The 144,179-nt window shown below is 37.2% G+C and overlaps 1 protein-coding gene and 1 pseudogene across 8 annotated transcripts; both read left to right on the top strand.

Moving 5' to 3' along the window:
• The first annotated feature begins 33,059 nt into the window (after nt 1-33,059).
• LOC307196029 (ATP synthase F(0) complex subunit C3, mitochondrial-like) lies at nt 33,060-43,760 on the top strand (annotated as a pseudogene). The gene is made up of 2 exons: nt 33,060-33,182; nt 43,352-43,760. The product of its transcript is annotated as an ATP synthase F(0) complex subunit C3, mitochondrial-like (transcript).
• Nucleotides 43,761-58,893: 15,133 nt separating this feature from the next.
• On the top strand, nt 58,894-143,270 carry ZNF638 (zinc finger protein 638). Of its 7 annotated transcripts, none has more exons than XM_079940364.1 (28): nt 58,897-59,082; nt 70,186-71,698; nt 76,327-76,388; nt 82,493-82,531; nt 83,273-83,565; nt 84,664-84,938; nt 86,316-86,462; nt 87,381-87,503; nt 103,303-103,361; nt 103,580-103,632; nt 111,588-111,638; nt 113,515-113,586; nt 114,613-114,699; nt 114,976-115,044; nt 115,477-115,517; nt 117,268-117,399; nt 119,286-119,414; nt 121,319-121,360; nt 121,865-121,999; nt 123,283-123,408; nt 127,716-127,753; nt 132,222-133,446; nt 134,030-134,095; nt 135,958-136,912; nt 137,711-137,830; nt 140,184-140,282; nt 141,020-141,138; nt 142,643-143,270. In XM_079940364.1, the coding sequence occupies exons 2-28, from the start codon at nt 70,388-70,390 to the stop codon at nt 142,706-142,708; spliced, it is 5,934 nt and encodes a 1,977-aa protein (XP_079796490.1). In that variant the 5' UTR covers nt 58,897-59,082; nt 70,186-70,387; the 3' UTR covers nt 142,709-143,270. The 7 variants fall into 7 exon arrangements, with proteins under 7 accessions (XP_079796494.1, XP_079796495.1, XP_079796490.1 ...); XM_079940363.1 differs by having other exon boundaries at nt 58,897-59,092; XM_079940365.1 differs by having other exon boundaries at nt 58,898-59,092; nt 137,726-137,830.
• Nucleotides 143,271-144,179: the final 909 nt, after the last annotated feature.

Here is a 144,179-nt window from a genome sequence, read left to right as displayed (position 1 = left end):
ATATTGAAAATTATTATATTTTAATTTTACACGAAGATAAAGAGGTATAACTTAAAATTTAAAAAATTTTTTTCAGGTAGGCAATCATTTCACAGGGTTAAAGATCAAAAAGTTAAAAAACAGTATACAATGGAAAGGCTCCCTCTTTCCCCTGTTCTTCATCTCCTCAATTCCTATTCCTTCAATTTGCCTGCCCTGGGTAGTCATTATTACCAGTTTATTGCTTGTCCTCCAGAGATATTTCATGCATTTCCATATCAAAATAGATTTACATTTTCTCCTTCTTAGATATATTTGCAGTTTTCTTCCATTGCTTTTTCCACTTGACAGTGTATCATAGAGACCTTTTTGTATCAGTACATACAGAGCATCCTCAATAAAAGTGTTTTTCTTTTTTTTTTTTTTGAATTTTTGAATTTTATTTTTTTTATACAGCAGGTTCTTATTAGTCATCAATTTTATACACATCAGTGTATACCTGTCAATCCCAATCTCCCAATTCATCCCCACCCCCCCACTGCTTTCCCCCTTGGTGTCCATACATTTGTTCTCTACATCTGTGTCTCAATTTCTGCCCTGAAAACTGGTTCATCTGTACCATCTTTCTAGGTCCCACGTATATGCGTTAATATACAATATTTGTTTTTCTCTTTCTGACATGCTTCACTCTGTATGACAGTCTCTAGATCCATCCACGTCTCAACAAATGACTAAATTTTGTTCCTTTTTATGGCTGAGTAATATTCCATTGTATATATGTACCACAACTTCTTTATCCATTCGTCTGTCAATGGGCATTTAGGTTTCTTCCATGACCTGGCTATTGTAAATAGTGCTGCAATGAACATTGGGGTGCATGTGTCTTTTTGAATTATGGTTTTCTCTGGGTATATGCCCAGTAGTGCGATTGCAGGATCATATGGTAATTCTATTTTTAGCTTTTTAAGGAAACTCCATACTGTTCTCTATAGGGGCTGTATCAATTTACATTCCTACCAACAGTGCAAGAGGGTTCCCTTTTCTCCACAACCTCTCCAGCATTTGTTGTTTGTAGATTTTCTCATGATGCGCATTCTAACTGGTGTGAGGTGATACCTCATTGTAGTTTTGATTTGCATTTCTCCAATAATTAGTGATGGTGAGCAGCTTTTCATGTGCTTCTTGGCCATCTGTATGTCTTCTTGGGAGAAATGTCTATTTAGGTCTTCTGCCCATTTTTGGATTGGATTGTTTTTTTAATATTGAGCTGCATGAACTATTCATATATTTTGGAGATTAATCCTTTGTCTGTTGATTCGTTTGCAAATATTTTCTCCCATTCTGAGGTTTGTCTTTTCATCTTGTTCATGGTTTCCTTTGCTGTGCAATAGCTTTGAAGTTTCATTAGGTCCCATTTGTTTATTTTGTTTTTATTTCCATTACTCAGGAGGTGGATCAAAAAAGATCTTGCTGTGATTTATGTCAAAGAGTGTTCTTCCTATGTTTTCCTCTAAGAGTTTTATAGTGTCCAGTCTTACATTTAGGTCTCTAATCCATTTTGAGTTTATTTTTGTGTATGGTGTTAGGGAGTGTTCTAATTTCATTCTTTTACATGTAGCTGTCCAGTTTCCCCAGCACTACTTATTGAAGAGACTGTCTTTTTTCCATTGTATATCCTTGCCTCCTTTGTCATAGATTAGTTGACCATAGGTGTGTGGGTTTATCTCTGGGCTTTCTATCTTGTTCCATTGATCTATGTTTTTGTTTTTCTGCCAGTACCATACTGTCTTGATTACTGTAGTTTGGAGTATAGTCTGAAGTCAGGGAGTCTGATTCCTCCAGCTCCATTTTCTTTCCCTCAAGACTGCTTTGGCTATCTGGGGTCTTTTGTGTCTCCATGCAAATTTAAAAATTTTTTGTTCTAATACTGTAAAAAATGCCATTGGTAATTTGATAGGGATTGCATTGAATCTGTAGATTGCTTTGGGTAGTAGAGTCATTTTCACAATATTGATTCTTCCAATCCAAGAACATGGTATATCTCTCCATCTATTTGTGTCATCTTTAATTTCTTTCATCAGTGTCTTATAGTTTTCTGCATACAGGTCTTTTGTATCCCTAGGTAGGTTTATTCCTAGGTATTTTTTTCTTTTTGTTGCAGTGGTAAATGGGAGTGTTTCCTAAATTTCTCTTTCAGATATTTCATCATTAGTGTATAGGAATGCCAGAGATTTCTGTGCATTAATTTTGTATCCTGCTACTTTACCAATTTCATTGATTAGCTCTAGTAGTTTTCTGGTGGCATCTTTAGGATTCTCTATGTATAGTATCATGTCATCTGCAAACAGTGACAGTTTTACTTCTTTTTTTCCAATTTGTATTCCTTTTATTTCTTTTTCTTCTCTGATTGCCGTGGCTAGGACTTCCAAAACTATGTTGAATAATAGTGGTGAGAGTGGACATCCTTGTCTTGTTCTTGATCTTAGAGGAAATGCTTTCAGTTTTTCACCATAGAGAATGATGTTTGCTGTGGATCTGTCATATATGGCCTTTATTATGTTGAGGTAGGTTCCCTCTATGCCCACTTTCTGGAGAGTTTTTATCATAAATTGGTGTTGAATTTTGTCAAAAGCTTTTTTTGCATCTACTGAGATGATCATATGGTTTTTATTCTTCGGTTTGTTAATGAAGTGTATCACATTGATTGATTTGCATATATTGAAGAATCCTTGCATCCCAGGGATAAATCCCACTTGATCATGGTGTATGATCCTTTTAATGTGTTGTTGGATTCTGTTTGCTAGTATTTTGTTGAAGATTTTTGCATCTATGTTCATCAGTGATATTGGTCTGTAATTTTCTTTTTTTGTAGTATCTTTGTCTTGTTTTGGTATCCGGCTGATGGTTGCTGCATAGAATGAGTTTGGGAGTGTTCCTTCATCTGCAATTTTTTGGAAGAGTTTGATAGAATTCACCTGTGAAGCCATCTGGTCCTAGACTTCTGTTTGTTGGAAGATTTTTAATCACAGTTTGAATTTCATTACTTGTGATTGGTCTGTTCATATTTTCTATTTCTTCCTGGTTCAGTCTTGGAAGGTTATACCTTTCTAAGAATGTGTCCATTTCTTCCAGGTTGTCCATTTTATTGGCATGGAGTTGCTTGTAGTAGTCTCTTAGGATGCTTTGTATTTCTGCGGTGTCTGTTGTAACTTCTCCTTTTTCATTTCTAATTTTACTGATCTGAGTCCTCTCCCTCTTTTTCTTGATGAGTCTGGCTAATGGTTTATCAATTTTGTTTATCTTCTCAAAGAACCAGCTTTTAGTTTTATTGATCTTTGCTATTGTTTTCTTTGTTTCTATTTCATGTATTTCTGCTCTGATCTTTCTGATTTCTTTCCTTCTGCTAACTTTGGGTTTTGTTTGTTCTTCTTTCTTTAGTTCCTTTAGGTGTAAGTTTAGATTGTTTATTTGAGATTTTTGTTGTTTCTTGAGGTAGGCTTGTATAGCTATAAACTTCCCTCTTAGAACTGCTTTTGCTGCATACCATAGGTTTTGGATCATCATGTTTTCATTGTCATTTGTCTCTAGGTATTTTTTGATTTCCTCTTTTATTTCTTCAGTGATCTCTTGGTTATTTAGTAATGTATTGTTTAGCCTCTATGTGTTTGTGTTTTTTACGTTTTTTTCCCTGTAATTGATTGCTAATCTCATAACGTTGTGGTCAGAAAAGATGCTTGATATAATTTCAATTTTCTTAAATTTACTGAGGCTTGATTTGTGACCCCAAGATGTGACCTATCCTGAGAGTGTTCTGTGTGCACTTGAGAAGAAAGTGTAATCTGCTGTTTTTGGATGGAATGTCCTATAAATATCAATTAAATCTGTCTAGTCTTTTGTGTCATTTAAAGCTTGTGTTTCCTTATTTATTTTCATTTTGGGTGCTCTGTCCATTGGTGTAAGTGAGGTGTTAAAGTCCCCCACTATTATTGTATTATTGTCGATTTCCTCTTTTATAGCTGTTAGCAGTTGCCTTATATATTGAGGTGCCCCTATGTTAGGTGCATATATATTTATAATTGTTATATCTTCTTCTTGGATTGATCCCTTGATCATTATGTAGTGTCCTTCCTTGTCTCTTGTAACATTCTTTCTTTTAAAGTCTCTTTTATCTGATATGAGTATTGCTGCTCCAGCTTTCTTTTGATTTCCATTTGCACGGAATATCTTCTTCCATCCCCTCACTTTCAGTCTGTATGTGTCCCTAGGTCTGAAGTGGGTCTCTTGTAGACAGCATATATATGGGTCTTGTTTTTGTATCCATTCAGCAAGCCTGTGTCTTTTGGTTGGAGCATTTAATCCATTCACATTTAAGGTAGTTATCAATATGTATGTTCCTATGACCATTTTCTTAATTGTTTTGGGTGTGTTTTTGTAGGTCCTTTTCTTCTCTTGTTTCTCCCACTTAGAGAAGATCCTTTAGCATTTGTTGTAGAGCTGGTTTGGTGGTGCTGAATTCTCTTAGCTTTTGCTTGTCTGTAAAGCTTTTGATTTCTCTGTTGAATCTGAATGAGATCCTTGCTGGGTAAAGTAATCTTGGTTGTAGGTTCTTCCTTTTCATCACTTTAAGTATATCATGCCACTGCCTTCTGGCTTGTAGAGTTTCTGCTGAGAAATCAGCTGTTATCCTTATGGGAGTTCCCTTGTATGTTATTTGTCATTTTTCCCTTGCTGCTTTCAATAATTTTTGTTTGTGTTTGATTTTTGCCAATTTGATTACTATGTGTCTTGGCATGTTTCTCTTTGGGTTTATCCTGTATGGGACTTGCTGCACTTCCTGGACTTGGGTGGCTACTTTCTTTCCCATGTTAGGGAAGTTTTCGACTATAATCTCTTTGAATATTTTCTCAGGTCCCTTCTCTCTCTTTTCTCCTTCTGGGACCCCTATAATGCGAATGTTGTTGCGTTTAATGTTGTCCCAGAGAGCTCTTAACCTATCTTCATTTCTTTTCATTCTTTTTTCTTTATTCTGTTCCACAGCAGTGAATTCCATCATTCTGTCTTCCAGGTCACTGATCCATTTTTCTGCCTCAGTTATTCTGCTATTGATTCCTTCTAGTGTAGTTTTCATTTCAGTTATTGTATTGTTCATCTCTGTTTGTTTGTTCTTTAATTCTTCTAGGTTTTTGTTAAACATTTCTTGCATCTTCTCGATCTTTGCCTCCATTCTTTTTCCGAGGTCCTGGATCATCTTCACTATCATCCTGAATTCTTTTTCTGGAAGGTTGCCTATCTCCACTTCATTTGGTTGTTTTTCTGGGGTTTTATCTTGTTCCTTCATCTAGTACATAGCCCTCTGCCTTTTCATCTTGTCTATCTTTCTGTGAATGTGGTTTTGGTTCCACAGGCTGCAGGATTGTAGTTCTTCTTGCTTCTGTTGTCTGCCCTCTGGTGGATGAGGCTGTCTAAGAGGCTTGTGCAAGTTTCCTGACGGGAGGGACTGGTGGTGGGTAGAGCTGGCTGTTGCTCTGGTGGGCAGAGCTCAGTAAAACTTTAATCTGCTTGACTGCTGATGGGTGGGTGGGGCTGGGTTCCCTCCCTGTTGGTTGTTTGGCCTGAGGCAACCCAACACTGGAGCCTACCTGGGCTCTTTGGTGGGGCTAATGGTGGACTCTGGGAGGTCTAACGCCAAGGAGCACTTCCCACAACCTCTGCTACCAGTGTCCTTGTCCTCACGGTGAGCCACAGCCACCCCCCGCCTCAGCAGGAGACCCTCCAACACTAGCAGGTAGGTCTGATTCAGTCTCCCCCGGGGGCACTGCTCCTTCCCCTGGGTCCCGATGCGCACATTACTTTGTGTGTGCCTTCCAAGAGTGGAGTCTCTGTTTCCCCCAGTCCTGTCAAAGTCCTGCAATCAAATCGTGCTAGCCTTCAAAGTCTGATTCTCTAGGAATTCCCCCTCCTGTTGCTGGACCCCCAGGTTCAGAAGCCTGACGTGGGGCTCAGATCCTTCACTCCAGTGGGAGGACTTCTGTGGTATAAGTGTTCTCCAGTCTGTGAATCACCCACCCAGCAGTTATGGGATTTGATTTTACCGTGATTGCGCCCCTCCTACCGTCTCATTGTGGCTTCTCCTTTGTCTTTGGATGTGGGGTATCATTTTTGGTGAGTTCCAGTGTCTTCCTGTCGATGATTGTCCGGCAGCTAGTTGTGATTCTGGTGTTCTTGCAAGAGGGAGTGAGAGCACATCCTTCTACTCCGCCATCTTGGTTCAGGACTCTAAAAGTGTTTTTCTAAAAAATGATCAGAACAGAAAGAGAGAATAAAGACAGAAAATGGACCTTGATCAAAACTTCTTTTTGTTTTGTGTTTTTTGGTTAACAATGTTCATTTAATTAATTAATTAATTAATTTAGGCTGCTCTGGGTCTTAGTTGTGGCATGCGGGATCTTCGTTGCAGCACGCAGGCTCGTAATTGCTGCATGCAGCCTACTTAGTTGAGGCATGCGGACTTCTTAGTTGTGGCATGCAGACTCCTTAGCTGTGGCACACATGTGGGATCTAGTTCCCCAACGAGGAATCGAACCTGGGCCCCCTGCATTGAGAGCATGGAGTCTTACCAACTGGACCACCAGGGAAGTCCCACCTCGATCAAAAAATTGAAAAAACAGTTAAAAGAAGAGTTTTCTTCATGGTTGTTGGGGTATTGAGTACAAGACTCCCTTGCTTAGTGAAGAGGAAATCGCTCTGAGTACTGATGTAAGGAATTGTAAAACCTTCCAGTTTAGTTAGCCAATAAATTATTTTTTAAATGTTACTTCAACATTGAAGTAATAATATACATCATTGAAAAAATAAATCGATTCTTAAAATTTTACTACAGAAATGTGGGACACATTCCTCTTGAGTGCTTGTTTATTTCCTGGGAGGCAACTACTTTCAACTCTTGCAAGTTTTCCTAGTAGTATTTACCTCTGTCTTTCTAAAAAGTATACTTTATAACTACTTCTTGATTTAAATGATTTAATGGCTTTTTTGATAAATTGAGAACTAATAAATGAAGATGAGGATTTAGCTCCTTTTCTCTGTATTCTATTTTGACTTCTTCCATCCTCTCAATTGAGATTTTTATCTCAATATTTAGTTAAATCAGTAGTGAGGTTTTATATTATTATGACTAAGATAAACTAAGATTGTTTCTTTCACTTACTTAATTTTTTATTAATGTATGGTTGATTTTTTCCAGTTACTCAGATAAGTTAAACAAATGCAGAAATCTGTCAATTTCATTTTTTCCTTAAGACTTCCTTTCTCTAGACCTCATTCTTTTTTTCCTGTTTTTTATTTATTTAGCAGATTACATTCCATTATAACTTATTACAAACTGTTGGGTATAATTCCTGTGCTATGCAGTAAATCCTTGTTTTTATATATTTTATGTATAGTAGTTTGTATCTGTTAATCCCATACTCATGAATTTGTTTTCTATGTCTGTGAGTCTGTTTCTGTTTTGTATATAGATTTATTTGTATTACTTCCACATATAAGTGATAACATATAGTATTTGTGTTTCTCTGTCTGACTTATTTCACTAAGCATAATATTCTCTAGGTCCATCCATATTGCTGCAAATGGCAAAATTTCATTCTGTTTTATGGCTGAATTATATATATATATATATATATATATATATATATATATATATATATATATATATATATATCACATCTTCTTAAGCCAGTAGGCTGTTGATGGGGACTTAGGTTGCTTCCATATCTTGGCTACTGTAAATAATGCTACTGTGAACATTGGGTGCACGTATCTTTTTGAGTTAGAGTGTTCACTTTTTTTTTCCAGATACATACCCAGGAGTGAAACTGCTGGATCTTATGGTAGTTCTATTTTTAGGTTTTAAAGGACCTCCGTACCGTTTTCCATAGTGGCTACACTAATTTACATTCCCACGAACAGTATGCAAGTGTTCCCTTTTCTCCACATTCTCTTTGGCATTTTTTTGTAGACTTTTTGATGGTAGTCATTTTGACCCATGTGAGGTGATACCTCATTGTGGTTTTGATTTTCATTTCTCTAATAATTAGCATCTTTTCATGTGCCTGTCAGCCATCTGTATATCTTCTTTGGAAAAATGTCTATTTAGGTCTTCTGCCCATTTTTTTATTGGATTGTTTGGGTTTTTTTGATATTGAGCTATATGAGGTGTTTATGTATTTTGGATATTAACCCCTTGTTTGTTGCATCATTTGCAAATATTTTCTCCCATTCCGTAGTTTATCTTTTCATTTTGTTAATGGTTTCTTTCGCTGTGCAAAAGCTTTTAAGTTTGATTAGGTCCAATTTTTTTTATTTTTTATTTTATTTCTTTTACCTTGGGAGACTATATAGATAGATTTCATATAATCTATGAAAATACTGCTGTGATTTATGTCAAAGAATGTTTCACCTATGTTCTCTTCTAGGAGTTTTATGGTGTCATGTCTTACATTTAGGTCTTTAAACCATTCTGAGTTTATTTTTGTATATGAGAAAATGTTCTAATTTCATTGTTTCACATATAGCTGTACGGCTTTCCCAGCACCACTTGTTAAAGAGACTCTCTTTTCTCCATTGTATATTCTTGCCTTAGTTGTCATGGATTAATTGAGCATGGGCTTATTTCTTGGCTCTCTATTCTGTTCCATTGATTTATGTTTCTGTTTTTGTACCAGTACCATACTGTTTTGATTACTGTAGCTTTGTTGTGTGTAGTCTGAGGTCTGGAAGGGTTATGCCTCCAACTTTTTTCTTTTTTCTCAGGTTTGCTTTGGCAATTCTCAGTATTTTGTTATTCCATATAAATTTTTTAATATAAATTTATTTATTTATTTATTTATGGCTGCATTGGATCTCTGTTGTGGCACACGGGCTTTCTCTAGTTGTGACGAGTGGGGGGCTACTCTTCATTGAGGTGCATGGGCTTCTCATTGCAGTGGCTTCTCTTGTTGAGAAGCATGGCTCTAAGTGTGCGGGCTTCAGTAGTTGTGGCATGCGGGCTCAGTAGTTGTGGCTTATGGGCTTAGTTGCTCCACGGCATGTGGGATCTTCCTGGACCAGGGCTCAAAACTGTGTCCCCTGCATTGGCAGGCAGATTCTAAACCACTGTGCCACCAGGGAAGTCCCCATATAAATTTTAGGATTATTTATTCTAGTTCTGTGGAAAATGTCATGGGTATTTTGATAGGGATTGCATTAAATTTGTAGATTTCTTTGGATTATATGGCCATTTTAACAATATTAATTCTTTCAATTCAAAAGCATGAGATATTTTTCCATTTCTTTGAATCATCTTCAATTTCTTTTATCAGTGTTTTGTAGTTTTCAGTGTATAGGTCTTTTACCTCCTTGGTTAAGTGTATTCCTAGGTTTTTTTTTTTTTTGATGTGATTTTATTTAATTAATTAATTTATTTTTTTAACATCTTTATTGGAGTATAATTGCTTTACAATGGTGTGTTAATTACTTCTTTATAACAAAGTGAATCAGCTATACATATACATATATCCCCATATCTCTTCCCTTGATGTGATTTTAAGTGGGATTGTTTTTTACTTTCTCCTGATATTTCATCACTGGTGTATAGAAATGCAACAGATTTCTGTATATTAATCTTGTATCCTGTTACCTTGCTGAAATCATTTATTAGTTCTAGTAGTTTTTGTGTGGAGACTTTAGGGTTCTCTACAGAGTATCATGTCATCTGAAGATAGTGAGTTTTACCTCTTCTCTTACAATTTGGATACGTTTTATTTCTTTTTTTTTTCTGTCTGATGGCCATAGCTGGGACTTCCAATACTTTGTTAAATAAAAGCGGTGAGAGTGGGCATCTTTATTTTGTTCTTGAATTCAGCAGGGAGACTTTCAGCTCTTCAGCATTGAGTATTTTGCTGGCTGTGAGTTTGTCATAAATGACCTTTATGATGTTGAGATATGTTCCCTCTAAACCTACTTTGATGAGAGTTTTTATCATGAATGGATGTTGAATTTTGTCAAATGTGTTTTCTGTGTCTATTGAGATGATCATGTGGTTTTTGCCTTTACTTTTGTTAGATCTCATTCTTCATACTCTGATCTGGTCTGGTTCTAGGTTTGCACCAACCTAAAGAGTAGGATCTTTAAAGAGGTAAGAAAGGAGATTGCACCCATGAAATAAGAATTGGATACTATGGAAAGGAACAATCAGAGAAGGGGAAAGTGCTCTATAAAATTAAAAATATGATAGCCAAGATGGAATTTTGAACTGAAGGGAGAAGATAAAGTTCTCTCAATTTGGTGCATAGCTGGGACTTTCCTTCACGTCTCTCCTAGTTTGGATCCTTTATTTGGATCCTGGTTTGGTTTACTCAGTCACTTTGGTGAAGCACTTAGTCCAGTTACTTTCTAAGAAAGGATAAATTTTCTAAGTCTTTGTGTGTCTCAGAAATGTCTTTATTCTACCCTTACACTTGATTTCTCTGGCATGCTTTTTCTGGTACACTCCTCTCTGGTATTCTGAAATTTTATGGTTATGTGACCTTACTGTGGTTCTTTTTTTCCATTTATTGTGTTTTGGCTCTTTCAACCTGAGGGCTGTTTTTTCCTAGTCTGGTGAAATTTATTTCAATAAGTTTTTTTCTTTCCATTTAAAATGTTCTCTCTCTCTCTCTCTTTTTAAAAATAAATTTATTTATTTTATTTTTGGCTCCATTGGGTCTTTGTTGCTGCGTGCGGGCTTTCTCTAGTTGCAGTGAGTGGGGGCTACTCTTCGTTTTGGTGCATGGGCTTCTCATTGCAGTGGCTTCTTCTGTTGTGGAGCACAAACTCTAGGTGCACAGGCTTCAGTAGTTGTGGCTCGCGGGTTCTAGAGCACAGGCTCAGTAGTTGTGGCGTACAGGCTTAGTTGCTCTGCGGCATGTGGGATCTTCCCGGACCAGGGCTCAAACCCGTGTCCCCTGCATTGACAGGCGGATTCTTAACCACTGCACCACCAGAGAAGCCCTCTCTCTTTTTTTTCCTGTTCTTTTTGTTTGTTTGTTTGTTTTTGTTTTTGTTTTGCCACACCACGTGGCTTGCGTGATCTGGAAAAGGGATTGAATTGGGGCCATAGCAGTGAAAGCCCAGAAATAACCACTAGGCCACCAGAGAACTCCCGTTCTTTTTCTTTAGTTAAGTATTTTAGACCTCCTGGATTGATCCTTTAGTTTTCTTCTCTCTTCTGTTTTTTATCCTTCTCCTTTTTTTTTTAAACTTCTCAAGGCAATTTTTTTTCAACTCTCTCTTCTAGCACTTCCACTTCTATTCAGTATTTATTTTTGATTATCATATTTAAAATTTTAACCTTTCTTGTTCTCTGATTGCTTCTTTGCATTTTATAGATGCAATATATTTTCTTATCTTTTTTTTTTTTTTTTTTTTTGCCTGCGCCGTGTGGCATGTGGGATGTGGGATCTTAGTTCCCTGACCAGGGATCAAACCCGTGTCCCGTGCACTGGGAGCGCGGAGTCTTATCCGCTGGACCACCAGGGAAGTCCCTCTTATCTTTTTAAAGATATAAATTGTAGTTTTATTTTTGGAGTTTTGCTTTTTTCATTGTTTCTGCCCTTTGTGGTCCTTTTTCCTGTTTGTTTGGCTTTTCAGTTTCTTCAGGGAGAAGCCTCCCGTCCTCTGTAGTGTGGGATATAATCCTAGGTGTCGACATTCTGGGAGCAGGGCCAATGAAGTGGAATATGTCGAGATTACCTAAGACTACCCCCAAGTTCAGTGATTCACTAAGAGGACCCACAGGACTTGGCATGTAGTCATACTCACAGCTATGATTTAATACAGTGAAAGGATACAACACAAAATTAGCAAAGGAAAAATGTAGGTGGGGCAAAGTCCAGAGGAAAGCAGGCACCAGCTTCCAGAGTCCTCTCCCACTGGAGTCACACAGGCTGTGCTGAATTTTATGCACCAAAATCCTAGACTCCCAGAAGGAAAGCAGGTGTTCGGCACAAACCACATTGTTTGTGTTTAGGCACATTAAACCGCTTCTGTCAGTTAGGGAATGGTGGGAACCTTCTTGAAATCAGAGTCTCCAGGTACCAGCCAAAGGCTAGCCTTGCAAACAGGCCTTTCAAAGAATAGCAGTCTTAGGTCTGCTATGTGAATTCTTTCCTGAATAGGAACTGAGGGCCCCACAGTTTAATATACAGTTGACACTTGAACAATATGGGTTTGAACTGCGCAGGTCCACTTGTACACGTGTTTTTTTCAATAAATATATTGGAAAAATTTTTGGAGATTTATGACAATTTGAAAAACTTGCAGACAAACTCTGTAGACTAGAAACATGGAAAAAATTAAGAAAAATGTATGTTATGTATGCATAAAATATATGTAGCTACTAGGCATAAGGTGATTGATATTTAATATAAAATTAATAATGGGTTAGTTTTCTTACTGTTTTATAACTTTGACTTCAAAGAATTACATTACCATACAGTATGCCTCTCTTTCTTCCTCTCTCCTAATTGGAGAAATTGTGTATCAGCCTATCATCACAGGTAAGTGGTTTCTTTAAAAAGGTAACAATGTTTCCAGTACTGTATTATGAATATGACTGTATTACTGTATGCCATAAAAATTTTATAATGACTTATTTATTAGTGTATAGACTAGGCTTACCATGAAATAATCACATTGATTACACTAGGCTACCATAAAACAATCATGTTGCTTCTTCATTATCAATGCATGAATCGTTATACCTGTAAATAAATATAAATTTCTTTTTCACATTATCTTTTCATTTTTGATGTCTGGTGTTAGTAACACATATAATATCTACAGTGTTTTGTATCTTATAAGACAATATGATGTAGATACTTATAAACAGTTGTAAACTTACAGTATCAGCAAATACAATCCAGTACTGTAAATGTATTTTCCCTCCCTTATAATTTTCTTAATAACGTTTTCTTTTCTCTAGGTACTTTATTGTAAAACTACAGTATATAATACATATAACATACAAAATATGTGTTAATTGACTGTGTTATTGGTAAGGCTTCTAGTCAACAGTAGGCTAGTAGTATTGATAGTTAAGTTTTGGGGGAGTCAAAAGTTATAGGTTGATTTTCTGCTGCATCAGGGAGGTTGGTGCCCCTAACCCCACATTGTTCAAGGGTCAACTGTATAGGCTTTCTCTTAACCTCCTTATCTTTGCCTGGTGCCCTATCCTTGCCCTCTACTGGTAACCTGGTGGCCAGAGCCTTTCACCTGCTGTAGGTGACAAAGTCACCTGTTTGCAACAGGGTAAGAGAGTGGCCCTGGGTGAGTGAATATCCAACATTTTGCTGTTTACTTGTCCTATAACTATGTGACTGGTTCTCAAAGTGTGGTCTCAGGGGGCTCCTGAGACCCTTTTCATAATAATACTTACATGATGTTTGCTTTTTTCTTATAAGCATACAATGGAGTTTTCTAGAGGCTATAGAGTGTTACAGTAGACTGAATGCAGAATTATAAGCAATGCCACTCTTCTAACTAATTTATTTTTTGTTTTGGAAAATACGGGTTTTTTTTCATAAAAATCATTAGCTTATTATTTTTAAATGGAGTAAAAATTTAAAATAATTTGAATTTCTCCGTTTTTCTTAAGATAATAAATCTAGATAGATATAACCCACATAAACAAAAGTTCTTTGGAGTCTCAATGCTTTTTAAATACGTAGATCCTTGGACCCAAAAGCTTGAGAAACCTACATTTCCCATTCTTCTGAGTCTAGCAATTTGTCCTTTTACTCGTTGTCTATCTGTACCTGTGTGTCCAGTATGGTAGCCATACTGAAATGAAATAAAATGAAATGAAATGAAATAAATAAATAAAATAAAATGAAATTAAAATGAAATAAAATAAAAAATTCAGTTTCTCAGTCATACTAACCAAATTTCAAGTGTTCAGTAACCACATGTGGGTAGTGGCTACTGTATTGGGCAGCACCGATCTAGACCATTTTCATCATTGCAAAAAGTTCTGTTGGACAGTGCTGATCAAAGCTGTTAACATTTAGAAGCTGTTTTTATCTCTTCCCCTTATTCTTTTCTACCCTCATGCTCTGCTTACATTATGATAGCTGAGCCCATATACATATGTTATTGTTTCATAAAACATTTCATCACCACCAAGGCAAAGGGACAGGACAGTCTTTCCTAGCGCACACACCCATGCACACTTGTGAAGTGGAGGTGGTGTTGCCATATATGCAGTGCAGACCTGTGCAAAGCACTATGCAGTGAAGCACATTCACAAAAACTGCAATGTGAATGGCTCCCACTGGAGGTACGCAGTGCAGGGGCCCTGAGTGCCTCAAAGAGCCAGGATTTGAATCCAGGTTTGTGTAATTGTACAGTCTGTGCTTTTTAAAAACTTTGGTTAAGATCACGCAATCAATCCCTCTTGTCCTAAATATATGTGCTCTTGGAGGGAAACTTTCAAAAATGGGTAAAATCGGGCTTCCCTGGTGGCGCAGTGGTTGGGAGTCCGCCTGCCGATGCAGGGGACGCAGGTTCGTGCCCCGGTCCAGGAAGATCCCACATGCCGCGGAGCGGCTGGGCCCGTGAGCCATGGCCGCTGAGCCTGCGCGTCCGGAGCCTGTGCTCCGCAACGGGAGAGGCCACAACAGTGAGAGGCCCGCATACCGCAAAAAAAAAAAAAAAAAGTATCCGCCTGCTAATTCAGGGGACACAAGTTCGAGCCCTGGTCTGGGAAGATCCCACATGCCACGGAGCAACTAAGCCCATGCGCCACAACTACTGAGCCTGTGCTCTAGAGCCGGCAAGCCACAACTACTGATCCTGCGTGCCACAACTACTGAAGCCTGTGTGCCTAGAGCCTCTGCTCCGCAACAAGAGAAGCCACCACAATGAGAAGTCCACGCTCCGCAACAAAGAGTAGCGCCCACTCACCCTAACTAGAGAAAGCCCGCATGCAGCAATGAAGAGCCAAAGAAGCCAAAAATAAAATAAAATAAATAAATTCATAAAAAAGAAAAAAAAACCCACACATTAAAAAGGAAATTTAATGTAAATGGGTAAAAATATATTAACTTGATTACAGGTAGTGCTCCTGGAATAGTGAATAGTTGGGATTAATACTGGACCATGTTGGAAAGAGAAGTCATAGATTTAATAATTTGTTTATTGCAGATTTTACTAGGAATAATTTTAGACCAAAAGCTTAAAAATGCAACCAATATAGTAATTATCACCATAAATTGGATATTGATTCCTGAACTTAAGATATTTCAAGACTTTGCAGGATTTATGGTATGCACAGCTCTAGTTTCCAATATGTAGTTTAGAACTCATAGTGCTTTTTTAACTGTTATAAGAAATCAATCTGGGGACTTCCCAGTGGTCCAGTGATTAACACTCTGCGCTCTCAACGCAGGGGGCACCAGTTCGATCCCTGGCCAGGGAAATAAGATCCCACATCCCGCATGCAGCACAGTGCAGCCAAATAATAATAAAAAATAAAATAAAATGCAAGGATGAAAAAGGATAAAAAACAAAGAAATCAATCTGTACTTGTCATTCAAGGGAAAATCTTTGCCCTCAGTTTACCAGTGATGAATGGCTCAATGATCTGGCTTGTTTGGTTGACATTACAGCTCATCTAACTACCTCAAATACAGGGGCATTCACAAGGAGTGCAGCATTTATATGATTCAGTTCTCCCCTATGTAGTAAATATATATGCCTTTTTGGCAAACTTTTTTTTTTTGGCTGCTCTGCGCAGCACGTGGGATCTTAGTTCCCCCACCAGGGGTCGAACCCGCACCGCCTGCAGTGGATGCGCGGAGTCTTATCTACTGGGCCACCAGGGAAGTCCCTGGCAAACAGCTTTTTAAGGAACAATCTGGATCACTTTCATATGCTGAAGTTGGTTTCCAGAAATGAAAATTATGGCCTTAACTTCATTCCCCAAATTATGGAATTTAAGACTGAATTCCAAGCGGGCTTTTTGATTTTACACTTTATGAAAATGAACGTTTTTCAATTAATAGCAATAAGGTGAATGGATAGCTACAAATGAAAGTATTAAAAACTAAATATTATAACATCGGAGCACAGAACTCTGCAAATAGCTTTGAATTATCTTAAATTTAAAGAACTATGCAAGAACTTCATCTTTGTTTGAAAGTACCTGTGTTTAAGAAGAGTTTTTTTCTTTTATGAAACTCAGTTTTAAAAAACATACTGCTCTTAGTTCAAGGATTCAGGGCTGAATTCTATATTATACATTGCATGCTAACTACATTGACGTCTTGCTACAGTTTTATATCAAAAATATATGAGCTACTGGGCTCCCCTGGTGGCGCAGTGGTTGAGACTCCACCTGCCGATGCAGGGGACACGGGTTCGTGCCCCAGTCCGGGAAGATCCCACATGCCGCGGAGCGAATGGGCCCGTGAGCCATGGCCACTGAGCCTGCGCATCCGGAGCCCGTGCTCCACGACGGGAGAGGCCACAGCAGTGAGAGGCCCGCGTACCGCAAAAAAAAAAAAAAAAAAATATATGAGCTACAAGAAAAATTTAATAATTAAGTTCCTATTTTTTAATTTGTATTTTTTGAGTTTCAAATTTATGATCTCTTATATCATAAATGCTTGCATTATGTTACATGCCTAAATCATAGTTCATTAAAAATAATGTTTGATTCTATTTCTGGCATTGAATTTTCTGTTATGTTGATCACTTCAATTATTTATGTTACTAGCTTGTCCCCTGTAGGTATTTGAGTTTGTGACCTTTGTCATAGTTGAAAGGTAAAATCTTAGCTGTGTCCTTGGGGAAGATGCCTGTGAAAACATGGTGATCACATCATTCTAATTAATTTTACACTGTTACCACTTTTCCTTCACTTAGGCATTAAATGTATTTTCATGGTGGTTTGTTTCATGGTGGCAGTTTTAGGAACTGAAAATTGAGCATTTATGCTTATTTATTTCAACATTGTAAGTACATATTAGACAACTCAGTATCATGGGACAAGAGCTTTTCCCTTCACCCTTCTCTCACCGCCTGTAGAATCTTCAGGGAAAATTCCCTGTGAAAACTTCTGGGCAAAGCATTGAAAAATAACACCCATAAGCTGTGATAGGATCAGAGACTCCACCCAGACTGTTTAGATGGGTAATTCTGTTCAGGTGAGGAACCAGAGGCTGTGCTACGTTTTGTAATAACTCCCGAGTTTCTGTCGTTGCCTCATTGAAATTCTTTGGTTTGGGATCAGTCGTATGACGTCTGTGAGAAGCTGCCTGGTACTCCTCTCTCCCTGGCAGCACTATCCTTGCCTTGGCTCCAATGCAGCTATGGCTCTGCCTTCTCAATTGCTTGCTGTGTGTTGCCTTTTCATAGAATTATAGACTTTAAAGAGTGTAGTAAAACTTTTGACCACAGAAGAAAAAGGTTTTGTCTAGTTTCTAAACTGGTCCAATGAAAACAGAAAAAGAGGACGATGGAAAAAGTTTTTCTAAATCTTATGTAATTTGTAGGTACTGAATTGTCACTATTCATATTTCCTTTGTTCTTCCCTAAAGTTCAGTGTCTATTTGGGTGTTTAAATTTTAACTTTGCTGACTGATTAGAAAAAATACGTTTATTTAAAGAAATGACAATATCAAGGGGTAAAATGACAACTCTCCGCTCTTCACATTTCTCCTCGCTCCCTTTTGATCCTTCTTTGGGGTCAGATAGGTAAAACGGGAGTTATGTTTCTGAATCTGTTCTTCAGTGGTTCTCAAGTGTGGTCCCTGTGCGAATACTAACTGAAAATGCAAAATCTTGGGGGCCATCCCAAACCTACTGAATGAAAAACTGTTGGGGTGTATGTGGGCAGCAATGTGTGGTGATTGTGGCTTACAATAAAGTTTGAGAACCACCGTGCTATATGACTTGAATTATACCTCTCTTAGCTTTGTACATGGAAACCTAAAAAGTTTTCAAACTCCTTTAGCGTCTTTGTGCTTTCCTTTCATTGCTTTGGGAGTCTGAGATAAAGTATATATATTGTGGTAAGCCGGGGACCTTTATCCTAGCTGGCTGGGACTTTGTGGTCCCTGCATTCAGTGAACTGCCTTGAATGATAAAACTGATTGGTGAGGTAGTGGATGAGACAGAGATGCCATGGGTACTTCCAGAAGTCAGTTAGGTCTGGCATCCCAGGAACTATTGATCAGAAGGGAACCTAGTTTTGAGACATGGCCAAGACCAATTATTCTCATCTTGATTAGTTAGTGTATGTAATTCACTAGAGAAAAAAGAAAGTCTGAGTATATGACTTTGCACGCAAAATCGTGTGTTTAATTTCTTTTTTTTTTTTTGCAGTACGCGAGCGTCTCACTGCTGTGCCTCTCCCGTTGCGGAGCATAGGCTCTGGACGCGCAGGCTCAGCGGCCGTGGCTCACGGGCCCAGCCGCTCCGCGGCATGTGGGATCTTCCCGGACCGGGGCACGAACCCGTGTCCCCTGCATCGGCAGGCGGACTCTCAACCACTGTGCCACCAGGGAAGCCTAATTTCTTTTTATTGTGGTAAAATATACATAACATGAAATTTACCATTTTAATCATTTTCAAGTGTACAGTTCAGTGGCATTAAGCACATTCACATTGTTGTGCACCTATCGTCACTATCCACCTCCAGGACTTTTCCATCATCCCAAACCGAAATTCAGTACCTATTAAGCAGTAACTACCCAGTCCTCCCTCCCTGGAGCCCCAGGTAGCCACTATTCTACTTTCTTTCCTATGAATTTCACTATTCTAAGTTCCTTATATAAGGGGAATCGTACAATTTTTGTACTTTTGTGTCGGACTTACTTCACTTAGCATAATGTCTCCAAGGTTCTTTCATGTACAGTAGCATGTCTGAATTTCATACTTTTTAAAGGCTGAATTCCATTGTATGTATATACCACATTGTGTTTATCCATTCACCTGTGGGTAAACATTTGGGTTGTTTCTACCTTTTGGCTCTTGTGAATAATGCTGCTATGAAAACTGGTGTACAAATACCTGTTCAAGCCCCTGCTTTCGGTTCTTTTGAGTATTTACCTAGAAGTGGAACTGTTAGATCATATGGTAATTCTATGTTTAGTTTTTGAGGGACTCACATTGTTCTCCATAGTGACTGCACTATTTTACATTCCCACCAGCAAGGCACAAAGGTTCCAGTTTTTCCAAATTTTTTCTTTTTTCTTTTTTTTATAATGGCCCCCCTAATGTGTGTGAAGTCGTACCTTATTGTGGTTTGGATTGTATTTCCCTAATGATTAGTAATATTGATTTCTTGTGCTTATTGGTCATGTGGATATCTTCTATGGAGAAATGTTTCTTCAAGTCTTTTGCCCATTATTTTAATTGGGTTATTTTTTGTTTGTTTGTTTTTGAGTTGTAGGAGTTCTTTATGTATTCTGGATATTAATACTTTATCAGATATACATTTTGCAAATATTTTCTTCCATCCTGTCGGTTGCCTTTTTACTTTTTATACTGTCCTTTGATGCACAAAAGTTTTAATTTTGATGAAGTCCAGTTTATATGTTTTTATCTTTTATTACCTGTGCATCGAATGTGTAGATCCCTTTGGGTATTATTGAGATTTTAACAATTTTAATTCTTCCAATACATTTATTTGTTGAGTATTTTTATTGTGAAAGGATGCTGAATTTTGTCAAGTGCTTTTTCTGTGTCAATTGAGATGATCATGTGGTTTTTCCCCCTCGAATTCATTTTATGAAGCTAGTATTACCCTGGTATCAAAACTAGACAAAGAATTTTAAAAAAAGTACAGACCAACATCCCTCGTGATATTGAAGATGCAAAATTCTTAGCAAAATATTAGCATTAGAATTCAACAAGATATAAAAAGAATTATACACCATGATCAAGTAGAGTTTATTCTGGGGATGCAAGGATGGTTTAACACCTGAAAATTAATCAATGTAATCAATCATATTAACAAGTTAAGAAGAAAAATCACATGGTCATATTAATCGATGTAGAAAAAGCATTTGACAAAATGTAAAATACATTCATAATAAACACTCTCAAAAAATAGGAAGAGGGGAGAACTTTCTCAACTTCGTAAAAAGAATCTACAAAACGCCTACAGCAAAAATCATATCAATACTTAATGGCGAAAGACTGAATGCTTCCTCTTTAAGATTGGGAACAAGAATGGTCTGGGAGTTATAGCAGAGAATAAAAGACATACAGATCAGAGAGGAAGAAATGAAACTGTCTCTATTTGCAGATGACATAATTGTCTTCATAGAAAACCCCAAGGAATCAAAAGAAAAACTAGAACAATATCTGAGTTCAGCAAGGTTGCAGGATACAAGAAAAACATACAAAACTCGATTGTATTTCTAAATGCCAGCAGTGAACACATGGACACCAAAATTAAAAATATAGTGCCATTTACAATTGCTCCAAAAATCTGAAATACTTAGGTGTAAATCTACCAAAAAATGTACAGGACTTGTTTGCCAAAAACTGTACAACACTGATGAAAGAAATCAAAAATGATCTAAATACTTCTTTGGAAAGAAATACTGTGGATTGGAAGACTCTGCGTAGTGAAGATGTTGATTCTCCCCAAATTGATATACAGGTTTAATGCAATTCCTATAAAAATATCAGCAGCTTTTTTTTTTGGAAAATCTAGATAAGTTTATTCTAAAGTATATATGGAAAGTCAAAGAACCTAGAATAACTACAATTTTGAAGAATAAGAATAAAATGGGAGAAGTCAGGCTACCTGACTTCAAGACTTACTGTCTTTAGCTACAGTAAGTAAGACTGTTGGTATTGATGGTAGGAGAAACACATAGATTAATGGCACAGAATAGAGAACCCAGTTATAGACCTACACAAATATGTCTAACTGATTTTTGACAAGATGCAAAAGCAATTTAATGGGGGAGATAGCTTTTTCAGCAAATAGTGCTACTGCAAGTAGATATCCACAGGCAAAAATATGGACTTTGACCCAAATTTCACATCTTATACAAAAATTAACTTAAAATGGATTACTGACTTAAATGTAAAACTCTGAAACTTATAGGAAAAGAAAAACATAGTAGAAAATGTCAAGATCCAGGGCTAGACAAAAAGTTCTTAGAATTAATACCAAAAGCACAGTCTAGAAAAGGAAACATTGATAAATTGGAATCCATCAAAATTAAAAACTTCTGCTCGACAGAGGACCTTGTTAGGGGATGAAAACGAGCTACAGAGTGGGAGAAAACATTTGCAAACCACATGTCTGACAAAGGACTAATATTTAGAATATATAAAGAACTCTCAAAACTCAATAGTTAAACAAAAATCAGTCAAATTAGAAAATGGGTAAAGGACATGAGGAGACATTTCAACAAAGAGGATATGCAGATGGCAAGTAAGAACATGAAAAAGATGTTCAACATCATTAGCCATTAGGGAAGTGCAAATTAAAACCACAGAGAGATATCACTATACAATTATTAGAATGGCTGAAATAAAAAATAGTGAAAACACCAAATACTAGCAAGGATGCCAAGAAACTGGATCACTCATGCTTTGCTGGTGAGAATATAAAATGGTACACTCATTCTGGAAAACAATTTGCCAATCTCTTATAAAACCAACCATGCAATTACCATACAACCCAGCAGTAGCACTTGGGCATTTACTTATCCTAGAGAACTGAAAACTTTTGTTTACACACAATCCTGTACACCAATGTTCCTAGCAGCTATATTCATAATAAATAAAGGTTGGAATCAACCTAGATGTTCTTTGAAGGGTAAATATTTAAATTATGGTACATCCATACTATGGAAAACTATTGGGCAATAAAAAGGACTGAATTATTGATATGTGCAACAACCTAGGTAGATCTCCAGACAATGATGCTAAATGGAAAAATCCAATCCCAAAAAGTTACACACCATATGACTGCATTTATATAACATTCTTTTTTTAATTTTTATTTATTTTTTAGTTTATTTATTTTTGCCTGCATGGGTCTTCGTTGCTGCGCGCGGGCTTTCTCTAGTTGCAGTGAGCGGGGGCTACTCCTCGCTGCGGTGTGCAGGCCTCTCATTGCAGTGGATTCTCTTGTTGCAGAGCACGGGCTCTAGGCGCACAGGCTTCAGTAGCTGTGGCACACAGGCTCAGTAGTTGTGGCGCATGGGCTCAGCTGCTCTGCAGCATGTGGGATCCTCCTGGACCAGGGCTCGAACCTGTGTCCCCTGCACTGGCAGGCGGATTCCCAACCACTGCGCCACCAGGGAGGCCCCTATATAACATTCTTGAATACAAAAATGGTGAACAAATTAGTGATTGTCCCTTACATGGAAGAAGGTGATTGTGAGAGGGAAGTAGATGTGGGTATAAAAGGGCAATAAGAGGGATCCTCGTGATGGACGTGCTCTGTATCTAGGCTCTATCAATGTCAGTATCCTGGCTGTGATATTGTACTATAGTTCTACAAGGTGTTACCTTAGGGAAAATGAAATAAAGGATACAAAGCACCTCTCAGTATTATTTCTTACAACTGCATATGCATCTACAATTATGAAAAGTTTAATTTAAAAATTGTATTTAGACAAATTCAGCAAAGTAGCAGCTTCCAAAGTCAACACACAAAAATCAGTTGCATTTCTACACACAAACAATAAACAATCTGAAAAGGAAATTTCAAAAACAATTCCATTTACAAAAGCATCAAAAAGAATAAAATACTTAGAAGTTAACTTAACCAAGGAGGCAAAAGACTTGTACAATGAAAACTATAAAACATTACTGAAAGAAATTAAAGAAGATGTAAATAAATGAGTACATATTCCATGTTCATGGGTTGGAAGACTTACTATTTTAAAAATGTCAGTACTACCCAAAATGATCTACATATTCAATGCAATTCATATCAAAATGCCAATGACTTTTTTTTTTTGCAGAAATAGATAAACCCATTCTAAAATTCATGTAGACTCTCAAGGGAACCCCAAATAGCCAAAATAATTTTGAAAAAGAAGAACAAAACTGGAGGATTCAGACTTCCTGATTTCAAAATTTAGTACAAAGCTACAGTAATCAAAAGTGTGATATTGGCATAAAGCCAAACATATAGACCAATGGAATAGAATAGAGAACTCAAAAATAAACCCTTGCATATATGATCAAATGATTTTTGCTAAGGGTGCCACGACCATTCAATGGAGAAAGGATAGTTTTTTCAACAAATGGTGTCAGGAAAACTAGATATCCACATTGCAAAAGAATGAAGTTGGACCTTTACCAAACACCATATAAAAAAATAACTCAATTCCGCCTGCCGATGCAGGGGACACGGGTTCGTGCCCCGGTCTGGGAAGATCCCACATGCCGCGGAGCTGCTGGTCCCGTGAGCCATGGACGCTGAGCCTGTGCTCTGCAACGGGAGAGGCCACAACAGTAAGAGGCCCACATACAGCAAAAAAAAAAAAAAGAAAAAAAAAAACTCAAAATGGATCAAGGATCTAAATGTAAGACCTAAAGCAATAAAACTCTTAGAAGAAAACATATGGCAAAATCTTCACGACATTGAATTTGGCGATGATTTCTTGAATATGACACCAAAAGCATAGGTAACAAAAGAAAAAAATAGACAAATGGACTTGATGAAAATTTAAGAATTCTGTGCATCAAAAGACACTATCAGCAGAGTAAAAATGTAACCCACAGAATGTAAGAAAATATTTACAGATTATATATTTGATAAGGTATTAATATCCAGAAACTATACAGAACTAAAACTCAACAACAAAAATGGCCCAATTCAAAACTGGGCAAAGGACTTCCCTGGCGGTGCAGTGGTTAAGAATCTGCCTGCCAGTGCAGGGGACATGGGTTTGAACCCTGGTCCAGGAAGATCCCACATGCTGTGGAGCAACTAAGCCGGTGCGCCACAACTACTGAGCCTGCACTCTAGAGCCAACGAGCCACAACTACTGAGCCCCTGCGCCACAACTACTGAAGCCCGCGTGCCCTAGAGCCTGTGCTCTGCAACAAGAAAAGCCACCACAATGAGAGTAGCCCCTGCTCGCTGCAACTAGAGAAAGGCTGCGTGCAGCAACAAAGACCCCACGCAGCCAAAAGTAAAATAAATAAATTTTAAAAAGCAGGGTCTCAAAGATATATTTGTAAACACATGTTCATAGCAGAATTATGCACAATAGCTAAAATGTGGAAGCAACCCTATTGTTCATCAACGGATGAAGGGATAAACAAAATGTGATATGTACATGCAGTGAAATATTATTTAGCCTTAAAAAGGAAGGAAATTCTGCAATATGCTACTCAACGATAATGAGTCTCAAAGAAGTGACCAGAGCAAGAGGAAGCTTTTATACATTTAGACAAAGAAACAGTACATTTGTGAAGAATTGACAAGGCAGAGGTTTGGGCTAGGGACAGTAAATCGTGAAGAAGTAAGGTTTCTGCAGCCTTCTGGTCCCTATATTCCTTGACTCTGGTTGACAGGGACTTCTCCCTTCCTCCTGGTACAGGGAGGATACCTTTCACATAAAAAGATTTATCTCTTGCTTTCAGGGAAGAAGGGCAGGGGTGGGGGCTGAGGGGGTGGTCAGAGTGATCTTGCTTCTGCCGTCTTCTCAAACTCCTTCAGCTTAAGATCCACATTTTGGGGTGGCATGTCCTGAACCCCATCATGTGTAAATTGGTAGAAAGTACTTTGGAAAAACTATTTGGCATTATCTACTAAAGTTGACCGAGAATTTTTACTCCCTTGGTTTATATTAGGGTAATCAACCATCCCAGTTTGCCTGGGATGAAGGGAAATGTTCCCTGGACATAAGACTTTCAGTGCTAAAACTGTGAGAGTTCTAGGCCCCCCAGGACATTTGGTCTCCTAGTGTATAATCAAGAGATATGCATACACATGTGCACCAGGAAGCATTCAAAGAATGTTCATAGTATCATTATTTAGAATAGTTCCAAACTGCAAACAAACTGTTCAAAAACAAAATTCAAATGAGTAAATTTTAAAAACCTTATTGATTTTATTCGATGATTCATGAATCAGGCAGCATCCCATCCAGCAGATAGAAATGAGCTCCGAGAAGCTGTACAAAATGAAAGATTTTTATAGGCAGAAGAGAGCAGGACAAGGAACTTCTAGCAAAAAGTGGATTGACTGTGTCAAGGTTGCTTTCCTTTAGGGGATGGTGGGGGTCTCTGTGACAGATTACCTCACTAGCCTTGACCAGGTAATTCCAGATTGACCGGTTTAAGATTCTGTTTCCGGAAAAACTGAAAGTATAATCAAGTATTGGTTTGGTGATGTGGGGCTTAGCGTAAGTAACTCCATTTTGAGCCTGTTGTCTTGTTTTTAACAAACCCAAATGCCCTCCAACAGTGGAACAGTTAAGTTATAATATGTTCAAATAATGAGATATTATGCAGCAATAAAAATGAACAATGAAAATGTAACCATATAGGTGAAATTCACAAACATAACATTGAGTGAAAGAAGCTATATACAAGAGAATACATGCTGCATGATTTTAATTATATAAAGTTTAAAAATAAAGAAATGAAATTAAAATGTTTAGGAATGCAAGATTAGGTGGCAAAACTATAATGAAAAGCAAGGAAGTGATTATCATAATTGCCAGGCCCCTAATAGTGGGCCTCTGAAGGGGAGGGAAGGGATATTATTGAGAAGGGGCAAGGACCATCTTTGCAATGTTTAATTTCTTGACCTTGGTAACAGTTATATGGGTATTTACTTTGTCATGAATTATTAAGTTATACATTTCTGTTTTGTCTTTTTTTCGTGTATATATGTCACATTTCTCAAAGAGCCCCCCTCCCTCCTTTCCTCCCTCCTTCTCTCCCTCCCTCCCTCCCTCCCTTCCTTCCTTCCTTCCTTCCAAGGTTTAGCCTTGCTGGGGAAATATTAGAGAGCAAAAATAAAAAGAAATCATTGCTCACCAGGAATATGATGATAGTATCCTCTCACAGGTATTGTCACATAAACTATTGCAAACCTTCAAACCATTCTCCACACTGATACCTGGCATTTATCAGTCAGAATAATGACCGTTTCAAAACAGACATCTGATTATGCTCTTTGGCTTAAAATCCTTCCACAAAGACTGGTTAAGTATATTCTAGGATACCTCCATAAAATGAAATATTCTGCAGTCATTAAAAAGGATGAGGTAGAGCCCTTTGTATTAATATAGAATAATTTCAAAGAATTAAGTCAGGGGCTTCCCTGGTGGCGCAGTGGTTGAGAGTCTGCCTGCCGATGCAGGGGACGTGGGTTCGTGCCCCGGTCCGGGAGGATCCCACGTGCTGCAGAGCGGCTGGGCCCATGGGCCATGGCCGCTGAGCCTGTGCGTCCGGAGCCTGTGCTCCGCAACGGGAGAGGCCACAACAGTGAGAGGCCTGCGTACCGCAAAAAAAAAAAAAAAGAATTAAGTCAAAAAGAAGGTGCAGAACAGTGTTTAAAAATGGGTTGATATAGTGGAATTTCATCAAAATTCATTTAAGTTACTCAAAATCAACCAATTCATGGAGGTGAAAGAAAAATAATATATTATTAGAGAGGGCCAAGGGGACTGCCGTTGCCTTTTTCCCACTTTTTGAATATATAGTCCACTCTATAACAGTCTCTGGAAATAGTGTGTGAATAATTTTAAGGGTTTTACTAACCATTTATAAAGAAGAGTTATGCATGATTTGAGAGGCCAGACAAATGAACGGTAGTGGTTTCCTTAACTATCGTGCTGGATTATTAATTTTAAGAGAGTGTCTCGCCCATTGCAGGATTTTTATTTATTTTTTTTAATTGAAGTATAGTTGATTTACAATGTTGTGTTAATTTCTGCTGTTCAGCAAAGTGTTTCAGTTATACATATATATATACATTCTTTCATTGCAGGATTTTTAGTACATCTGACCCTCAACTATTAAATGCCAGTAGTTCCTGAGTTATTGGTTCAAAGAACCACCCTTACAGATCTTCAAACATTAGTGGGTAGGGCAGGGGTTAGGAGCATACTGTCTCAGGTTGAGAACACTAGAAGAACAAAAGAAGAAAGAATATAAGGTCATAGAGAAAGAAAGCTGAGTGAAGAAGAATTAGAGGAACTGACCACCTGGTCTTTAGCATTGGTTGCACAAAACCGTGAATGCTGTATTTGAATAAGCAATTTTCAAAGATTATTTCGACCATAAGCAAGGCAGAAAAGCAGGTAAGGTGGGTTCATTCAAGTTCTCTCTGGGGCTTAAGTTGGGCTCTCAGTTGCCAACACCAGGGAGCTGCCAGGAAATGGACTTGTGCCTAAGGGACTCATCAGTCTTCCCTCCTGACCCTCACTCAGAAGTGTTCCCCTGAGACCTGCACTTGCCTTGTCTCCCCAGTGCCAGCCGGTCCCTCCTCCCTCCCAGAGGAAGGGAAGGGGAAATACCCTTGAGGGGGAGACTAATTTAAGATTTCTAATTTGATACAATGTGTTACTCGTGTTAACTAAGGAAACCCCGAATGAATTCTGCATAAAGAACTGTCTTGAGACTCTTATAACTGTGAAAAGTCACACAGACTTCCCCTCAGAAGGGGCTTGGTGGGACTTCCCTTTATGGTTTTGGGCATGGCAATCCTTCATCTAGCACTTCAGTGATAGACTGGATTATGCCCCGTTTTGGTTTCTACACTTTTAAAATGATGTAGATAAATTCAGGAGCCGGTGGAAAGGTGATCAGAGCCCAGCCCAAAGGTTTAAAGTTTTCAGTAGTGATACTATAAAAGACCACAAGATGGCAACAAAAGAACTCTAACATGCCACTTTTTTTTTTTTAAAGCTAGATTTGGGAGAGGCGATTATCAGATCAGATGTTCCTTGATGAAAACAAGAAAAAGAGTTTAAGAATGTCTATATTTTAGGTGGTGTGATGAATTGGGCGATTGGGATTGACATGTATACACTGATGTGTATAAAACTGATGACGAATAAGAACCTGCTGTATAAAAAACTAAATAAAATTAAATTTAAAAAAAAAGAATGTCTATATTTTAAAACTTATGAAATGATCAAAATACTTGCTGTGGTAAATTTTTGCAATGCTTGCTTATTGTTTAGGCGAAGGATTTCATACATGTTAAAGAACAATATTGTGGTATCACTTATATATGAATCTAAAAAAACACCTCAAACTCATAGAAACAGAGAGTAGAAAAGTAGTTTCCAGGGACTGGGGGGTGAGGGAAATAGGGAGAGGCTGGTAAAAGGGTACAAACTTTTAGCTATAAGAGGAATAAGTTCTAAGGATCTAATATAAAACGTAACTATAGTTGATAACACTGTATTGTATAATTGAAATTTACCAAGAGTGAAACAAATATTCTCATAATATATATGTGTGTGAATCTAGTATATATATCATTTATATAGATATATACAATATATAGAGTTAATTAATATATCCATCACTATATAGAGTATAATATATATAATATATAAAAATATATATACATAAGGATCTTAGTAAAAAATATATATGTAAAGCCACATGTTGAGATGACAGTGTCACAAGAAGATGGAACCATTTCTTGGTTCCATGGACATGGACACTGTGTGACTACTTGGAACAGAACCCTCTACCAAACTGCATTGGACAGGTAGCACAAGCAAAAAATAAACTTTGTTGTGTTAATTTAAATATATCAATATATATGTATATATACACACACATATATGATGATGGATGTTATATGGTGATGGACGCTGTTAATTAACTAGGTGGGAGGAAGCCTCACAATTATATCTATGTCAAATCATCATGATGTACACTTTAAAAGTCTTACACAATTTTATTCGTCAAGTTACCTCAACAAAGCTGAGAAGAAAAAAAGCAATATTGTTAAATGAGTTAGAGATTTGTTTCTCAGACTTTAACGGGTGTCAGTATTGCCTCCTTAGCTTTCTGCCCTCTTTTTCTCTCTTTTCTGACCTCTGACCCTTTCTCTGCTTCCACCAAGACGTTACCAGAGGAAAACAATATAACAAAGTGGTGAAGGGCATGGGTTATGGAGCCCTACTGCTTGAGTTCAATTAGAGACCACCAGTTATTAACTGTGTGACATTCAGCAAATTGCTTAACTCTGTGCCTTGGTTCCTTTGTCTGTAAAATAGGGATAATAATAGTGCCCACTTCATTGGCTTATTCTCAGGATTAAATGAATTGATATGTGTAAAAGCACTTAAAACAATGCCTGGCGTAGAAAAATGTTAAATCTTTATGGAATTAAGGTTTCAAATTTTTCTACTCATTTATAGAGTTACATTGTTTTAATTTATTAAGCAGATGAGTTAACTGTTTGAGGATTTTCTCATTAAAAACAAAAAACAAAAAAACTTTTAGGGAATCCCCTGGTGGTCCAGTGGTTAGCACTCTACACTTCCACTTCAGGAGGCATTGGTTGGACCCCTGATCGGGGAACTAAGATCCTGCAAGCCACGTGGTGCAGCAATAACAAAAACACACCAAAAACCAAACTTTTAAATCAAATAGTTGCTTTTGGTGTAGGTGGCATTTAATAGCTTTTTTTTTTTTCTGTCAGTCATGTTTTCCTATTTTCCACCCTTAGATAAGTCACTGAAGAGACGATGGCATGAATTTTGTTTATTTATATGGAAGGCTTTTATTAAAGGGTTTAGGGTTGTTATATTCCAGAAAGTGAAACAAGAAAATAAAAAGACAGATTAAAGCAGAATAGATTTTTATTTTATAGATATTTGCTATCTGTATAGAGGAAAGACATTTTCAATAATCCAGAAGGTTTTTTTTTTTTTAAAGGATACTATACTTACTTATTTAACCATTTCAGGATAATATTTTTTTAGGGTTTTTAAAAATTGAAATACATAGTGATTTAAAATTTTTATAGATTATACTCCACTTATAGTTGTTATAAAATATTGGATATATTCCCTATGCTGTACAATATATCCTTGTAGCTTATTTATTTTATTTTACTTTTTTTTAAACTTATTTTTGGCTGCGTTGGGTCTTTGTTACTGTGTGCGGGTTTTCTCTGGTTGCAGTGAGCGGAGGCTACTCTTCGTTGCAGTAAGCAGGCTTCTCATCGCGGTGGCTTCTCTTGTTGCAGAGCACGGGCTCTAGGCGCGCGGGCTTCAGTAGTTGTGGCACGCGGGCTCACTAGTTGTGGCTCACGGGCTCTAGAGCGCAGGCTCAGTAGTTGTGGCACACGGGCTTAGTTGCTCCGCGTTATGTGGGATCTTCCCAGACCAGGGCTCAAACCTAGATTCTTAACCACTGTGCCACCAGGGAAGTCCCCTTATTTTATACAGAGTAGTTTGTACCTCTTAATCCCATACCCCTATCTTGCCCCTTCCCCTTCCCTCTCCCCTCTGGTAACCACTAGTTTGTTTTCTATATCTGTGAATCTGTTTCTTTTTTGTTAAATTCATTTGTTTGTTTTCTTCTTTAGATTCCACATATAAGTGAAAACATCCAGTATTTGTCTTTCTCTGACTCTTTTACTAAACATACCTTCCAGGTCCATCCATGTTGTTGCAAATGGCAAAATTTCATTCTTTTTTATGGCTGTGTAGCATACCATTGTGTACATATATATCTTCTTTATCCATTCATCTGTTGATGGACACTTAGGTTGCTTCCTTGTCTTGGCTATTGCTAATAATGCACTGTGGGACAGGAATAAAGACACAGATGTAGAGAATGGACTTGAGGACACAGGGAGGGAGAAGTGTAAGCTGGGACGAAGTGAGAGAGTGGCGTGGACATATATACACTACCAAATGTAAAATAGATAGCTAGTGGGAAGCAGCCGCATAGCACAGGGAGATCAGCTCGGTGCTTTGTGACCACCTAGAGGGGTGGGATAGGGAGGGTGAGAGGAAGACACAAGAGGGAGGAGATATGGGGATATATGTATATGTATAGCTGAGTCACTTTGTTATAGTAACACACCATTTTAAAGCAGTTATACTCCAATAAAGATGTTAAAAAAAATAATGCTGCTGTGAACATTGGGGTACATGTATCTTTTCAAATTAATGTCTTTGTTTTCTTCAGATACATACCCTGGAGTGGAATTGCTGGATCATATGGTAGTTCTATTTTTAGTTTTTTGAAGAACCTCCATACTGTTTCCCACAGTTGCTGCACCAATTTACATTCCCACCAACAGTATACAGTGGTTCCCTTTTCTCCAAATCCTCACCAACATTTGTTATTGTGGTCTTTTTGATGATAGCCTTTCTGACAGGTATGAGGTGCTATCTCATTGTGGATTTGCGTTTTCTGATGATTAGTGATGTTGAGCATATTTTCATGTGCGTGTTGGTCGTCTGTTTGTGTTCTTTGGAAAAATGTCTATTCAGTTCTTCTGCCCTTTTTTTTTTTTTTTTTTTTGCGGTACGCGGGCCTGTCACTGTTGTGGCCTCTCCCGTTGTGGAGCACAGGCTCCGGACGCGCAGGCTCAGCGACCATGGCTCAAGCGGCCAGCCGCTCCGCGGCACGTGGGATCTTCCCGGACCGGGGCATGAACCCATGTCCCCTGCATCGGCAGGTGGACTCCCAACCACTGCGCCACCAGGGAAGCCCTCTTCTGCCCATTTTTAAATCAAGTTGTTTGGTTGTTTTTTTTTTTTAATATTGAGTTGTATGAGCTGTCTATATATTTTGGATATTAACCCTTTATCAGTCATATCATTTGCAAATATCTTCTCCCATTCAATAGGTTGTCTTTTCATTTTGTCAATGGTTCTTTTGCTGTGCAAAAGCTTTTAAGTTTAAATAGGTCCCATTTGTTTATTTTTGTTTTTGTTTTCTTTGCCTCAGGAGAGAGATCCAAAAAAAAAAAAAAATTGCTACGATTTATACTGTTTTTTTTTTTTCTTGTCTTACCTCATTAGCTAGGACCTGCAATGTAATGCTAAAAAAAAGCAGGGAAAATGGGTATAGTGATTGAATGGCATTCCTCAAAATTCATGTCTGCCTGGAAGCTTAGAATGTGAATTCATTTGGAGATTGAGTCTTTGAGGCTGTAACCAAGGATCCAGATGAGATAATTGGGATTAGAGTGGACCCAAATTCCAATGAAAGCATTCTGATAAGGGCAGAAAGGACACACACAGCCACAAAGAAAAGAAGGTGATGTGAAGATGAAGACAGAGGTTGTAGTGATGTATTTACAAGTCAAGGATTGCCAGCGACCACAGGAAGTTAGGAAAGAGGGTCATGTCCCTGTTTCTCCCTCAGAGCTTTCAGGACTAACCAACCCTGCCAATACCTTGCTTTTCGATTTCTGGTCTCCTGAAGTGTGAGAATACATTTCTGTGTTTTAAGCCACCCATTTTGTGATTTACTATTACAGCCCAGGAAACTAGTGCAATGGGCATCTTTATCTTTTTTTCTGTCTGTGTGTGTGTGTGTGTGCGCGCGCGTGTGTGTGTGTGTTAGCTTTAAATCTGAGAGAACTTTTAAAAATTACATTCTTTTAAAAAATTATTTTGAATAGGCAACGTATTTAAATGGTTCAAATTTAAAAGGTATAAAGGCTGTACTCCAGCCACCCACTGCACACACTGTTCTGCCTCTTATTTTTTGCTTGTCACTAAATATAGCTCAGTGATTATTCTTGATTATTCTACAGATTCCTTGGTCATTTCTACAATTTCACAGTATTTTTATTTGTTGAATGTACCGTAGTTTTTAAACTAATTCCTTACTGGTGGATATTTAGGATGTTCTCAGTTTTTTTGCAGTTACAACTATTGCTCATGAATAATCTTATATGTTTGTACAATTATGAGTACATCTCCAGGATAAATTCCTAGTAGTAGAATTCCTAGTAATTCCTAGGAATTGTTGTTTCAAAGAGCATGTGCTTTTGTAATTTTGATAGATATCGCCAAATTGTCCTCCATAGAGATCACAACAGTTTACACTCCAAATAGAAATATATGGGGGTGCTGCTCTCGGCCTTAGCGCCATCTTCTGATAAACCTCCGCACCATAGGACCGGAGTGGAGGAAGATGCGAATGCGCATGCCGAAGCGCAAAAGAAAGATGAAGCGGATGTCAGAGTAAACTCTTACACCCATGGAAGCCACAGGAGCAGAAACAAGGGAAGCCAGAGGCCAGGGACGCTGGTACAAATTGTTGGACTGCATGCCTACTGTCTATAACTTGTCTCAATGGATCTGAAACATCTATGGCCATTCTGATGGCCTTGACCACCTTTGAGAGTCCCACCTTGCTCTTATCAAAACAGCCTCTTTTGGTCCTCTGCCCTGGACCCGGGACATTCTGGACTAGTTCTGTTCTCAGTTGTGACTGAATGTAACATGTGTACAATAAATTCTCTCTCTTGCTATCTTAGCTGAAGAAAAAAAATATATATATGGGGGTGCTGATCACCCACACTCTAACCAACGTAAGTCACCCTTTTTGATCTATGCTAATCTGATAACAATAGCAATGAGTTATTTTTTCCTTTTTGATTTATAGGTGCTGTGTTGGGAAACTAGTCCTTTGTTCGAAATATGCTTTACAAATATTTTCCTTGATAATTTACTCTTTAATAACGTTTTCCACACTTTCTGATTTTGTGAATTTTTTTGTAAATTGTTTTTTTTCCCTTGGTGCTAGTATGTAGTTGTGATAGGTGTCAAGCCAGAAAAAAATAGAAATTTAGCCTGCCTGAGAGATTGTATTTTCAAAGAATCCTTATGTGACTTCGGCAATCTTTAGTTAAAACTTGAGGGCTCTTATTCTGTGTTTCAGGTAAAATTTTAAATCTGAGAACTGTATCTTGATGGACACATAAGTTTTGCAGTGTTTGCTTTGGCACGAGGGAAAAACTGTTGTCATTGTTAAAAAAAAAAAGTAGAAATAAAAATAAGCAGGAAAAAAACTCTCTCAATCTCTTCCACTGTTAACACCAGGCTTTTTATGACATATACTTTTGGATATATAATTGCATATATATTTTGTTGTTTAAAAATGGGAACATACTATAGATACTTTAAACTTTTTCAGCTAATAGTACAAATCTAAAAACTGTAATAGGTTAATAGTATTCTATTATATGAATATAAAACAGTTATGTGGTCTGTCCTCAATTATTGCTGCATGCTCATCCTTTTCTTCATAGTTATTCATTATTGCCTATTCTCAACACTTGGCCTTGGCCATCTGCTCTTCTCACTCAATATTATCTCCCCAGGTAATCTCATCCATGGTTTTCAGCTTCAATTATTAGATACATGCCAGTGACTTCCAAATTTACATCTCCTAAGCCTCTTCTGAGCCCCAGCCTAGATATCTAACTGCCTATTTAGCACTTCTAATTGTGTCAAAGACACCTCAAACTCTGCATATCCAAGCTAGACAGAACTAATGAATCCCCTCTCCCCCAAACCTGGCAGTCTTCCAGTGTTCCCTGTCTAAGTGAATAGCAAGATCATCTGTCCCACTGAATAAGCCATAAACTTAGGAATCACCATTGCTGCATATTTCACCTCTCCCCTCTACCTACTGTATTACCAAACCATACCAATTTTTCCTCTTAAATATCTCAAGTCTTTCTTGTCTTACTGTTTTCAATGCCAGCGTCTTAGTCTCTGCTATGATCTTTGGCCAGACCAGCTGGTTTCCTGGACCCAATCAGGTATTTTTTGTAAGATACAATAAAAATAAGTTACTGGAAAAAATGAAATAATTAACAAAGATATACGAAGTACAAGCCTCACATTTTATTAGATTTAACAGACATAAAACTGCTCTGTCAAATTGGTATAAAAGTTTCTGAACACTCTTGATGTTTGCACGTAACTTGATGTGTTGCATCCCCAGTGCTTAGCCCAATGCCTGGCATATAGAAGACATATAGAATAAATAAATTAATAAGTATTTGTGAAACTAAAGATATAACTTTGGCAATTTGGGGACATTTAAGTTGTTTCCAGTGATTGGCCATTTTGAATACTATGAGAATGTTCTCATAGTATAGTTAAGTCTTCATTTCTTTTTAATTGAAGTATAGTTGATTTACAATGTTGTGTTAGTTTCTGGTGTACAGCAAAGTGATTCAGTTATACATATATATATATACATATATATATTCTTTTTCATATTCTTTTCCATTATAGTTTATTACAGGATACTGAATGTATTTCCCATTCTATATATAGTAGTTTGCATCTGCTAGTCCCAATCTCCCAATCCAACCCTCCCCCGACTCCCTTCCCCCTTGGCAACCACAGGTCTGTTCTATGTCTGTGAATCTGTTTCTGTTTCGTAGATAAGTTCATTTGTGTCATATTTTAGATTCCACATATAAGTGATATGATATTTGTCTTTCTCTTTCTGACTTACTTGGTAAATTGGGAGCTTGGGATTGACATATATTGTACACACTACCGTATATAAAATAGGTAACTTATAAGGACCTACTGTATAGCATAGGGAACTCTACTCAATTCTCTGTAATGACCTATATGGAAAAAGAATCTAAAAAAGAGTGGATATATGTATATGTATAATTGATTCACTTTGCTGTACCCCTGAAACTAACACAACATTGTAAATCAACTATACTCCAATAAAAATAAAATAAAATAAAAAGTACGGGTGTTCCCTGGCTGTCCAGTGGTTAGGACTCTATGCTTCCACTGCAGGGGGCCTGGGTTCAATCTCTGGTGGGGAATTAAGATCCCTCAGGCCACACGGCACAGCCAAAATAAATAAATAAATAAACTAAAAAAAAATAATAATAACCCTGGCAACCATAAGTTTGTTTTCTCCATCTGTGACTCTATTTCTGTTTTGTAAATAAGTTCATTTGTACCATATTTTAGATTCCACATATAAGCGATATCATATATTTGTCTTTCTGTGTCTGACTTACTTCACTCAGTATGACAATCTATAGGTCCATCCATGTTGCTGCAAATGGCATTATTTCACTCTCTTTTATGATCGAGTCATATTGCATTGTACATATGTACCACATCTTCTTTATCCATTCATCTGTCGATGGACACTTAGGTTGCTTCCACGTCCTGGCTATTGTAAATAGTGCTGCAATGAATATTGGGATGCGTGTATCTTTCTGAATTATGGTTTTCTCTGGATATATGCACAGGATTAGAATTGCTGGATCATATGGCAGCTCTATTTTCAGGGTTTTTTTTTTTTTTTTTTTTTTTTTGCAGTACACGGGCCTCTCACTGTTGTGGCCTCTCCCGTTGCGGAGCACAGGCTCTGGATGCGCAGGCCCAGCGGCCATGGCTCACGGGCCCAGCCGCTCCGCGGCATGTGGGATCCTCCCGGACCGGGGCACGAACCCGTGTCCCCTGCATCAGCAGGCGGACTCCCAACCACTGCGCCACCAGGAAATCCCCTATTTTCCGTTTTTTAAGGAACCTCCATACTGTTCTCCATAGTGGCTACACCAATGTACATTCCCACCAACAGGGTAGGAGGGTTCCCTTTTCTCCACACTCTCTCCAGCATTTGTTATTTATAAGTCTTCATTTCTTTAGGATCAATTCTTATATATAAAATTGCTATATCCAGGGTGGATACATTTTTTAAAAATTGTTATTGGGGTATAATTGCTTTGCAATGGTGTGTTAGTTTCTGCTTTATAACAAAGTGAATCAGTTATACATATACATATATCCCCATATCTCCTCCCTCTTGCGTCTCCCTCCCACCCTCCCTATCCCATCCCTCTAGGTGGTCACAAAGCACCGAGCTGATCTCCCTGTGCTATGCAGCTGCTTCCCACTAGCTATCTGTTTTACATTTGGTAGTATATATATGTCCATGCTACTCTCTCACTTCGTCCCAGCCTACCCTTCCCCCTCCCCGTGTCCTCAAGTCCATTCTCTACGTCTGCGTCTTTATTCCTGTCCTGCCCCTAGGTTCTTCAGAACCTTTTTTTTTTTTTTAGATTCCATATATATGTGTTAGCATATGGTATTTGTTTTTCTCTTTCTGACTTACTTCACTCTGTATGATAGACTCTAGGTCCAAGGGGTGGATACATTTTTTAAAAAGGTTTTTTTTTTGAAATTCCCTGGTGGTCCAGTGGTTAGAACTCAGTGCATTTACTTTGGGGGCCCGGGTTCCATTCCTGGTTGGGGAACTAAAATCCCTCAAGACACGAGGCGTGGCCACAATATTTATTTATTTATTTATTTATTTATTTATTTATTTATTTATTTATTTGCAGTACACGGGCCTCTCACTGTTGTGGCCTCTCCCGTTGCGGAGCACAGGCTCCGGACGCGCAGGCTCAGCGGCCATGGCTCACGGGCCCAGCCACTCCGCGGCATGTGGGATCTTCCCGGACTGGGGCACGAACCCGTGTCCCCTGCATCGGCAGGCGGGCTCTCAAACACTGTGCCACCAGGGAAGCCCCACAATATTTTTTTAAAAAACGTTTTTGTTAAGCTAAATTGCCTTCTAAAAAGACTGCATCCCCATCGATATTGAATGGGAAAGCTCATTTCTGTTCCTTAGGAATAGGCCTCTTTCTCTGTTAAGCTCCTTCAATCAATTTGACTGTTTCGGTCTTGGCCTCTGTCTTCAGGCAGCTTTGAGGTGGGGAGGCACAGCTTATCTTTCACTTGTCCCCAGTCTGCATCCCAGAGACTGGCTCACCTATGTGGTATTTACCTTCGTCCCACCTAGAGCCCTTTGGGGTGGGCTGGAGGAGGCAGGAAGGACCTTGGCCCTTCAGCTGTCCTGGTTCTTTGGCTCTTCCTGGATCCTGGTCAGATCTCCCATTTTGTCTCCTTCTTTACTTTAGCATGCAGTAGAAGTTTTGGCTTTTGCACCCTAGTAAGGTTATTATATCTGACTCACACCATTTTGGGATTTCTGTCTAGGCAATTAATGTACCTCTTTGCAGGGCTATCTATCGTATTTCCTATTTTCTTTCAGATGGACCAGTTTGACTGAAGCTTGTTCTTTCCTGCAAGAATTATATGCCAGAAGTTGCCAATTATATGACTTAGAATAGTTTTTGACTTTGAGATACAGAAAAAAACAATTCAAACAAATTTATTGTCTTATGTAACCGAAAGTTCTCAGCAGTAGGGTGGGCTTCAAACTGCTAAACATCAGCAATGGCTCATTTATGTCATTATAGACCCAGGTTTATTCCTCTCTTCATCTGCTATTATCAGTAGAGGCTTCATCCTACAGTAGAGGCTTCATCCTAAGACTGGCTTCTTGTGGTGGCAGGGAAGCTGCCAGTAACTGTGGAGAGCACCAGAGACTTCCTTGGTGATTTCTTGGAATAGAGGCAGGGAGGGTCTTTCAACTAAAATGAAAGAAATCTTTTCCCTTAGTCTGATTGGAACAACCTAAGTCACGTGTTCACATCTAAAATTTTCTAAAATCCTCTAAAGCTTTAGGTGTGATAGGCACAAAGTCAGTGTTCCAAGTTACAGCAGTTTTAACGAGCTCCTTTGTAACCACAGAATAAGACTTGTTACTTCCCAGCCAGGAATAGAAGAATCTTCATGGCATTCCATACTGTAAGGCCTATCATTACCACCCCTCCCCTTTTCCATATCAATTTATATATTAGTTAGGACTCTGGTTTGCAAGTGACAAATACCCAACTCAAACTGGCTTAAAGAAAATGGGAATTTATTTACACATGGAACTGACAGGGCTGTGGAATAGACTGGATTTGGGCATGCCTGGATATAAGGGCTCAAGTGATGTCATCTACGTCCTCCTTTTCTCTCTAAGAGGTTTTCTCCATTTGGTAGTCATGAGAGCCATCAGAAGCTCAAGACTCACATGTTATCAGCTTAGCAACCTTGGCAGAAAGAGAGCATCTTCTCTGATAAGTCTGGCAGAAAAATCCCAGAGAAGATTCTGATTGGCTATGTCCTCATTCCTGAATCAACTACTGTGACCATGGGAATGGAATATTCTGACTGGTCATGTGTCTACTATGGTCAGGGGAGGCAGATCAGCCACACCTAAACTATTTAGAAGTGGTTCCCTTCTGGAAAAAGGTTTGGTTACTGGAAGAAGGCAGGATGAATGCTGGGAAGGCAAAAGTAACAGCTGCTCACTATAATGGTATTTTAGCAATTCGAAGGAGGTCAATTTGGCTAGAGCATTGGCTGTCAGATTGTGGTCCCCAGACCTACTGAATCAGAAACTCAGCAATCTGTGTTTAATAAACCCACCAGGTGATTCTGATACAGGATAAAGTTATCCAGTGATAAAGAGGTTTTCCTCAGGGGCTATGGAAGTGCAATGGAGCTAGCAATTAATTCTGGGTATGGGGGGATTTCTTAGGGGAGGTGGAATCTATTTGGGTCCTAAAGTAGGAGGTGGACCTCATGTGTGAGGAAATTTCCATTTCGTACTCTCTAACTTCCTACTTTTCTTTTTCACTGAAGCCTGGCTGATGCCAATTTACCATATTTATCCTGCCTCTTTGAGCCACTGTGACTCATCTTTTCTTTCTCCTAGAATATCCTTCTTTTTCTCTTCATTGATTCAAACCCTAGCCATCCTTGAAGGTTCAGCTCAAACTTTCGTCTTTTCCAGGAAATCTTACCTGATAATCTCTATTTTCACATGCTTAATACTTCCTTATATACCAGGAACTGGTATATAAGGTGTACTCTTTTTTTTTCTTTTTTTGCATTTTAATACATGTAGATTTATGTAACTACCTCCATAATCAGAATAAAGAATGGTTTCCTTATATACCAGGTAAGTACCATGGTAAGTACTGGAATTGCTTAAATGAATTATACTCCCTGGTTTAAAGGCTATATGCATATTTTTAAAAATTCATTTATTTATTTATTATTTATTTATTTATTTTTGGCTGTGTAGGTCTTCGTTTCTATGCGAGGGCTTTCTCTACTTGCAGCGAGCGGGGGCCACTCTTCGTCGCGGTGCGCGGGCCTCTCACTGTCGCGGCCTCTCTTGTTGCGGAGCACAGGCTCCAGACGCGCAGGCTCAGTAGTTGTGGCTCACGGGCCCAGTTGCTCCGTGGCATGTGGGATCTTCCCAGACCAGGGCTCGAACCTGTGTCCCTGCATTGGCAGGCAGATTCTCAACAACTGCGCCACCAGGGAAGCCCGCATATTTTTAAAGATGCCATCAGAATGCCCTCTAAAAACGGCTCTACCAGTTTACATATTCACCAGCATGTGAGGCTGCTTAGTTCCCCACATGCTCATCACCACTATAGACACTATCAATCTTTCTCATTTTTGCCAGTCTGAAAAATGTACAATACCTTGTTGCTGTTTTAATTTGCATTCCTTTGACTTTCAATACACCTGAACATCTTTTCTTTGTTGGCTATTTGCATTTCTTCTATATCTTCCTTGTTAATACCTGTCTTAGTTTGGGCTTTGGCAGAATATCATAGAATGAATGGCTTATAAACAACAAAAATTTATTTCTCACAGTTCTGGAGTCTGGAAGTCCAAGATCAGGGTGCCAGCATAGTCGGGTCTAGTGAGAACCATCTTCTAGGTTGTATCTTCCTGTTGTATCTTCACATGGCAGAAAAAGAGCTATAGAGCTCTCTGGGGTCTCTTTTCTACGGGCACTAATCCCATTCATGAGGGCTCCACGCTCATGACCTAATTACCTCTCAAAAGCCCCACCTCCTGATACCATCACATTTGGGATTAGGATTTAAATTTATGAAATTTTGGTGGGAGGAAAGCATAAACATTCAGTCCATAACAATATTCTAAGCCCATTAGTTTTTAGTTTTTTAATTTACTATATAGAAAAATTGATTTTTTTCTTTTGGTGTACTCTTTTTTTTTTTTTTTTGCATTTTAACACGTGTAGATTTATGTAACTACCACCATAATCAGAATAAAGAATTGTTTCATCATTCCAAAAATCTCCCTTGTGCTAACCCTTTGTAGTCATACTTTCCCTCGACCCATAACTTCTGACAACTACTGATCTACTCTCCATAACTATAGTTTTGTAATTTTGAGGATGTCAAATAAATGAAATTGTATAGTGTGTAACATCTTAAGGCTGGATTCTTTCACCCAGCGTAATGTTTTGAGATTCTTTCAAGTTGTTGCATGTATCAGTAATTTGTTCCTTTTTATTGCTGAGTAGTGTTAACTGTATAGATGTACCACGATTTCTTTATCCATTCACCCTTTGAAGGACATTTGGGTTGTTTTCAGTTTGGGACCATTATAAATAAATCTGCTATGGACATTTGTGTACAGTTTTTGTGTGAACATAAGATTTTATTTCTCTAGGGTAGATACTCAGGAGTGGGATTACTGGGTTATAGAGTAAATGCATTTAGCATTACAAGAAAGGAGTAAACCATTTCCTAGAGTGGCTGTATCATTTTGCATTCCCACCAGCAATGTATCATATTACCTACTGCCCTTGCCACAGCTAATTAAATCAGGGGTAATTGCCTTAGCTAAAAGGTATATTACATTAGCCAGACCAGTGACTTATGAGGGGACTAGCATGAGAACTCTGCAGAAAAGGGGACAAGAATATCCGAAAAAATTGAATCTGAGACTCTCAAAAAGAAGAGAGGCGGGCTTCCCTGGTGGCACAGTGGTTGAGAGTCCGCCTACCGATGCAGGGGACACGGGTTCGTGCCCCGGTCCGGGAAGATCCCACATGCCGCGGAGTGGCTGGGCCCGTGAGCCATGGCCGCTGAGCCTGCGCGTCCGAAGCCTGTGCTCCGCAACGGGAGAGGCCTCAACAGTGAGGCCTGCGTACCGAAAAAAAAAAAAAGAAGAAGAAGAGAGGCGAAAGCCAAGATTAGAAGTGAAGGAGAAATCTAGAAATACTGAGTCACCTGTGTGGTAGATTTATTAAAGTAGGGGACAACAATTGCCTGTTTCAGAGGGAATGAAAAGAGAAGTCAGCAGAGCTGCTGTCGGATCATGAATGATGAAAAGCTCATAGCCCATTGTTCCTTGAAAACTGGCCTTCCAGTAGCTGAGCTGAAAACTTATACTTTTTTTTCTTTTCTGTGTAGCCTTAAGATAAACTCTCATTAGTTATGAAAGGAACCTTTAATATAAAAGCTTTATTGAGGTATAATTAATATGCCATAAAATTCATCCATTGAAAGTATTCATTGTTTTTCAGTATATTCATAGAGCTATACAGCCATAACCACAATCAATATTAGAAACATTTTCATCACTCTAAAAAGAAACTCCATGCCCATAGCCAAACAACCTTTCTTATTATAGGGACCAGGCACAGTTCCTGCTTATCCCTGAGTAACAGATTTCCTTTCTTTGCAAGTCTGTGAAAGTATTCAAACAAGACAATCACAACTTACTGCAGGAACCAGGTATCAACCCACCTTCTTGAAATTGCAAAGCCTACCTCCCACATGGGAGTTCTTGAGTACAACTCCTATGGGGTCCTGTGTGGTGTGTGATGTCCTTTTCCCCCAGGCTGTAAGTATATGTGTAACAAACTGCTCTCAATCTCATTTGTCCTGTTTTGGTTGTCATGTGTTCAGGCATGCCCTTAATTCTAGAATGGGTGTCCCACCCTCACTAATGGGTGATTAAGGAGGAAATTAAAACAAAGTGCCCAATAGCTAATTTGATCAACACACTTTAAAATAGTTAATTGAGATTTTCCAGTCTGAGGGGCAGGAAAGAAAAAATAAAAATTTTAAAAAAGAACAAAGCCTAAGAAGTGTGTGGGACATCATCACATGTACCAATGTATTATAGGATTCCTAGAGAGAGAGGAGAGAGAAAATAGGGCAGAAAGACGTTTTGAAGAAATAATATACAAAGACTTCCCAGATCTGGTGAAAGACATGAAATTACATATCCAAAAAGTTTAATGACCTCCAAACAGGATAAATTCAAAGAGATACACATGAAGACACAATATAGCCAAATTGTTAGAAAAGACAAAGGGAGAATCTTGAAAGCAGAACGAGAGAAGGGACCTATCTTGTACAGGGAAGCCTCGGCAACACTGGCAACCAGTTTCTCTTCAGAAACCATGTTGGCTAGCAGGCAATGGGATGACTTAAACTGCTAAAAGAAAAAATTGTCAACCAAGAATTCTATATCTGGTAAAACTATCCTTGAAAAATGAAAGAGAGCCTCACTCCTTCAACTGCCACTGCTGCCACCCCCAGGAAGAGGGAAAGTGGGAGAGGAGCCCATGTCACCTGTCACCCAAGTCCTCCAACTATGTCACCCCAAAGATATAGTTCACCTATGCCAAGCTTGTCTGCACCCCAACTCTGATCCAAGCTGGATCCAGGATTGCATCCAGAGGAATTTCTGCATCATCGATATGCTCTTTGACTGGAGAGAGCTCTACAGTATTTAATGGGGCCCAGAATGGTGTCTCAACTAATCCAGTGGGAGTTTCCAACCGGTGCAATCAGCAGAGACATTGATACTGCAGCCAAATTTATCGATGCAGGTGCTGCAACAGTAGGAATACTGGTCTGGTGCTGGTATTGGAACAGTCCTTGGTGACCTTATCATTGGTTATGTCAGAAACCCTTCATGAAACAATAACTGTTCTCATGTGCTATTCTTGGATATGCCTTCTCTGAAGCATTGGTTCTCTTTTGTTTGGTGGTTGCTTTCTTGATTTTGTTTGCCTTGTAACAAAAACTACTGCTTAAAATGTCATTTGTGGGCTTCCCTGGTGGTGCAGTGGTTGAGAGTCCGCCTGCCGATGCAGGGGACACAGGTTCGTGTCCTGGTCTGGGAACATCCCACATGCTGCGGAGCATCTAGGCCCATGATCCATGGCCGCTGAGCCTGCGCGTCCGGAGCCTGTGCTCCACAACAGGAGAGGCCACAACAGTGAGAGGCCTGCGTACCGCAAAAAAAAAAAAAAAAAAAAAAAAGTTGTCATTTGTATTAATTACAGATGGAATTCTGTGTATCTTACTGTGACTCTGAAAACTATAGTGTTGGTGTCATGGAGATGTATGTTATTTCCAAAGTTATTTTATTGAAGGTTAAAAAAAAAACCAAATGAAGGAGAGATGAAGATATCCCCAGATAAACAAAAACTGAGGGAATTAGTTATTAGTAGACCTGCCCCATAAGAAATACTAATGGAAGTCCTTCAGGGTGAAATGAAAGAGCACTATACAGTAACTTAACGCTATATGAAGAAATAAAGAAAAATAGTAGAAGTATCTACATAGGTGAATGTAAAAGTCAACATTATTGCAAGTTTGGTTTGTAACCTTTCTTCCTATATAATTTAAAAATCAAATATATGGTGTAAAGCAATAACAATAAATCTGTATTAATGGGCACACATTGTATATAGTTGGTGACAGCAGCAACATAAGGAGGGTGGAGCTGTAAACAAGCAGAGTTTTTTAATATAATCAACACTGAATTGGTAGAAAGTCTATTTTATCTAATATTAATATGGCCACCTCATGGGCTTCCCTGGTGGCGCAGTGGTTGAGAGTCCACCTGCCGATGCAGGGGACACGGGTTCGTGACCCGGTCCGGGAAGATCCCACATGCCGCGGAGCAGCTGGGCCCGTGAGCCATGGCTGCTGAGCCTGCGCGTCCGGAGCCTGTGCTCCGCAACGGGAGAGACCACAACAGTGAGAGGCCCACGTACCACCAAAAACAAACAAAATAAATAAATATATATATATATATATATATATATATATAGCCACTTCAGCTTTTTATTATTATTATTTGCTTGATATATGTTTTTCCATCCTTTTACTTTCAACCTATTTGTATCTTTGAGTCTAAAGTGTGTGTCCCATAGACAAAATATATTTGGAGATATATTTTTATCTATTTTGATGATCTCTGCCTTTTGATTGGATTCTTTAATCCATTCACATACAATGTTATTATTTATGTGTTTGGATTTATGTCTGCTGTTTTACTTTTAATTTTCTGTTAGTCTCATAACTATTTCCCTCCTTTATTGCTTTCTTTTGTATTATGTGGATGTTTTCCTACTGTAATATCTTAATTCTTTTAATAATTTTTTCATTATATAGATATTTTTGAATTATTTTCTTAGTTGTTGCTCTAGGGTTTACCATGTACATTTTAACTTTTCAGAATCCATTCAGATTTATACTGACTTATTTGTAGTGTTATTTAAAAGCATTACTCTTGTGTAGCTCTAGTGCCTCTTCCCCTTTTTGGTGCTTTTAAAATAACATTACTTTATATATGTTACAAACCCCAAAATATATTGCTATAAGTATTATTTTATATAATTTTATGTCTTTTAGGGAAGCTGAGAGAAGAAAGGGCAGCAAGTGTATATTTATAGAGTTTGTTATAGTAATCTTCTTATTTACCATTTTTGGTTCTCCTCATTTGTTCCTGTGTTTTCAAGTTACCACCTGGTGTCATTACCTTACTGAAATACAAATTTGCTTCCATTCACTTCCTTCTATTATTGTCAAATAGATTACATTTCTATGTGTTGTAGGCCAACAAAACAATTATATACCTGTTGTTTTAAAAGTTGAGTTTTAAACCACTTAAGAGAAGAAAGAAGAATAAATAGGCATTTATATTGTCTTTCATAATTACCTTTACTGGTATCTTTGCTTTTTCATAAGGATTTGAATTACTGTCTGCAGTCTCTTGTTTTCCACCTTAATAACTTCATTTCGCATTTCTTGTAAGATAGGTCTTCTTGCAACAAATTCTCAGTTTTTGTTTGTTTGGAATGTCTTTATTTCACTTTCATTTTTGAAAGATTTGCTGGATAGAAGATTCTTGGTTGACAATTTTTTTCCTTTAATACTTTGAATATGTCATTCCAGTGCCTTTTGGCCCCCATTGTTTCTGATGAGAAATCAGTATGCGATGAATTGTTTTTGTACTGCTGCTTTCAAAATTCTTTTTGTCTTTGTCTTTCAACATTTTTACTATGATATGTTTGTATGTGGATATATTTGTGTTTACATGACTTGGTCGAGCTTCATGTACGTGTAGAATAATGTTTTTCATCAAATTTGGAAAGCACTTGGACATTATGTCTTCAACTTTTTTTTTTCTGCTCTTTTCTCTGTCTCATCTTTCCTCTTCTTCTGGTACTTACGTTATGCATATGTTGGTGCACTTACTGGTATCCAGCATTTCTCTGAAGCTCTGTTAACTTTTCTTCATTCTTTTTTTCCCTCTGTTCTTTGGGTTGCATAATTACCATTGGTCTATCTTCAAGAGAGCTGATTCTTTCTTTTGTTAGTTCAAACCTATTGTTAAGCCCCTCTAGTGAACTTGTCATTTTAGTTATTGTACTTTTTTACCTCCACAATGTTCATGTAGTTCTTTTTAAAAATTACTTCTCTCTCTTTATCGACATTCTCTATTGCAATGTTGTCATACCTTTGTCTACTTCTTCTAGCATGGTTTTCTTTAGCTCTTTCAATATGTTTATAATGGTTATTATGAAATCTTTGTCTGTTAAATCCAATATCTGGACCCTCTCACAGCCAGTTTCTGTTGCCTATCTATTTTCCTATGTATGAGTCAGTCACACATCCTGTTTCTTTGTACGTCTTGTAATTTTTTGTTGTTGAAAACTGGACACTTAAGGTAATATATTGTAGCAAATCTGATACTGATTATCCCTCTCCCCTGGGACTTGTTTGTTGTTTATTTATTTGTTTAGTGACTTAACTATTTTAGTGAAGACTGTTGCCCCTGCAGTGTGCAGACTCTGTACTTGCTCCTTAGAGATTATAGCCTTCAATGTGCACAAGTTGCTCTGGGATGACAGTGTTTTAGCAGTGCTCTCTTTGACTGTCTCTTTCCCTGATCTCTCTGTTAAGCTGTCTGCCTCTGTTGGTATCACATCCAGCTTTTAGGCTGATTTCTGTATTGTTTCAGACATAAATTTCTTTATAATCTGGTCCAATTCAATTTGGGCTCCTTGGCTGGTGTACTTTTTGAGACTAGTCTCTGACATGTCTTCTGTCCCCAGGAGGCTATTTTAACTTTTTCTTTCCCTGGTTCTCTCTGTTAAACTTGCTGATCTGCCAGTTTAGCTTGCTGATACTATGAAGCTATCAGCCTTCCTCCTAATTTCTTACCCAATTTCTCCATTATTTCTGAGATTGCCAGTGTAGGTTTGAAGTTCCCTACACTGTATTAAATAAAGTCATTTCCTCTGAGGAGAGCTTAAGAGCTCTCTGTTGTTATGACTGCCTTCCTCCCTAGGCAAAATCTCTGAGCCACTGCTCCAGAGCAGGTGTTGGGGACAGTGGCCCACTTCTTTTGGAATGACACCTCTGCTTATGAACAGGACTTTGGGTGGGGGCAGTAGCCTCTGGTCTTCTTGGCTTGCCTCTCCTGGAGTAAAATCTCTGTCCTACCAACAGACTGGGACGAGGGCAATTAGGGCCACTGTATTTTTGGCCTGCTTCATCTGGGATTGAGCCTCCAATTTACGAGTGTGTTCTGGGCTTAAGAAGGGAGCCCTAAACCTCTGTGCTGCACTTGCCTGAAATTTAGCCTCTATAACACAGAGCTGGGAAGGAACAGAAATGTTGGTGGCCCATCCTTCTTGATGGGGGGGATGCCATATCCCTTGGGAGTTAGGGGAAGAGGGAGCCCCATCCTCTTATCAGTAGCAACTGGAGTAGAGCTCCATCACACTGAGATTGGTGGGAGTGGCAAGTGAGTGGGCCATGGGTAAACTGCCACAAACGCTCACTTCTTATCAAAATTTAGTAGATTTTCTTAAATAAATACTTCTTCATTTGGCGTCTAAACTTAGGACAATTTACAGACACTTTAAATGATTGTTTTTTAAAAATAATTTTCACCAGTATGTTTGGTTCACTGGGGAGTATGTCTATAGAACCCTTCATGCTTCCACTCTTGAAGTGGATCTTTTTCTGGAATTGCTTTTGTAGCTGGTATGTAGACGCTACACAGAATGTACAGGGGTAAGGAATTCATAAGATGAAAATCCTGAAGGGAAAGGATTATTCTCATTTTATGCTTGTGGAAACTATTATTATCACTTAAATTAGAGTTCAAGTCAAAATTCTATTGTTTCTAAATCCCAGGTCTTTGTTCACTGATTGATATATCATGCTTTTGATTTGTATTTTTAATGAATTGAGACCCTAATCTTCAGATAACAAATACATTAGTTATGTACAGCTACATAAAAAATTACCCTAAAACCTAATGGCGCAAAACAAAAATATACTTTTTAAAAACTATTTTATTTATTTATTTATTTATTTTTGGCTGCCTGGGTCTACGTTGCAGCACGCAGGATCTTAGTTGCAGCATGCAGGCTTCTTAGTTGTGGCATGTGTTGCGACACGTGGACTTCTTAGTTGCGGCATGCGAACTCTTAGTTGCGGCATACATATGGGATCTAGTTCTCTGACCAGGGATCAAACCGGGGATTCCTGCAAGGGAGCTTTTAGTCTTACCTGCTGGACCACCAGGGAAGTCCCCAAACTATACTTTTTTATCCTTACCATTTCCATGGATAAGGAATTCATAACTGGGTAGTTCCTCCTTAGAGTCCGTCATGAGATTGCTTTCAGGATGTTGATTTAAGCTGCAGTCATTTATGCTTCACTGAGGCTGGAGGTTCTGTCTCCCAAGTGGCTCAATGAAATGGCTGCCAATTTGGTGGTAGTTGTTGGCTGGAGGCTTTAATTTCTCTCCTTATGGGCTTCCCAAAGGCTGTTTGGATGTCCTCATGACATAGCAGCTGGCGTTCCCTGGTGTGAGTAATCCAAGGGAGAGAAGGGAGGGTCAGTCAGAGGCTACCCTTTTCATGACCTAGCCTTGGAAGTCACATAGCATCACTTGCACCACATTGTATTCATTAGAAACAATCTGCTAAGTCTGACCTACATTCAGAGGAAGTGGAATTAGGCTCCACCTTGTGAAGTGAAATGTATCAAAGAATTTGTAGACAGGTTTAGAAACCGCCTTAACAAGAAGAGGCAAACAGATTTCTGGTCACCATTGCACTAGCTTTGACAAAACCTCAGAAAAATAACTGCTTGTTTTTTTTTTAATATTTATTTATTTGGTTGCACCAGGTCTTAGTTGTGGCAGGAGGGCTCCTTAGTTGCGGCTCGCCAGCTCCTTTGTTGCAGCATGCATGTGGGATCTAGTTCCCTGACCAGGGATTTGAACCCAGGCCCCCTGCATTGGGAGCACGGAGTCTTATCCAATGTGCCATCAGGGAAGTCTCAACTGCTTGTTTTCTTGAGTTAGTTTCTAAAATTCTATATATGTTACACCTGGGTACACACCTTATAGTCTGGCATGAATGCTGCAAAATTCAAGTATCAGAACTAAGTATTCTCGATGTTTATGTTCTATTGCAGGACATGAAATGTTGTGGGATTTCTCAAACTTTCATCATGGCCCTGTGTCTATCCAGTCATTAGATTTGGATTCTAAAGACAGAAGGAAGGCAATGGTTGCCCCCAAATCCTGTTTATTAGGACAGTTGCAATTGAGATGAAATGGTGATGAGATTCTTTATGTCATTGAAACAAAGCCCCATTTATGTTAACAAATCACAGGAAACAGTTTGTGATGACTATTCTTTTTCTAATACGTTCAGGCATTGAGCTGTGGCTATGCTGAACAGGCAGAAGCTGAGCTTTGGATAGAGCTGCTCAGGACTTGTCTGGCCAATCAGAAAACAGAGTGGGTAAAAGTAGAGGATGGGGAATTGTAAAATAGAGTAATGGTGAGAAGATGTGGAGTAGGATACATTTTTTTCTGTTAAGAAAATTGACATTTTTAGATGGGAATGAGAAATTCTGTAAGTGGTCCAAAGAGACTAGATGACATAAAAGCTTGGCATAAAAGCATGAATACAGTAGACTCTAAGGGTAAAAATATATTTTGCTTTGGAATGCCATGAATATTGGTGAGCATCTTTCAGTTTACAGATTTCCAGGCTCACATCTTATAGGCAAGCTAATCTAGTCCCCTCCCTTATAAGAAGTTGAAATCCAGTGAGATTAGTATCAGAGCAGGGACTAGAAAGGTAACTCTTTTGATTCCTATTCTAGGGTTTTATTCAGTGTTCTATATTGCCGTAAGGGGTTTATAAGCCTTTGCATTATCGGGTTCCTTGCTACCTCAACTTGTCCTTTCTTTACACCACTTCACCTCAGCTGAGCTGGCATTCATGTTATTCCTCAAACACACCCACCATGCTCTGGTCCCAGGGCTTTGCACTTGATGTGTCCTCTATTGGAAAGCTCTTCTTCCAGATCTCTGTGTGACTTTCCTCCTCCCTTCCTTTATATCTCTGCTTAGCTGTCACCTCACCAGGGAGGACTTCTCTGATTACCTTATTGAAAGCATTACCCAGCCCCTGCTTCATCATTTTCCCTTACTTCCTTTATTTTCCTTTAAAGAAGTGATTACAGTTAAATGAGATCATATGGGTGGGCCCTAATCCAATATGACTGGTGTCCTTATAAGAAGAGGGAGAGACACCTGGGATGTGTAGGCATACAGAAAAGCCCACATGAGGTCGTGGCAAGAAGGTGGCCAGCTGCCAAGGAGAGAAGGCTGAGGAGAAACCAAACCTGTCCACACCTTGATTTGGACTTTCAGCCCCCAAAACTGTAAGAAAATAAGTTCCTGTGGTTTAAGCCACCCAGCCAGTGGTATTTTGTTATGGCAGCTCAAGCTGACTAATACAGCCTGTAAGTATTCCCTGTTCCCCTCCACTTACCTCCTCTGTCTCCTCTTACTCATGCTGTTGCAGCCTTACTGGCTTTCTTGCTGTTTCTCAAATATGCCAAGCTGGCGTTCACCTCAGTGCTTTTGTGTTTTACATTTACTCTGCCTGTAATACACTTCCTCCTGGATATCTCTACTGCTTATTCCCACACTTCATTCAGATTTCTGCTCACATGCTGCCTTCTTAGTGATGCCTTTCTTGACCATCCTATTTATTTATTTACTGGTTTTTATTTTTATTTATTTTTTTAACATCTTTATTGGAGTATAATTGCTTTACAATGGTGTGTTAGTTTGTGCTTTACAACAAAATGAATCAGTTATATATATACATATGTTCCCATATCTCTTCCCTCTTGCGTCTCCCTCCCTCCCACCCTCCCTATCCCACCCCTCCAGGCGGTCACAAAGCACCGAGCTGATCTCCCTGTTCTATGCGGCTGCTTCCCACTAGCTATCTACCTTACGTTTGGTAGTGTATATATGTCCATTCCTCTCTCGCGCTTTGTCACAGCTTACCCTTCCCCCTCCCCATATCCTCAAGTCCATTCTCTAGTAGGTCTGTGTCTTTACTCCTGTTTTACCCCTAGGTTCTTCATGACATTTTTTTTTCTTAAATTCCATATATATGTGTTAGCATACAGTATTTGTCTCTCTCTTTCTGACTTACTTCACTCTGACAGACTCTAGGTCTATCCACCTCATTACAAATAGCTCAGTTTCGTTTCTTTTTATGGCTGAGTAATATTCCATTGTATATATGTGCCACATCTTCTTTATCCATTCATCCAATGATGGACACTTAGATTGTTTCCATCTCCGGGCTATTGTAAATAGAGCTACAATGAACATTTTGGTACGTGACTCTTTTTGAATTATGGTTTTCTCAGGGTATATGCCCAGTAGTGGGATTGCTGGGTTATATGGTAGTTCTATTTGTAGTTTTTTAAGGAACCTCCATACTGTTCTCCACAGTGGCTGTATCAATTTACATTCCCACCAACAGTGCAAGAGGGTTCCCTTTTCTCCACACCCTCTCCAGCATTTATTGTTTCTGAATTTTTTGATGATGGCCATTCTGACTGGTGTGAGATGATATCTCATTGTAGTTTTGACTTGTATTTCTCTAATGATTAGTGATGTTGAGCATTCTTTCATGCGTTTGTTGGCAGTCTGTATACCTTCTTTGGAGAAATGTCTATTTAGGTCTTCTGCCCATTTTTGGATTGGGTTGTTTGTGTTTTTGTTATTAAGATGCATGAGCTGCTTATAAATTTTGGAGATTAATCCTTTGTCAGTTGCTTCATTTACAAATATTTTCTCCCATTCTGAGGGTTGTCTTTTGGTCTTGTTTATGGTTTCCTTTGCTGTGCAAAAGATTTGAAGTTTCATTAGGTCCCATTTGTTTATTTATGTTTTTATTTCCATTTCTCTAAGAGGTGGGTCAAAAAGGATCTTGCTGTGATTTATGTCATAGAGTGTCCTGCCTATGTTTTCCTCTAAGAGTTTGATAGTTTCTGGCCTTACATTTAGGTCTTTAATCCATTTTAAGCTTATTTTTGTGTATGGTGTTAGGGAGTGATCTAATCTCATACTTTTATGTGTACCTGTCCAGTTTTCCCAGCACCACTTATTGAAGAGGCTGTCCTTTCTCCACTGTACATTCCTGCCTCCTTTATCAAAGATAAGGTGACCATATGTGCGTGGGTTTATCTCTGGGCTTTCTATCCTGTTCCATTGATCTACCTTTCTGTTTTTGTGCCAGTACCATACTGTCTTGATTACTGTAGCTTTGTAGTATAGTCTGAAGTCAGGGAGCCTGATTCCTCCGGCTCCATTTTTCGTTCTCAAGATTGCTTTGGCTATTCGGGGTCTTTTGTGTTTCCATACAAATGGTGAAATTTTTTGTTCTAGTTCTGTGAAAACTGCCAGTGGTAGTTTGATAGGGATTGCATTGAATCTGTAGATTGCTTTGGGTAGTAGAGTCATTTTCACAATGTTGATTTTTCCAATCCAAGAACATGGTATATCTCTCCATCTATTTGTATCATCTTTAATTTCTTTCATCAGTGTCTTATAATTTTCTGCATACAGGTCTTTTGTCTCCTTAGGTAGGTTTATTCCTAGATATTTTATTCTTTTTGTTGCAGTGGTAAATGGGAGTGTTTTCTTGATTTCACTTTCAGATTTTTCATCATTAGTGTATAGGAATGCCAGAGATTTCTGTGCATTAATTTTGTATCCTGCTACTTTACCAAATTCATTGATTAGCCCTAGTAGTTTTCTGGTAGCATCTTTAGGATTCTCCATGTATAGTATCATGTCATCTGCAAACAGTGACAGCTTTACTTCTTCTTTTCCGATTTGGATTCCTTTTATTTCCTTTTCTTCTCTGATTGCTGTGGCTAAAACTTCCAAAACTATGTTGAATAAGAGTGGTGAGAGTGGGCAACCTTGTCTTGTTCCTGATCTTAGTGGAAATGCTTTCAGTTTTTCACCATTGAGGACGATGTTGGCTGTGGGTTTGTCATATATGGCCTTTATTATGTTGAGGAAAGTTCCCTCTATGCCTACTTTCTGCAGCGTTTTTATCATAAATGGGTGTTGAAATTTGTCGAAAGCTTTCTCTGCATCTATTGAGACGATCATATGGTTTTTCTCCTTCAATTTGTTAATATGGTATATCACGTTGATTGATTTGCGTATATTGAAGAATCCTTGCATTCTTGGAATATACCCCACTTGATCATGGTGTATGATCCGTTTAATGTGCTGTTGGATTCTGTTTGCTGGTATTTTGTTGAGGATTTTTGCATCTATGTTCATCAGTGATATTGGCCTGTAGTTTTCTTTCTTTGTGACATCCTTGTCTGGTTTTGGTATCAGGGTACTGGTGGCCTCGTAGAATGAGTTTGGGAGTGTTCCTCCCTCTGCTATATTTTGGAAGAGTTTGAGAAGAATAGGTGTTAGCTCTTCTCTAAATGTTTGATAGAATTCGCCTGTGAAGCCATCTGGTCCTGGGCTTTTGTTTGTTGGAAGACTTTTAATCACAGTTTCAATTTCAGTGCTTGTGATTGGTGTGTTCATATTTTCTTTTTTTTTTTTTTGCAGTACGCAGGCCTCTCACTGTTGTGTTCTCCCGTTGCGGAGCACAGGCTCCGGATGCGCAGGCTCAGCGGCCATGGCTCACAGGCCCAGCCGCTCCGTAGCATGTGGGATCTTGCCGGACCGGGGCACGAACCTGTGTCCCCTGCATTGGCACGCGGACTCTCAACCACTGCGCCACCAGGGAAGCCCTGTTCATATTTTCTATTTCTTCCTGATTCAGTCTTGGCAGGTTGTGCCTTTCTAAGAATTTGTCCATTTCTTCCAGGTTGTCCATTTATTGGACAACTTTATTGGCATAAAGTTGCTTATAGTAATCTCTCATGATCTTTTGTATTTCTGCAGTGTTAGATGTTACTTCTCCTTTTTCATTTCTAATTCTATTGATTTGAGTCTTCTCCCTTTTTTTTTGATGCGTCTGGCTAATGGTTTATCAATTTTGTTTATCTTCTCAAAGAACCAGCTTTTAGTTTTATTGATCTTTGCTATCATTTCCTTCATTTCTTTTTCATTTATTTCTGATCTGATTTTTATGATTTCTTTCTTTCTGCTAACTTTGGGGGTTTTTTGTTCTTCTTTCTCTAATTGCTTTAGGTGCAAGGTTAGGTTGTAAAGTAAAATAAAATAAAGTGGGATAAAATATAATAAAGTTATTAAAATAAAAAAATTATTATTAAGAGAAAAGAAGTGGACGGATAGAACCCTCGGACAAATGGTGGAAGCAAAGCTATACAGACAAAATCTCACACAGAAGCATACACATACACACAAAAAGAGGAAAAGGGGAAAAAAATCATAAATCTTGCTCTCAAAGTCCACCTCCTTAATTTGGGATGATTGGTTGTCTATTCATGTATTCCACAGATGCAGGGTACATCAAGTTGATTGTGGAGCTTTAATCCACTGCTCCTGAGGCTGCTGGGAGAGATTTCCCTTTTTCTTCTTTGTTCTCACAGCTCCCCGGGGGCTCAGCTTTGGATTTGGCCCCACCACTGCGTGTAGGTCGCAGGAAGGCGTCTGTTCTTCGCTCAGACAGGACGGGGTTAAAGGAGCCGCTGATTCGGGGGCTCTGGCTCACTCAGGCCAGGGGCAGGGAGGGGCACGGAGTGCGGGGCGGGCCTGCGGCGGCAGAAGCCGGCATGACGTTGCACCACTTTGAGGCGCCCCGTGCGTTCTCCAGGGGGAGTTGTCCCTGGGTCCCGGGACCCAGGCAGTGGCAGGCTGCACAAGCTCCCCGGAAGGGGGGTGTGGATAGTGACCTGTGCTCGCACACAGGCTTCTTGGTGGCGGCAGCAGCAGCCTTAGCGTCTCATGCCGCCATGTTAGCCGCGGCTCGCGCCCTTCTCTGGAGCTCCTTTAAGCAGCGCTCTTAATCCCCTCTCCTCGCGCACCAGGAAACAAAGAGGGAAGAAGTCTCTTGCCTCTTCAGCAGGTCCGGACTCCCTCCCGGCCAGCTGTGGCGCACTAACCCACTGCCTGTGTTTACGCCGCCAACCGCAGCCCTCTCCCTGCGCTCCAACCGAAGCCCAAGCCTCAGCTCCCAGCCCCGCCCGCACCGGCGGGGGAGCAGACAAGCCTCTCGGGCTGGTTAGTGCCGGTTGGCAGCGATCCTCTGCGGGAATCTCCGCGCTTTGTCCTCCGCACTGCTGTTGCTGTGCTCTCCTCTGCGGCGCCGAAGCTTTCCCCCTCCGCCACCCGCAGTCTCCGCCCGCGAAGGGGCTTCCTAGTGTGTGGAAACTTTTCCTTTTTCACAGCTCCCTCCCACTGGTGCAGGTCCCGTCCCTATCCTTTTGTCTCTGTTTATTCTTTTTTCTTTTCCCCTACCCAGGTACGTGGGGGGTTTCTTGCCTTTTGGGAGGTCTGAGGTCTTCTGCCAGTGTTCAGTAGGTGTTCTGTAGGATTTGTTTCGCGTGTAGGTGTATTTCTGGTGTACCTGTGGGGGGGAAGGTGATCTCCGCGTCTTACTCTTCTGCCATCTTCCCGGAAGTCCTCCTTGAACATCCTATTTAAATTATAGCTTCTGTCGCCTCCTGGTTCCCTATGTCCTGATCCCTATGCTTGTTTTCATCCATAGCACTTAACACCATCTGACATACTACATACTTACTTGTTTATTGTCTGTCACCCCAATCAAGGCTGTAGGTGTCATGAGGGCAGGAGTTAGCGTTGCTGTCTGGTTTGCCACTGACCGTTTGGTACCCAGAAGGGTTTCTGGCATAGAGTAGGCCCTCGAGTTATATTTGTTGGATCAGTTAATGAATGAACAAATGGTACTGGCCCATAGGTAGACAAATATATTGGTAGGATAGACTAGAGAGTCCATAAATCCATTTTTTTAAATCCATTTTTATATACAGGAATTTAATAATAATTTGTGGTTGTTTTTTAAGGGCAAGGAGCATTTCAGTGAAGGGGAAAATGGTGGTTTGTTTATTTAATATCTGGAAGCTTCATGATGGATCTAATACATTTGGAAGAAAACAAAGTTAGGTTGCTACTTCATGTCACAAAAAGAATACATCTTAAATTAATTGAATATCTAACTGTAAAAAATAAAGTTATAAAATTGTAAGCAAAAATATAGAAATTGTAGAAGAATTTTTGTATAATTTCCGGGTGTATATGCTTCTGGAGGGGGTGAGATGAGCCTTCTTAGACCAGAAACAAACAAAACAAAAACCCACACCATTTAGAAGTCATAAAGGAATAGATGACAAGTTTGATTGCATTTAAATTTTATAATGGCAAAAGACACTCAGAAACAAAATATCAATGTGGAGAAACCAATTGCAACATATTTGACAAAGGGTTATATTCCTTACATACAAGCACCATCTCCTGATAAAAAAAGAGACAATCAGCTCATTAGAAATACCAGCAAAGAATATTAAAGGTTTTTTTTTTTACCCATCAGGGTCATTCACCCTTTCATCAAATATACACTGATTTTCTACTGTGTGCCAGGTATCGTTCTAGGTATTAGAGATAAAGCAGTGAAGAAAACAGACAAATATCCCTAACATAGAGCTCATGTTCTAGTGGAGGGAGCTAGATAAGAAATAATAAGAGATAAACTATATGGTATGTTAGAAGGTGATATGTGCTATAGAAATAAAGCCATGTAAGGGGGAAGCATAAAGGAAATGAATTAGTTTGCCCAACTCTAGGGAAATGAATTAGAAAACCTAGGTGAAATGGATGCTTTTCTGGGAGAATGTAAATTATAGGAATGATTGTGGAGGAGAGAGAAAAATTGTAATCAAATTATATATCATAAAATATCTAGAGAGGGCTTCCCTGGTGGCGCAGTGGTTGAGAGTCCTCCTGCCGATGCAGGGGACACGGGTTCGTGCCCCGGTCCGGGAAGATCCAACATGCCGCGGAGCGGCTGGGCCCGTAAGCCATGGCCGCTGAGCCTGCGCGTCCGGAGCCTGTGCTCCGCAACGGTAGAGGCCACAACAGTGAGAGGCCCACGTACCGCAAAAAAAAAAAAAAAAAAAAAAAAAAAAAAAATCTAGAGAAAGTTGTTCAAGAACAGCCCCTAGAGAAAGCACCAGAAGAGATATTTGAAAGCAGACAGGTCATTGATTTTTAAACTACGTCAGTTTAGAAAAAGAAGTAAGGTTGTGGAGAAATGGTCATTCTTTTACATATTTAGTGACAGTGGGAATTTGTATAAGCTTTTTGGAAAGTATTCTGTCAATATCTAGTAAAATTAAATATCTGTCTATCCATGTCCTTTAATCTAGCTGTCTCACTTGCCTTTGGAAATAAAAATATTAGTTGGTAAGGCTGTTTGTATAAAACAATGTTTGTAAGTATCAAAAAGACTGAAAACAACTTTAGTGTTCAGCAGGTTGAATAATTGATGATAGAGTCATACTGTGAGTCTTATGCAACTATTAAAAAAAGAGGATTTATATGATTTACTTGGAGAAATGTCAGTAATCAGGAAAGTAAATAGCAGGCCAATGTGTAAATCTTTGGAAAAAAAAGAATGAAGAACATTTCCCATTACATGCAATTAACACGTTTGGGTATGTTTGTATGAATATAAAGAAATATATGGAAGGAAATAATCACACTTTAACATTGGTTATTTGGAGTTTGGGGAGAGCTTCTTGGCTTTTTCTTTGTTGTTTTTGGCTTGTTGCCTCTATCAGGACTTTAAGTTTGAAAAGAAAATCCGGTAAGATTATTTTATAAAAGACTTTTCTTTCAGCCTTTTCTATGCTTAATGTGAATAAAAGAAATGCATCTACTTGTGTTGCATCACAACTAGCAGTTGCTCGCAGGTGATGTGAATTGCATGGTATCCAAGGGGCAGGGACTTGTGAATTCTACCAGATTTTGCCCAATGATTGAATTTTTTTGTTGGTGTAGTAGAGGTACTTTGAGAAGTTACTCAAAATCTCTTAACTCGAGGTTTTTAATCGGTAAAATAAAGGTAAAAAATATCTACCACATTAGGTAGGTATTTTTATTATGAAACGACTCAAAGGATTTTCCAGGTGTTAAGCTTTTAGCTCAATTAGCTTTAATTGAATTCAAATTTCTTGACGTTTTCAGTGGCTATGATATACCTCGCATCATTGTAAATTTATATCTATTGATTTGATATTGAAATATTAAGTATTTCTATATCTATGTTTAACGGATAAAGGCAGGTGAAATCTTAATCATACAAAGCATTACGATATCCAATGCCAGATGAATACCATGTATTTTAATGTATTATTGAAGGCAAAAATGATCAGGGAAGACTTCATGGAGGTGAGACAATGCAGGTCTCACATATGCGCATGATTTGAACAGGACAATAGAGGACAGGCACATAACAGGCAGAGGCACCGATATCGGTGCCTGAGTTTTGCCGGGGAGGCCTGGAACGCCACACGAGAGAGCGCCCCCTTCCGGAACCGAGTTCCTCCTGCCCCTTTCTCGTGCCTCCGGGCGAGCGCGGTGCCGGCGGTACGCAGGCGCCGCGAGCAGCTGAGGGCTCGCAAAGGCTCGACCGGCGCGCATGCGTGCGGCTCTTTGGAGGCGGTAGCTTCTTCGGCGTCGAGACTGGAGGCTGAGTCTAAACTGTGTGGGGCGCAAATGGGATCCGGCTGTTAGTCGGGTAGGCATAGGTAGGACGGCTGCCTTGTGGGGAGCAGGGGGCTGGAAGGCGGGAGTCCGTAGCGTGGGGGTCCTGAGCCTTTCCTTTGCAATCCGGGCCGACTATTGTATCTGTGTCGCAGCGGCTGCGCACAAAATGGCGGCGGGCTGACGGCGGGGGCGGGAGGAGGTTGGGGGACCCCCGGGATGGGAAGGGAGCTCGGCTGCCTCTCCACCGCGTCGTTTCACCGCACTGCCCCCGGAGGGCCGGGTCGGGGCCCGTGCTTGGACCCTACTTCAGGAAGAGCCGCCTGACGCCGTTTGCACTGGGCGGAGGAACGAAAACAGCCCTTGGGCAAGGCCGTGGCGGCCCCTTCCCCATCCGCGGAGGGCCTGCCGAGAGCGCACCAGGCCTGACAGCCGGAGGAAGCGGTGGTGAGGGAGCGTCGCGGAGGGAGTAACCATTCCCGTCGGGCCTGGAAGAGAGGCGGTGGAGCTCGAGCTGAGCCCTTTGGCGAGCAATATTGTGCAAGAAGCGTGGAGAGAAGAGCGTGTTTGTGTTTGGGGCTGGGGAAGGGGGAGTTGGGGTGAAGAGGGAACCTACGATCCAGCGGCTTTTGCTGGTCGGGGTTTTCTCTCCCTGCCTTGTGCGGGCCTGAAAGCAAAGAGAGTGTCACCTCTGTGCGGGATACCGAGGGCTCGTGAACTGCTCTGATACTTAATTCCAAATTACTCAGAGGAATCCAGAATGCGGATCGTTAGTGATTAAGGTTTGCGTGATTCCTAGCTTGGGCCCCGTTCTGTTCAAGGTGGGGGGGGAATGTGTACCACACACAAGAATCCTGGAGGACATCTGAAACAGATCTTTTGTTGTTTGGGATAACTGTGAATAAGGGAGACATATTATTACAAGATCTTTAGTTGAAGTAGACAACGAAGGCTTCCTCAAGCTGTTTTCTCTTAATTTTAAAATTTGCTCTGAGGCAAAATTTGGGGGGAAAGTAATATTTTAATCTGGAGGAGTTCTGAAGAAAAATTTGTTAGCAGGATCCGGCGACTTCTGTTGATTCAGATTCTTTTTCTAACCAGCTTTGGAATTGTGCACAAAATTTTTTTTTTCTTTATTTGTTATAAAGGGTTAACTCATTTTTTCAAGGATGTTTCCTGGCTCAGATTTGCAATTAAAATTGGTACTGAAAAACAATTTACAAAAAAAGTGAGTTTAATGAAGTTTATACAGAATAATGAACACATAATTTACATTATTTCAACATAGCTTTAAATATTGTTGATGATTAGGTATTCTAGACTTAGTGGGCTTATGTTGCATTCTTTTTCCATTTGACAGCATTTCATATACACTATATTCTCATACTCGGTAATATACACTTAAATAATCATGTGAAATTAACATGTTAATACACAGAAATAATGCTGGGCCTTCTTGATTGTGTTGAAACCAAGTGAGGGTAAAGATAAAACAGTTGGAAGAAACCACAGAATCTCGTTCGTTTTTATTAACTAGTTTTCATGTCACACATATTTATTACCTTGAGTAGTGGTTGTATTTTAGTTTTGTAATCTGTTGTATTTTGTTATGGAGGGCGTATACAGCATATACTCAGGTTTAAAAAATACTTCTTACAATCAGGGATCACTTTGTACTTCATGGCTGTCTTAAAATTTTTCTCTTGGGTGCTCTTAGGAAGGTGATCTCTGGAAATTTTTTTTATGTAGTGAAAGAAAATGAGAGACAAATAGTTTAGTGGAAAGAGAATATAGGCTTTGGAATCAGAAGATCTGGCTTCGAATCCCTGTTTTCCTCTTAACTGTATGAGTGAGATTTGGGGTAAGTTATTTTAGTCTTTCTGAACTTTTGTTTCCGTATCTGTAAAATGGTGGTACCACTACTTCCTGCTTGGGATTATTGTGAAGATTAAGTTAGAAAAGGTATAAAAAGCCCCTATCCTTTGGCACATAGTAGGTACTTAATAAATGTTAGCTGTTACTATTGTTGCAAATTTTTAAGTGCTTAGGCAGCATCTTTTAATAGAAAATTGCAACCTGTGGATACTACCTCTTAATTAAAAAGAAGAGGCTTAAAGGAATTTAGGTTAAATTGATAGAATTTTGGAGCTGAAAGATCATATAATCTTTCATTAAAATATTTTGTTCATCTATTGATATAAACTTATCAAAATAATATTGTATCCATTTATTTATATGATGATTATGTTCATCTTTGTATCTGTCCCAGTGCCTGGTATGTATTAGATGCTCCTACGTTGAGTGAATGAACTCAGGTGGTGGTTGCCAGAGTCTGGATAAGAACACAGGCCCTTGGGAGTGCAAATCGTGCTCTTTCTACTGTGACTTAATGTATACTGGTCAAGGTTTGGAAAATATCTGTCCAAATAATTAATAAAATGCGTTATATACTGAGAAACAGTGCTTCCAGTATGGGTACCCAGTAATATATTTTGGGCTGTTGTGCAAGGAAACAAGCTACTGAATGTTGAAATGTGGTTTTAGAGATCCTCCAAACTGAAAGTAATTATACTTGTGGCTAAAGCCAATAAGCCTTCTTTGTATCCAACTTTACTTACTCTTTCATTGCTTCAACTTTGTTTACTGTAGTCTGAAATTTGTGATTGAAATGAAAATGGAAGGAAGATAGGTATATGGAAAATAAGAGAATAATGGAAAGGAAGAAATAATGGTAGGGAAAAGGTGAGGTACAGAAATAAAACACAGCTCTTATGATCAGTGAGGATCAAGAGTAACGGGCTTTGTATTGAAAAGAGAAATGTTCAGGGAGTATAGGAGAAGGGGTTTTAAGGTGCATATATTTTGATGTTTTCTTAGTGCTTACCTTGGGGTACGTACGTTTTGGATTATTTTTCTACTCTTTTGAGCCCCTTAAATAACAAAGTATATTTATTGTTACAGTCATTCTTAAGTTTTCATACTTTTTTCTTGCCTTACTTCCACAGTCTTCATTTTATTAACCTTGCAACTGATTTCCCTGTTGTTCTTGCTAATGAGTGAATGTTGCCAACTTTCTATTCTTTTGAATTTCTTCACTTCTTTCAAAAAAATTTTTTTTTATTAGGGAAAATTTTAAAGATACGCAAAAGCAGAGAGTATTTTATAATGATTCACCTATCACCCAGCTTCAACAATTATAAGCTAATGGTCAGTCTTGTCTCTACCCTCCATCCCGTTATTTTTAAGCAAATCCCATAACATATCATTCATCAATTTATAGTTTAGAATTTTTCTCCAAAATATTTAGAAAAAAACATGCATATCACACCTAAAGTAATAATAGTTCCTTAATATCAGAGATTCAGTCAGTTTTCAAATCTCCCTAATTGTTTCTTATACACCACACACGTGTCTGTGTATACATGTATTAATTTAATTTCTATTTCTACTACCATATTGAAATTTTCAGAAATTACCCATGTCTTAATAAAAGGAACAAACAACTACCTGCTTCTTAGGTAAAGCATTTTGTTTACTGTCTTAACATTTTTTGAGCATCTGTTGCATGTCATGGGGTGTAATTTTAATCATTCTTCACATCAACATTCTGTGCTGTTATACTGAGTCTTGGGTTAATCAGCTTGCTGAGGCTCACATTTTTAGCAAGCAACAGGATCAGAATTAAAGCACTGAGTCCAGGGTCTAAGTTCTTAAAAAACGCTATGCTATGTTAGTGTTAAATTTTACTTATGGGAGTTACCCAATTTTGCATGAAGTCACTTGCTGGCACTCCTTGTAGCAGGGTGGATATCTTCAGATAAGTGGAAATTTCCCCCAAAATGAGATAATTATGGATTGCATAATGGGCTAACAGTCAATAGTTAGGGAGTGAACATGTTGCAGAAGAATAGCCAAATCCAAAAATGTGCTTAGGACTGATGTTCTTTATCATTGCCAGCTTTCTGCCTGTTGCCATACTTGCTTATAGTCCCCTTTTGACCTAGTACTAAGGTGTTAGATAGCCTGGTATTGGGTCATTTACTATTTGAATGAATTAAACTGCTGGCTTACAGGGGAATTGCGTATGTCCCTTCCCTTTATCTATCGTTTTGCGTGCTTGCATGCACCCTTATTTTTTTCCTGAACTATCTTGAGAGTAAGTTTCATGTATTGTGTTCCTTTACCCTTTATTAGTTTATTAATTAGCATAATAGTTTATTTCCTAAGAATAGCATGTTTTTTTTGTAGTCATAGTGCCGTTATCAATCTCAGTAAATTTAATATTGATAATATTTTTTACCATATTCTGATTTTGTCAGTTGGCCTAATAATGTTTCTTATAGCAGTTTTTTCTCCCCTCCAGTACAGGATCAGTCTAGGATTAGGTAATTGCATTTAGTTGTCGTGTTTCTTTAGTCTTCCTTGCTTTGGAATATTTCTGTAGTCTTTTAATCTTTTTGTGAAATTGCCATTTTTGAAGAATACTATTTGCTTTCTTTTTTTTTTACTAGAACATTTTTCATTTTGGATTTTTTTGATGTTTCCTCTTGAATAGATTCAGATTATGCATCCCTGGAGAGAAAAATCAAATTGCTTTGTTCCCCCATGGTATCAGATCTGGAGGTGCAGGAAGTCCATCTGCCCCTCATGGATAATATGATGTTTGATCACATGTTTGGTCAAAATGTTTGAGGTTTTTTCTCCCTTGAACTAATTGATCTGTGGAGAGATATTTTAAGACCATGGAAATGCCCTGTTCCTCATCAGAATTTCACTCAGGATTTAACATGCACGGATGATTCTTGCCTGAACCAATCTTTACATTACTGTGATGGTTATAAAATGATTTTCCAACTTAGCATTTTCTCCACATTTACAGTGATTGATTGGTATGGTGTTACGGACTCCTGGCTTTCTCAGTGGTTACTGCCCAGTCCTTTCTTGCTTTATCTTATTCCATGTATATATCTTGTTTTCCACAGTGAGAACCCTGGTCCCCAGCACTATCAAAACATTTACTTATATGCTCAGTCCCATGATATAGCTAAAGTAATTTAAGAATTGTTTCATCCATACCACTGCAAAAAAAAAAAGCAAAAGACAAAACAAACTAGTAAAAAGAGTAAGGATTTGTTTGTAGTTCTCAGTTTTCTCCTAGCTCCACCAAAACAGCGTATAAATCAAATAGTGGGTTCATAAATTACTTGTTTTTAGTTTAGTTTTCTTTTTCCCCTTCAGTGAGTTATGGTATTCATTTGAAAAATGAATTAGTTTGCTTTCAGTTTTAGCTTTTTTCCTTCTTCCCATCCTTGATTTAATTTTTTTAAAACTTTAGTTTGTTGACATGCTTCTGAAAGTCAAAATTATATAGTAAGACATACTCCATGAAATATGGTTCCCATTTATTTCTTTTCAGTCCTGTTTTCTGTGTTATCCTACCTATATTTCTTTTTGTAACCATAAGCAGATACATGTGTTTTCTCATTTCCATTTTTTATATAAAGTAACATTATATATGCTCTTTTGTACTTTGTAAAGACTTTAAGGCATTTGGCATTTTAAGTCATTTGGCCAGATAATTTTGGTACACTTAATTGAAGATTTTGGAAAACCATTTTAGGCAGATGGGAACATTTTCTGGCTCATGCACTTCATGAAAGAAGTGAACAACCAAATGGCAGGAAGGGTAGGAATGCAGTCTGACTTCAAGAACAGTTGGAACTGGTAGTCTTCAGTACTATATTTACCTCTTGGTCCTGCTTACCTATTTTACTGGCTTTCCTTTTTTCAGTTTTCGTGCTTTCTCACTAAGGCAGTGAGTATGCCGTCAACAGCATTTTGACAACAGAGTTTTATCAGTATTCACCATTTTTCTCATTTCTAGTTTAAAAAAAAAATCTCAGAAAAGATTTCTTTATTCCAAGTTGGATCTAGTGGTTTCTCTTGGACTAATGTGTTCTGTTTGTTGAGGGTGGCAAAGTAATAAGCAGGACCACCAGTGAACATCTCAGGGGGGCATCATTTACTGTGGGAATACAGTGTTGTCTGTAGAGACCCATTTATGTATGCAGTATACATATTCCTGAAAAAGAAGAAAGCATCTGATTATACTCACATATCCTGTTTATCAAAAAAGTTGTCTTCCTGGAAATAATAACTGTTAAATCATAGCTGTATAAGGTTGTTAATGGTGATCTGTTCCTGGTATTGTGCATTATTAGCAAGTTGATCTTCCGTTTTCTTTCAGATCTGAAATCATGATGGTTACCAATCCTTCCAGGTAGCAGTGAAGTTTGATGATGCCCTTCATGATAAAAACAATGTTGCTAGTTTTCTGCTTATTTTTTTCTTTCTGTTTCTTTGACGGTTTCATTGAGGTGTACCACGTTTTGGCATTTTTAACATCCAGCATGGTACTCGTGGCACCTTCAGAATTATGACTTGTGTACCTTTTGTGAGACATGAGGGGACAAAACTAAAGGTAGAAAAGAGTTGGCTGAGTGGATCTACCTATATACTAGAGGAGATTAGAAGATTGAGTACCAGTCAAACTGAGAAAAGCACGGAATGACATGTACTCTTGTATTAACTGGCCAGTGTAATACTTGCATTCTTAGGTGTGAAAGTAAATTTTATATATTTTGAGACAAACAGTTGCTCTAACACAGGGTATCAAACGAAGTATGTGGGTATATACCTAGAAAATAATGTTAATTGTAGTTTTCCCTTCATGGTAAGATTATAGAAGACTTTTAATTCTTTTCTGCTTGTCAAGGGGATGATCTTTCTTTTGGGGGAGGGTGTTAATGAACATGTATTGCCTTTTTTAATAATTAGAAAAAACAAAGCTATAAAATTTAAATTTTATATATCTAGAATATAGCATGGAAAGAACACCGAGAGGAGTCACAGGTTCTGTTTGTGACCTTGCCACTTAGTTCTAAGGCTTTACTTAACCTGTAAACTTGGATTCACTTGCTCACTGGGTTGTTGTAAGGCTCAGATGAGATAACGGATATCAAATTGCTTTTTAAACAGTGAAGTGCTATAAAGTTCAAGTATGGGGTTTGATAAGTCTTTTCATTATGAATCTAATGGAGCCATTATGATCTGGCTGACTAATTTTCGATGATGCTTTTATATTTTTAGATTTCAGATTTCTTTATGAATATCTGTAAAGAAAATTAAGGATCCCCTTCCATCTGAAAGAATGTATCAAAATAGGTAGTGGACATCACAGAAATATCTCATGGGATATCATGGCGATTTTTAAAAAATCTGTTAAGCCATTTCTTCATGTCTGCCTCAAGAACTAACTCAGTTTCTACTAGATGCTTCTAAAAGAATTTGTATGGTTGACATTTTGTTGAATATTTCATTTCTTTTCAGAGTGGCATATTTTAGTTCTTGATAGGACATAGAAAAGAGTTTTTAACTGCTACTTATCAAAATAATAATCCTTCAGGAGTTGAGAATGTTTTGTGACCATTAAATATCCTGTTTTTGAAAACCATTAAATTTAGGAAAATAAAATGTTGATTGAAAATAGCCAATAGTGTAGTTCATACGATAAAGTTTGGTGTACCCTCTTCCCCTTCCCATCCATGTATGTATGCACATACACAAAACTAGAAGAAATTACATCAGAATATTAGTTCAGTGTTGGTAATGGTTTTACTGGTAAGCATTTCATTTACTACTTTTCATTGTTTAACAAACATCTGTTATATCATCAGGAATAAAAATTTATTTTAAAGGGTAAGTATTATTTAATTGCAGTTGTGTTCAGTGGAGTTAATAATTAAGAACTCAGATCTCAACTCAGATTTTTCCAAGTTAGTTTTATGATTTGATGTGTTGGCTCTCTGTAAATTCCATTAGGTGAATGAACCTCTTTATGGCCAGAACTCCTAGAGTTAAGTGAAGAAGGCTTTATAATTGTTGTCTTTATTTGTTCAGTTGTTTTCCAGGTGTTAATGCCAAATTTACCCTTGTCTTCCTGGTTCTTGTTTCTTATCACATTGTTTTTAGGTTATATCAGTTTCATTCTCAAAAGACTGAGGGTTTATTTTCTTTGGTGTGGCATAACCTAATTCTTAATCAGGGGTTTCATATCAAGAGTCCTTTGCTTGTTTTGCTTAATTTTACTTTTTTCATCTCACAAATAGTTTTTTTTTCCACACAGAGAAAGAGTGAAATATGAAACTGTTTAATAACTAATAAGTCAGTTGAGTCAGGTGGGAAGGAATGATGTAGGAGAGAATGAACTAAAATGAGATTTTAGACTTAAATCTGCATGTTATTTATACATTGCCTGTTAATCATAGCAAATCAGCTGATTTTGGCTTTTGTTAGACTTTGGTGTGATAATATTAGATTAGATTGAGAAGTATGAAATTACGTTGGTTTTATACCCTCCCACCCTCCTCTTCTGTTTTGTTAAAAATGTCATACTTAATATTTAGCACTTTAATTTTTTATTTTGGTAATGTTCAAACATGTAAAAAAGTAGAGAGGAAAGGTGATAAATCCTTTTGGACCCGTCACTCAGCTTCCACAACAGATATTTTTGCCAGTTGTGCTTCATCTAACTTCTCACTCACCAAACCCCACCCCTCACTCCCGCCGACATGCACCCTTTGTTTCCTAGATTATTTTAATGAAAATCCCAAATTCATCATTTCACTTGCTAGATACTTGAGTCAACATTTGATTCTTTAAATGCCAGTGCATCAACAAATCTATGTGGATAACTGTAGATTTTCAGTTTATAACAGCCAAGGAAAAAGTGTTAACTTTAGACTGGAGCATACTATTGTGTAGCTGGGAAGCTTGCCTTTTTCTGATCTTTTTGCATTTTGAGTTGTTTTTTTTTTTTAAGACATTGACATTAGCAGGAATTAATTGCTTCCAAATACTTTTATAAAGCACAGCTGACTTTTTGGATTGCTTTTACTTTTGGGCTTACAGAGCATCTATTATATTGTAGTTCTTCCAGGATAGGTTTTGTGTTCAAGAGATTTAACTCTAATTCTTCTGAATCTGTTAAGATAGAAAGAGGTTGTATGTGAATAGAGATAGAAATTATTTTTATGATTTCTGCTTTTACTCATCTCTTACCCTTTTTGCCCCCCTAAATTTAGCTACCCTCTGCTTTGCAGAGGCAGAGATTAAAAGATATTGATGCTTAGGAGTGAGATTTGTCTGCCTGAAAGACCCCTGCTCAGTGGAATGAGGGGAGGGAGAGTGAAACTGACAGTTAGTGAGCAGCTCATTTGTTAGACACTGTACATATTTGTATTTCATCTTAGTCCTTAACAATAATCTGTGGAGGAAGATACTTTCCTTTTTTACAGATGAGGAAACTGATGCTCTGGAGATTAAGTAGCTTGCCCAAAATCTTAATAGTAAATGGTGAATCTGGTAGAACTCAAACCCTTCTCATCTGACATACAGAGATACATTACTAGCTTAGAAATGAATTTGAACATGGCATGTATTACTGCATTTATTAGATTAACAGCTTAATGTGTGCCATAGGAGATGATCAAAGAGATTCTTGTGGGGTGGGACTTGGAAACAATCTTGAAGATTGAGTTTGATTCAGAGACCTAGGAGTATTCTAGGTAGTGAGGTATGAATAAAGTATGGAATGTGTTGAAAGTGGGCAGGAGATTGCAAATAGACCAATTTGGCTGTAGCAAAAATTTTTCATTAAGTATAGGCTAGGAAAGTGTGAAAGGTAGATTGGGATTAGGTTATATACTAAATGCCAGGTTGACAAGTTTGGACACTATCTTACGAGAAGCAGTAAAAGTGGTGAAGATTTTTATGTAGAGGAGTGATAATAAAAAGTGTTTTAGGGATATTAATCAGTAACGACAGAATGAATTGGGGTGGAGGCCAGCTGTGGTATAGAGTGATGAGAGCTTGCAGTAGGGTAATGGTGGTGGTGAAAGGAAAAAGGAAAGTATATGTTAGAGACATTGACAGGAATACGTAGAATTTTATGTTTAGTTAGAAATGGAGAATAAAATGTTTTTGAGCCTCATTGACTAAAGGAATTGGTGTAGAGAACAGAGGGTTGAAAATGGATAGTTTTGGGAGAAAGTTCCAAAGTTAGTAAAAACAGTAGCTAAAAGTTGGCATAAGGGAGAGAGGTTCTTGGCAATTTTTATTTTTTCTGTCTTCATAGATAATTTTATTAAATAGTCCTGGGGTTAATGAAGAATCACGTGTCTTAACTGAAACTATATTTTGTCTTGGTCCAGAATTTTATAGCTTTGTCAGAAACACGCAGTTAATAAGTTTAATTAGTTTAAAAATTTTAAATCATCCCAGCAAGCTGTTTCATCTTATTACAGTGTTTTGTTCAGAAGCTTTAACCTAGGCTATTCTACATTTAAAAAAATTTGATAAACACATGTTTAATAAGACCTTGTTACCTGAAATCTGTCTTATCCCAGTTCCCTCAAAACTCTAGAAGATACTCATAAAACTCAACTCAAGCATTCATGACCTCTTCCAGAAATAAATCCTTTTATGATGCTTTTTAGCATTGTTGTAATAATGAAAAACTCTATTTTGTTTTTCTTGTTAGATTGCTTGCACTTTGGCAGGAATCATGTTTTATTTGGCTTGAAAACTCCATAATGACTGTCACATTAGACAAAAAATGTTTAATAAATTGAATGATTCTGTACTCATTCCTTTCCACTAAAATCAGAAAGAAGGGGGAAAAAGATCTATGATGATAAAGAAACAACTTCTGAGAACTTACTGACCACAGCAACTGAATGTATATTCTCACCCCATCCCCCAATGGCATGCAGGATTTGGACACTTCTAAGAAGTTTTAAAAGGAGTTGTAATTACCGCTCAGCACCTAGGACAGCACCCAGTGCAACACAGTGTACATGAACTCTGGCTTGAGGTTTGGGGTTTGTGTTCTGGATTCGGGAAAGAAAAGAAGAGAAAGTTTTGGGGAAAGTTTAATATCCTCGTAAACACCCTAAAAGTGTATGAAATGCAGAATGGTTTCATGGCTTTGTTTCAAAATGTTTTACACTGGCTGTAGAACCCACTTCATGAAGTAGTTTGAGTTAAAATGATCTAATATTTGTGTTTTAACTTTCAGCTTTGTGTTATTCTTGGAAAATTTCGCACCACTTGTGAATTCCTTGAACCTGGGCATTGCAAACCCACTTCTGTTGGGCCCATCTCCTTTGCACTTTGCTCAGATTAAGACTCAGTTGGCGCTTCAGCAGCTGAATGCCGTTGCCTCACATAGTTCAACACCACCTTATACTTTATTAAATCAGGCTTTCTTGAAAATAGCCATGTCGAGACCCAGGTTTAATCCTCGAGGAAACTTTCCACTTCAGAGGCCACGAGCACCTAACCCTTCTGGGATGAGGCCTCCAGGACCATTTATGAGGCCTGGATCTATGGGTCTTCCAAGATTTTACCCAGCAGGGAGAGCCCGTGGGATACCACACAGATTTGCTGGCCATGAATCTTACCAGAACATGGGACCACAGAGAATGAATGTTCAGGTAACTCAGCACCGAACTGATCCAAGATTGACCAAAGAAAAATTGGATTTTCATGAAGCACAACAAAAGAAGGGGAAGCCTCATGGTAGCCGGTGGGATGATGAGCCTCATATGTCTGCATCAGTGGGAGTGAAACAGAGTTCTGTAACGCAGGTTACAGAGCAGAGTCCTAAAGTACAGAGCCGCTATACGAAAGAGAGTGCCTCAAGTATCTTAGCAAGTTTTGGATTATCTAATGAAGACTTAGAAGAGCTCAGTCGCTATCCTGATGAACAACTAACTCCTGAAAATATGCCATTAATTTTGAGGGATATAAGAATGCGAAAAATGGGGCGCCGATTACCTAATTTACCTTCTCAGAGCAGAAATAAAGAAACACTTGGTAGTGAGGCAGTTTCGAGTAATGTGATTGATTATGGGCATGCAAGCAAATATGGCTACACAGAAGATCCACTTGAAGTACGTATTTACGATCCTGAAATTCCAACTGATGAGGTCAAGAACGAATTTCGGTCACAGCCAAGCATTTCTGCATCTGTTCCCGCTCCAAATGTGATATGTAATTCTATGTTTCCTGTTGAAGATGTGTTTCGACAGATGGACTTCCCCAGTGAGTCCTCCAATAATCAGTCCTTTTTCCCAGTTGAGAGTGGAAGCAAGATGTCAGGCTTACACATTTCAGGAGGACAGTCAGTCCTTGAACCTGTAAAATCTGTCAGCCAATCCATTAGCCAGCCAGTTAACCAGACAATGAGTCAGTCTCTGATTCCTCCTATGAACCAGCAACCGTTTTCATCGGAATTAATTTCAGCTGTAAGCCAACAAGATCGGATCCCGCGTGAGCCTGTCATTAATTCATCTAATGTACATGGATCGGGAGGAAGTAAAAAGAATTACCAGTCAGAGGCGGACATCCCCATTCAGTCTCCCTTTGGGATTGTGAAAGCATCATGGCTACCAAAGTTTTCACATGCTGATGCCCAGAAGATGAAGAGACTTCCAACTCCTTCTATGATGAATGATTATTATGCAGCGTCTCCAAGAATATTTCCACATTTGTGTTCTCTGTGTAACGTAGAATGTAGTCATTTGAAGGTGAGTGTTTTTAAAGATCACTGTATCATGATACTCAGCGCCCAAGTTTCCTCTAAATTCTCATGTATGCTGGTGTTAACTAGTCATTAAGGAAAAGGCAGAAATTTTGATTGCAACATCAACACTTAGTTGTAATCTTAAGTAGCCTGGCCTAAGTACTGAATTGGGTGTTAGGCTTTCTGTATTCCTGTGACTGGGCACACCACATGGGTCTGTCCATTTATTTTGAGCTTCTGAGAAGTTATCCCAGAAAATGCAACATAAAATTGATATGACGTGAACCGTACTTAGAAGACAATGTCACATGAGTTACCTTTATCTAAATAAGAGAATCTGTTAGTATAAAAATAAAAACTTGGAATAAAACATTTGTATTGCACACTTTTAAGAGACAGTCTATTGTAGCCTTGCATGTATCTATCGGTCTTGAGCTAAAGACAATTAATGTTGATTTAAATATTTTCTGATTCTGTCTGAAATAGGATTTTTAGCATTTCATGAGAAGGAGCTTCCTAAAATAACTTAATCCATAGCAAAGTTCAGTCAGGATGAATTATTCGGACCAGCTGTGGGCTCAGAGCATAGATTATAGAATGATAGAACTTTAGAGAGAAGAGTCTTTAAAAAACAAAGAAGCCTTAGGTGTCTTCATGGTTAGTATAGTTAGAATGAAGTGTTTTACAGAGGTGCCGAAGAGGAATGTAGACTATACTGTTTGATAGTAGTCATTGGTGGATTTGAGTAGAAATTTCCAAGTATGTTTTATTTACTTACATATGTTTGGAAACTACTGTTTCTTCTATTTACTAATGTGATTTGAAGATGTATATTATTCAATACAAGTGGTCAGGAAGGAATGTACTTCCCATGGGAAAAAGGCCCATGATTGGCCTTTGATTCAAGGCCATAGCATTGGTTGTATACTTTGAATAGGCCTAAAAGTCTTTTGGTGTTAATTCTCTTGTTTTTTCTCCTTCCAGTGCTGCCCTTTTATTGTCTTTCTATTACCCACTCACCAGGTTTCAGCCAACAAGAATCTGATACCTAAAACTGATGCTTTTGTCATAAAGGTTAATGCCAGCAAACGAAATCAGCATTCTACCTCATTTGAGCCATATTTGCTGAGTTCTGATAAAATAATAATTGCCTTGCCCTATCACAGGGGATAGCAATAGCAAAGTCTTGAAAAATCTCAGAATAATTCATAGCACTTAGTTAAAATCTGTAAGTAGTCCTGGGCTAAGTACTGAATTGAGTGTTAGGTCCCCTGTATTCCATTTATTTTGAACTTTCAGTTAGTCATGATAAACCCAAGAAAAATATCTTAAATGTTTTAATTTTTTATCTGGTGAATAGAAAAGGTATACATTTATTCAGTAACTATTTACTGATTACTGGTTTTGTACATGGCTATATTAGGTGCTGGGATGGAAATAAAGAACTATATAAAGTTTACATGTTGTTCCTAAGCAGTTTTTACAGTCTCACTGAGGAGAAAAATTATACACCTAAAGAATTTTTTAAAAATTGGAGGGTAACAAATGGTTCATAATTAACTTGTTTAGATATGCTGTAGGGGGAGAGATGTTTAATATTTCTATCTTGATTGCAGACTTATATCAGTTCAGGCTAGCATTATCAATTTACTGACACTTGTGTATTTAGCAGTATGTAATTAGAAAGTATAATATACTTTCTGACATCAGAAGACTTCTGTATTCTAGTTAAAGAAGACTAATTGAGTGACTACTGCGCTAAGTCTGTCTGGATTAGAGTGGTCTGGGAGGGAAAACTTCATGGAGTAGGTTGAAGATGGGTCTTGAAGGATGAGTAGGCTTAGATATACCCAGGGGAGGAGGGGTGACATTTCAGATAGGAGCAACAACAGTAGGTTTGAGGGGCCTTGAAAATCTAGCCTAAGGAGTTTAGACTTGCGGTTGAGAGGCATTAGGAAGCTAATTAAGGTTCTTGATATGTGAAGTAACACATTAAAAATGTATTTCAGGGAGATAAGTCTGACTGACGTGTACAAGATGAATAGAAATGAGAAGAGATAGGGTAGGGCACCTAATTCGAGGTTCCCTAGTTATTCAAGTATAAGTTGGTGAAAGTATGGATTACTATGATAAAAGTAAAAGTTAGAGAGGAAAAATCATTTAATGATTATTAGAATTCACAGAGATTGATTGCCATTTTAAATGAACAGATACCTTTTAATAGTCAGAACAACACAATGGACCTAACTAATGAATTCTTCACTACTGGATGACAAATCATAGGGATTTGTGAACATGGACTTAGGTAGTACAAACTACCTCTCTTGTTTCTGTGATGTATCTTGCTGCCTTGTAAGTGTGCATGTATTTGACATTATAAATATGTAACCAATAAATATAAATTACCAACTGCAAATTTTTTCTTGCTAAGTAATATCTGACAGTATGTTCCCCATCTCTGAGTCTTTAAAACTATAGCCTGAAAAAGACCACAAGAAAATGTGAAATTATGTTTTTTCTAAATTGGGTTTCAGACAGAGGAGGAGCCGACCTTAGTTTAGAAGTTACGTCTTTTTGACTGTCACAGTGGGTTTAGAAACCATGTCTTTTTGTTTTGTTTTGTTTTTTTGTGGTACGTGGGCCTCTCACTGATGTGGCTTCTCCCGTTGTGGAGCACGGGCTCCGGACGCGCAGGCTCAGCGGCCATGGCTCACGGGCTCAGCCGCTCCGCAGCATGTGGGATCTTCCTGGACCGGGGCACGAACCCGTGTCCCCTGCATCAGCAGGCGGACTCTCAACCGCTGTGCCACCAGGGAAACCCCAGCCATGTCTTTTTGACTGAAATAATTCAGTTTGAGAAAATACTGACAAAAGATTTTTGGAATAGTTGGTGGATAGTGAGCTCTGATAGGGGTAGGTATTTTCACAGTTTGATTCTGGGCCCACTCAAGTCTACAGTCCTTGTAGCATCTCCTGCTTAGTAGATAATTACCACTTTTTCTCTGGAGAGGAGTACTGCTCTTGGACCCTTGTCTTACTGGAGAGTCTAGAAATTGGGGTGGTGTACATATATTTACCGAGCTTAAAAACGAGTGATGTCAGTGAGTAAAGCGGGCCTGTTAAAAGGGTGTGTGTGTGTGTGTGTGGGTGTGTGTGTGTGTGTAGAACTGGAGAGAGTATACGTTAAGTAAGTTAGCTGTCAGCATCACCTGATGGTTGCTATATCAAATACGTGTCTAGTATTAATTACATCTTCATATTTTTTCAAGAAAAGCTGGAAATCTCTGGATTTTTAAATATCGGCAACTTATTCAAATAAAACACTTTATGGTCCAAATAAATCATGCCCAACTTGATACCTGCCAGTGTGTCTGATGTAAACAATATCCAGTTAATGTCAAAGACATGGGTTTAACAGTACTAAAGACTCTTAACTGCCAATCTCTTCTAGCTTTCTAAATATTTGTATCACTGAGCAGGATATACAGACATTTCTTTTTTGCAATCCACAATGAGTTTCATGGCTTAATGAAATAATTTAGGGTTTGTCATAACCTGCTGCTGAGCATTGCAAAGAGCATGCACTTATTTTCAAATAGTTCTCGACAAGGCAGATTCCAAAATTAGTGTCAACTGTTGTTTTTAACTCTGGATATTTCTAGTTCGTCTTTGGCAATGACAAACTAAAATGTTTTTGAAATGGAAATGAATAACATTTTCCTCAAGGAAAGCATTAAAATATGGAACTGTTCAGTAAGTTTTCTGCCTTTCCAAATGTTGGAGAAACAATAAAACATTGAGTAATATGCACATTGCTTTTAACTAACTGTTTCATTTGGGGGACTGTATCTTTGAAAACTGTATTGCCTTTAAAAAAAAAAATCAGATGTATCTTCCAGGAGCTTTTTATGGATACGGAATGTAATTTTAGGGCAGCTTTGTGACACATGAAGTTATGTATAAGAAAGCATTTTGTTCATTGTAAAGCTCTATATGTAAGGGATATTATGTCTTTGAAATGATGTTACTTTCCATTATATCCTGAAAATAAATTAGATTTGATCAGCAGCATTTTTTCTTATTTTTACTAATCTTATCCTTTGCCAATACATAGTGAGTACCTTGTTTGGAATAGTATTGGCCTAAGAGGTAGGATTTTTTGTTGTTAATGTTGTTAGCTTGAATTTTAGAGTTGTAAGGCATTGAGACTGTAGTTTAGAGACTGTATTTTAGACTGTATTTTATAGAATGATACCATTCTATTTATAGAGTTTTTGGTGTTCTCTGTAGTAGTGTTCTATATTTGAGATGAGTTATTTCTGATCCATGCTTTTATTTTCTCCAAGTTTACATGTATATTTGACTTCAAAACGAGTATCCATGGGTATGATTTTTAAAATGTTTTCTATACTAAAATGTTTTAAAATGGTATCAGTGAGTTGGTATTAAGTGCTTTTATTTGGAGGGCTTTTATTTTTGTTTGTGAAAATTTTGTTGTAGCCAAATGGTATTTATAACTAGATTTGGTTAATTTTTGATAAAACAAAGTATGCTGTGTCATGTTAAAAAGCCTAATTTCATTAGTCAAATAAGGAATGTTCTAATTTGTGCACTTTTCTCCTTTTACAATAGGATTGGATTCAGCATCAAAATACATCTACTCATATTGAGAGCTGCCGACAGTTACGTCAACAGTAAGAACAATTTTTTCCTTTTTTATAAGTAGCAAATTTACAAAATAATGTTTCAGGTATGACTGCTTAATACCTTTAGTGTGGTACTTTGGAGAAAAATATTTTTCTAGAAAGCTATTGTCTATTTGAAATATTTATATACAAATATATTTAATCTTTTTCCCAAAGGAGAGAATTAAATATGATCCTTTCTTCTGACTCCTTCCTAATTTAATCCCAGTAGGTAACTTTAGTATCATTGGTTCATTCCTGCTGGCTTAACCTTCCCTTGGGATGGTTTATCTTTTTCAGAGCACATAGTCTACCCTTCTCCTATACTTCTTCCCCCTCATCCCCACCCCTTTCCCAAAGGATAAAAAACTAAAAACCACCCAAACCAAACAGTAGTCTTTAATTTCAGATCTAAACCTCTCCAGGTTTAGAACCTATATTCAGAAAAAACCTTAAGTGGGAGATGAACAAGCTAGATATGGTGCTTCCTCAACATTGGTTCTTCAATTCTCTGACCTTTTCCTTCTTTAAGACAGGGCACCTATGAAGGTGAAAAGTGTGATATTAACAGTATTCTCTAATATCACCTGGAGTTACATAAAATTAAATTGTGTTCCTTTTAACATCATTAAATATGCTGATATAGTTGTGTGTCAAATTCCCGGTCACTATACTGATGATAATAACATGTTCTTGAGCAAATGGATTTGTGGCAGATGTTTTGGTTTTTTCTTGTTGTTCTTTATGAAAATACCAACAAAATTTTTTTGAGAATATTCAGAACTCTTCTAGTCATATGTGATAAACCTAACTCAGACCAATTTTTTAAAGTAAGGAAATTTATTAGCTCATTTAACTGGGAAGCTTAAGGAGTGTGAACAGCTGAATTAGATGCTCAAACAAAAATCAGAGTGTCAGAAATATTTTCGTTTCTTGGCTGTTCTCTTCTGCTTTAGCCTCATGAGAAAGGCACACCTTTCTCCACAAAGCAGCGACCCCCTTAGTTCCAGAGTTAAGTGATATGTATAGCTAGCAATTCCAGGAGTTAAAAAATAAATAAAAACACTTCTTTCCTCATAAATTCTGCAGAAGTCCTTGGTTTGACTCTTTTGGTTCACTGTGGGTTAGTTGTCCATCTCTAAACCAGTTATAATGGTTGCAGGAATAGGATACTGTACCTCGGTTGGTGTCATGTGTTGAGTGTGATATAAGTCCTACCTTAATTGTATAGACTAATAATAGAGTTGCTTACCTGTATAGATGTGTGCACACAAACATTGGTTATCATGCGGAGATAATTTGTTACTTGAATTGGATAGGCCTTACTGCCACTGTAAGTGGAAAATCTCTCCTAAGCCACAAATTTTCCCACAGATACCCAGTGGGATGTCTCATTTTTATGAAGGTAAGGGATTTAGGTGGGAGTTAGTTAGTTGCTGTAGGTAGGCATTAATGCTAGTAAGAGGATTCTAGCTACATGCACTGCCATTAATTTACTACATCACATGGCATTTATGCCTATTTAAAGACTTTTGTGTAGACAAGCCTTTTTTTTTAATGCACACAGGACCCTGATTTTTTAATATACATATATTTATTTTTATTTTTGGCTGCATTGGGTCTTTGTTGCGTGTGGGCTTTCTCTAGTTGTGGCGAGCAGGGGCTGCTCTTCGTGGCGGTGCATGGGCTTCTCATTGTGCTGGCTTCTTTTGCTGCGGAGCACGGGGTCTATGCATGTGGGCTTCAGTAGTTGTGGCTCATGGGCTCTAGAGCGCAGGCTCAGTAGTTGTGGCACACGAGCTTAGTTGCTCCGCGGCATGTGGGATCTTCCTGGACCATGACTCGAACCCGTGTCTCCTGCATTAGCAGGCGGATTCTTAACCACTGCCAGGGAAGTCTCCAGGACGCTGATTTTAAAGCATGTGCTTTCCATGCCTGCTACTTCATTGCTTGTTTTACATTTTTATCTTTTTCAGGTTATATGCTCTTGAATAGTTTCTTTATGGCTTTCTCTCTATTGCAAAAAAAAATTTAACAAATATGTTAGATTTGATTAGGTGCTTTGGATCTTTCCATGGCAAAATATATGCTACTTCATTTTTTTTTTTTTTAAGCTGCGTTGTGTTTCTAAACCTTAATCTGTTTAGTCATTCCTCTGCTGATGTATATTTAGGTTCTTACTCCTTTTCGTAAGGCGGATTATCTCTTCTCTCTCTTTGTCTTGGATCTTTCTGAATTATGACATAAGAGTAGTTGGTTAACTTGAGAAAAGATACAGTGCATTAAAGTTTTAGTATTAAAAATAATAAATAATAAGAGCTGTATGCTTATTGTGTGCTGGGCGTTCTTCTAAGTGCTTTACACAGTGTCTTTAATCTTCAAAGCAACCCTATGAGATTGGTTTGATACCCCTATATATGTATATATATGAGATTGGTTTGATACCCCTATATATGTATAATGATTATTTGTGATTTTACCAGTGGGGAAACTGAGAGGCAACTTCCCTACTATAACACAGCCAATAATTGGCACAACTAATCTAACTCATGGATCTTTGCTCTTTTTTTTCTCTCAGCATTTTATTTTGAAAAGTTTCTAAGCCGCAAAAAAGTTGAATGGATAATAAACATTCATAGAGTCTTTGTCTTTATTAACCAATTATTAACATTTGACATATCTATTATATCTTTATATGCACATTTTTAATATTATAGTTTTTGAAAACTACTTGAAAATAAGACATTATGACACTTTACTCCTTAATTCAACATCTGTCTCTTAAGAATAAGGAAATTTTTCTACAGTGGTTATCTGTTATAACCACAGTATAACACAGTGATTAACAATGATTTCATAATGCCTTCCAATACATAGGCCAAGTTCAAATTTTCCCATTTGTTTCCAAAATGCCTTTATAACTATCTTTGCCTACCCCGCCCCTACACTTTTTTTTTAGCATTAATTTTTTTTTATTGGAGTATAGTTGCTTTACAATATTGTGTTAGTTTCTACTGTACAGCAAAGTGAATCAGCTGTATGTATACACATATCCCCTCTTTTTTGGATTTCCTTCTCATTTAGGTGACCACAGAGCATTGAGTAGAGTTCCCTGTGCTATACAGTAGGTTCTCACTAGTTATCTATTTTATACATTGTATCAATAGTGTATGTATGTCAATCCCAGTATCATTTTGAGGAGGATATTTTCACAATGGTTGACTTCTGAAATGTCCACAAAAGTTGTCTTGTAGAATATTCCACATTCTGCACCTTTCTGGTTTTTTTCCTCTTCATTAAATTCAGGTTGAACATTTTTGTCACAAAAACTTTATAGGTGATGTGTATACTTACTGCATCACGTTGGGATACAGATAATGTCGTTTACTTAGGTCCTTGTTCATAGCCATTATGTTTATATTGCTTATGTATCATGCTTCTGAAACACATTTAAAAAAACTCGTTAGTACCAAACGTAAAATAGATAGCTAGTGGGAAGCAGCCGCATAGCACAGGGAGATCAGCTCTGTGCTTTGTGACCACCTAGAGGGGTGGGATAGGGAGGGTAGGAGGGAGGGAGACGCAGGAGGGAAGAGATATGAGGATATATGTATATATATATATATAACTGATGGACTTAGTTATAAAGCAGAAACTAACACACTGTTGTAAAGCAATTACACTCCAATAAAGATGTTTAAAAAACCCACAAAAACTAGTTAGGCAATATACAGGCAGTCCAAACTCTATTTGCAGAATAGTATGTATGCTTTATCTTTCTGCTCTGGGCAGCAGAGACAAGAATATGTATTCTAGCAGTTAACCTAGATCTGAAACATCATTTCACATCTGAAACATTGTTACCCACTCTTGAACTGGAAAGATCTGGAAATTTAATAACTTCTGTGTGTCGACAACCAGCTGTATTTCCAGCATTGTACATAAGAGAAAGCTAAGCCTTACTCATAGTAAGTAACTGGCTTTCAGATACATGGTCATTAAGTGGCAGTACCTACACTTATACACCCAGCTGTGTTTGATTCCAAAGGTCTTGCTTTAGTTTTTTTTTTTTTTTTCTTTTGGCCGCACCGCTTGGCTTGTGGGATCTCAGTTCCCCGACCAGGGATTGAACCCAGGCCCCAGCAGTGAAAGTGCCAAATCTTAACCAGGAGACCACCAGGGAACTCTCAAAGGTCTTGCTTTTAAACACAGTAACGTAAGACCGGAAATGTATCTTCTTACATGGTACAGAGTAACAAAAGTTTTAAAAAATGTAGTAGTAGATGAAACAAAATTGTTCATGTTTTAACAATTGTTGATGCTGGGTGATAGATACATTGGATTGAAAGTTAAGTTTTTTTGCCTTCATAGTTTGTCACATTGTAGTTATAAGATGCATCATGTCTGCTCTTAAAGCAGGAAGAAGTGGACAGAAGCTTTCTCAGAAGTCTGCCAGTGGTTTTGTACCTGTGTCTGTCTCATTGGTTTGAACCTATCACTGGCTATCTTCTAAGGAGGCTGAGAAAGCAAATATTTAGCTTTTTTAAGCCTTTGTTGTGGAGGCAGGCATGGGAAAAGAGAGTTGAGAATTGCTTTTGAGTTAACCTGCTAATGATGTCTGAGACAAATATCAACAAATAAAAACCACTTTACTTTTAGTAAGGTTTTGACCTCACTTTATTTTCCTGCCAGGTGACTTGTTGAGTCTGCTGCCTTCATTTCCTTACCTGGCTCTCCTCTTGGTTACTGAAATTGTATTTTTGAACATCAGTGATTCAATAATTTAATTTAATCACCATTTCCAGTTAACTTTTAAGAGTCCAGAAAATCTAGAAAAGATGAGGATAAAGATGTCTTTTTTTTAGGCTTCTATGATGTTACTGTTCCTCCTACTTTTTCTTTCTGTAATTAACCCTTAATCTCTTTCATTGGTGTATCTTTGTCTGCTTTACTCTTAAGTGTTAGTGTGCATAAGATTCTGTCCTCAGCCCTCTTTTTTCCCCACAAACTCTATTCTCTGTTTATCTCACTCATTCTTAGTAGTATAGCTGATGCCTGATTTCTAAATATCCCAGCCCTCATCTTTTTCTCTAATCCAGATATTTATTTCCAGTTGTTCTGAAAACATTCCTATGTTCCCTTCATTTCAGAAATGTTTATTGTTCCCTGTTGCCTTTTAATTATGTGCAGCCTCCTTAACCTGATTTCAAGGACGTTCATAGTTTGTCTCTGAGCTGCCTTTCCAGGTTTTCCCCCTCATAATTGCTTTTCATCACTTCCATGCTGCAGCCATACCGGTTCCTGGAATAGAACACATGTTTTGCCTCCAGTGCTTCTTTTATGTATCACCACTGTATGAAACCTAACCTGATCCATGCCTATTAACAGACCTTTCGCCACATGGCTTGTGGGATCTTAGTTCCCCTGAAAAGCAACCTTTTTCTTTGAATTCTCCCCTGAATCCTCCCACTAGATCCTCTCTTGAGGAGCACTTGGTACAGTGTAAGGGGCACTATTCATGTCTTATTCTGTAGAGTGGTGTCCCCTGGAGTTCTGCAAAGTGGGAGAACTGTCTTTAACCCCAACCTAAGCTTGTGTTTTATACCTCTTCTATACATCTCAACACTTCTATATGTACTGCTTGTTTTACCTAAATAAACGTCGAGGCCTTTGAAGTATAGGGAATGTGTTTCTTTTCCCTGAATTGCCTAATACCTTATTTATTGAATTAGACACTCAAAATATTTTACTTTGAAGAAAATATTCATATTTTAATATACTAATAAATCACTGTGTTAACTTTGTTTTTTATCCTTTTTTAATCTTTTTAAAAATACTTTTTAAATTTTTAAAAATTTTTAAAAATTTTTTTGTTTTTTAAATTTTTAAAATTTTTATTTATTTGTTGCGCCACATGGCTTGTGGGATCTTAGTTCCCCAGTGAGGGACTGAACCCGTGCCCTTAGCAGTGAAGCACGGAGTCCTAACCACTGGTCCATCAGGGAATTCCCTTAACTTTGGTTTTGAACAGTCCTCTTGATATATTGCAGGGAAAGATTGAGCCTTATAATCTTATTTTAACTGTTCATTAATATTGTTTATTCTCAAAATAGGTATCCCGATTGGAATCCTGAGATCCTCCCATCAAGAAGGTAGTTATTTTTTTAATAGTGGTATTATTGAAATTTGATTTTCTTTTAAAAGTAAACAAGTACTTTTTTTTTTTTAAAGGTACTGTTTTGAATAGAGTCCTGTTTTGACCATTTTTACTTTTAAACAATAGGCAAATGGAACCAGCTCAATGAATCTTTCTTTAGTTACCCCAGTTTAAGTGTGATAGCTCCCATCTGTGAACTTTTTTTTTTTTTAAGTCTGTTCTGAAAATACTTTGTACTTTTACTATTATTTTATGCTTGTGGGATCTTAGATTTGAAGGCTGGGAATGGGGTTCCCGGTTCAATGTGTAGGTACACAAGTACAACAGTCAAAGAAATATTTGTGGATGGCATAATGTTTCAGGAAAAATTGTTGAAAAACATTTGTTTATGTAAGTCATTTCCTAAATTCTTCATGTAATATAATACTTTCAAAACATAATTGGATATAATAGTGGTATAGGAAAAATGCAAGAAATGGATGATAATATTCTTTTGTAAATTAACAAAACAGAGGAATCTAAGCAATGAGAGAGGTGATCATCTGCTCTGATTGTTTCTTACTCATCTACAAGGCTGAATTGCATCATGTCAAACAGGTTTTTGCTTTATGTAAATACATGGTATCAATTTGGCATTGTTAATAGTCTGTTTTTAAGAAGATAAATCTGTCATTTAGTATAGATTTAAATTTTTGTTAAATTGATGAATCTTGTGGTTTTTTCCTGCACTTTGTAGAAATGAAGGCAATAGAAAAGAAAACGAAACTCCAAGAAGACGATCTCATTCTCCCAGTCCTAGACATTCTAGGAGATCAAGCTCAAGTCACAGATTCCGTCGATCCCGAAGCCCAATACGTTATATGTACAGACCACGAAGTCGAAGTCCAAGAATTTGCCATCGTTTCATTCCTAGATACAGATCCAGATCCCGTTCACCGTATCGAATGAGAAATCCATTTAGAGCTAGTCCAAAATGCTATCGATCAGTTAGCCCCGAAAGGACATCAAGGAGATCAGTGAGATCATCAGGTACACTTATGGTTGTGAATAATAAGTACTTATTTTGACTAAATTTTTTTAGCTTTTTTGTTTGTTTGAATTTTTTATTTCTATTAAGCTTGAAATGGTGACTTATATACTACTGTCAAGATATTTTTAAATGTTGACATTTTGAGGTATTTGGCTCAGCTCTTTTTAAAACTTTCAAGGTTTTTAAGAAATGGAATGTTCTACTTTATTAAATTTTAGAATTTCTATATGAAATCCAACCCACATCCCAACCTATTTCATTCTTCTTCCCTTTATTATGTATCAGAAGAAGTGTGGGAGACTGTATCTATCCACCCAACATCAAACTTAAAAACCGAGGATATACAAACATCTTAGTTTGCTTTAGTAATTGATTATAGACTTGTCTTCGGTGAATTAATTTAAAACATTAAAAAATTATTCGTATTTTCAACCTGTGTCTTTGTATTGGTTTAGTGACCTTTCTGGAAATAGCTCTTACGTAATTCTTTTCTGAGATCTTTGCAGAGGTCTGTGAGGTCTTTCCTTTTCCAACTACATGTCTTTGTGAAGCTGGATTTTTCTTTAAATGTTTCAGCTGAAATAATGTATCCAGCAGATTGGATGCAGAAGCAGATACGAGAATTCAGACTTTTTTTAAGCCCAACATTAAAGCGTTTGGAAAATATACAGTGGTGCTACTCATCTAATTTTTGTTTTGAAATTAAAGTTTTTTATAAAAATATATTATTTATATTAACATAGGAGTTTATTATTAAATAATTAATATTTTAAAAATTCTATTTTAGTTTCTTATATGGTAAACATTGATAAATTGAACAAAAGCTCTTTGGAGTCCTCAATTTTTAATAGTGTAAAGGGATACTGAAACCAAAGTTTGAGTACCACTGGTAGAAGAGAAGCTCACTGAATAAGGGATCTTCATGTTTTTACATCTTCACTTTTGAGTGAAGAATTAAAGAATAATAATTTTGTGTGTGTGTGTGTGTTTGCCACCTGTTTGCCACCTGATGATTCTTTTTTTTTTTATAATGTGATGAGATGTTTCCTACCTTAAGTTCTTTTCAGTTGAAGTAGTATTTATGTCCTTTTTACTAGACAGAAAAAAAGCATTAGAAGATGTAGTACAACGGTCTGGGCATGGATCAGAATTCAGTAAACAGAAACATCTTGAAGCAGTTGATAAAGGACACTCACCAGCACAAAAACTTAAAACTGTCAGTGGAGCAAGGCCATCAGTTAAATCTACGAGCTCTACAAAGAGTGATTCAAATATAGGACATGGTACTCGTTACAAGTCAAAGAATCTTGAAGATGACACCTCACCAGAAAGTAAACAGGTGTCTGATAAAGCTGTTTCTCTACAACGTAAGGTCAGTAGTTCTTTGTTACTGGAAGTGTGTGCATACATTTGTTAATATGACAAAGAGAAAACAAAGTTTTCAGAATTTTTAATTTTCATATTTCCAAAAGTTTGAAATCGTGACTTGTTATGTTGATATGGAATATTCATTGGTTTCTCTTCTGAATATAATAAAAGTCCAATAATTAAAGTCCTGTAGATTACAAATCCTAGAAGTTTGGCATTTGATATATCAAAAGTGAGAACATTTTGACAGTTTGGTGTTTTTGGCTAACCATACAAACAGATCCTTGTGATAAGTTTTGCTCCCTTATTGGGGAAGTGGATGTAATCAGCAGCATTAATGAGGTTTTATAATCTTTGTTAGTAAGTTATTAGTGAGTCTCTGCTGAGAATTGGTCATTTTTAATCTGTTTTATACTTTTTGCAGTACAGTTCATAAGTTAAATCATTATCCAGTGTAGAATACTAGTCTCTTTTCTGGGTACTAACTTATTGGTGTATTTTGATGGTATTGCTTTATTGTATATGTTAATGAAATTACTATTATAGCAGATAATATATAAAGAGACTATCAGAGTAACTCCTGATAGGCCAGATTTTCAAATGTTTATTATATTGTAATAATAACAAGTCTTCAAGTATTTAGGTATACATTTCTCTTAACATTGTCTTAACTTTCAACAACTACAGTTCCCTGCCCCAGAGAGCTTATATTTAGAAGGATAAACTTAAAATAATCAACCTGCAATTACAGGATTTTGAAGAGCATTAATTAGGAAGAAATGTTGAGTACAGGGAATTAATCTCAAAGAGGCTTAATTATTCTGTAACGTTCTTTCATTTTGTTTCTAGACTTCTAGATGGTGGCAGTGGAACTTTTTAAAAAGTTTTTTTTTTTTTGAGTCAATTTTTAACATAGGTGGCAAATTTGATAAAATATATTCAAATTGTATGTAGTATAAATCTTTAAAAATATTATGCCTATCTAGATAACATTTTTAATTATTAGAACACAGAGTAAATAAAGCTATAATTTCAGCTTCACTAGTGATGTGCCATGCAGATTCATATAGAAAAATACTGTTTAATAGTTTTGGACCATTTCATTTCATAGGTCTTGTTTGTTACAAAATGCTTCTAAACAGAAAAGAGCATCTGTGATTGGTTACCCATAAACTGACCACTGTTGGGTTTGAGTGGTAAAATGTAAAACATATTTCTTACTATTTTTCTTTGGCCTTTAAAATTTTTTTAAATATGCTAAAATATGTTGAAAAGACTGCTTAAAGGACTAAAATTAATGGTAGAAGAAATTATATTGGGAATTATTATTACTGTACTTTGTCACTTAATTTGGTTTAATTTTCTTTCATCCCAAAAAAAGCTTCGGAAAGATCAGTCTTCACATTATGGTCCCGTTCTTCTTATATCTGAATTACCAGAGGATGGCTGTACTGAAGAAGATATTAGAAAAATATTTCAGCCATTTGGAAAAGTTAATGATGTCCTGATTGTTCCATATAGAAAGGAAGTGAGTTATTTAGTCTGTTCTAAAATTCATACAAAGTCATTATTTTATAAAGACTGTTGTTGGATCTTTTAGCTGCTTTTCCTGCATACACAATTGTTTATTGAATTATGTAAATGTTCGGATTTGAATGAACAATGTCCCTAAATACTGCTTTATATCGTTTCAAACAGCACACTGTTTTCTTAGAAGAGCACACTTTTTCCGTGAAGGGCCAGATAATATTTTAGGCGTTGCATGTTATAGGATTTCAGCTATTCAACTCTGCTATACAACTCTGTTGTACAAACACAGTCTTAGATAATATATAAATGAATGAGCATGGCTGTGTTCAAAAAAACTATTTACAAAAACAGGTGGCAGGCCATAGTTTGCCATTCATTGCTTTAGTACACCAGTAAGGTCATATTAAAAAAATGATTTTGTCTGTACAGTATTTTTTTACATATGAGTTGTATTCCTATAACTCACATAGTAGAGTTCACCAGAACTACAAACCCTAGGTTAAGCAGAACGTAAAAAATTGTGAGGTAAGACAAAGGAACATAGTTGGTATTATTTTCTTTGTTGCAAGAACCCTTAAAAAGGTCAGACTTACAGCAGCTAGACCAGATCCTGCCTTCTCTTCGATTGTTCAGTGAGCCCTCCTTCCCATTTCTTATTGTTCCATGATCCTGCCATGGACCCATGCTTCCTTCTTACCTTGGTAATGGTATAGAAATTCTATAAGGTTAAGTGTCCATTTCATGTGTGAAAACATCCTAAACATCACATTACACTTCAGCAAAACAAAAGAGGTGAACGCAACCAGGACTTGAGGTAATTTCAGTTTTATATTCCACAAAGAAGTATTATATTAGGTCATACAGAGAAATTTAAGGTAGATTTTTTTGACTAAAAGTGGAATACATTTCATTTTAGGCTTACTTGGAAATGGAATTTAAAGAGGCAATTACTGCAGTCATGAAGTACATTGAAACAACACCACTTCTGATAAATGGGAAAAGTGTGAAAGTATGTGTTCCAGGAAAGAAAAAGTCACAGGTAAACTGAATTAAGTTCTTATGTGATTCATTGTTGATTAATTTTTTGTTTAAGTATGGCACGTACAGAAAAAGGCATAAAACAAAAATGTTCACTCCACAGATTAGGTATAAATTCAAATACATTGAACTTAGCAACATCTTTATGCATACGTATATATATCACACTGTAAACAGTATTGAATGATAAGCAATAGACTAGGGGAAAATACTTAACAGAATTAGCAAAAGTCTGTGAAACCTCTACCTAAGTCACAAACTACAACACTAACAACACCCTGGAAGCCCCTTGCATACTTCTTTTGAATACTTACTCCGGGGCAGAAGGGAGTGTGTAACCCCACCTTGGTTTCTAATACCGTACTTGAGTTTTGCCTGTTTGGAAGTTTCTATAAACAGAATCATAGTGTATATATTCTTCTGGGCCTTTTGCTTCCTTAGAAGTATCAACGTTTAGGAGTTTAGTCTTTGTAGATCATTTTCTTTGCTTTAGTTTATATATCCATAGATAATGTCTATAGAAGTACTTTAAAATATCCAGTAAGTTTTGCTTTGTGTATATGTGTTCTTTTTATTTTATTTTCTTATTTACTGAAGAATGCCTGCGTTGGAGCACACATTTTTCAATTACTAATTTGATTTGGAGATCAAACCATGTTAGTACGTTATAGATTTTCCTTATTCTTTTAAGGTTATATGTGGTGTTACTTCCTATGAATATACCACAGTTATTTCACCAGTTCCTTATGGATTGCTATTTAGGTTATTTCTAGTTTACTATAAATTGCTATAAATAGGACTTCAGTTAACTTCCTTGTATATGGCTTTCACAGGCCTTTCTTAATGCATTTATGATGGTGTTTTTTAAGGTGATATCTACAGTGGAATTGCTGGGTTATAGGGTATACAGAAATAATATTAGATTGCCTGTTAAATGACTAATAATTTATAGTCTAATAATTTATGTGAGTACTGGTGTTTCTCTATTATCAGTGACATCTTAATATTTGCAGTTTTAAAATCCAGTATGTAAAAAATGGTATCTAGTTTTGATGATCATCTTTAGTTTTGATTTGGGTTGTTTTTTCTTTTTTGTGTGTGTATCTGTGGTAGTGTTTGGGTTTGCTGTTCCCATGAGGTTTTGATATAGCAGTCCATATATGTACAAGGTTGTTTTAAGTTGCTGGTCTCTTTCCCGCTTGAGAAGTTCCTTTAGCATTTGTTGCAAAGCTGGTCTGGTGGTGCCGAATTCTCTTAGCTTTTGTTTGTCTGTTAAGCTTTTGATTTCTCCATCAAATCTGAATGAGAGCCTTGCTGGGTAGAGTGTTCTTGGTTATAGGTTCTTCCCTTTCATCACTTTAAATATATCATGCCACTCCCTTCTGGCCTGCAGACTTTCTGCAGAGAAATCATCTGATAATCTTATGGGTGTTCCCTTGTTTTAATATTTTTTCTTTGTCTTTAATTTTTGTCCATTTGATTACTATTTGTCTCAGCTTTCCTCCTTGGGTTTATCCTGCCTGGGACTATCTGCGCTTCCTGGACTTGGGTGACTGTTTCCTTTCCCACGTTAGGGAATTTTTCAGCTATTATCTCTTCAAACATTTTCTCAGGTCCTTTCTGTCTCTCTTCTCCTACTGGGACCCATATAATGTGAATGTTGGTGCATTTAATGTTGTCCCAGAGGTCTCTTAGACTGTCTTCATTTCTTTTTATTCTTTATTCTGTTCTGTGGCAGTGATTTCCACCATTCTTTCTTTCAGGTCATTTATGATTTCTTCTGCCACTGATTCCTTCTAGTGTATTTTTAATTTCAGTTACTGTGTTGTTCATCTCTGTTTGTTTGTTCCTTAGTTCTTCTAGGTCTTTGTTAAACATTTCTTGCATCTTCTTGATCCTTGCCTCCATTCTTTTTCCGAGATCTTGGATCATCTTCACTATCATTATTCTGAATTCTTTTTCTAGTAGATTGGCTATCTCCACTTCACCTAGTTGTTCTTCTGGGGTTTCATCTTGTTCCTTCATCTGGGACATATTCCTCTTCCGTCTCATTTTTTCTAACTTTCTGTGATTGCGGTTTCCGTTCTGCAGGCTGCAGGATTGTAGTTCTTGCTTCTGCTCTCCTCTGGTGGATGAGGCTATCTAAGAGGTTTGTGCAGGCTTTCTGATGGGAGGGGCTGGTTCCTGCTTAGTGGTGGGTAGAGCTGGGTCTTGTCTCTCTGTTGGGCAGGGCCGTGTTCAGGGAGACTTGTCTGCTGATGGGTGGGGCTGTGTTCTCGCACTGTTGGTTGTTTGGCCTGAGGCGACCCAGCACTGGAGCCTACAGGATGTTTGGTGGAGCTAATGGTGGCCTCTGGGAGGGCTCATGCCAGTGTGTACTTCCCAGAATTGCTGCTGCCAGAGTCTTTGTTCCCGCAATGAGCCACAGCTGCCCCCTGCCTCCGCAGGAGATCCTATAATACTAGGCAGGTAGGTCTGACCCAGTCTTTTATAGAGTCACTGCTTTTATCCCCTGGGTCCTGGTGTACACATGACTTTGTGTGCACCCTCCAAGAGTGGAGTTTCTGCTTCCCCCAGCCCTGTGGAATTCCTGTGATCAAACCCTGCTGGCCTACAAAGCCAGTTTCTCTGGGGACTCCTCCTCCTGTTGCTGGACCCCCAGACTGGGAAGCCTGACATGGGGCTCAGGTTCCAGTTTGTGGATCTCCCACCCAGTGGGTATGGGATTTGATTTTATCGCGATTGCACCCATCCTGCCCCCTCGTTGTGGCTTCTTCTCAGTCTCTGGATGTTGGGTATCTTTTTTGGTAGCTTCCAACATTTTTTTGATGATCGTTGTCCAGCAGTTAGCTATGAACAAAGTGGTGCATGTATCTTTTTGAATTACAGTTTTATCTGGATATATGCCCAGGAGTGGGATTGCTGGATCATATGGTAATTCTATTTTTAGTTTTCTGAGGAACCTCCATACTGTTTTCCACAGTGGCTGCACCAAATTACATTCCCACCAACAGTATAGGAAGGTTCCCTTTTCTCCACACCCTCTCCAGCATTTATTATTTGTAGACTTTTTAATGATGGCCATTCTGACCGGTGTGAGGTGGTACCTCATTGTAGTTCTGATTTGCATTTCTCTAATAATTAACAGTGTTGAGTATCTTTTCATGTGCCTATTGGCCATTTGTATGTCATCTTTGGAGAAATGTCTATTTAGGTTTTCTGTCCATTTTTCAGTTAGTTTTTTTGTGGTTGAGATGTATGACCTGTTTGTATATTTTGCAAATGAAGCCCTTGTCGGTCGAATCATTTGCAAATATTTTTTCCTATTCTGTAGGTCGTCTTTTCATTTTGTTTCTGGTTTCCTTTGCTGTGGAAAAGCTTGTAAGTTTGATTAGGTCCCATTTGTTTATTTTTGTTTTTATTCTGTTGCCTTTGGAGACTGACCTAAGAAAACATTGGTATGACTTATGTCAGAGAATGTTTTGCTTGTGCTCTCTTCTAGGAGTTTTATGGTGTCACGTCTTACGTTTAAGTCTTTAAGCCATTTGAGTTTATTTTTGTCCACGGTGTGAGGGTGTATTCTAACTTCATTGATTTACATGCAGCTGTCCAACTTCCCAACACCACTTGCTGAAGAGACTGTCTTTTTCCCATTGTATATTCTTGCCTCCTTTGTTGAAGATTAATTGACTGTATGTGTGTGGGTTTATTTCTGGGCTCTCTATTCTGTTCCATTGATCCATATGCCTGTTTTTGTACCAGTACCACACTGTTTTGATTACTGTAGCTTTGTAGTATTGTCTGAGTCTGGGAGAGTTATGCCTCCTGCTTTCTTTTTTTCCCTCAGGATTGCTCTGGCAATTCTGGCTCTTTTATGGTTCCATATAAATTTTTGGATTATTTGTTCTAGTTCTGTGAAAAATGTTATGGGTAGTTTGATAGGGATTGCATTAAATCTGTAGATTGCTTTGGGTAGTATTGCCATTTTAACAGTATTAATTCTTCCATTCCAAGAGCATGGTATAGCTTTCCATTTCTTTGAATCCTCTTTTATTTCCTTTATTAATGTTTTATGGTTCTCAGCATATAAGTGTTTCACCTTGGTCAGGTTTATTCCTAGGTATTTTATTTTTTGTGTGCAATTTTTAAAAGCTATTTTTTTTTACATTCCTTTTCTGATATTTCATTGTTAGTGTAAAGGAATGCAACCGATTTCTGAATGTTAATCTTGTATCTTACTAATTTGCTGAATTCACTTATTAGATCTAGTAGTTTTTGTGTAGAGTCCTTAGGGTTTTCTATATATAGTATCATGTCATCTGCATGTAGTGACAATTTTACCTCTTCCCTTCCAATTCAGATATGTTTTATTTCTTTTTCTAGTCCAATTGCTGTGTCTAGGACTTCCAATATGATGTTGAAGAGAGAGTGAGAGTGGGCATCCTTGTCTTGTTCCAGATTTAGCAGGAAGGCTTTCAGCTTTTCACTGCTGAGCATTATATTGGCTCTGGGTTTGTCATAAATGGCTTTTATTATATTGAGATATGTTCCCTCTATTCCCACTTCGGTAAGAGTTTTTATCATGAATGGATGTTGAATTTTGTCAGATGCTTTTTCTGCGTCTATTGAGATGATCATGTGGTTTCTGACTTGTCTTTTGTTAATGTGGTGTATTACATTGATTGATTTGCATATGTTGAACCATCCTTATGAACCTGGGATGAATCCCACTTGGTTGTTGTGTATGATCTTTTTTATGTGTTGTTGAATTTGGTTTCCTGATATTTTGTTGAGAATTTTTACATCTACATTCATCAAAGATATTGGCCTGTAATTTTCTTTTTTGGTGGTGTCTGTCTGGTTTTGGTATCAGGGTGATGGTGGCTTCTTAGAATGTCTTTGGGCGTGTTCCCTCCTCTTCAGTCTTTTGGAAGAGTTTGAGAAGAATTGGTATAAGTTCCTTACATGTTTGGTAGAATTCACCTGTGAAGCCATCTCGTCCTGGACTTTTGTTTGTAGGCAGTTTTTTTGTTACAGATTCTATTTCAGTTATAGTGATCGGTCTGTTCAAATTATCTATTTCTTCTTGATTCAGTTTTGGTGGGCTGTATGTTTCTAGAAAGTTGTCCATTTCTTCTTAGGTTGTCAGATGTGTTGGCATATAGTTGTTCATAGTATTCTCTTATGGTTTTTTGTATTTATGCGGTATCAGTTGAGATTTCTCCTTTTTCATTTCTTTTTTTGTTTATTTGGGTTCTTGCTCTTTTCTTTTTGGTGAGCCTGGCCAGAGGTTTGTCAATTTTGTTTACCCTTTCAGAGAACCAGCTCTTGTTTTTGTTGATTTTTTTTTTAATCTCTATTTTATTTATTTACTCCCTGATCTTTATTATTTCCTTCCTTCAGTTGACTTTAGGTTTTGTTTCTTGTTCTTTTTCTAATGCTGTCAGGTGGTAGGTTAGGTTGTTTACTTCAGATTTTTCTTGTTTTTGATGAAGGCCTGTATCGCTATGAACTTCCCTCTAAGAACTGCTTTTGCTGTGTCCCATAGATTTTGTATGGTTGTGTTTTCTGTCCATTGTTGTTTGTCTCATGGCATTTTTTAATTTCCATTTTGATTTCCTTGTTGACTGATTGGTTTTTTACTAGCATGTTATTTAGTCTCCACGTAATAGTTTTTTTCTCGTTTCTTTTCCTGTGGTTGATTTCTAGTTTCATGCCACTGTGGTCAGAGAAGATTCTCAAAATAATTTCCATACTCTTAAATTCGTTGAGGTTAGTTTTGTGACCTAGGATGTGGTCAATCCTAGAGAATGTTCCGTGTGCACTTGAAAGGAATATATATTCTGGTTTTTTTGGATGTAGTGTCCTGAAAATATCAATTAAGTCTAACTGTTCTGTTGTATCATTTAGTGCCTTTGTTGCCTTATTGATCCTGTCTTGAAGATCTGTCCATTGATGCGAGTGGGTGTTAAAATCTCCTAGTATTATTGTATTCCTATTGGTTTCTCCCTTTATGTCTGTTAGTATTTGTTTTATGTATTTGGGTACTTCTATATTAGGTCCATATATGTTGATAAGTGTAAAATCCTCTTCCTGTATTGATCCTTTTATCATTATATAAGTGTCCTTTATCTTTCTTTCTAGCCTTTGCTTTAAAGTCTATTTTGTCTGATATGAGTATCACAACTCCCGCTTTCTTGTCATTTCCGTTTGCATGAAATATCTTTTTTCATCCCCTCACCTTCAATCTATGTGTGTCTTTTGCCCTAAGGTGGGTCTCTCGAAGGCAGCATATTGTAGGCTCTTGTTTTTTTATCCAGTCTGCCACTCTATGTCTTTTGATCAGAGCATTCAGTCCACTGACATTTAAGGTAATTATTGATACATATGTATTTATTGCCATTACAAATGGTGTTTTTCAGTTGATTCTTTGTTTCTACTCTGTTCCTTTCTTTTTCTTTTTGTGGTTTGATGATTTCCTTTTATTTTATGCTTGTGTTCTCTTCTTTTAGGTTTTTGTGAATCTATTGTATGTTTTTAATTTGTGGTTGTCCTGTTTTTCAAGTATGTTAACCCCCTCCTATGTCTGCTTGCTTTAGACTGATAGTCAGATAGGCTCAAACACATTGTAAAAAAAAAAGAAATCTGCATTTTCTTACTCTCCTTCCCCACATTTTATGTCCCTTTTTATATCTTCATGTTTATCCTTTTGCTGTTCCTTGTGTTTATCATTGCTTTCACAAATGGGGTGTTTTGTTTTGTTTTGTTTTGTTCTTTTTGATCTGTATACTGGCTAATTTAAGTGATTTACCTTCCAATTGTGATTTCCTCCCTCCTATTTCTTCTTGCCTCTTTTCCATTTAGAGATGACCTTTCAATATTCTTTTAGCATAGGTTTAGTATTGCTGTATTCTTTTAGTTTTTGCTTGTCTGAGAAATTCTTTATTTCTCCTCCTATTCTAAATGATAGTCTTGCTGGGTAGAGTATTTTAGGTTGCAGATTTTTCTCTTTCAAGACTTCGAATGTATTTTGCCACTCCCTTCTGGCCTGCAGTGTTTCTGAGAGAAATCAGCTCATAGCCTTATGGGGGTTCCCTTGTAATGAACTCTTTGTTTTTGTCTTGCTGCCTTTAGAATCCTCTCTTTAACTTTTGCCACTTTTATTATGTCTTGGAGTAGGTCTCTGTGGGTTCATATTGTTTGGGACACTCTGTGTTTCCTGTATCTGGATATGTGTTTCCTCCTTTAAATTTGGGAAATTTTCAGCCATAATTCCTTCAAATACATTTGCAATTCCCTTTCTCTTTCTTCTCCTTCTGGAATCCCTATTGTGTGTAGATTGACCCGCTTTATGTTATCCCTTAGGTCTCGTATATTGCTTTCATTCTTTTTCATTTGGCTTTCTGTCTGCTGTTTTGGTTGTGTAATTTCTGTTAGTCTTTTTTCCAGGTCACTTATTCTTTCTTCTGCATTATTCATTCTGCTATTCATTGCCTTGAGCTCAGCTTTTGTCTTAGCAAATGAAGTTTCTCATTTTTCTTGGCTCCTCCGTATAGTTTCATTCGTTTTCACAGTAATATGCATTTCTGTCAATAGCCTTTCTTAACTCTTTCAGTGTTTTCATTACCTCCTTTTGAACTTAGTATCTATTAGACTGAAGTGGTCTGTTTCGTTGTTGGTTCCTTCAGGGGAATTTTCTTGGTCTTTTAACTGAGAGTGTTTCCTCTGCTTCTTCATTTTGTTTATGTATCTCTTAGTTTGTGAGTGTAGGGGAAACAATTATCTACTGTAGTCTTGGGGAGCTATTTATAAGTGGGAGTGTCCCTGTGTAGCTGGTGTGGGTTTAATATTTTTTTGGCATGAGGGCTGTTTTTGGTTTGGATGCTTGCTGTCTCTTTCCTTAGCATGTGCTGGCTGTTATCCCCTTGATAGGGGTTGCACAGGTGCACAGCTCCTGCAAGCTCCCAGGAAGGCAGGGACAGTGGTTGGCTCCCGGTTGTGGGTCACTCCACAGTGGTAGTGGTGGTTTTCACACCCCCGGGGAGGTGGGGGCAGTGGTTGGCACTGGGTCGTGAGACCCTCAGCAGCAATGGCGGGCCATGCACGCTCCCAGGGCAGTTGGCCCCGATCATGGGACCCTCAGCAGTGGTGGGCTGTGCCTGCTCCTGGGAAGGTGGGGGCAGTGACCTGTACCCACTCACAGGGCCCTTGGCATCAGCAGTGGCTTGCACACCGGGCCCTGGAGCTTGTGTAGGCAGTGTCCTGCCGCCTGCGAGTGCACAGAGAAAGAAGCTCCTATGGTGGGCCAGACTCCTCCTTGCGTACCCCCCAACAACAGTGGTGCCTTGCCTCTCTGGTGGGCCCAGCTTTCTTCCTGGACTTCCTCAGTTGTGGTGCATTACACCGTAGCCCCCTCAGGGCTGTCTTCACTCAGCCAACCCCAGTAGTCTCCCCAGAGTCTGACCTCTGAAGCCCAAGCCTCAGTACCTAGCCCCCACCCATCCCAGCAGGTGAGCGAGCAGACAAGCGTCTCGAGCTGGGGAGTGCCAGTCGGTATGAGCCTCTGTGCAGGTCTCTCCGCACTTTGCACTCCACACACCTGTTGCTGTGCTTTCCTCTGAAGCCTACCCATCTGAAAGATGTACTTGCCAGCGAGGGGACTTCACAGTGTGTGGAAACCTTTTCTTTCACAGCTCCCTCCCAGAGGCACAGGTCCTGTCCCGATTTCCTTTCTTTCTTTCTTTCCTTTTTTTTAAATTTTTATTTATTTGTTTGTTTGTTTGTTTATTTATTTATGGCTGCATTGGGTCTCTGTTGCTGCGTGCGGGCTTTCTCTAGTAGCAGCGAGCGGGGGCTACTCTTCGTTGCAGTACACGGGCTTCTCATTGCGGTGGCTTCTCTTGTTGCAGAGCATGGGCTCTAGGTGCGCAGGCTTCAGTAGTTGTGGCACACGGGCTTAGTTGCTCCACAGCATGTGGGATCTTCCCAGACCAGGGCTTGAACCCTTGTCCCCTGCATTGGCAGGCAGATTCTTCCTTTCTTTCTTTTCTATTTTCGTTTGCCCTACCCAGTTACCTGGAGATTTTCTTGCCCTTTTGGAAGTCAGAGGTCTTCTGTCAGTGTTCAGTAGATGTTCTGTGAGAGCTGTTCCACATGTAGATGTTTTTTGGTTTTTGGTTTTTGGGGTTTTTTTGCGGTACGCGGGCCTCTCACTGCTATGGCCTCCCCCACTGCAGAGCACAGGCTCCGGACACACAGGCCCAGCGGCCATGGCTCACGGGCCCAGCCGCTCCGCGGCATGCGGGATCCTCCCGGACTGGGGCACAAACCCGTGTCCCTTGTATCGGCAGGCGGACTCTCAACCACTGCGCCACCAGGGAAGCCCTATAGTAGATGTATTTTTGATGTATCTGTGGGAATTCCACGTCTTAACTCCCCCACCATTTGATCCCATCTGGTATCTAGTTTTAAGTTGCATTTTCCTGATTGTTATTGAACTTCAACATCTTTTAATATAATTACTAGCTATCTCTATTACTTGTTGTATATATCTTCTCACATTGTTCTGTTAGGTTGTCTTTTTTGTTTTGTTTTGTTTTTAGGTTATTTGTCTTTTAAAAAAATTTCATCTGAAGATGTTCATTATCCTAGACACTAACTTTGTGTTATAAATGAGAAGTATTTTCTTTTAGACTATTGCTTGTATGTATACATATATAAAGTTTTAAGTAATTTCAGTGTACTAAAGTTTATTACCTTTTTTCCTCTTAATGGCTTTTGCTTTCTTTCTTTTATCTTGTTTTGGAAGACCTTTGTACCAGTGCCAAAAAGATATGCTTCCATTATGTTTTAAATCCGTGATTTGTGGTATAATGTGTGAATAGTATCAATATTGTTTCCAAAATGGGTAACCAATTAACTGAACACCATTTATGCCTGATTTGTCTTTCCTCATTGATTTGGAAAGCTGTCTTTATGTGTATAAATTATCCTATACACACAGATCTGTTTCAGTCTGTTTATTTTTTACAAATACTGTATGGTTTCAATTATTATAACAACTGTAACTTTATAATATTTGCTTAGTTTTCTAATAGAATCCTTTTTCTTTGTTCTTTATTTAAATTTATTTTGGTTAATCTTAAACATTTACTCCTCAGTATTTGTTTCAGAATCAGTTTAAGTTCTCTGAACAATCTTATTGAGAGTTTAAATGATACTATATTGAATTTGTATTGATGTCTTTACAATACTAAATCTTTCTGTCAGAAACGTGGTTTATCTCTCCATTTATTTAGGTTTCATCTAGTGTCCCTCAGCAAGTTTTACATGTTTTTTAAATAAATTTATTTATATTTGGCTGCATTGGGTCTTCATCGCTGTGTGCGGGCTTTCTCTAGTTGTGGTGAGCAGTGGCTACTCTTCGTTGTGGTGCGCGGGCTTCTCCTTGCAGTGGCTTCTCTTGTTGCAGAGCATGGGCTCTATGTGTGTGGTCTTCAGTAGCTGTGGCACGAGGGCTCAGTAGTTGTGGCTCGTGGGTTCTAGAGGGCAGGCTCGGTAGTTGTGGTGCACAGGCTTAGTTGCTCCACGGCATGTGGGATCTTCCTGGATCGAACCTGTGTCCCCTGCATTGGCAGGTGGGTTCTTAACCACTGCACCACAAGGGAAGTCCCACATTGTTTTCCATGACATTCTTTTGTAGTGTTTCCATAATGTACATTTTGGAGGAAGTGTTAAATTTAACTTTTATTTATATTTATTTATATACATCATAAATATCATTTCAATTGCTATTAGATAAAAGAGTTTTTATTTATTTTTTTCTCTTACGTTTTCTGGTTAGTTACTACCAGAGTAACGCATCGTCCTAGTTTACTAACACCCGCTATATACATGCCCATTCCATTGTCCCATTGTCCTGATTTGAATAATGAATTACGTGGTGACCCTAGTTATTACCAATTTAGAATTTCTTTCATTTTCAATTAACAGAAAACTTCACCATTGTTTTATTAAACAAATCCGAGGTTTATTTATCTCATAACAGGAAATCTGCAGGCAGGCGGTCCATGGCTGGTGCAGCAGCTCCATACTATCTTCAGGAACCCAGCCTTTTTGGTTTTCTCCTCCACTATCGTTAGCGTGTACCTTTCATTCTTGTTTGTAAGATGGTTGCTGTACCTTCTGGTGTTGTTTCTGTCTTCCAAGCAGAAAGAAAGGAATAAAAATCAAGAGCAGAATGGATTTTTATCCCCCCCCCCAACCCCTCCAGGAAGAGCAAGTTCCCCAGCAACTTTAACCTACATTTGATTTACCAGAACTGTGACACGTGGCCATGTCTAGTTGCAGAGGATAATAAGGGGAATCAAGAATTGAATGCATAATTTAAAAATTTAAACTTTATCCTGTAGACAGTTAAATGTTACTCAAGGTTTTCAGCAGTGCTATGACATAATGAAATGGATGGATTAGAAAGGTTCATCAGGAAGTGATCTGCAGAATGAATTAGTTGGGCAAATGACTCTGAAGGCAAAGAAAGCTTAGCAAATTGATTAAAGGAAAGAAAAGAAAAGATCACTGATCCAGTTAGAGTGCTCATCTAGCCAGCCAGACTGTTACTAATAATAGTAACGGTTTGGGGTAGATAGTAACCTTGAGAATAGAAAGGAGAAGTAGCTTATACCAGTGACTCTCAAGCAAGACTGGCTGATCATTAAATTTGGAGAACTGGGGAGATAGTCTTCTTTAATTCTAAAACGTTTAATCTGGGAAAATGGGTGACTAAGGATACATTTAGGGTATTAGAGTGACTTACTGATAAGTTTGGTAAGGCAGCAGTGCAAGTCAGATAGCCCAATCATATTGATTTATTTTTGGCTGCTTTGGGTCTGTTGTTGTGCACGTGCTTTCTCTAGTTGTGGAGAGCAGGGGCTACTCTTAGTCGCAGTGCGTGGATATCTCATTGTGGTGGCTTCTCTTTGTTGCAGAGTACAGGCTCTAGGCATGCAGGCTTCAGTAGTTGTGGCTCGCGGGCTGTAGAGCACAGGCTCGGTAGTTGCGGTGCACAGGCTTACTTGCTCTGCGGCATGTGGGATCTTCCCCGAACAGGGCTCAAACTGGTGTCCCCTGCGGGCGGATTCTTAACCACTGCGCTATCAGGGAAGTCCCCATATTTTACTGTTTTGATTTTCATGGTAATGAATGGGCTAAGTATCAGCGCTAGAAACTAGAAAACATGCCATCTACCTGTCAAAAACGTTGATGTTCTTCAATTAAATATGGTTTGAGTGGTGCTGAACTGAAGCCTTAGAATGCTAACTCCTGACTTCTGTGTTGTGACTGACCAGAGGGGATCCCCAACAGAACTCTGGTTATGGCTTCTTCAGATTAGAAGTATATGGGACAATCTTCCTGGCCTGTTATCACAGGGGAAGACATTAAGTTTTCCTAATAGAGCAAGCCCAAAATAGGCTTGAAACTCAAACTAGAAAAGAAAGGGCAGCCCTAAAGTTTTCTTGATCCACATCTTAATTTTGGCATGAACAGTCAAAGCTACGATGAAACTTTTCTGCCCACGTTTGATATTTCATGTTAGGATAGCCTTGGACTCTGGCTGTGATTCATAGAACATTCTCTTCATTTTGCTACTTCTTGGAGTCAATAATGAAATGTTAGAGAAAAGGTTAAAATTTTCTACATCCCTGTATTTAAGCCTGAAAGATTAAAATATGGGTCTGCACGACTCTGCCAAACTCAGTAACCTTGTTTTTAATCATAAGCCAGCATAGACCTCAATCCTTAATAATGATTCTTAACCAATCTCCTGAAAGCAAGCATTCTTCTTTTCCAGAGAAATGGACACAAGTTGATACTGAAAATTTTCCTTAAAGGAGCAGGAGCCCTTGATAAAAAAGTAGAATCAGATTTTCCAACAAACAGTACCCTTGTAATTGTAAAATAGTGCTGCAGGTCAACCCTTTGCAAAAACAAAACAAACAAGACTTTAAAATTTTTAATTTACTGTTTTCAGCAAGATTCACGGGGACATTACATCTAAAACCTAGAGCAAGCAGCCAGCTTAGATTTAAGAAGACTGAATGGAAACAAAAGCAGTGCTGGGAAGCAGTGAACAGTGGTTTGAGTGTTATGGAAAATCTAATGAATAACAGAGATAAAACTGCAGAGATACAAGCAATTCAGAAGAGAGTTTAGTTTTACTTTAATTCAGAAACTATTTCTTGAACATCTGTTATGTGTCCGGCATTATGGTACATGCAGAAGATGCAAGTGATGAACGAGGCAGATGTGCTTCCATTCTTCTTAGAACTTATTGTCTATTAAGGAAGGTTAAAAAGTCTAAAATGATTAAGAGGAAAGGCATGGTGGATACGTCTAGGAGACCCAATCTGCATATAACTGGAATTTCAGAAAGAGAACATCACTTAAAAACTGGTAAAGATGTTAATTTTCATAGTTATAAAGGTGCAAGCTATAGTGATCCAGGCAGAAACAGTATAAACGTAAAAAGTAGACTAGCCTTAGATAGCCAAGCAACACATTCTCAAGGTTGAGTGGAAAAAAAGATTGATTGTAATGCAGTACATGCATTTCAAGTCAAATCCCAAGTTGTATGTTAGGACCGTATTCTCAGACACGTATGGGCTCGAAGAACGTTTCATCAGTCTATCTTTCCGAGAATATTGCTATCAAAATGAACAACTTAAGAAATGGAGAAGTTATGATATAAAATGATTGGTGATGAGTAATGAAACCATTTAAGTGTAGAGTAAGATCCAAATAGTCGTTCGTATCTTTATAAAATAACATAAATTGTAAAAAAAAAAATTACTTAAAATTAAAAACAGTAATAATTTTGGTCTAAAATATGTCATCAGAAATTGGCATATTTTGGGGACTTCCCTGGTGGTGCATTGGTTAAGAATCCTCCTGCCAATGCAGGGGACACGGGTTCAAGCCCTGGTCCAGGAAGATCCCGCATGCCACGGAGCAACTAAGCCCACGTGCCACAACTACTGAGCCTGCGCTCTAGAGCCCGCAAGCCACAACTACTGAAGCCTGTGCGCCTGGAGCCTGTGCTTCACAACAAAAGAAGTCACACCTGCACACCGCAACAAAGTGTAGCCCCTGCTCGCCACAACTAGAGAAGGCCCACGCGCAGCAACAAAGACCCCACGCAGCCTAAAATAAATAAATAAATTTTTTTTTAAGTGGCATGTAAGCCAAGGTGTAAGGGCTTTTAAATTTATACAGAAGAAATCAGGGGATTCACATTTATTTTAACACTGAAGATACCCATTAGTAGAATAAAAGTAGGAGGAGGATTATCTTCTAAACCATTGGGGTGAGGAAGATGTTTGGGATAAAATCCCATATAGAACAAAAGGAAATGGCAAGGTTGCCCCAAAAGAACAGAAAACATAAAATAATATGACAACAATTTTTGTTAAGTTCAGATCAGTTTAACACATTTATTGAATGTTCACTAATTGCCAAGCATAATTTTAGGCACCAGTGATAGTGAAGAGGAGAAAGACCACAAGGAAATTAAACATATATATATATATATATATATATACTATGTCTATTAACAGCAAGTGCTGTGGAGAAAAGTAACAGAAAAGGGAAATAGAAGTGCTCTTTTTGGGGAATGAGGAGCCGTGCAACTTTCCATAAGGTAGTTATAGAAGCTCTCATTGAATAGGTGATATTTGAACAGACACCTAAAGGAGGTGAAGGAGCAAACTGTTCCTTGGATTGAGGGCATTCCAGAGAGAAGGAACAGCAACTGCAAAAGGCTTCTCAGGTCCATGCCTATGTAGTTTGTTTTGTTTGAGAAGTATAAAGGATGCTTTAGGATTGGAAGTAGAGGATGGGGAGAAGTATGTGGTAGTTTGGGGGTAGAGAGTGCATGGAATGTGTGGTGTAAACGCTTAAGTATTAGCTTTTTCTCTGAGTGTGATGAAAGGTTTTGAGTTTAGGAATGGCAAGATCAATCTGGTTCTATGTTTAAAATGGAGTGAGGGTGGGTGAAAAGGCAAAGACAGAAGCAGAGACCATTATGAGTCTATTACGGTAATTAAAGGAAAAGATTGGACCAGAGTGATAGCAGTTAGACATCAGAAATATTATAGCACTGTTTGTTTTTTGTGTTTTTTTAACACCCCCTCCCCCCCAATAATAAGACTATAATTCCTCATTAAATATGACAGCCAGAATCCCGGCTTCTGTTCACAAAAATGCCGTGTATTTAGCCTATGCTAGGCACCAGACCGCGGACGCTCAGTACTGGCAAAAAAGGAAATGCCCTGCCCTCATGGCACTGCCATTTTTTTTTTTTTTACATCTTTATTGGAGTATAATTGCTTTACAGTGGTGTGTTAGTTTCTGCTTTATAACAAAGTGAATCAGTTATACATATACATATGTCCCCATATCTCTTCCCTCTTGCATCTCCCACCCTCCCTATCCCACCCCTCCAGGCGGTCACAAAGCTCCGAGCTGATCTCCCTGTATAGCACTATTTGAAATAATGTTTTTGAAAGGTAGTGATAAGAAAATGTAGATAAGTGATAAAAGGCAGGATGTAAAATTACACTGTATGATCACAAATTGAAGAATTTCTATCTATAAATAGAAAACGGTGATTAACATTTATACTTTAGGGTAGGAATATTTTAGATTTATGTACGTGTGTGTTTCTTATGCTTTTGTGTATTTTCTAAATGGTTTTTTATAATTGGGGAAGAAACTAAATTTTTCAAAATATTTTTCTTTCATAGAACAAAGAGGTGAAGAAAAAGATATCAGATTCAAAGAAAACATCTGCATCTACTTTAAAGTAAGTAATTCCATCATCTCCTATGTGAGAATGACTATGCATATGAAATAAAATTTTTAAATTTTACAATGACATTTTTAATGTATTTTATCATCCTGACTCCAGTTTAAATGGGGCATCATTCAAACTGAATTATTTTAAACTTTTTTAGATTTAAGCTTTGCATCTTTAGAAGTTAGAATTTTATTCTTTGCTAAATTTTTTTCTCCTTTTAATAGAAAAGATACAGATGCTTCCAAGGCTGTTGAAACTGTGACTTCAGCTTCTGCTAGTAAGTTGTTACTTTCAGTACTCCTCCAAATGAGTATGTTTTGTCAGATGACTAGGAACTTCTTGTAAGATGATGCTAGGAAAACATTATTCATTGTGCTTTAGGAGAAGGGGGACCCACACTGGCTCCTGTATTAAGCTAATGGTTAATGTTAAGTGTTTAATTATGAAATCTCTTGTGGAATAAATATAAGGACTCAATGAGATAATGTATGCAAAGTACCTATCATAGTTCCATAGTTAATAGCTATTTAGGTTAATTTTGCAGTGTCTGTCTCCATTCCCTCCCAGTAAACTGGTAAGACAAAACATAAAGGTATGTTAAGATTGCTTGTGTGGTCCCCTTTGATTTTGAAAGTCTGCTAAGAACCAAAAAGTAAACAAAAAAGACTAAACAGAAATAGATGATATTACACTCATGTGTTATTTCTTTACACACAGGCAAATACTTCAGGTCTTTATTATGAAGCTAGCTAAATGAATTTTGCATACAATTTTAAACCCAGTTTATTTATTTTTTTCTCAGTCCATTTAGGATTGGAAATGTCGAGAGAAAAAAGTTATTGCCAAAACATACACTCTTGAATCTAGTAAACAGTGTGATAGTGAAGGACAAGACATAAACAATATATTAGGAAACTTAAATTGTGTTTTGTATGTTATCTTTTTGAAAGGTAGGTAGTTTATGGATTTATATTCAGAATAGATAAAAGAGTTTTTGGTATTAGAACTAATATTCAAGTGACTGGAAAATTGGATTGTGTAGAATATCTCAATTTTCCATAATGTTTAGTTGGATAGTGTCCTGAAGTTATTGGAAGTTAGTGGAGGTGACTATGAGTGGCTTCTGGAAGGCAATAAATTTTTACTAAAGTTTTAAATGTGAACGTGTAAACGGATAATATTTAGAGGCAGAAGATTACTTCAGTTAGGCAGATGACATAAAAAAGGTAACAGAAAGGCCTTGAAGATTAGTGCTGGGGTGTTTTTTAATTTGACCCCATTAACAGCATTTCTCAAAATGTGTTGCGTGAAAGACTTATTCATAGAACATGTTTTGGATCAGGTGAAGGTTAGGATATGTACTGTACCTTTTTTTTTCCTTTAAAAAATAATCCACAAACCCATTCACTTTACGAAATCCTGCAGGAAAGAAACCTATTTAACTTTGTTTAACCCACTGTTTCCAAAGCTTGGATAAGTGCACCCCATTTTTTCTGTGTAAGACCTAGTAATAATTGGTACAAACTCTGGGAAATTTCCTTAGAGAATAAAGAACCACTAGTTGTTTAGGATTCTCATGTAGATTGGATACATGGAGTGATTGAAAAATCCTATTGAGAAAACATTTGGGATTCACTTTCAGGTAATTAGGACCTGATATTAAAAGGTTAATTAAAATGATCTGGGATGCTAAAATCTGAATTTTTATTATACAGAATTTTTTAGTGGATAATATATAAAAATTTAAAAAATAATTTAAAAATTTCAATGTTTCAGGCCGGATGGAGTTTTCTAAACGAATGTGGTAATGTTGATTATAATAAAATTTAGCTGCGGTGATTTCTTTGAACTGGGGGAGAACATTGCTAAATATCAGGTATCAAGGAATATCTATGGGAGATATCATTTAGTCAATCACATGGCATTGAAAGTGGGATACTTAGGAAAATTTTTTGTTAAGTTTAAGGTTTGAATTTTGGGAATGGCCCTAACATAATAAAAGTAATGCGTAGGGGGAGAAGTGCTTCAAGTTAAGTACTTCCTCCCTTCTAATATAAATGTAGAAAGAAAGAGAGGAGCCCAAGGCTGAGAAAGTGTCAGGTGAGAAAGATAAGATAGCTTTTTGAGATCAGCAATGTCAGATTGAAGAGGGATAGGAAGTCAGGGTAGTTTTAAGGAGAACTTTGGGGGCTTCCCTGGGGGCTTCCCTGGTGGCACAGTGGTTGGGGATCCGCTTGCCAGTGCGGGGGACACGGGTTCGAGCCCTGGTGCAGGAGGATCCCACATGCCACGGAGCAGCTAGGCCCGTGCGCCACGGCTGCTGAGCCTGCACTCTGGGGCCCGCGAGCCACAGCTGCTGAAGCCCGTGTGCCGTGGCAGCTGAGGCCCGTGTGCCTGGAGCCTGTGCTCTGCAGCGGGAGAGGCCAGCGCGGTAAGGGGCCTGTGCCCCGCAGCGGGGAGTGGCCCCCGCTCATTGCAACTAGAGAGGGCCCGCGTGCACCAGCGAAGACCCAATGCAGCCAAAAATTAAATAAATGAATAAATAAATTTACTTTTAAAAAACAAAGAGAACTTTGGTTATAAGCACAAATCTAAAAGGATGTAGGAAAGTACAGGGAGGGAGCAAAAGCCTAATTTTATCAGAAAGGGAAACTTTAGAACTTTTACCCAGTGCTAATTACTTACTTAGCACTCGGCTATATGCCCATAATTAGATGCGTTTTATAAAGTGGTTAGGATACATCAGAGAGTTATTTCTAAGTAGTTTATAGTTTAACTTGTGCCAGAAGACAGAAAACAAGGGAAAGAAACTTGCCATGGTTACACTATTTATAGTAGGCAATTTGTTATTTCACTTAATATTTCAGACCACCGTATGAGTATAGTTCATACTGTTCTCCTTTGATGAGGAAACAGATTCAGAGAGGTTAAATGACTTACTCAAGGTCACATGGAAGTGTTAGTATTCAAACCCAAAACTGTATGCTTCCCAGGCTTTTCACCTATACTAAAGTACCTCTCTGAGAATGAAAACTTGTTCTATATCTCCTTTGATTGCTCTTCTTTTATCTTACCTTCATTGTTTCCCTAAATGTCTGTTCCTCTTCTCATGTCCTACTTTTCTTGCTGGTTGATTTCTTTCCTTTCCATATCTTTAAGGACCAGTGACATCTCCCATACATACATAAACCTCTTCTGCCCCCTCAAGTTTATGCCTCATTTTCTTATATTATCTAACAACACCACTAGTTATCCAGTGTAGGAATCTATTAGTAATCCTTTACCCTGTCTTGTCTTCTTTTTTGTCCCATCCAGTTCAAACTTAAATAACATCCTTCCTCTTCTCATCCAATAGGTGGCTGATTCAAATTAGTTCTCTCTTGAATATACCTCGAATTATCTCACCTTTACTCCATCACAGCTGTAAATGTTTTAGTTTAGACTCACATTTGAATTTTTGAAGATAGCCTCCCGACTGGCGATTTTTATTCTACTCTGCTCCGGTATTAACACTCTTGCCCTGAGGTCACTTTAAAGCAGATCTGATCATTCCACTCCTAGTGACCCACAGGGGAAAACCCAAATTCTTCATAACGACCCCTTCCCCTTTGGCCCAGATGACTTTTTCAATCTCTTGTCACGCAACTGTATATTATGTTTAAGCTACTCAGAATGGTTTATTTTCCAGCTGTGCTATTTCATTTCTCGGGTCTTTATGCTATCCATTTGTGTGGAATCATTGTCTAAATTCCAGTTAACTTCACTTAGTAAGCGCTTATGAAGTAGCTATTTAGTAGGTGCCAGGCCTCGTGCAAGGTATTGAAAATACAAAGTCAATTAAGACTCCTTTTGGAGGGTCGAGGTGGGGCAAATTCTAATTTATCTTTCAAGGCCCATCTCAGATGAAGCTTCTTTGTGATACCTTCCCTGACTCCTAGGCAGTTAAATGCTCCCAACTCCTTCCTAGAAATACTGTATTGTGTACGTTAAATTACTTGGTATTAATAGGTTGTTAATAAGTCTGTCTCTTTCACTTGGCTGGGTAAGGGAATATTTGTAGTTTTATTTTTCTGTACCCTAATATCTAATGTGGTATAAGGGTTAATGAATAAATATTTGCTGGAGGAAGAGTATAGGGATACTCAAATCACATTTGTATTAGTGTCATAACTGAACCCATGGAAGGCAACTAGAGATTATCATACTAAGTGAAGTAAGTCAGAAAAATAAATACCATATGATATCATTTATGTGGAGTCAAAAATATGACACAAATGAACCTATTTATTAAACAGAATCACGACATAGAGAATATGTGGTTGCCAAGGGGGAGGGGGGCAGGAGAGGGATGGATTGGGAGTTTGGGATTAGCAGATGCAAACTGGTATACATAGAATGGATAAACAACAAGGTCCTACTGTATGGCACAGGAAACTGTATTCAGTATCCTGTGATAAACCATAATGGAAAAGAATATGAAAAAGAATGTATATATTTGTATAACTGAGTCACTTTGCTATATAGCGGTAATTAACACAACATTGTAAATCAGCTATACTTCAATAAAAAAAAATGAACCCTTGGAAAAACACATAGTGAACCAAAATTTTCTGATTTGTCATTCTTTAATTAATGATTTTTTTTCTTCTCTAAGATTTTATTGGTTTCCTTTTTCTTTTTTGCGATACGTGGGCCTCTCACTGTTGTGGCCTTTCCCGTTGCAGAGCACAGGCTCTGGACGCGCAGGCTCAGCGGCCATGGCTCACAGGCCCAGCCGCTCCGTGGCATGTGGGATCTTCCCGGACCGGGACACGAACCCGTGTCCCCTGCATCGGCAGGCGGACTCTTTTTTTTTTTTTTTAAGTGCATGTCTCTTTATCTTTTCAATTCCCAGATGAAAATGACTTTTTTTGTTTAAGTCAGTTATTTCCCCAGTAAAAGCACTCTGCCCAAATAGTTCCCACATGTGAGTTCCAGCAAACCTTAAAGGAAGTAATAACTCTAGTTCTGATTTCAACTATTCCATAGCATGCAGAGGAAAGGAAAACATTCTTTAAAAGGGAGTATGGAGGGGGAGGGGAAACAGGAAGGAAAAAACAGGCTAATACCAACATCGAATGCTGACAAAGACACTGCACACTTAGCACAACGACTAAAATAAGAAAATAGTAATACCAAATGCTATTGAAGATGTGGAGAAACTTGAACATTGCTGGTGGGAATGTAAAATAGTATAGCCATTCTCGAAAAAAGTATTGTAGTTTTTTAGCAAAACTAAACATGTGCTCACCATAAGACCCAACAGTTACACTCTTGGGCATTTATTTCAGGCAAGTGAATTACATTTCACACAAAACCTGTTCACACAAAACCAGTACACAAATATTTATAGCCTCTATTAATAGCCAAAAGCCGGGAGCAACCCTAATGTCCTTCAGTAGGTGAATGGCTGACTAAATAAACCGTGTTATGTCTGTAGCATGGAATACCTACCACTTAGCAATTAAAAGGAATGAATTATTGATACATGCAACAACTTGGATGGATTACAGAGCAATTGTGCTGATTTTTAAACTCAATCTAAAAAAATTATGTATTGTAAGCTTCTATTTACATAACATTCCTGAAATGATAAAATTAAAGAGATAGAGAACAGATTAGTGGTTGTCAGGGATTCTAGGGGAGGGAGGAGATGGCTCTTTCTATAATGGGTAGTAGGAAAGATACTTGTGGTGGAACTCCTCTTTGTTTTGACTGATGATCACCATAATCTACACGTATATGATAGAATTTCATAGAATTAAATATACGTTACGCGCATGCAATCTGGGGAAATTGGAATGTTTGTAAATTACATCAATGTCAGTTTCCTGTTTATGATATAATACTTAGTTATGCAAAATATTACCATTAGAGGAAAATCCGTGAAGGGTATATGGGATCTCTCCCTATTATTTCTTACAACTCCATGTGAATATACAGTAATCTCAAAATTAAAAGTTAGAGAAATGTTTTAAAATGCTGATAAAGCTATCATACTAAATTGGAATTATAGAACAGTTTCACTTCTGAATATTTGATGTAAAGTTTTTAAGTAAAATTTTAGTGTCTGGAAGTATGTTAAATGAATAACATAGTATGCCCAAGAGGGGGACGAGGGTCATGTCAGAAGTATAAAGATGGTTCAAAATTAGGAAATCTGTCAATTCCATTTACTATATTAAATAGAGGGAGATAAATGCTGAGAAACTCTTAAAGTAGGTGACTACTTCCTTAATATGATAGTGTGTTTGTGTATACATACTTTATTTATTTATATGCATAACAAATACGCATATATCAAGTCAAAAGCCAGCATATGCTTAAGAGTTAAACAGTAGAAGCATTCCCATTAAAGTTGGGACCAAAACAAGGGATACTCAACATCACTTCTATGAGTTAAAATAAATATTGTTCTAAAACTAATAGCCATTAGCTGGTGCACTACAAGTCAAGAGGCATAAAAATTGGAACGTATGATAAAACATTATTGTTTGCAAATATATACGTATGATGGAAAACCCAATAGAATCTATTGAAATGCTATTAAATAATTAGCCATCTTAATTCTCTAAATTACTATAAAGTTTTAATTGCTTTATTACATAAAAAAGAACCATTCATACTAATATACTAATAAAATATTAATATACTAATAAAATATTCCATTTATAATAAAAAAGGTAGAAGCTATGAAAACTTTTAAATACTAAGAGGCATAAAATAAGACTTAAATGAGAAAACAGCTCATTTTTGGATAGAAAGCCTTTCACCATTATAATATGCCTTTTTTTCTTATATTAAAAGATAAATATTAGGAACCTAATACCAGTAAAGATTTTTTGAATTTATATAAGCTGATAATAAAGTTTATACATAGAATAGACAAGAAAATTCTGCAAAGGAAGAGTAATTAGGACAGAACAGCACTAACAGATATTAAAATATATTACAAAGTTAAAAGATTCATATAGTTTCATATAATTGCATAAATAGACAAAAGATCAGTAGGACAGAATAGATTCCATGAATACTCCCCCAAGCATATGGAATATCAGTAAATCATGATGGTAATATTTCAGATTAGCAGGGAAAAGATGAATTATTCATTAAATTGACTAGCCTCTTTGTAAAGTATATAGTTTATAGTATCAAAATAAATTACAAGGGACTTCCCTGGTGGCGCGGTGGTTAAGAATCTGCCTGCCACTGCAGGGGACACGAGTTCGAGCCCTGCTCCGGGAAGATCCCACATTGCAGTGGAGCAACTAAGCCCGTGCGCCACAACTGCTGAGCCTGCGCTCTGCAGCCCGCATGCCACAACTACTGAAGCCCACACGCTTAGAGCCTGTGCTCCGCAACAAGAGAAGCCACCGTAATGAGAAGCCTACGCACCTCAACGAAGAGCAGCCCCCGCTCGCCACGACTGGAGAAAGCCTGCGCACAGCAACGAAGACCCAGCGCAGCCAAATAAATAAACAAATAAATTACAGCTGGATCAGAGATTTAACATGATACATAGACAGTAGTTAAAAGTATTGAAAGAAAATGTGGAGGGTTTTTTGGTTTGTTTTTAATTTCAGAATGAGAAAGTCCTCCCCTATCAGGAAGACATTGATTACACGAAAATATTTTTGTATAAGTATTTCTCATAACTTTTTAAAAGGTCGTTACCTATATGATACAAATTAATTTTAATGTATAAAGAACTCTAATAAGAAAACCCTCAAAACCCAAAAGACAAATTGGCAGATATTAAGAATAGACAGATCACAAAGGAATAGAGATAAATTTACACATATGAAAATTGACACAGCTTTACTTAAAATTTAAGAAACAAAGATTAAATCATACTAGTTTCTAGCTCAGATTGGAGTGATTAATAACTTCTTTTACATACTGTGTTTGTGTGGAAATGGGAAGCCCCACTCTTGTATACTATTGATGAATATTAATTGGTACAACCTTTCTGGAGGACAGTTTCATGTTTGTTAAAATTTAAATCTATCCCTTTGTCTCAGCAAGTCCATGGCTAAGAATTTGCCTATAGTTATAGTTCCATGGGCATACAAAGATGAGTGTAAGGATGTTTCTTGCAGTGTTTTTACCAAAATTATGCTAAGTTAGCTCTTTCGTAAATCTAAGTGATGTTTTTTGTAATGTGATACTGATATATTTTTCTTGTTATTTTAGCCAAACCTGGACAAACCAAGACATCTGCAGCCAAAGTAAATAAATCTTCAGGTATGTTTTCTATATTAGGATCCTAAACATGTTAACTTTAAATTATTTAAGCAGTCTTTATCAGTAGTTTTGGATCTCATGTGACACAGTGTGTGCTGAGTATATACCAATCTGTGAAATTTATAGTCATCTAGAAGTTTTGAGAAAGCAAGTTTAGTAGATAATGCTCTTTCCTTGCAGTGATTATCAAAATAAAATAATTTAACTGGCAAACTGTTTCTCATGATGAATATTGGCGATATTTCCGTCTTTCTCTTATTGAGGTCTTCTCTGTTTACTTTCTTTTATAAACAAACTTACAGCAAATTATGTTCTCTTTGCATTTTTATGGGCTATAGTGGATTTTAAAGTAATTATTAATTTTTTTCTCCTTCCTCTAGCATTATCCCCATTTCTGTTTTTCCTCCCATTTCTGCGAAATGCCGGTTAATTCAGAGTCATCTTTTTAAGAGGATAGAGATCAATGTATTACATTGTCTTTATAATGGTAGGAAGGACAGGAGGCGGTCTTGAACCACTGTTGGTGGCAGATCCATAATTATCATATCGTAGTTTCTTAGAAGCAGTAATCTGAGGGAGTCAGGTGTGGCTAGAAAACGTGTTTTGAAGATGCACTTATTTAGCAAACAGTTTGATATTACTTTAATAGTAAGTTTATAGGAGTCATTGGTGGAAATCTGGGGGAGTGGGTGCTAAAACCAGTAGCTTCCCCCTTGAGTGTTGGAAATTAATTCTAGATATTTTTTCCTTAAGTTCTGGTACCCAACTAGAAGTAGTACAGTGAATCGACTTGTGGTAGTAACACAGGATAGTGAAAGAAACACCTTAAGAGCTCATGGGGCTAAGGTTACTGCAGTGTGACAAAACTTGGGAATTACTAAGAAATGACTGGTTGAGTGACAATCTATAAAGATTGGTATTTCTCTTTATGAGCAGTAATTAAGGTCTGTCTTTGGATATAAAGTGTGGATTTGTAAACTATTCTGATTAAGTTTTGCAGATGTCGGTAATTCTTTTTGTTTAATAACTTCAAAAGCATGGTCATATTCTCACAGAAGGTCCTGTTAGGTAGTTAAGGCAGTTACCACCCTGGTTTATAAATGGGGAAACGTGCACAGAAATCAGTAAATTCCCCCAGCCTTCACACCTTGACTTGGAATTCAACTTGAATTCACTGACTTGTGATCCTGGGCTTTTTCCTTATACTACCTTGCTCATTGGGCATCCTAATTTTCAGAGCTAAACCTCCTGTTGCTCTCTGAATGCAGAGGTTTTTGACTCTGGTAATCTTTTTAGTGACACTTAGATGATCACAGTCTTTATAAACAGCATCATTTTGGAATATAAGCAACAGTAATATACATATGTAGAAAGAAGGGTCAGACAGTTTAAATAATCCTGTTCAGATAGGGCCCATTAGGAATGAGTCAAAATAGTCTTTATGTGGCCTGACAATGATGTAGGTATTCTTAAGTGCTTTTTAATCAACTGGGAGCCAAGGAAGCATGAGCTGGGAGGTCCTCAATATAACTGCTTTTGGAGCCATTAAAGGCATCATGGGATTGTGTTTATATCCTTGAGGTTAGTAATTTTGCTTCTAATTACTAAGTTGATACACACATTTAGAGATCTGTGTAACTTGCCTGAACGCTGTTTTTAAGTACCCCAAAGGGGAGGTGAATTCTTATTTCAATGATATTTTTCTTCCTAAAGAAATTATCATTTCTAATTTAGCAAATGACCTGTGTTCCTAAAGATGATAGCATTTTGTTTTGAATAAAATATAGTTTGTTGCTCTTATATTCTTTGTGAGGTTCTTTGGGAATTGTTGATACTAGTTAAATAAATCAGTTTTGACTAAGCTTTTGTGATTTAGGGAAATCAGCGGGTTCTGTAAAATCTGTGGTAACAGTAGCTGCTAAAGGTAATAAAGCTTCAATCAAAACAGGTAAGACTATTGGAAAAGAGAGGTTATATTAAGTTTATTCTTAATTCTGCGTTAAACAATGTAATAAATATGATATCAAAAGCAAGTTTTAATTTGTAGTATGTAATAACATCTTGAAAAGTTTAGTAAATAATTCTTTGATATTTAGAACCTGACACACATAGGACTTGTGTTTTTTTTTTGTTTTTTTTTTTTTTTGCGGTACGCGGGCCTCTCAGTGTTGTGGCCTCTCCCGTTGAGGAGCACAGACTCCGGACGCGCAGGCTCAGTGGCCATGGCTCACGGGCCTAGCCGCTCCGCGGCATGTGGGATCTTCCCGGACCGGGGCATGAACCCGTGTCCCCTGCATCGGCAGGCGGACTCTCAACCACTGCACCACCAGGGAAGCCCAGGACTTGTGTTTTTTGATGCTTTGGTCTTTGACAGTATCTGCCATTGCGGTTACATTTTTGTTTAGGAAACATTTCTGACAGCCATATAATCATAGGTTGCTCTGCCACTTTCCCCCCGTTTAATCTTTTTTTTACTCATTTTTTTAGAGCTGTCATTTCATATTACCTTCCCCAGCTTGTAAAATTCCTCTGATACTTGTTACTTTAAAGATTTTCTTTCCATGTTACAAGGATGTATCCTCCATAAAGAAATGGAACACTAAATTGTAACATGTTGAAAATAACATGATCCGTTTATTAATATATTTTTCCAATTGACTAATGTAATTTTAAAGAATCTTTGTGGAAGTTATAAAATAATGATTTTTATGTGTGTGATTATGGTGTACTTTTGCCACATGAGGATTTCATAATTTGTGAATCATTAATAGCCCTCAACAAAAGTTGTATCTCAGTTTAAATTTGCTTTTAATCTTATTGGTAAACAGACACTGAAAATAAATGGAAATAAATATGTGGAAAAGAGCTGCTTTTATAATGAAGTTGAACTACTTATTTACTAATATATTAGTATGAAACATGCTAAATGACTGAATAGACCCTTAGAATAATGGTTCAACTCTACTTTTAAAAGCAAAATCTAGTGGAAAGAAGTCTCTAGAAGTCAAAAAGGCTGGAATTGTCAAATACAAAGACGCCAATAAACCTGTGATTGTACCAGGTAAGCTTGAAATGCTGTCATGCAGTGCTTTCTTTTCACTAAATCCTATTAGTATACACTCTAGGTATATTTTGAAATAAAATTTTTTGCTTAAAAATCTTCAAAAGGATTATTTGGTGTTTCAAAGGAAAACTTGTATTAGCTTTGTCTTAAATCAGGTCAGCCTAAGGAGACTTGAAGTAACAAAATAAACTAGCTTAAGTTCCTCTCTAGATTCATTAGTTTAATTATATTAGTGTATTTTTCTAGACTATTAAAGCAGACTATTTCATGCAGAAAACTCTGAAATAAAGACGAGTGTGGAAGTCAAAGCCACTGAAAATGGTGCTAAAGAAACTATTTCAGGTAGGTTAATAGAAATTTTATTTTGTTCTTTTATGTTTAAAGATAGAAAATTAAATTTTAGGAAAATAATTTTGTGTCTCATATATATATTATATATGTGTGTGTGTGTGTGTATATATATATATATATATATATATACACGTATATATTTCAATACCAGAGTCATACCTAAGTGAAATTAGGAATATTATGATTCACATCGTCACCTTGTCTCTTGATTAGTCTGAAATTTTGCTCTCAGAAAGAATAAAGCTGAATGTATTATTGAAAAGCCAGTGTTACTTATGTAGCTATATCCTACTTAAATTCTCTAGTCTTTTGCCCACTGTATACATTTTCATGTAGCTACTATTTAATCCATTGTGGAATAAAGTGGGATCTTGATAAATAAAGTATATCTGCATGAATTCTTATTTTATTTTGTATCTTAAGAAGCTGCTTTGGAGGCTACAGAAAATGAACCAGTTAACAAGGTCAGCTTTTATATTTTACTTATTTTTATAAAGCTTAAGAAATTTTGACACAATGTATTTTTCTTACTATAAACCTAGGTAAAAAATACACAGATTTGGTATGGTGAAAAATCCTGGTCATTGGAGACTTCTAAAATATGGTTTGAGTTAAAAAAAATCTTGAGTTACAAAAATTTAGGTGCAGATTATCAATAAATGTACATGTTATTGAGGATTACTTTTCACTGAGAAGAAAATGTTAGGCCAGTTGGGTTTTTGAATAGATAACAGGTTGTCAAATTAGAACCCATGGAATTTTGTGAAATTTCTTTTTCCTTAGAAGCAAATTAGAGATATGTTAGTATTTAGATATGTTAGTATTTAGAATACCATTTATTTTTTGTGTTTTTAGAGGAGCAAGTGGAGTTTGCAGTTCTATTTGAAGGGCATAAAGTTCACTTTATTGTTTTCATGTGCTTATATCTGTTATTATGAATATATTAAGACTTCATTAATTTAGACTTTACTGGTTAAGATCTTGAGATCCTTCAGGTGCTCAGGGTAAGTTTATTTTAGACTGGTTGCTCCATTCTTCAAGTAGTAACTAAGTAAGTAGTATATGTTAACTTATTGTTTTGTTTTAAGAAGAATATTGTAAAACACCAGTAGAGTATCTTAGATTTACTTACTGCACTTTAGAAAGAATCTTTTTTTAATACATATATAAATTTATTCGTCTTATTTATTATTTTATTTTTGGCTACGTTGGGTCTTCGTTGTTGCACGCGGGCTTTCTCTAGCTGTGGCGCGCGGGGGCTACTCTTTGTCGCAATGCACAGGCTTCTCATTGCGGTGGCTTCTCTTGTTGCAGAGCACGGGCTCTAGGCACACAGGCTTCAGTAGTTGTGGCACACAACCTCAGTAGTTGTGGCGCACAGGCTTAGTAGTTGTGGCACACGGGCTTAGTTGCTCCGCGGCATGTGGGATCTTCCTGGACCAGGGCTCGAACCCGTGTACCCTGCATTGGTAGGCGGATTCTTAACTATTGTGCCACCAGTGAAGCCCAGGAATCATTTTTGAACACAATTTACTTGCTAGTTAAAAATCATTCTCAACTAGCTTATGAAAATTATAATTTCCCACCTTCCCCCACCGAAAGAAAAGTTGCAAGTTGCCACATTTATGCCTTTGGGGATTTCGCCAACATCCACTAAAGGAAAAGTTGGCATTTATGAGAGTGATCTTGAAGAATAAAATAGATCTGAGAGAAGAGAAGGCAGAAATGAAAGTATTTACTTTGTAGTGGGGATTGGGTTATGGGGTAAGGATCCTAAGAGACTAGGTAAGCTTTTTTATATTGCCAGCAAGGGATTATTTTACTCAGTAAGATAAAAGAATATGCACCAATTTGGAGCATGGGGATCTTAGCATCACAAGGCACAGGAATGGCAACAGTACATGAAAGGAAGGAGCTGTAGTCAGAGACAGGCAAACCTGTGTTCTTAAATTTATTTTTAAGCAGTGGTTGCAGAAGAGAACTGAAGACCTTGACTAGATGACAGATGGTATGACTGAATTATTCTGTGTACTAGAAGAGTGGAAAAGTGCATTTTGTTTTGTTTTTAATTTGTGGTTTAGACCAGCCTTCTGAATTAATCAGATTTAGTATTAAATACAATTTAAATACTAACATAACATGATCTGCAGTATAAATTTAAGTAAATATAACAGCAGTTAAGTTTTAATGTCAATTCTTAAATTGGTTTTGAAGGAAACAGAAGAAATATGTGTGGTACTTATTTCTGATTTGCCTAATAAAGGATATTCTATTGAAGAAGTTTACAACCTAGTAAAACCATTTGGTGGTTTAAAGGATATTTTGATTTTATCATCTCATAAAAAGGTAAGAGTTGAAAATAGTTGTGAATTCATGTTGTCCGCAAGCACATTTTGAAAAACATTAACTTCACAAAACTAGGACGAAAGGGTTTAAGAGCAGCACCTCAGAATAAGCTGTCTCAAGTTAAGGCATTTTTAAAATATAAAACACAGATCATCCTTTATTTTAAAAATACATTATTCTAATCAGATGTAGTTTTACGTTGGGAAGGATGGATTTCCCCATTGAAGTTATGCTCAAACGTTTAGTTTAACAGAAAATACTTTACGTCTGTAATATGTTAATACAAAGTTTTTTAAACAACTTATAAAATTTTGTTGAGCACTCTTTACTAGTATTTCTGTTTGTTTTTTTTACCCGTTATACTCAAATGGGAAATAACCATTTTCAGACTCAGACTAGTGAAGTCATCAGTATTTAGAACAACCTAGATTTATCTGTATGTCTTCAGTTTTCTATAATGAGTATATATTGCTTTTGTAATTTAAAAACAAAACAAAATATTGTTAATAATGAACAACTTTTGGAAGGTATTTTATAGGAAGTGAATTTCAGGGAAGTTTAAATAATGGAAACAACACCGTTAGAGTGGTGGGGAGTAGTGTTCTTACTATAGGAAGGAGTGGAGTTAATGATCACTAGAGATTTTTGAGAGTCAAGCAAGTGTGCTTAAGAAAACAAAGTAGGAGGGGAGAGTGAGTGTAAGTAGTCATATGCAGTTTTACCTTATGTTAAAAGTAGATTATTTGAGTGGTTGCACAACTCTATAAATGTATTAAAACCCATTAAATTGTACACTTAAACAGGTGAATTTTATGATATGTTAACTGTATTTCAATAAAGCTGTTTTCTAAAAAGCACATTATTTGTAATGTTTAGAGATGGACAAGAATAAGAATACATTTTTTAATGTAAGAATTTTATGTGATGATACATTAAAATAGGGGGAAATTGTGGGAACCTGGGAATGAATAATTCAGATTCATACTTTGCATCATATACCAAAGTGGATGTGTATGTAGATAAATATAGAATCCAAATACAGAAAATCTAGATTATTTGTGCCCAGTTTTGATTAGAGTTGAGTAGAATTATTTGGAAATTTAATTTAATTATTTGGAGATTTAATATTTTTCTAGATGTTATATGGAAAAATATCAGATTCAGTCATATAAACATTTGTGAAACTAAAATTAACATAAAGCAAAATGGAAATTAAAAATTTTAAATATTTATGTAAGATGAGAAACACGGTTCATATAAACATGCTATAAAATATTAAAAGTTTAATAAATAAATTGGCAAATGACATAAAGAGAATTTATTTTTAAAAATTACAACTGTAAATAAAAATATGGACTATTTCCACCTCATTAACTATCAGACATATGGAAGAATGTTCAATCTCTTTACTTACCCAGGTATGAAAATTAAAACCAAAACGTATGGAGTTACAATTTGACACTTACGAAAACAACAAAATAAAAAATAACTTGGTAACCATTACATGATTCTTTGATTCTTTCATTCCTCATATTTCTCATATTTTGTCCATCATTAAATTTATTTACTCAGTAAATGTTCATTAAATGTTTGCTACATGCTAGATACTGCTCTAGGTACAAAGGGTATAGTGATGAATAAGATAAATAAGATTTCCCTAGTGTCATTTACTACAATGTCCCTTCTTATTTCTCTTTAGTATTACCTTATGAGTTCAGTCATTCATTATTTCTTGGTTATGGTCGTAATGTTCTAAGGAATGCTTTTTTTATCTTAAAAACATTTACTAAGTTATTCAATTCATTTGACTCTTTAAGTATTAAATTTTTTTAAGAAAAAGTAACTTAAGATTTATTTTTTCATTCTTATAATTTGTATTTTAAAAGGCATTTATAGAAATAAACAGAAAATCTGCAGATTCTATGGTAAAATTTTATACCTGCTTCCCAATATCACTGGATGGGAATCAACTCTCAATAAGTATGGCTCCTGACAACATGAATTTAAAAGACGAGGTAAATAATGGACTTACCATCTTATTCACTAGAATATTATTAAATTTTTAAAACAGATTTATTATAATCCATTATGTTTTCTAGTTTTCTTCTTTGGGTCACATATTTTCTCTCAAACACTGAGAAAGCATCTTCCTATATTTCTCCATAGTTGCCCATCTCATTGTTTGAGAGTTACCTCCATATTGAGGGAATCCAATCCCTCATGTATGTTGGAATGGAAAAAAAAAGTTGAAAACGGTAGTCTGTAAAGAACCCTATTCTTATCTCACTGCCATTATCTGTCATCCAAACTGGAATTCCAGAGGTTACCTTTATAATTTTTTCCTCTCATTTCTCATAACCTGCTGGTCACTAGGTCTGGTCTGTTTTAACTCCTGAATATTTCTGGAATTTGTTCCCTCTTCATCCCATTCACCATTGCCTCACCTCTTTAAAATGCCGGCTAAAATAGTTATTCTTTATATCCTCTACCTTCAGTTTTATCTCCCTCAAAACCTTTTTCCCAAAGTCATGAGACTGGCATACAATTCAAACCTCTTCAAATTAAACTGATTTAGAAACCCTTCATTGTTTCTGTGTGGCCTACAAACATTTACTGCTAAGAGGCATGAAACAGAGATGCTAGAATCTCTAGAGGAAGGTGGAAATGCATGTATTTTTTAAAATTAATACTTATTGGAGTATAGTTGCTTTACAATATTGTGTTAGTTTCTGCTGTACTGCAAAGTGAATTAGTTATACATATACATATATCCACTCTTTTTTAGATTTCCTTCCCACTTAGGTCACCACAAAGCATTGAGTAGAGTTCACTGTGATATACAGTAGGTTCTCATTAGGTATCTGTTTTATACATAGTAGTGTATATATGTCAATCCCAGTCTCGCAGTTCGTCCCACCCCACCACCTCTGCTTGGTAACTATGTTTGTTCTCTACATCTGTGACTCTGTTTCTGCTTTGCAAATAAGTTCATCTGTACAATTTTTCTAGATTCCACATATAAGTGATATTATATGATATTTGTTTTTCTCTTTTTGACTTACTTCACTCTGTATAACAATCTCTAGGTCATCCTTATCTCTGCAAATGTCACTATTTCGTTCCTTTTTATGGCTGAGTAATATTTCATTTTATACATGTACCACATCTTCTTTATCCATTCCTCTGTCGATGGACAATTTAGGTTGCTTCCATGTCCTGGCTATTGTAAATAGTGCTGTAATGAACATTGAAAATGCATGTATTTTGAAAAAGCCTTCCACTGAGAATCATTCTAATGTGATGTAATTGCTGGGGTGGTCTTATATATATCAGTAGTGTCGAAGAGAAAAAAAAATTTAAGAACCATAGTCTCATAAGATAAAGTTCCTTTTCTAAACATTTAAGCCTTTTATCAGCTAGCTTCTCCCAGCTTTGACATCCCTGTGTTGTGCCAGTCTTGGCCTCTTTATATAATTCAGCAGCACCAAATCACTATACACTTAATACCCTGTGATGTTTTTTTTACTAGCCTACATCTCTGTTCTTCCTCATCCCCTATTTTGCTTAGCTGACTTTTTGTTGTGTAATTTGAATTCTCTTACTGTCTGCTAAATTAAATCTCTTATTCCTTGTATATGAATTTGAGTGTCTTCCCCTAAATGGTACCACCTTATTAGTCTTTAATGTACTTAGGGGATTAGGAAGAATTAAAGTCTGTGGGTAGGGTGGGACTTAGATAACTTGTTTTAGGAAGAGGGAAAGATTGTTGGAAGGAACAGAAATTTTGCTTACTTCTCATTTTATGAAATAGTTCTTAATGCTTATTCATATAGATTATTATATCAGTAAATCTTGACGAATTAAATATACAAATAAGAAAGAGCTTACACCTTCAATCTTCCTCTGTTTGCCTTTCTAGGAAGCTATATTTACAACCTTGATTAGAGAAAATGACCCAGAGGTGAGTTTTGCATTTAAATGCTTTTGTACACTTGTTTAATTGATAGAAACATTGGTTGTTTTATTGTTCACCTGTCAAGAATTGAAGAAAATCTTAGCACTAGTTTTAAAATACTGAGGTGATGGAGATGTCAGATGAGTCTTCTCTTGCTAAAAATAAGAAATAGAGGGTAAAGGAGTCCTAATGTGCAATATTTTTTAGATTCTGGAGCCATGTTAACTGACTTGGGTAAATATTCGGTATATTAAGTGTTTTGGGTACATATTATGTTGATAGAAGAAAGAGTATACTTCCTTTTTTAGTATATTGTTTCACTGATTATTCACATCTAGTACTAAGACCTCACTATCTTTACCTATATGGTCATTTTCTTACTCTTGGGAGAGGACATTACCTGACCTCTGAAAAATAAATTGTTAATCTGTGTTTTACACTTTGATACTTTAGCTGTTTTTCTCTTTTTCTGTGCTGTCTCTTTAAAAAAAACAAAAACAAAAACTACAGGCAAATGTAGATAAAATTTACGATCGATTTGTACATCTTGATAACTTACCAGAAGATGGACTTCAGTGTGTACTTTGTGTTGGACTTCAGTTTGGAAAAGTGGATCACCACGTATACATGAGTAATAAAAACAAGGTAACAAGGTCCTTTTTTTTTTTTTTTTTTTGCGGTACGCGGGCCTCTGCCATGGCGGAGCACAGGCTCCGGACGCGCAGGCTCAGCGGCCATGGCTCACGGGTCCAGCCGCTCCGCGGCATGTGGGATCCTCCCGGACCGGGGCGCGAACCCGCGTCCCCTGCATCGGCAGGCGGACTCCCAACCACTGCGCCACCAGGGAAGCCCCTGGTCTGTAACTTTTAATTCAGCTTCTGAACTGAAGCACCTATAAACATTATTCAGCCTCTTAGCAGAATTATGATATACCATCATATTTTCTCCTGGGCTTTGGCAGGAAGGAGGAAGAACTCTTACTTTGAAGGGGAAATAAAAACTTGCACAAGGGAGAAGGGTAATACGTGCAAAGAGCATTATCTTTTGGGGAAGTGCAGACTTATGTTCATCTAGCCTTAACTACCTTCTAAGTTGGTTTACACTTTTAGTTCTTATTTATAAAATGAAAGGGTGTCAACCAGGTATTTCTAAAGTCCCTTTACGTTTTCTGTGCCCTCTATCTTCTCTATTTAATTCAGACGTGTCCATGAAAATTAGATTTTGGTCAACCATGTATTACCTAGAAAGGTAGAAAGGGTTTTATAGCAAAGTTGACAGTATTTGCTTCATAAAAAATACCTAATTGACCAAGTAGTAGATACTAATTTCTTTGACATGTTTAAGAAATTTCTTTAACCATGTTTAAGTGTCAGTTCAGTGGCATTTAAATATATTCATGTTGTTGTGCAGCCATCACCACTATCCATCTCCAGGGCTTTTTCATTTTCACAAACTAGAACTCCCTGTCCACTAAACAACAGCTCTCCATCCCCCCTTTTCCTAGCCCCTGGCAACCACCATTCTACAATTTAAATTTCTGTCTCTGTATTTAACTACTTTAGATACCTCATATAAGTGGAATCATACAATTTTTGTCCTTTTGTGTCTGGCTTATTTCACTTAGCATGTCTTCCAGCATGTGTTGTAGCATATGTCAGAATTTTCCTTCTTGAGGCTGAATAATATTCCATTGTATGCATGTACCACATGTGTTTATCTACTCGTCTGTTGATCGACACTTGGGTTGCTTCTACCTTTTGACTGTGTGAATAATACTGGTATGAATATGGGTGTACAAATACTTGTTCCAGTTCTGGCTTTCAATTCTTTTAGTATATACTCAAAAATGAAATTGCTGGATCTTATGGTAATTGTACTTTTAATTTTTTTAGAAACTAGTAATTAATACTTTCCTGTCTTTTCCAAAGGCAATTCTTCAGTTAGATAGTCCTGAATCTGCTCAGTCAATGTACAGCTTTCTGAAGCAAAATCCACAGAACATAGGTAACCATGTATTGATCTGCACATTATCTCCAAAGCTAGACTCATCAGAGGTAAGATTATTTTGTATCAACTTCTGTGCTTTTAGAATATGAGGAAAGCATAAAGATCATTCTCCCAAAGCTAGAAGATACACTCTGAAGCTGATTTCGAGAATTATTCTTGGACAGTAGTCAAACTCATTCTGAGTTTAGATACTGTTTCTTTTAAAAATTTATTTTGCAATCATTATTCCAATTTTCATGATTTATGGAACAGTATAAATTTGTATAAATGCGAATAAATTGAGGTAATTTTAGAAAATGTAGCATATTCATTCTGATGCTTACTGTGGACATATGTGCAGAGTGATGCCATATACATAGCATGATTATCTCCAGAATGCAGTCTAGATTGAGTCCGTTTTGACTTCCTCCTGTTAAAAGTTTGTTTTTTTCTTTTACTTGTTTAAATTATTATACTCTCTTCTTTTATAAGAAAGAAGATTTTACAGGTTCTTGGCTTGCACAGTAATAATCTTTGAAAACTATGAATAGTTTACCTTTGAAAGAATTAAATTGAAACTCAGATGTTTTCTCTTTCTAATAGTTTCATTGTATCTCAATAGCAAGAGGTAAATAGGGCCTTATATTTGGTGTCTGCAGGTTTTTGTTAATCTGCCAAACTCTTGTGCTAGCTCAAGAAAGAGAAAATTCCACCATCTAAATCCAAATTAAATAGATCACCTATAAGTAAATGAATGCATCATGATACTGATTTAAGCACAAATTTATTTTTTAAAATCAATTTATTTATTTGTTTTTGGCTGCATTGGGTCTTCGTTGCTGTGTGCAGGCTTTCTCTAGTTGCAGCGAGCGGGGGCTACTCTTCGTTATGGTATGCGGGCTTCTCATTGTGGTGGCTTCTCTTGTTGCGGAGCACAGGCTCTAGGCACACAGGCTTCAGTAGTTGTGGCACAGGGCTCTGTAGTTGTGGCTCGCAGGCTGTAGAGCGCAGGCTCAGTAGTTGTGGTGCACAGGCTTAGTTGCTCTGTGGCATGTGGGATCTTCCCAGACCAGGGCTCGAACCCGTGTCCCCTGCATTGGCAGGCGGATTCTTAACCACTGGGCCACCAGGGAAGTCCTTAAGCACAAATTTATGTGCCTTGTTTAACCTGATTTCAGAAGAAAATTTTTTGAAGTTTTTAACTTTTTTTTTTTCCCCAACAGAACATTGTATTTTTAAAACTTTGTGTTGTGGTATGTTTCAAGTTATTACTTTCAACTATGTTCAGAATTACAGTAAACACAGGCTACACAGAAATTTTTCTTCCAGAATTGTGGTCCCAAATTCTTAGACTTAAAGAAAATGAAACAAGTGGAAATTATATGAAACTTCTGCCTAAATGCTTTATTTCCCACATCCTAACTCAACCTCATTCTTGAAGAGCACATTTAACTTATTGTAAAAGACTTATTAGCTCAACCACTGATAAGCTAGCCTTGTAATCTTGAGCATGTCACATAATGTCCATTATATCCATTTAACAAATCATAAATTGGATAGTAGAGGCAGGTGGACTAATTTCAAGGTGTTGTAATAGTCTATATGAGAGGTAATGAAAGCCTAAGCTAGACTATGAGGTGGAAATAAATCCTGCCCCCAGATTTTTTTAATAACAGTTTTTAATTTACCATGTTTATAATGAGTTAATTAGTATCCTGTGTTACCCTCTGTTCAATATCCTCCCCCCATATTCGTTACCTGTAATGTTACTTCTACATGTAATACGTTACAACCTTTAATTCTATAACTATAGTTACCTTGCATACAGAATATGAAGGCATAATTCTAAGTACTGAAACCCAGTACCTGCATTTTTGATATCTTGATTATGAAGATATTTACTGCAGAATTTAGTAATGAGAGTGGTTCTATAAAGAAAGAAATACGTGTAATTTGCACACTTGGAAGTGACTCTCTTATACTCGCAGTCTTTTCTCAAAATGATGCTGTGTTTTTGTTCAGTATTTGGGTTATGGCTTCCCTGTACAGTTAAGGAGTTGTTTTTTGTTGTCGAAAGGAAAAAAGAAGACTGTCTTCATGTTACTCGGGTCACATAACTTAATTACTATTTGTTGAATAGAATATGCTCTCTTCTTAGAGCTATCCTTCTGACACCCTCTTCTAAATTTATGGCCATTTGCTTTGTAAAGCATCTATATACCTTTGATTTTCTTTTTATTGCTCTTCTGAGTTACTTCTGTTATTTCTTGGACTCTGTATCGCCTACTCTCTTGGATTACTTTCTGTTTGCCAGAATATATTGTCAAATAATTTTCCCAGAAAGTATGTATGGCCAGTAAACTTTCTAAATCCCTGCATATTTAGAAATGACTTTATTTTTCTCTTACATGTTTCATTGATGGTGTGTCCAGGTGGAGAATTCTGTGCTCAGATTGTTCTTGCTTTTATTGTTTTGTTTTTCTTAACCAGTGTTGTTAAGGAGAAGGCTGATTCCAATCCTACCTCTATGTAATTTTTTTTTTCTCTTTGAAACCTTTTAGTGTTTATTCCTAATTCATTTAGCAAATAGTTATCTAATTCCTTCTCTATGCCAGCACTGTTTTAGACTTTGGAATACATTGGTAAACAGAGGAGTCAATGGCCCAATCTTCAAGGAGCTTATTTTATATATATACACACACACACACAAATACACACACACACACGTATATATACGTAGTGTGAGGTGGTAAAAAGTGCTATGAAGTGCTGTGGAGAAAAATCAAGAAAAAATGATAGAGTGTGCTGGATGGCGGGGTGTACAGGGGGATATGTGTAATTTTAGAGTGGTCAGGCCCCTCTGAGAAAGAGTTATTTGAGAGACCTGAAAGAAAGAAGTAAGAGAGCGAACTCTACTAAGGTATCAAAGAGAAGAGGTTTTTAGAGAGAACAAGAGCTAAGGCCTTAAGGACATATTTGGTGGTTCGGGAATTCCAAGGAGGGATCAGTATGGCTAGTGCAGTGAGCAAGGTTTTAACTTGGTGTGGGACTTACTTCCTATATCCTGCTTAGATTATTCATTGAATTTATGAAATCTAAAAATTAGTGTGTTTCTTCACCTGAGGAAAATTTTCCTCTTATATCTTTGAATATTTCTTCTCTTCAAATTTTAATGTTCTGTCTTTCTGGAAGTAGCACCTGTACTGATATTATGGATGCTATATCCTATTGAATTTTTTTTTAGAAAAATTTTTTAGAGAGTATTCTTTAGAGTTGTTTTTAAAGCAGTTCTCTGAAATATCTTGAGTCAGTTTTGTATCCTTAATTTGTTCTCTCTTGTGCATTTGTTTTTCTTTTCTGTTAATTTATGAATAAAGAAGCAGGTTAGCTAATACAGGTATCTGGTATAGATTTTCTCTACTATCATATAGGTTGGTTTCGGTTTCGGTTTCCTCTAACAAGTTTCTCCCGTGAATGAGAAGACCGCTTGTAAGCACTGTGGATGGGACTTATCAACTGCCATCTTTAATTTTCTTTATATACCATTACAGTGTAGACTGGATACCTTACCAGATACCCTAGTAAAGAAGGTCTTTACTCTGGGACTCCAACACCCCACCGGGAACCTCTCTAGAAATATTATTCAGTTTCTATACAATATAATTCTCGGCTTTTAATCTGAGAAAATCTAGAGAAAGATAATTCTCAACTCAGCACACGATTCCCCACAGAAAAAGCCTTCAGGTAGTATATATAAGTTCTAAAGGGCAGATATTTTTGCTGTTTGTTCAGTGATGTATCCTAAGTACCTGGATCAGTGCTTGGTACATAAGCACTGAATTTTAATTCCTCCTTTCATTTTGGGCCCCAGGACATGGCTTTCTTGGTTCAGATTCATGTTTAAAAGGATTATTGTTAAATTTTGTCCAGCACTTCTATGTGTTTTGAGTAGAAAGCTTTCTAAGTCAACTAGTCTCTCATAAATAGAAGTCTTTTAAAATAATAATTGCACAAAAAATATGTTGATATTTCAGGTTGATTGTTTTTATTCTTAGCAAAAAGGTGGTATTTCCAGGCTTTTAAAGTTAAAATTTTCTTATTTATTATAAACATTATGGAAACTTATTTTTCTCATTAATTTCTGTGTGTCATTTATTCTGTATAATCTTATTTAGAGATCTTTATCTAAAAATGGGAAAAAAATTCTAGAAGCTGATGGTTACGTGGACACTGAAAACTATCTGTTTTGATATATTTTTAAGGTATGGGGTTTTTTTTTAGCTTAGATTTTAAGAACTGAAAACACTGCATTGATGAGTTAAATATTTTAAATCCAGTAGAATAACCTCTAATAAAATGTGGAATTATATTACAGGCTGAAGCTGAGAAAGACCCAGAACTAGGGAAAAAAAGGTATGTTGCTTTAAGTTTGCTAACAATTTTTATAGTACGTAGTTAATTACTGAATATTATTTCTGTATTTTATGGTAGTTCACTAGTAACAAAAAGTTTGTATCTTTTATGAGTGTTATGAGGGTGTTTTTTGTTTTGGGGTTTTTGGAGGGCTCTGTTTGACCTAGGGGCTTTTTTTGTTATTATTTTTGGTCTCTTTCAGATATTTACTGATTTTTTTTTTTAGGAGAAGTGAATGTGTACACACAGTTTGAATTAAATATATAAATTTGCCTTCTTTATGAAATGTTTTGCTAAGACTCTTGAACAGCTCAACTCTGTTATCAGTATTATATTCTTGTTAGATTTTTCTATTCCAAAATAGGCACAGTGTAAATTTTAAGTTTGTATAATCCTTTTAAATTTTCATTGAGTTTTTAAAACCAGAAAGATAATATTTAGTGTGTATTTTGGTATAAAGCAAAATAATATGTACACTGCTTTATATTTTCAGAGGTTGAAAGGTTGTTCTTCAGAGTCTATACAAACTGGTAACTCACAACTTTTTTTGACCACATATAGTATATTCTGTTCGTAGTGACTTCCTCATCCTGATGAATACCACACTTATCACCACCCTTGTCCCACCAATGAATAACCTCCCTTTTACTGTTCTTCATTGGGAATCACTGATAGAGAATTCTTTCTGTCTTTCATACTAAGTGGTTTACCCTTATTTCTTAGTCAGTGTAGTAAGAGCTTATCAGTTTGAAAGAGGAGTTTGAGTGTTTAAATATGGAAAGTTTATTTTATTTGATATACTGCCTAATTATAAGATGCCTGAAAAACAGGATGTCTTATAGATTTTTCTTCTCAGTAATTAATTTTTATAAAATGAGACTTTTAAATGATAAAGATGATTATGAGTACATTAAAATATATCGGTAACTTTAAGCAATAGGTTGGCTATATGTATCCACACAGACTTTTTTAAGTTGCACATCAGCATACCAATTATATTTACATGCCTAAGAAGTAATAACCAACAGCAAGCAGTGTTTGCTACAAAAGCCCGCAAAGGGCTGAATAAGTAACAATGCTGCATGTAGTAGTATAGATAGACCTGCAGTTTGGCTGTAGTAACTCTGGCTGGTAATTAAGTAGGCTCTTCCAAAAATCCATTTTATATATTTCATTTGACAGTTTCTTTCACGTCCAAAAGCATAGTTATTGTGTGCGTTTGGTCATTTTCTCTTTCACTGTTTTCACTTATCTTTTAAAATCAGATATGTCTTAATGAATTTACAAATAGTTGTCTAATCTTATTAATTTTTAAAGTTCTAGCACTAATAATTTCTTAATTCCCACTTTGCAGTTTTTTTCTGACTTGTATGACATTAGAGAAAAAAGACATGGGATGTGGCTGAATACTTCACATTTCTTTATTGGAGTAAGCTGATCCTGAGAAAATACTGGTCCTTTTTTTTTTTTTTAAGCACTTGTGGATGCTAATTCGTTAACATGATCCTCTTGTTTATAGTTAATGTAGAGTATTTGTTTCCTTTTTAAAAGAAATCTCACATGGATATATTAATAATTTAATAAAATTCTACATTTTCCCTGTTTTAACCAACCCCCATGTGAACATTATTTATTTATCATATGATTAAGGCTCCAAGTAAGGGTGCAAGAGGAAATAAATGTTCACCAGTTCATTAATACTGTTGGGCAGTACTCAGTGGCCCTCTGAAATAAATACTGATCTTCAGTGTTATGTCTCAGTCTAAAGTTTCTCAGAAAGTGTATGGTATGGTGTTAACCTTTGTTCTCATGTCCAGCTTTTACTATATACCTTCTCTGAAGATTTTGAAACCCTGGTTTTATGGAGGGGTGGGGTAGGACAGGGGAGTGGGAAATTAGATAACCCTATCCTGAACCCAGCCTTCCTGGAATCCTTTTTCGGTCCAGTTTCCAGAATATGATTTTGTTTTCTTTGTTCTTTTAAAAGACTTTTTTATACTCTGGTGTTAATAATTTCATTTATTTGACGTCTCAAACTGACTTTCCAAGCTAACTTGATGAACACTGAAGGTTTTTACCATATCAGCCAGAAAACTAGGTACTAATTTTTGGAAAATAAATCCTATGAAGAAAGCACTATAATTTTAAAAGACTGGCACACAAGAACAAATATGGAATTAAGCCATTTTCCTAAGTAGGTTCATGCTGTCTGTTTCAAGTGTGAAACTGCATAGTGATTCATTTTATATAAAAGATAACAGCTTTTTAAATTTACTGACAAACTTTAAATGTGGTGAAGGGGGAGGACTTGCTATATCCTAGAGCCAGGAATCAAAATCTCCATTGTTCTCCTTCTAAAGCCCAGTAAATTGGTGTTTCTGTATAGCTCTAGTTTGTAAAGCCTTTAGGGTTAATATGCAGTTCTGTACTGAGGCAGGAGTTTGAATTTAATGTTCATTATTGGAAATGAGTCTTGTAACTTAAAAATGAAAGCTTATTTCTTGAGAAATAATATTTACATAACTGCTTTAACTGAATATCACAACTTTTTCTTTGTCATACTTGTGCTTGGCAGCAAGTTTTTTTTTTTTTTTTTACTTTTCCTAAGAATTTGGAACACCAAAAATCAGCCATTGGTTTTTTTTGTTTGTTTGTTTGTTTGTTTGTTTGTTTGCGGTACGCAGGCCCCTCACTGTTGTGGCCTCTCCCGTTGTGGAGCACAGGCTCCGACACGCAGGCCCAGCGGCCATGGCTCACGGGCCCAGCCGCTCTGCGGCATGTGGGATCTTCCTGGACCAGGGCACGAACCCATGTCCCCTGCATCGGCAGGCGGACCCTCAACCACTGTGCCACCAGGGAAGCCCCCATTGGTATTTTTTAATATAAGGGATGTGAATCATTTCAAATACAAACCTTTAAACCCTTTCAGCATACAAAGGATAGCTTATACAGTTGACTAGAATATTATTTGATAAAGGTCTATGGTTACTGACTTTTTAACTTAAATAAATTCCTCAAACTCTTTGCCTTAATGGCTTTTCTTTAAGAGGTGTTTCTCTGATCTCTTAGAAAAGTTTTCTCCTCTGGAAGTTTAAACTTACCATCATTGGAGGAGGGAGGAATAGTTTATTGGCTCATATGATTAGACCCTGATGTGGTAGCACTTTTTCCAAACTTCTGAAATATTATTAATGTCTCAGGACACGGACACCATCTTGCAGTAACTAAAGAGTATATAGCCACCGTTTGAGAAGCATATCAAAAGGGATGTCTCATCCCCTCCTTCCTTGAAGAGTAGGAGGAAAAAGTCAACACTGAGATATTGATATGGCAGGATCACTTTCTGGAGTCTTTTTCCAAGCTGTACCTTCTAATGTAATTAAGCAGATGTATTTGTTAAACATTATTGTGTTGACAGCGTGCTGGATGTGTCTTCAGAAGCTAAGATTTTCCTTATTACTATTCAGGATAATCTCTTATCTATGGAGCATTAATATAAAAACAGTTTATTCTGTCTCTGTCTCAGTGAGAATAGTTGTATCGCACACTTTTATTTTTATGTTGGATTTGGGAGGACCTTGATGAATTAGATCAGTTGCATGTATTTGCCATGTATTTCCTCCATTTCTTCTAAATAATTTTACTTAAAATTTTAAGCTGTGTATTAGAATCTTAAATTAGTCTCTGTAACTGGAAGGATTTCTTTTAACAAATTTCTTCTTGTGATATAGCCAAAGGCACATACTTTATAATAAGAATACATGTTTATGTTAAGGTGATGGTATCAGCTTTGCCTCTAACTTTAAATCTCCAACAGAGTATTTAAAAGACATTTCCAAAGAAAGTTTTCTTTTAAGTATTACTAATAAATACAGTTCTTGGGAAATTGAAAACAAATCTGTTTCACATCCAAAAGAAAGAGGTGACGTGGTTAAGATAACTGTGGCCTATCAGTTTCTGTTCCTTTTAGGTAAGGCTCACTTATAAAATTGTAAATTTTAATGCATGGATCGTTAGTTTCGCGAACCATAAACATATTTTATTATTTCAGTTACCACTGTTGGGGAGATAGGACCTAATAATAATTTGAGATGTCTCAAATTCACATTCAGCCTTCTGGTCTCAGGGGCAAACTTGACACAGAAGGAAAAAAAAATGATTATAACTTATATGAGTAAAATGATTGTATCAGTGGTCATAATATTGCTATAATTTCCTCTGAACTAAAAAGAAATCTTTAGTGCAGTGGAGGATCTTTTTAAAATTTTATGTTATTTGTATATTTACATCAAAACTTCTTAACCATTATAATGCTGATTGACTGGATTTCCCAATGCTTATTGCTCTTGTATTAGGAAGTCTTAACAATTAGCATCGACAGGACTATTTATGATGGTTGAATTCTCATCATAGTTTGATTTTTGTTTGTGTTTTTGTTTGTGTTCTTTTTGTTTTTAAATACTTTTAGCCCTGACTTGAAAAACCGTCCAGTTGATGAAAGTGAGGTGCAAGGAGCAGCTGATAGTCCCTCTGTTAAACCTAGTGAGGTTGAAGAAGAATCTATTCCCAGCATTCAAATAGAAACTTTTATACAACAGGAAGAGCCTTGTGAGGAAGAACCAGAAAAAGCACTATGTGTCTCTGACTTTGCTATTGAAACATTTGAAGTTGAAACTCAGGGAGAGGAGGTCAAAGTGGAAATTCCTCTTGTAGCATCCACTCCAGCCAGTATTGACTTATTCACTGAAAATGGAGAGCAGTCTGTTTTAAATCAGCAGGTGTATGCCAGTGACTTTGAGAAGGAAGAGGCAGAAATTATTAACCCTGAAACAGAATTATCATCATCTGATAGTGCATTTATAGAAGAAAGGAACATCAAAGGAATTCTAGAAGACTCTCCATCTGAAGCAGAAGATTTCTTTTCTAAGATTACACAGTCTATGATAGAAGCTGTAGCTGAAGTAGACAAACATGAAACTGTTTCAGAAATAGTACCATCTACTTGTGTTGTGGCCTTAGTACCTGGAATTTCCACTGGGGATGAGCAGGCAGTGAGCACAAAGGGAATTTCTGCAAAAAGTAATATGGATGAAAAGGAGGAGAATGAATTAAATACCAAGGAAACCAGAATGGATCTGCAAATACGAATAGAGAAGGCTGAAAAGAATGATGATAAGATGGTTGCAGAGAAGTTGGAAAAGATTGTGGCTGCAATGAAAGAAAAGCCTGCAGAAAACTCAGTGACCAAGGCATGCCCAAATAAAGGAGTGGTTCAGGCCAATAAGTCTGATGAAACTAGTAAAATTAGTATGCTGCCTGCATCAAATGCATCTAGCAGTAAATCAAGCATCAAGGCTGGTATGGTCTCTTCTCTAAAGGCAAAAGCTACAGCTTCAAAATCTGAAAACCAGAAAAGTTTTCTAAAATCTGTACTCAGAGATCAAATAAATGCTGAAAAGAAACTTTCAGCCAAGGAATTGGGTCTCCTTAAACCTACAAGTGCCAGATCAGGCTTGGCTGAAAACAGCAGTAAATTGAAACCCACTCAGAGCAGTGTCACCAGAGGAGGCAGTGGAAGGATCTCAGCCCTGCAAGGCAAAGATTCTAAACTGGATTACAGGGATATTACAAAACAGTCTCAGGAAACAGAGGCTAAACCTTCTGCCATGAAACGGGATGACAGCAACAATAAGGTGAGGAGGGTAGGAAGAATGTTCAGAGAATCTATGAAGTGATTATCTCTGTTGTAGCTAAGGAGTAGGAGGTGTAATCTTGTTTTATGCTGTCATCTCCTCACTCCCTCCGCCCCCAAGCTCCCTTTTCCCTTTCTTAAATGACTCCATTGATTTAAGCCAGTAGACACTTAGAATAATAAGCTCAAGTCTGTAATTTATTAACAGGTGTGAAAGCATTATTTGGATAAAGTGTGGTCAGAAATAAAACTTTGTATTTAAAAAAAAAAAAATTCTGCATTGAATCTCCTGAGGTGATTTAGCTCCTGAAGTGGGAAACAGTTTTCTCTTTTAAATTGAAGCTCCCTTTATCAGCTTACTGATGGCCCAACTTAGACAGTAAAACTGAATTTAACTACAGCTTACGGAGATGATGCCTGTACTGTTAAATGATTGTTGACTTAGCTTGGTATACCTGTTAAATATTTGTATAATTGAATGTGTTTGGGTAATATTTGCTGTTTGAATTCTTTTTGTGTTTTAAAGAACATTAATAACCTAGTTGTAAATTCTGTTTTTCTGTATTTCTTATTTAATATTTCAGACTTTGACTGGGCAAAACACTAAGACTTCTAAAAGCACCACTGGTAGAAGTTCCAAACCCAAAGAGGTAAGAAACAATCTACTAACACAGACCCATCTATTCCATCATTCCATAAAAGAGTTCGTCCACCTTGTAACTTGTGTCTCTCCTGTAATAATTAGTTTGATATAGAGCAAGGGACAGGAATGAGATAGTATATTTTTGACCCCACCACCAGTTCGTTTTCTGACCTTGAGCTAGGCTAAATAGTTTGTTCTTGGTGTGGGGCAAAAAGTTACACAGGGATGGAAAGGGGATTAGAGTAGTAAGACACGTCCAGTCTCACATCAGTAGGAATGGGTTGTAACACAGAATAAAATGATCTATGTAAAGGAGGTTGACATTTGACTTGAGTCCTCTCCATTTTGTTATCCTTTTGGTATGGCTCAATTTATCCTAACTAGATGGGCTTTAAGATTTACTTCCTTGGTACTGACTTCTGCTGCCAAATAAACATGTTACAATATATTTGGCTGTTTGATATTTTAGATTTCTGTTATTCATAGAATATTTTCTCAGTTATTTTACTTTTTTCCCCTGGTAGGGCATAAATTTGGGTCTGTTTTATTAGGGCAAGGAGAAATGTTAGTAGTTTAAGAAGCAGAAGTAAGGATTATGGTTCTTCCATGGCTTAATAAATTGATAGTACAGTTGCTTACAGATTCCCCCTCCTGCCCTAAATTTACTGGGTATGTATTATAATGCCATTATTATATTTACTAGTAATTGACCATTGATAGTGTACTAAATGTGTAGGAGGCCTGCCAGGAATTCATTTTCTTTAGTAATTGGCACCATTTTTCAAATTACAGATACTATTTTTTTTTCAAGTGCAGTCATATTTGTCATTAAGTCTTAGTAATAAATTTTCCATATAACTTTCTCAAAATATAAATCTTATATAGGCATACCTCAGAGATACTACAAGTTCTGTTCCAGACCAGAATAGTAAAGTAAATATCTCAATAAAAGTGAGTCACACATATTTTTTGGTTTCCCAGTACATGTAAAAGTTATGTTTATACTATATTGTACTCTATTAAGTGTACAGTAGCATTGTGTCTTTAAAAAATGTGCATACCTTAATTAAGTACCTTATTGCTAAAAAATGCTAACCATCTTCTGAGTCTTCAGTGAATCATAATCTTTTTGCAGTAGTAACATCAAAGGTCACTGACCAGAGATCACCATAACAAATATAATAATAATGAAGAAGTTTGCATATTGTGAGAATTACTGAAATGTGACACAGAGACATGAAGTTAGCAAGTGCTGTTGGAAAAATGGCGCCATTAGACTTATCACAGGGTTTCCACAAATCTTCAATTTGTAAAAAGTAGTATCTGCAAAGTACAATAAAGCAAAGTGCAATAAAGCAAAATGTGCCTGTATCTTAGTATTACACATCTTAAAATATGTATATAAATTGATTGATGGAACAATCTAGTTAGCTATTAACTTTCTAGTTGCATTTGAGGTGCTTTTAGTAGTCCATGAAGTCTCCAAAACACTTGCTAGATATCATTTAATGTATGGAATAGTAAATTCTTTATATTATATTAATTGTTTGATAAATGCTCTTAATGTAGTATTTTTGTACATCATATTTCCAATTCGCACATCATTTAGGAAATAATTATAATCTTACTGAAATTAAGTAAAGGTGGAATTAGATTGATATTGTTAGGATTTTACCTTTGGCATTGTTTACTCTCTGGATTTGTTTGTGGGGCTTTGAAAAATAACTAATTTCAGCTTTTGGAAACATCTCTATACTGAAATTCTCACAAATGATAGATATGTCATGCACATTTATTGAGACTGTATGGAATCTAGCCAGTTATCAGTAGTTGTTCACAATTCTGTGAGTTTTTTTACCTTTCCAACAGGAACCCTTATTTCCATTTAATTTGGATGAATTTGTTACTGTGGATGAAGTTATAGAAGAAGTGAATCCTTTTCAAGCCAAGCAGAATCCACTGAAGGGAAAAAGGAAAGAAGCTCTCAAAAATACCCCTTCCTCTGAACTTAACTTGAAGAAGAAGAAGGGGAAAATCTCTGCTTCTCGTGTTGTTGAGGGAGAATTATCTTTTGTAACGTTGGATGAGATTGGGGAAGAAGAAGATGCAGCTGCACATATAGCACAAGCTCTAGTCACTGTGGATGAAGTAATTGATGAAGAAGAAATAAATATGGAAGAAATGGTAAAAAATTCAAATTCACTTCTTACATTAGATGAGTTAATTGATCAAGATGATTGCATTTCCCACAGTGAACCTAAAGATGTTACTGTACTGTCAGTGGCTGAAGAACAAGATCTTCTCAAACAGGAACGCTTGGTAACTGTGGATGAAATTGGAGAAGTGGAAGAGCTACCTTTAAATGAGTCAGCAGACATAAGTTTTGCTGCTTTAAATACTAAAGGAGATGAGGAAAATACTGGAAGGGATTCCATTGGGTTCATTTCTTCTCATATGCCTGAAGACCCTTCTGCTTTAGTTACTGTAGATGAAATACAGGATGACAGCAGTGATCTGCATTTAGTGACATTAGATGAAGTAACTGAAGAGGATGAAGACTCTCTGGCAGATTTTAACAACCTTAAAGAAGAGCTTAATTTTGTTACTGTTGATGAAGTTGGAGAGGAGGAAGATGGAGACAATGATTTAAAAGTTGAATTAACACAAAGCAAACATGACCATCCCACCGATAAAAGAGGGGATAGAAAAAAGAGAGCTATGGACACAAAGAAGACAAAACTTGAAGCTTTGTCCCAAGTGGGTCCAGTAAATGAGAATGTTATGGAAGAAGATCTGAAAACCATGATTGAAAGACACTTAGCAGGTAGATATTCAGAAGTGGTAGCTTTTGTTTTATGAGGGGACTACATTAAAAATTTTTTTAAATATATGTTACAGCATTACCAATAATTTCACTGTGTATTGACATAAGAAGCCAACAGATAGTTATGGCCAAGTGATACTTTCCAAAGAAATATGTTCAAGTTTCACAAATTTCTCTTAGTTCAGACCCTACCCCAAGTTACTGTATCTCAAGAAAAGATAACAAAGCCAGAAAGCAAACTAAAATACCCAGATTAGAATTGGAATGAAAATGATATGTTTGTATTTTTGAGAAAATACAGCTTTTGATAAGTAGAAGGCTGTTTATACCAGCCTGCCTCCTAGTTTTTGCTTAGACTTAGGATTTGGGAACATTTGTGAAGGTACCATTTCACTTTTAAGTAATATTTTGATGGTATAGAATAATAGGTCAGCTCACTTTCAGTACTTTAGGGAGATCAAAATAATTTCAAATACAAAAATCTTGAAAGATTTAACCAAACTAAGAATAAAAAATACTAGCAAGGTCCCACAGTCTTGAACAAAATAGAAAAATGTGTGTAGGCTCCTTGAGAAAAGCAGGTGGGAAGGTGGAGTTTTGATCAGGGTAAGTGGGAAAATAAAAGGAGAATGCTTAGACTAGTGCTGAATTTTTAAAAACAGAACTCTTCTATTTTATATTAGAAATAGGTTTCCTTCCCAAATTTGAGTAATATCTATCTTGTTTGCAAAAAAGGTGTTAAAGTTGTTACTCAGAGTTAAAAGCAATTTAAACACTGTTACTGTAGCAATAAATTAGACTTTCTCTTTAAAGCTAAAGTGCCAGCCAAGAGAGTTAGAATTGGGAAAACGCCACCATCAGAAAAAGCTGTTACGGCAGAACCAGCAAAAGATGAAGAGGCCTTCCAAATTAGTGAAGGTAAAGCAGGATCGATAGAAGTGGGGGAGAGTAACACAATATGAGGAGGTGGTTAAAGTTCCAAAGATCTACTGTCTAAGAAGAAAAGTAGAAAAAGAGTCAACAGAGCAGGGATGGGAGTTGAGGGAGTGAGGGAAGGCAGCCCATTAATGATTAGATCTGGATAAAGATTTTTATCTTTGCAATTATAGAGATAATGGAACATAATGGAATGGGATAATAGAGAATAATATGTGATCCTATTATAATAGAATGTGACAAATTTTCGTGGAAATGATCTACGAAAGGTTATTCTGACCATGTTGCAGCATCAAGTAAAAATTATTTATTAACTAGCTTTAGTTTGTGTAGCAGATCCCTTGCTTTGTGGATGCTGCTAAGCAGGCAGCCATGAATTAAATAAGATGTCTTAATAACATTAATACAATTTATGTTGAAAGAAATCGGGAACAGTATCTAGAATACTCCAGTTACTTAACAAGTATTTGTCCTTGTGTCCATATATTCATAGCAAAATCCTAAATCCCTAGTACCATTCTCCTTGAAAACAGCACCCTCATTGCCCTCCTGCTTTTGTATCCTGTGTTCTCTAAGGAAAAACTACCACCTGTGATTCAGTGGAATCTCATTGACCTAGCTCTCAGCTGGATCCTCAGTGCTGCTCCACAGTTTATTTAGGCCTCCTTCCTTTCCCATTTCCTAAACAGGTGTAATAAAAACCTAAAACCCTTCTGCTTGTTGTCATACTGGATTAAGTTTTTTTCTTCTTAATTTAGTCTTATTTGACTTCTCTGCATCATTTGTTACTGTTGATTATGTACTCTTTCTTGATGCTCTCTCCCTTGGCTAAGTGGGTACTCCTCCTTTGTTTATTGTTCTCCATTAACCTCTCCTTGATACCAAGCCATAGTCAATGGTTTTACTAACTGACAAATGCTTCTAGCATAATTTCATGAGGGCTTTCCCCACTCGGGATTTCTGTTGTGATAGGGCAACTTCAGCTACCAGCTTGCTTAGAACTGCCTCATCTCAACAGAAGAACAGAAAAAGAATCATTTCTTTACTGCTTTTGTAACCATTTATTTTCATTAATAGACAATATATTTGATGAAAGAACCTAGCTTAAGAAAAAGTCATTTTTTAAATAATTTTAAACTTAAAATATTTGTTTTAATCTCTTAAATAATTATGTAATTATATATAATATGTATTATTGTTGTTATTATTAGATAAAGGTGCCTTTGGCGTGGTAGCAGCAAATGTGTTTGAGAAAGTATTACTCTGTTGAGGGTTGTAGCAAGACACTGGAGGCTGTTTTAAGCATCAGGTCAAGAAAAGCGAGACAGCCTTTTTAATCGACTCTTTGGGACTTGATGACTGGTAGAATGCAAGGAGTAAGAGAACAGTAAATAACCATTCATAGTTTCTAACCATCCCCTCAGATTTGGGAAAGAGTAGCCCAGTTACATGGGGAGAGCACTGAACTTGAAGTCACAAGTCTCTGTCACTTACTGGCTATGCATCGTTGGACATAATCAGTTTCTTACCTCTTTTGGTTTTTTTTCCTCCATCTGTGAAGAAATAGGGATAATAATGATTTGACCTGCCTGTGTCACACGAGATAAAAGCTAAATGAATGATATGTATGTGAGAGAGATTTGTCCAGTGCTTTACAACAGTTAGGTATTTCAGCTGCTGAGGGTAACCAGAATTGCTTGGAACCAGTTTTTGTTTTTGTCTTCCCCCGAGATCCTGTTAGGCATTTTGCTGATAACATTGAGTGCTTCTTACATGTTAATTCACTTTGCTGAGTTTGAATGTTTGTAGTTTCACTTGTGATTCAGTCTAACAAGGGTCTTAGTCCATCAGTTTAGGCTTTGTTTTTCTTGGTTGGAAGGGTTTCAATACAGGACCGCAGAATTATTCTCTGCTCGTGTCCTTTTCTCCTCAATCCACACTCTTCTCCCACCCCAGCACTTTTTCATACACATGTTAACTCTTGCCAGTAATATAGAACTTGAACTTCTTCCATTACCTTTAAAATTTTTCCTGAACAATGTGTAAATAAAATATGCTGCTAAGCTTTAGTCCCATATCCTTGAATCTATTTAATAAGGTTGAACAGATTTACCCATTTATTCCTTATATAAAGACTCTTGGAAGAATAGTCGGGTGGGATTAACCAAGAAAGGTTTACTTAGAGAGATGATCCATAAATTAATCTTTTTTTCATAGATTAATCTTTGAAGGCAGAGATTATCTGATGTTAGCTTCAGATAACATCACTTAGTATAAAATCTATAAATCTATTTTGAATAACTTTTTTTTTCCTTGAAAAATTTAATGACTTTAGTCGATGAAGAATCTGGATTAATGGATTCAGAACCAGAAAGAAAACGCAAGAAGATTGAGGACTCTTTGGGGAAATCAGTGGCACCTGATGTCCCTGAAGGTAAAGTAAAAACGACATTTTTTCCTTATCCATGTGAAATAAAAATTCAGAACCGTAATAAGTGTTCTGTTTAGATGAGTAATGCAATGACCTTGCTTAGATGATTAGAGTGGAAATTAGCAAGCTTTGCACACTGGCATTTCTGAGAACAGTTTATTAAGCTGTGTTTTTACCTGACAAAGATATTTTTATTGCACTCGTGAAGTCTGGGATATGTACTCTCTTTGTTGCTCTGGTAAGAATTGAGTTATACTTGCCCAGGCAGAAATTCCAGTTGAGTAGGACATGATGGAAAAGCTTAGCTAGCAAACTTTGTTCATGGCCAGCTCAGATGAGCTAAGGGGCACCTTATTTGTTTACCCATTGTATTCCTCAAGCAGACAGTTGACTATCATTTTGCCTCTTCTCCCTGTTTTATTTTAACAGTGGATTCCTAAGAGGTTTATTTCAAAGACTACCAGATTCTTTTCCAGTGAACTGCTATTCTGAAGGAATTCCCTGCCATTCCTGGAAGCTCTGGAATATTACAGAATTTGTTTAAAATAAAGACTTCTGTTTTGTGATTAGAGGCTTAATTGCTCTTGATCCCTAGATACATAACAGTGTGTATTATGTTTGTACATAAATGTATACTGTGCTTAGTATGTTTATCATGTTCAGATAAATTAACACAGCTCTAGATAAATTATCGTTAATTTTTTTCCTTCCTCTTCCCCCTCTCTCTTCCTGTCCTCTAGATTTAGACTTTCTTGTACCGAAGGCTGGATTCTTCTGTCCAATTTGTTCCCTCTTCTACTCAGGTGAAAAAGCAATGACAAATCACTGCAGGAGTACACGTCATAAGCAAAATACAGAGGTAGATATTTCTTATTTTTAACTCATCAAATCTTCAGGTGGTGGTATTATAGTGAAACTACTGAAGTGTCCACACAAAATGTACATTCTTTCCTTTTGGAAGAACTTTTTAAGGTTTGTTTATTCCTCTTAAGTTCAAAGTACTATTCATGTCCTTCACTGTATCTTGCCAGTAACTCCTAGTTTTTATTCCTTTTCCTCTGGCAGCGTTTGCCAGAGTAGATTTTGTATATCACTAGTCCCATGTGACACTCCATTAAAGTGTGGGAAACTGTATATTCTGATGCCCTCTTGCAGAGTCATGGACACATAACATGTTAAAGTTTCAGACTTGTCTAGCCAAAGAATCCACTTAACTTTATTTAATCCATTTCCTCACTACTACCACCCCTGTTTTTAGTTGTACATGTCTTTGGGACACATTTAGATTAGAACTCAAGAGAATCATCATTAGCCATAATTGAAACAGTGGTTCTGATTCCTCCTGAATGTTTGAGAGTTGCTTTATATATATCCTCTGTATTGAATTTGTGGCACAGACACTCATCTAACATTCATTGAGCTGTTATTTGCTGGAAGCTTATTCAGTCCCCCAATCAATTTTATGAGGTAGATGCTATCAGTTCCAATTTTGAAGATGAGGAAACAGGATTAAAGAGTACCTAATCCCCAAGATCACATAGCTAGTTAGTGGCAGATTTAGGATTTGAACCTACCTTTGTTTTATTCTAAGCTTATGCCCTTAAACATTGTGCTGTGCTACCTGTGCTCTTAACATGTCACTTTTCCACTTGAAATCTTCCACTGGCTTCATATTACACTTGGAATAATATGCAAACTTCTTATTGTGGGTCTGTAAGGCCCTACATGATCTGATTTTTTTCCTACTTCTCTGACCTCGCTGTTATTGCTCACTGTGTTTCAGCTTTTTTGGCTCTCTTGTTGTTCGTACACGAAAGGCCCCTTTGCTGCCTTTGCACCTTTATATTGCTGTTCCTTTGCCCTCTCCCAGCCCCCCTTGTATAGCTGGTTCTTCCTCATCTTTTAGGTCTCAACTCAAATAACAGCTTCCCTGAAAGGCCTTTGACAAAGAAAGACCTAGCTAAAGTAGAACACTCCTCCCAACCCAAAAAGCAGTCAATCTCATTTGCTTTACAGTCTTTCTTTCCTTTATAATACTTACCACCACCCCCTAAATTATCTTGTTTATTCTTTTATTGTTTCTCTTCCCCTACTAGAATGTCAGCTCCATGAGGTAAGGGGCCTTATCTATCTTCTTGACCACTGAGTCCCCAAGCATCAAGATAATGCATAAGTATATCATAAATATCAGATGATTCACAAATGGAAGGAAGGAATGTTAATGTAAGGCACTGTGTTTCTAATCTTTATTCTGTAGGATCAAGCTCTTTAAATTATAAATACAGTGAAATATATTAGATACATTTGTAACACAGCAAAGCAACATCTAATAAATATTTTATATTATGAATTGCTTTTAACAGAAGTTCATGGCCAAGCAAAGAAAGGAAAAGGAGCAGAATGAGGCTGAAGAAAGAAGCTCTAGGTGATTGGGGGAAAGGGGAAAAAATTCATTAGAAATTCGTTTAGGGTCCAGTTGATTGGTGTATTTTTGTTATCACTTAATTTGTAATTTTTGTTTCAGAAGCAAATATTCATGTTGTACAAATTTTGATTGCCCTTGATGTAGAGAGACTGAAGGGGAAAGTATGATGGGTTTGATTTTTATATCAAATCATCAGGCATGGAGAAATATCTTTTAGAAGTGTTAAAATAAATGTTCCTACTGTATATTTAAAATACCATGTTGTGTTTGTGGCTGATTTATTAAAGACTTGCTGGCCTCTGCAGACAGGCTTCTCTACAACCACTGAGACTTGGGATGTTTGGTGATTCTTCTTGTGTTACTGGAAATCATAGGCGTGACAGTGTTTGACTTTGCTTCAACTGGTACAGGTCAAAGATTTCTTAAAACTCTCAATTTTTCTGGGTAAAATTCAATTACAGCATGTTTGGCTCAGGTAGGTTTGAGTAAAACCTTGCTTGACTTTTTTAATGGCTTAGAAAGACATTTTTTCTGCGTCTGGTAACATCTGCTATTTTTGCCAGGACCCATTTAAGGTAGCTCCTAGCAAGTCATTTAATATTAACTTGAAACTACAAAGAGAAAGTAGCCTTTACTTTCTGTAGACCACAAGAATTGCTTTTTAAACCACTTGAATTATTATTTAATATGTTTGTGGGGAGTTGTAAAGGTACAAAAAAATATTTCACTGGATTGTTAGGTGCTGGACACAGCCCTGTACTGTAAAGTTTTAGATGAGGCCATGCTTCAGACATAAGCCTACTGACTGAGAATTTTTAGTATCTGATTCTTTATCTCTTTAGATTAGAATGCACCAATTAACAATAGAGGGTGAATGGAGGGAAACAAAAAACAACTACTTTTTTAGATCTCTTACTCCCATCATAGTACAAGAGTTAGCTCACAGTCAGCAAGAGTGGAGTGAAGAACACATCTTTTTGTTGTTGCTCACCAAACTCACTGCACACTCAGTTCGCACTTAGCCACAGCCTGAGCAAAATGATAAAATACTACACGCCACAGAGTAAGGAATGGGGTGGGGAGAGGGATGGCTTGTGAATGCCAAGAGTCTGTTGTAATTAAAACCATATAGGTGAATGAGGTACTAAGAGGGAGAAGAGCTATTAAAAGGTTGGAGTATAAGGAGCTGGCAAGTTAAGGTGGCAGAGTAGGGAAGTTCCATGATGGTCTGGTGGTTAGGATTTGGCACTTTCATTGCCAAGGCCCAGGTTCAATCCCTTATCTGGGAACTGAGATCCCACAAGCTGTGCAGTGCAGCCCGCCCCCCCCCCCCCCAAAAAAAAAAAAACAACACCAGTAGAGTAAATAAGACTCTTAAAGAATCTTTTCCTGGGGCTGCTTCTGAAGCTTTTAAAACCAGAGAAGTTAGGAACTTCTTTAATCTTGCCTGGATCAACCTTGGTGTTTAATCTTAA

This window comes from Stenella coeruleoalba (genome assembly GCF_951394435.1).
Source record: "Stenella coeruleoalba genome assembly, chromosome: 13".
NCBI classification, from domain to species: Eukaryota; Metazoa; Chordata; class Mammalia; order Artiodactyla; family Delphinidae; genus Stenella; species Stenella coeruleoalba.
This window is presented reverse-complemented; position numbering and strand designations above follow the sequence as displayed.

Coding starts and splice junctions, on each gene's coding strand:
- ZNF638 (XM_079940364.1), top strand. CDS start 70,388: ATGTCGAGACCCAGGTTTAATCCTCGAGGAAACTTTCCACTTCAGAGG. Junction 71,699..76,326: donor TAGAATGTAGTCATTTGAAG/GTGAGTGTTTTT, acceptor CTTTTACAATAG/GATTGGATTCAGCATCAAAA. Junction 119,415..121,318: donor ACATGAATTTAAAAGACGAG/GTAAATAATGGA, acceptor TTGCCTTTCTAG/GAAGCTATATTTACAACCTT.